This window comes from Copadichromis virginalis, linkage group LG7 (genome assembly GCF_057382275.1).
Source record: "Copadichromis virginalis isolate Kocher_CV1m ecotype Utaka linkage group LG7, C_Virginalis_male_GT1.1, whole genome shotgun sequence".
In the NCBI taxonomy this organism is placed as follows: Eukaryota; Metazoa; Chordata; class Actinopteri; order Cichliformes; family Cichlidae; genus Copadichromis; species Copadichromis virginalis.
Genome location: NC_140624.1, coordinates 42405503 through 42549681, shown reverse-complemented (window position 1 = coordinate 42549681; position 144179 = coordinate 42405503). Strand labels below are relative to the sequence as shown.

General features: G+C 40.2%; 4 protein-coding genes and 1 long non-coding RNA gene across 8 annotated transcripts; all 5 read right to left on the bottom strand.

Annotated features, from left to right (window-relative positions):
* Positions 1-533: 533 nt before the first annotated feature.
* LOC146705695 (uncharacterized) lies at positions 534-4178 on the bottom strand. The gene is made up of 4 exons (XR_014921397.1): positions 1885-4178; positions 1606-1789; positions 1169-1303; positions 534-1063 (listed from the first exon to the last, which is right to left on the bottom strand). It is a non-coding gene; the product is annotated as an uncharacterized LOC146705695 (long non-coding RNA).
* Positions 4179-6919: 2741 nt separating this feature from the next.
* Positions 6920-43717, bottom strand: LOC146705694 (transmembrane protein 132D). The gene is made up of 11 exons (XM_085463478.1): positions 43654-43717; positions 39559-40486; positions 33574-33720; positions 30203-30374; positions 24564-24707; positions 18069-18277; positions 12625-12805; positions 12270-12383; positions 11991-12182; positions 7705-9185; positions 6920-7060 (listed from the first exon to the last, which is right to left on the bottom strand). Exons 1-11 carry the CDS (start codon positions 43715-43717, stop codon positions 7009-7011), a joined length of 3684 nt encoding a protein of 1227 aa, XP_085319604.1. The 3' UTR covers positions 6920-7008.
* A 14240-nt stretch (positions 43718-57957) lies between these two features.
* rimbp2a (RIMS binding protein 2a) lies at positions 57958-130031 on the bottom strand. 4 transcript variants are annotated; one of them, XM_085463474.1, is made up of 25 exons: positions 129740-130031; positions 127580-127723; positions 112324-112470; positions 88158-88247; positions 85502-85624; positions 81097-81201; positions 80167-80217; positions 77344-77542; positions 76206-76363; positions 75922-76001; positions 75705-75814; positions 72918-73736; positions 72675-72698; positions 71382-71533; positions 69845-70624; positions 69439-69594; positions 69010-69156; positions 67903-68005; positions 67359-67487; positions 64144-64313; positions 63812-63980; positions 63582-63682; positions 63232-63303; positions 61972-62136; positions 57958-58374 (listed from the first exon to the last, which is right to left on the bottom strand). In XM_085463474.1, exons 2-25 carry the CDS (start codon positions 127715-127717, stop codon positions 58147-58149), a joined length of 4416 nt encoding a protein of 1471 aa, XP_085319600.1. In that variant the 5' UTR covers positions 127718-127723; positions 129740-130031; the 3' UTR covers positions 57958-58146. The 4 variants fall into 4 exon arrangements, with proteins under 4 accessions (XP_085319600.1, XP_085319603.1, XP_085319601.1 ...); XM_085463477.1 differs by lacking the exon at positions 69010-69156; XM_085463475.1 differs by lacking the exon at positions 72675-72698.
* A 1754-nt stretch (positions 130032-131785) lies between these two features.
* On the bottom strand, positions 131786-139333 carry noc4l (nucleolar complex associated 4 homolog). The gene is made up of 15 exons (XM_085463473.1): positions 139153-139333; positions 138905-139025; positions 138701-138807; positions 138279-138386; positions 137955-138104; positions 137747-137849; positions 137568-137602; positions 137429-137479; positions 137236-137347; positions 134639-134699; positions 134418-134528; positions 132662-132825; positions 132483-132565; positions 132175-132288; positions 131786-132085 (listed from the first exon to the last, which is right to left on the bottom strand). The coding sequence occupies exons 1-15, from the start codon at positions 139303-139305 to the stop codon at positions 131966-131968; spliced, it is 1593 nt and encodes a 530-aa protein (XP_085319599.1). The 5' UTR covers positions 139306-139333; the 3' UTR covers positions 131786-131965.
* Positions 139334-140406: 1073 nt separating this feature from the next.
* On the bottom strand, positions 140407-143704 carry pus1 (pseudouridine synthase 1). The gene is made up of 6 exons (XM_085463472.1): positions 143361-143704; positions 142777-143003; positions 141825-141962; positions 141499-141601; positions 140688-141388; positions 140407-140597 (listed from the first exon to the last, which is right to left on the bottom strand). Exons 1-6 carry the CDS (start codon positions 143422-143424, stop codon positions 140565-140567), a joined length of 1266 nt encoding a protein of 421 aa, XP_085319598.1. The 5' UTR covers positions 143425-143704; the 3' UTR covers positions 140407-140564.
* Between the last annotated feature and the right edge of the window lie 475 nt (positions 143705-144179).

Here is a 144179-nt window from a genome sequence, read left to right as displayed (position 1 = left end):
AGTAGTACCTTAAAGTTTTTTTAAGGTACAGTAGAAAAGCATATAAAGATGTGATCATCTTTATATGCTTTTCTACTGTACCTTAAAAAAAAAAAAAACCTGACTAATAACAAAAGAATACATCTGAATGCATATTGAAATATTTTTATCACTACAAAAGTGGGATTATTCATTTTAAGTGTCTAAACTCAAGAATCTTACATTCTTGAAAGAAAAACCAGAACATCTTGACGTCTACTCTGATCTGCTGGGTGTGTAGATCAGTGACTTCTTGTCAGGCAGGAAGTCAGTAAAATAAGGCTCAAGCGATGGACAGCAGCCTCTTGCCAGAGAACAGTGTGAAAAACAGTCTGTGTGGGGTCATCAACATCTTCTTAGCAGCGATCATGGCACAATGCAGTCTGCTTTTACTAAACTAATTCACTGAAACACAAACAAACACTCTGAAGAGTGATGACTTGGAAACCAATACAGACTCAAGATGCTTCTAATAACAGTAAAAACAAGGAACTTCGCTCAAAACAGGAATGCAATCACAGTAAAAACTTTTATTCTCCTCCTCATCTTTCTCCATTTTCTTCAGTTGGAATTTACTAATTTAGTGTTGCCCCCTCAAATCATTTGAAGTAAATGTAAATACATTTTTTAATTAAATTAAATAAGACTCTCCAAGTTTGCAAAGCATTTAAAACATTCAGGATTAACAAACCCCCACAAAACACTGAACTAATTAACTGATTTTTTTTTTCTTCAACCTATTTAATTTTCATCTTTAACTAATTACTTAAAGATAAACAAAAGATTAAAAAATACATTAGATAAATAACTAAATAAATAGAAATGCTGGGAAAATAATAAAGGACGTTACTCCTCTGGCATCAGAATGTCTGTTACGGTGCCGTGTTCGTAATTTAGCAGGATCACTGAAGGGAGGATGTCTGGGAACACCTTTAGCCATACAGCAGATGACACTATGTGGAATGTCATCCGAGTCCAGGACCTCTTGGTCTTGGCCAATGGTTCTGTAACCTCTTGGTTTAATCTCATGGATCCCACTTCCAGGCTGTAGATAATAAAAAAAAAAAAAAAAGAAAAGAAAAAGAACTTCATGGCCAGTTTAAGACCAGTACTAAAAGCATGAAGACACTGCATAAAGTAATTTACCGACCTTAACCACAGTAAATGCTGATGTGTGAAGTGCAAAGCCATATGAGTGCGAGTTGTTTCCTTTCAAATGAGTGATCTCTACAGGTGATCCAATATTGCCCCCCGTTCCCTTTCAGTTTTTTTTCAAGGGTTCCATCTAAATGTGACAGAGAAGGACAATTATTTTAAAAAAAATGGACACAAATCTGCATATTGCAGCAGATAACCGTGTCCCATTTTAACTTGTATATAGTTAAAATTTCGCTCTCCATGCTTTAAATCTCAAAAGAACTATCCTCTTTCTGTTGTCATACTCTGATTTTCATTTATATGATTTTTGTTTTGAAAGTGCCCTAAAATTGGTGTGTTCGCTTTAACTTGGAACAGTAAAAACAAAACGTATAAAACCTTAAGCTACATCTAAATGTGTTAGTAGTAAATTAATGTGGGGAAACTTACTGTTATGGCAAATGCAGATGGACCCAGGGAGCAGAACGCACGGAGGCAGAGTTGCTGTGAAGACAGTTTATTTACAGCGATGGGGAGGTATTAACAAGGACAAAGTATATACAACAGCGTATGAATGGGGACGCAGAGCCAGGACGTGCAGGTGACGGAAACACACACAAGTAATGCACTCGATCTAAAAAAAGGAAGAGGGACGTGAGAATTAGGAGGGTCTTGCCCGATAACCGAGAAAAGCTTAAAGTAAACTTTACAGAGAGTTGGAGAGCTTACTTGGTACTGTTTATTGCCAAAACCTCCAGACAGAAAACAAACCAGACGAGGCGAAATCCTAGGGAGGAAACAAAACTCCTTACAGTCACCAGAAATAATCCAACGGCTCCAGCAGGCAGGGGCAGAATTACAGACTCTCCAAAAACTTCTGTCACGTAGCTCCTAAAGAACACTTCAGAAGAATGCATCTGATGAGTAACAGGTGTGCCAGGTTCAATGACTTACTGCCCCGCCTACCTATACTAAAAGGGAGGCACCCAAAAACACATACAGACAAAAACACCACATAACCAGAACCCAACTCCTAACCCTTACAGCTGTTACCCATCCCTTCACTGTCACATACATCATCTGTGACTGGCTGATGTTGGTTAGTGAGATCGAGGTGGTAGGTGGCTCCAGAAGCAGCCTTGCTTCGTCCTCCAGCTGCTGACTGACCTGGATGGGCACACTGACTTACACTGCCGTGTCCTTACTGGAAAGCATTGTTCTTGTGCTTCCAAATGTGGTCATTCTAAAATTTCTAATTGTATAGGTTTTACCCTCTTTAATTTGGGAGGCCAAGCTTTCAAATATAACAAATCTGAACACATTTGTCCCGTCACATACTGCCGCACTTGTATTATTGTGGACAGCTTTGGGCCTTGCACTTCCATCAGAGAAATGCCAGCCAGTGACTTTAGGGGTTTCTTTAAGATACACCACTTTCACCGTTAGGGGTGGCAGCCTCTTGTATGGCTCACTGGTATTGCGATGAGGTTTTGATGAAGCCATTCTGAAATTACACACACAAACACACCCGCACACAGAGAGAGAGTTTTACGAGACACGATAATGTCCATTCGATTAAATAGGACAAACACAAAAACCTGATGTTTTATATATTTCCCTTGAGCCTGTGAATTAAAAATAATCTTGATGTTTGTGTAGGCCCTCGGTCATCTTATGCATGTTAGTGTTAAAAACGTGAAAGAAGGGAAGGTCTTGATAGGTTAAAGAAGTCCAATCATATTCTTTTAAGCTCTTAAGACGTCTTTCTTGATATCACACACTCCGTGCAGTAGGAGGTGCCACATATTTTTAACTCTGAATTCATGCATGCCAGGAACAGAGTAAGTGCTGCAGCTTCGGATCCCACGGAGTCACGGGGAGCTCATAACATGGCACGGGGCAACTGAGAGAAAATTGTAAACCCGAACATGCATGTAAGACTTATACGTTTTTCAATGCTCTCTGTGTTAATAACTTGTAATGTAAACGTCACAGTTAATTAGCCAAGAGTGTACAAAGAGCACATGAATGCAAGAGTGTAAAACTGTGTGGCTAGCGGTCAGTGTACCTGCTACGGTGCTGCAAAGATGTGAAATTCGCACAGGTGCTTATGGCTTAGTTAACATAAGCAGAGCCCTTATAATTAAGAAGTATGTCACATTGTGTTATTTGTATGCTAAGAATATCTGTTAAAAGGCATATAGCCTTCTGTAGTCTACATCACCGTTTTATGTTCTGGTCTTTGCATACATCACGATAACTGAAAAAAAATGAAAAGGAAAAAAGTGGCTAATGTTTAAAAAAAAAAACAGTAAAAAGTTCTAAGGTAGAACTGCACAGGCTTCAGTTCATAGGTACAAGAGGGTGATATCTCAATCCCTTCATAAGAATCTTGGAGCCTCTTAATCATGTCACTGAGGAGTGAGAATTTCACCATCACTGCTGTACCACGATTACGTGACCATAGTGGTAGAGGAAGACCACTGGGTGTTCTGGAGTGTGGATCAAAGAAACCATATTTGCCTGAATTGGATCTGAACACTGTGATACACAATCCACTCATAATCAGTAAGGCATACTGCACATCTGACAACAGGCAGCTCAGTCCTGCTTCTAAGATCAGAAATGTATCTACTGTTTCCTCTGGAGGTTCTTCATATGTCCCATACCGGGAAGGCTGTGTCATGTCAACATGATATATAGACCTGCGATCATCAACTTTGTCTGGAAGCTCATCGGTTGCCAAATGAATATTTTTTGGAAATCTTTTCTTGGCCTCTTTGTACATCATATCACCTTTATCCAAGACCAGATTAAGGTCAGCCGTAGTCAAGTTTTCATTCGCATGAATCAAAGCAAGAAATATGAGTGAGTTGCATATGCACTGACTGTTTCTAGAGTCTTCATATTTAGGATGAGCCTGGCTGCACAGACATGTGTTACAGAGGGCTGGTTTTCAAGGTTCACTGTTTCTGCCTATTCCTCTGCGGGGCAACCTGCATATGGCCAATAAAGCATTCATTCATTCATTCATTCATTTACAGCATCAGCATAAGATACCTGTTGTACATGTGCAGGAACATGTTGACCTGCCTGTTTGACACCATCAGCATTGGTCTTTGCAGACACACTGTCTTCTCTGAGGAAAATCACACTCAGCTTGTTCACATGTTGGTACACTGTGAAACTCATGGAAATTCTTCCAGCGAGCGTTATACTTCTGCAAGCCTTAGCATTGCTGCTAGAGTTAACACTGCAGCTAGCGCTAGCAGCGCTAGCTCTCTTGCTGTTAAAAGTGAGCCACACTGGCAATAACAAAGCTCATTTGTTACTTTTGTCTCACTGAACACCAATAACTATCACAGGAATACTCTTCTTGGCAGGTAACAACTGCTAAGACATTATAGCTAGCGTTAGCATTGTTGCTAGCATTAGCATTGTTGCTAATGTTAGCACTGTTACTAACATTGCTAACGTTAGCACTGCTGCTAACAATAAATTTTATAAACCTAAGTCATAGAAACGTCATTCTTTTTTAATCTTTCTTTTTTCTTTTAACTTTGCTGAACTTTAAAAGGACTTGTCATGTGAGTTTAAATGTCAGACATGTATTTTTACCAACACAAAAATAAAACAGTCCAGCACTGAGTGTATTGTACTTACCACAGCAGAGAGCAAAGCGGAATGAGGACAGTTGGGCTCAGTGATGGGTTAAAAACAGATGAGGCGTCCGGGTGGTGCTTGGAAATTTGAGAGTCAGTTTGAATACCAATCAATAATGGCATCTGTGAGTATTTATGGTCGTGTCCAAATTCATGGGCTGAAGAACAATACTGTGAATGCTTTTCAAGCATTCAAACTAATTATGAATGCAGAAAAGTAATATCAGGTTTTGGATCCACCATGCATTACCATCTGCAAAGTGTCTGATTGGCAGTGGCACCGCTAATTCAGTAAAATTGTACCTGGATAAAAAACACACAACAGAACACAAGAGTCATGGATTGGACTCCCCAGAGCACAGACCTCAACTCTTGTGTATTGTATTTTCATGTATGTTTGCACCTTTTACCCAACAACATATAAATAAATGAGGGGTCACATGAAGACTTTTTCACAGTACTTTATATATGCGCATTAAGGAAAAACTCTTTATGCGTTACACTGTGGTAATAAATAGTTGTTGTTTGTTTTTTTTTCCATTTGCACCATCCTCCATCTGTAACCAGGTGTTCCACCTCTGGAAAAGCAGACTCGTGAAATAAGTGACCTTGTCTCATATGGCCAACATCATCAGGACTGTGCCATAGAGGTCCACTAATGCACATTAATCCTCCAACACAATGACCCCAATCCCTTAAATCTGTCAACAGGGAGCTGATGCTCCAGATTACAGATCGAGCTGTAATGATACTAAGGAACTCCTGTCTCGTTTGAAAATTCACACACAATTTATGATTTACAAACTTCATTATATGCAGTAGTAATGGCTGCTGTGCGTCTGGATCTCAGTGGATTACCGTACTGTCAGTATAAAGTGGCTGGGATTATACTTTATAATGCTGTTTTCCAACCGCTCCTTTTTCAGCAAAATCTTGTATGAAGAGTATGAGTAACTGAAATCCTCTCTCAAAACTGTGATAAAGCCAAACATTTCACGCTGACATCATCTAAATGGCATTTAGTTTATATGTAGGAGACCGAGATTGGATGAATCTGACAGCAAAAAGGTTTCCAAAAAGCCACAGCATTTCAGTGGAAAAGCACGGTGAGACATATTTTGTTATTGTTGTCACACAAACTGTGCAGCTTTTATATCTTAATCAGTTCTGTGTCTGAACTTTTGAGTTTGGAATTCTGCCCTGTTTGATACAGAAGGTCCACAATCAAAGATGCTCAGCTATGATCCAGCACAGAGACAGCTTTAAATCACCGCTTATCTCTGTTTGTTTACTTTTTCTACTGTTGCTGGACAGATAAATCGACTGGAAAGGAGAGACGGGTTGTGCACATACAAAAACGCTGGGCCTGTAGGTAGAGAATTTGGGAGAAAGTTATTAAAATTGCTTTTATCAACACTCTAAATCCACCCGATGCTGTTGTGCAGCAGAGAGTGACAATGTGCGCTGACATATCCAAAGCTGCCAATTCCTGAGGTGCGTGGCATCAGATTATCTGGGCTTCTTTAAGCTGGTGAGGTTGTTTATGCATCACAGTTACAGAATGCAATTTTAAAAAGGTGTAGCTGTGGTCACCTCAGAGACACAGGAAGGGGGGCTGGAGAAAAAGAGACAAATGAGCCATGAGATATAATATGCAAGCCTGAACCATTGATAAAATACCTGGAATTCTTTGGGGACACAGTCAGGCTACACAGAATGAGAATCAGTTTTTTTCTGCTGAGTTTTTTCATCCTCTCAGTGTACAAGTCATTTTATACAGCAGGACAAAATCCTGGCAGGCACAACAAATACATTGCTGTCAGAGTGACATTTCCATGATAAAATCAACCTTAAATGACATTCAGCTGTGATTAAACAAAATCAAATCCCACGGATTCCTACTAAAGCTTTAGCCTGTAATCCAAACCATTCACTGTACTTTCCTATGAATCGCTTTACTATTTAAAAAAACAAAAACAGTAGCTGAATTAAATCCATTTTCAATTATAAAAAGAACCAATCTATTTTCTCTTTATTGATAGAATCTTGCAGGAAATACACATCACATTTTGGATTTAAAAAAGCAGGATGTCACAGAGAAAAAAAGGCATTTTATTTTCATTCACACATGAAAAATCTTACAGTCGAATGAATATGTGCACTGTGAGAACAGACCAAGATTACACGTTTTTTACAATTTGTAGAAGCAGGCTCCCAGGAGAAGCCCGAAGCCCAAGGTATCTCTGTTAAAAAAAAAAAAAATCAGGAACAATGTCCATCTCAAACTCTGCAAAGACTATTTGCATAGCCTGCATTTGATTTGAATAAATATCTGGCGGAGACTGTAGTGACAGATTGCTCAAAATAACTTGATAAATGTTGCATATTCTCTGACAAATTGCACAGAGTCCTCAGGTATTCTCTAGAGGAGTCCTACAAAAAGTACAAAAGGCTGGAAAAGAATAGAATTACTAACAAGAAACAGTCCCTCCTGTACTGGTTTTTACCCTGAACTGAGCAATATCTGGAGCTGTTTCTGCAGGAGCAACAGAACTGTTGAAATGTAAGAGGAGATGAAAATGCAGTTGTCTTGAATTTGAAATGTGGAAATAAGTAACGTAGCATAGAGAGTGTTTGTTAATATTTACAGAAATAAATCGGAGCCTATAGATTTCTTTTATCAGAGGATAAAACATGCAAATTTCTTTTAATCTTACTAATAAACATCACTTCATTTTCATGTGCACAGGTTTGCACATTATATAGAAAATGTCATTCACGTAATCACATATACATCCTTTTCCCTTTTTTTTTAATAAAGAAAAATTAAAGACTTTGTTTTCCTTTTATACATCCTTTACACATACACACACCTAAACAAACTCACAGGGGTTCTCCTAGAGGTTTCACTACAGGCCATGGCATGTCAGGCAAAGGTGTTTGAGGTTCAGCGGGGGCCTGCTGTTGCTTTTGCTTCTGCTGGTTGGCCCAGTCTAACTCAACACCGTTATTCTTTAGCGCAGCCAAGTGCTTGATGTCCAGCGTGGTGAAGGTGGTGAACTGGACCTGGTTTCTCTTACTGGTGGGGGAATGAAGAGGTTCACTGCGGTGTGGCCTCGCCAGTAGGGTAGCTGAACGATTTGCCATGGGGTCAATTGCCTTTCCTTGAAACTGCTGGTGCTGAGAGCTGTTCCTGCTTCGTCCTAAGGTTGCAGTTCTTTCTGGGACAGCCGCAGCGCTCACTGTAGGCAGATTGCCTTCCAGGCTGCGATGACCCATAGAATCTATCGAGTGGCGGGACTGCAGAGGGCAATGAGGCTCACGTTTTAGTGTGGACACTTGAGCCGGGGCACCTGAGGCAGGAGCACTGTGATTGCTGTTCCCAAGCCAAACCCAGTCGTGTTTGTGATCCTTTGTGTCTCCACTGGGGGCTGTGCCTGCCTGTATGGGGGTCTTTTGTTTCCTGAAACAGAGACTATAAGAAGCACAATTGAGCAGAAAAGCCAAGATGGCAACACAGGAGACCCCCACCAAGGCATACATGCCAATTTCCATGTCAGTCATAGCTTTGAATGTCCTAATGAGGTCACTCTCAATTACTTTGGGAGTTTTAGATTTAGGAGGCTCCTTTTCGGGTCTAACTTCTACCTTAGGAGTATCATTCTCAGGAGAGGCATCGGGGTTGTCAAGCATGTTTCCATAACTTACCCCAGGCCCTTCCTCTTTACGGACAACACCCACTGTTGCTGTGGGTTTGGCAGTGCTAAGTTGTGTATTTAAGTTTAATTCCTTTATTCTTGTAGGTGAAGCTGCAGTAGAAACAGTATAGGTGGAACCTTTTGACGCTTTGGTTGCCTTTCCGATCCAGACAAGATGGGCCTGTGGATTTCTAGTTGAAAATGTCGTTGGAGTGGTAGTTTTTACCAGAATAGACTCTTGCTGATCAGATATGTTGGCCCTGTTGAGCTGTTTATCCATCTCTGTGGCAGCAGTACTTGTTTTGCCCATCTCTTTTGATGCACTGCCATTTAAATCCTTACTTCTGTCAGTGCTTCCTTTCCCTTCTCTTGCTACACTTTTGCTACTACTCTGTAAGTTGATCTTGAGAAGCCCCGAGCCCACTGCCAGCTTGCTCTTCCTTTTAGATTTTTGGCATTCCTCACAGATCCTCAGCTCCACTCTCACTGGCGCCCCCTGGCCTTCACCTTCACCCTCTGCTACTACAAATGCTGACTGTGGAGTGCGGCGTATTGTGGCCACCCGCTCATCTGGGGTAGAAACAGTCAGAGAGTAGATACTGCGGTCAAACAGGTCCAGTGGAGCAACTGCCCCATCGCTGAAAGAAACCCAGCAGCTGACCAATGCTTCCTATGAAAGAAAGAAAAAAGGTTATATGTAGAAAATCAGGTCAGAATACCGGTGGTACATCAATACCTCCCTTGGGCTATAGTCTCATTATTGTTAATAACATTAAACTGCCTATGCCAATCCCTTTAAAGTATATAATATCAATGTTAATCTCTTCATAGTAAATGCCAGTAAGTAGTTTATCTAAAGTTATCCACTCTGGTTGAATTGCATTTCATACCATAAAGATATTATGAGAGTCTTATAAACGTCCTTCAAAAAGAAACCCAAAAAAGAAAAATTAATTAACATGGGTCACATTAAGAACAGAATTGGCCAGTCAAATTACATTAATGCACAGTGACCTATTTCCTGTAGCTAATGTGAGTTACTGACTCGCCAAAGACCTAACCTATATTTTGGATTTGAATACATTATAAATGGCCCTAAGCAAAACATTAACACCCCGCCATCACAGACACAATTGGCTGGTCATGGGCACTGGCATGGTTCTAATAGTTTGTTATTGACGGGGCAGATCAGCAACAGTCACTGTGTACTGGAGGTAAAGTGAGTTGTCGTTCCAGCAGCTATGGACCGCCTAATTGCTGCCCCATGCCTGCGACAGGGAGCTGGTTTAAAATGGGCAGGATGCCATGGCTAAATGTGTGAGTGAGCTTTTAAAATGATCATCTATGCACCCTGTCTGCCTTTCCCGCTCTTTCACACAGCATGGTGGTTGGAGATGATGGTCGAGGCTGTGAACACAAAGAACTCCTATTCAAAGAGGCGAGGAGAAAACACAAATATTATTAAACCCCTGAGGTCACTGGTATGGGAATCTGCTCTGCTGCGGCAGTACTTTTAATTCAAGTTCTTTCTGTAGGAGGCCATTATATCTGTGTTGCAGGATGAATATTTAGGATATGTTAATAACGTACTACTTTATTATGGCAAGTTCAAGTGTAATTTTAAGGGCTGTCTCAAAAGGTTTTCAATGAGAAACATGTTTTTATGTTGCTTATACTACCTCTGCTCCTTGTGTGCAGGAACAGCTGAACCCTAACTGGAAAAACCCTTAAATGAATGCTGAACAGTGCATTTATGACTCAAGGCATTTATCTTCTTGCACTTTTATTTGCAATCCTTGAAATTCAGACTGCGATTAAAGAAGCTGAAAACCTTCATGATATATGAGAAAGCCAACCTGCAATGCTCTCACACTGGGATGTTTCAGACTATAACAAACCATAAAGGCTTTTCTTCTTCTTCTGCTTTTGGCTTCTCCCTTTAGGTGTCACCATAGTAAATCATCTACCTCTGCCTCTGTCCTAAGCCCCAATCTCAACCCTATTAAACATTTGCGGATTACACTTAAAACCAAGGTCTGTGCCAATTCTGCCAGGAAGGACGGTCAAATATCCAGACAGAATTATGCCAGAAGCTTTTTAATGGCTACCAAAAGCATGCAGTTGAGGTGTAACCTGCTGAGAGGCATCTTACCAATTATTAGTAGAGGTATAAGTATATATTTGAGCCTGTATGTGTACTTTTAGCCATGTGTGGATTAGAGAAAATCTAAAATAACATCAAATTTGTGCACTTAATTCTTGTTTTTTTTAAAGTCACTAAAGACGTGCTGTTTAATCATTCCATCCTGGAAAAAAGTTCAAATAAAACATCAAAACCAAAACCACCATGGCATACATTCCCATAATCAGTATATGTAAATTTCTGAAAACAACTGTATAACACACAAATGACATGTAGTGTATGAGGACTTGTTTTCAAATGAAAAAGTGGAACTTTTTTTCTTTAGTTAGACTTTTTAAATCTGCTAAGAGTACAACAAACAATGTTGGACTACAGAGACAAGACTGTGAATGCAATGATGTTATTTATGCTCTTGCTTTATTATGCATGCATCTGAATAACTGTTTCCAGGCTGGTGTCACTAATAAAAGGAGGGAATTTGTCAGTGTAGCTTGGTGATGAATGCCAGGAGGCTACTTGTTAAATGTCTACACCTCCACAGAACAACGACAGAAAGATGTTTTATGACAAAGGCTTACAAAGTTAAGAAAAAGAAGGAAAAAAGATAGACTGTGCACTCTCACAATCAACATTTAAACACACAAAATCTGCAAATTCTGAGTTCCCGTGATCTTAGCTAAGCTGTCTTATGATATCCTGCCTATGGGGACAAGTCTGATAGACACTTCCACAGCAGCAGATCAGAATTTTCAAAGATGCAATTTTAAAGAAAAGTTCATATCAGGGATTCTCAACTTGTTTTTTTTTTCTAGGGGCACTCTTGCACACTCTTGCACAATGATATGAGGCTGATCATAATAAAAAATATTATTCATCAGATAAAAATGAAAACGGCAGCATAAAGGCCCTCGCTCATCTTTGATTGAAAGGATGGATGGATGGATGGAAACACAAATGGAAAAACAACTGCCACATACACATGATCAGATGGATAGATGGATGGATGTTTTGGTATAAAGTGGTGTTGAGGGACTTCTTCAAATAACATGAGTGTATTTTCTATCAGTTATCAGTTCAATTTTAGAATACATTTCATGCCCACTTGGTAGATCTACTAATCCTGTTCATAAAAAAATGTGATTGAGTATCATATGATCAAGCAGTTATTCTGTTTTCCCAGTGAAATGTTTGCAGTGAGGCTAAAAATGAATAACTCTCAAATTAACATGCATGAAAAATTCTATTTTCATGCTTGTTAAGTATCATCATGAACAAATGAGATGTGCTTTAAACTGGCATGCTTTTGTGTGAAACAATTTTCCAGCTGCTCACCTGTTTGCGCTGCACGATCGTCTCCTTAGTGGTTGCCGTGGCAACAATAGCCCTGTTGCTCCCTGGACTGAGCTGCAGGGACAGAGAGAGCCCAGACACCAACTGCACTCCGAGCTGTGTCACACTCACTTTATCATCCACCACCCTGATGCTCGTCTCAGCCAGGACCGCTGACGTCAGAGGGGACAGCACCTGCAACAAGTTCATCCTTCTTCCAGCTAAAGATGGATATTGCACAATGCTCACACCACACTCACACAAACACAGTAAATGACTCACCTGTACAGTGGTAGTGCCCACAGCCCTTCCTTGCAGCAGCACCCCATCCTGCACCCTAGCTACATCCGGATCTGCTATGTTTAGAGAATAGCGTACAAGGTTGGTGACATCTATCTGCCAATCAAAACAAACAGGAAAAAAAGGTTAAGCACTGTGTGGCAAAAGGTCAGGTGACTTTTAATCATAGCACAAGCATATAAAGAAAACCTATCATCCTCTTCTTTTGAAATGTGACATGTATAATTACTATGACTTCCCTATACTTACAAAGCATGACACTGAAGAATGGGCATGTCAAGCCTTATAAAACCTGCTGACAAGTGAGCTTTATTTGGAAATGTTAAAATGCTTGTACCTGCCAATCAGAACCCAGAAAGTATTCAACTGTTTTTTCCCCAGTTAACGGGTCTGGCAGTGCCTCAGTGTCAGGCTGGGCTACAAAGGGTGTGAGCACCCTTACAGTAGAGTGCTGATACTGTAGCATGCAACCCCTGCCTTTCCTCATCTCCTCCTCTTCTTCACTGTCCCATGTAGACCTGACACACACAAAAAGCATAGGGACACAATGAGCTACACGTTTCTTGCAGACAGGTGGCTATAGAAGTATATTGCCTGTTTTAATATGTTTAAATATATACAGTAGTAGACACTTAGCACAGGTTATCAGAATGACTGCAAGCCTTATAAATATATATGTGTTGCAGTTAAGAGTGGAGAAATTATACCAACAAAGTCAGACTTGCTATCTCTACCTGCTTGCAGTGGTGTACATACAACTGACACAAAAAAAATAATTTATTTATTCTTTAACAATAAGGACTGGTGAGCTGAAGGAAAACCGAAGACCAGCAGTGAAGCTGTTGCTATTATAGAGGCACAATGCATGCTGAGTGACCTTTTCCACTAAATGAATTGAAGTGAAATTAAACAGGATCCCACGGCTGAGTGGTTTGTTTATGGGTGATAGAGGTTAAGCTGTGAACCATCCTCAAACCCCTCAGCAATGATCATATAATTATCATACACGCAGCTGGTCTGCCACACACTGCACCACAGGTGTGCTGGAGGGTTGGAGAATATGTTTTTACACTGCAGGCGCAAAGTTCCTGTCAAGAGCTACAGTCCCAATAAACATCATTATTATATAGCCTAAGGTGAGAGCTTAACGTGATGGAAATGCTGCTTAAATCAGCGTGACTCAACATCAGACAGCAAAGTTACTTTAAATCTAGTTCGTGAAAATGATCAGCATCTTGCTGGCCTTCCATATGCAGGGAATGAACAGGACTTATTTTTTGCTCCATAAGATACTTGTACTAGTTCTGTTCAGAACTTTTGAGCCACCCCTCATTTCTTTATATTTTGCTACCAAGGAGTCAGACTTTTTTGTACTTTTTAAAAGTGGTCATGAGAAATATTTCTCCGGGCTTTCTGGAAGTCTTTCAGAGTTTTTTGGACATTGGCTGCTTTTTCACTTCTCTATCCAGTTCTTGCACTTCATAATACTGACCTATGAATCATTCACCCAGGGATGAACCAGGGTTGCGTCTGCACATAAAAACTAAAGCTTAGTAAAGAAATTGTTTGAAATTGTGTCCTTAGGCACTTTGTTACTAGTTCCCTATCACAAAATACATTATTTGTTCCCATTTATTTTGTTTAGTCTAAAAAATGTCAAAGATAACACAGTTTAATAGGCATTAAAATAATATTTTTGCACCAAACAGGTGATTCCCAAAGAACTATAAACCAAAAGTTGGCATATCACAAGGTGGGTGTGCAGTGGACAAGTGTAGAACAGAAGAATAAGTGACATCCGTAAAAAAAAAAAAAAAAAAACACTACCTACAAGAAATAAACAGTATCTGAAAATCACATCCACCAAAGACCTGAAACAAGGCCTGAGAAATGCATCTGGCCCTTCAGCAGATCCATCTACTATTTACTGAGTCTTTCAATCTTTCATGAAGCCATTCTCAAAGGAAACACAGAGAAAAGGCTGAATAAACTTTATACAGCACCGTTCACAGGTCAAAAACTACAAAGTGCTTTACAATAAAAACAGGCATAAGAAACACAGAAGATAAAAACATAAAACAGAATATATATATAACATCATACAACCTAAAACAAGTTAAAAGCCAGTCTGATTAAATGAGTTTTCAGCTGCTTCTTAAAAAAATCAGCAGAATCAAGACAACACAAACAGAGGGAGGGAATTCCGCAATCAGGGACCCACAACTCTAAAGGATTTATCCCCTCTGGTCTTAAAATGAGTTTGTGGGATTGTTAACAGCCTTAGACTGAAAGATCTCAGACTGCGAGAAGAGGTGTAGGATTCTAGAAAGTCAGAAATATAGGCTGGGACTTGACCACGCAGGGCTCTCTGGTACAGAAAACGGCAGCGTTCTGTACCAACTGGAGACGGTCAAGATCCTCTTATTCAAACATTTGAAAAGGCTGTTACACTAATCAAGAAGAGATTAAATAAAGGCATGAATAATCATCTCTAACTCAGCTTTTGACACAAGAGTTTGAAGTTTAGAAATATTTCTAAAAAAAAAAAAAAAAACAGTTTCTCATTAATCCACCAGTGGTTTAAAAATGTGTGGCAACAGAGAGTGACAAATCCAAATCTGGACATTTTTGGTTACAATGGTTGTCAATATGTACAGAGGAGTTCAGAAGAGAAGTGCAACAGTGAATGTCAACAGCCACCTCTAAAAAATGGTGGATGCTCTGTCACAGTTTGGTGCTACATTTCACTCAGTGTTGTTGGGGATCGCTTTAAAATTGACTGAATTATGAATGCAGAAAAGTATATCCATGTCAACCCGTAAAATTTGTGCAGGTTACAGAGACTTTACTAGATCACCTGCAAACTGTGACAAACTTTTATAGTTTAAACCCTAAATATGCATTTGGGCAGCATCTTAGGGATTCAAGATATCGACACGCTGTAAACTGTTATGATGTGCGAATGCTGGACTGCCAGAGATGGAATGAAGAGAGACAAATAAAGCTTTCATGGGTACCCATACTTCCAAACCTTTGATAACACGAGTACTTGACCATGCAAAGCCGCTGTTTCCTCTTAAAAAAAAACTGCCAAGGATCTTTGCAATTTTTCCTGCGAACAACTATTAGTTGATTCTTCTTTAGAACCTGTGAACAACTAAGGTTGAAAACTCTGAACCACGACTAGAGTTGGATGTCTCGAGACTGGTCTTGGTCTCGAGACCACTTTTACATGGTCTTGGTCTTGTCTTGGTCTCGATGGACTTTGGTCTTGGTCTTGTCTTGGTCTCGGATTCCTCAGTCTTGTCTCGGTCTTGCTGTCTCAGATCGACACAGTGGTCGGGAGATTTGGAGTCAACAGTATCCATGACACACAACCTAATGTTTGATAATGTGTCATGCGCAAAAGCATCGGCTCGAAGAGCCATGTTTAGAGAGTGCTTTGTAGTCAATCAGAAGAGTCGACTCCCATTGAGCGAGAGCCGGCTCCTCACTTAATTTCCTTTCACTGCTCAGCTCTCACACAGTGGCTCAGCTATGGTCCAATCCCTCCATATTGTGGCCAATCACATGCGAGGATATAGGATAATATCAAAAACAGAGAGGGTGAGAGACGCGACAGTCAAGTGGAGCTTGTGTCTGTCCTCTCTGTAAACGAGTAAGACAGTAGACAGCGGTGAGGAGGGCTGTGTGAGTGCATCGCAAAAAACACATAAATATGCCTGACACCCGTAAACGAAGCAACATCTGGCTGCAGTTTAAGACTTTTTTGTCTCGGTCTTGGTTTTGGTCGCGTCTCGACTTTGTCTTGGTCTTGACTCGGTCTGTCTTGGTCTTGTCTTGGTCTCGATACCCTCTGGTCTTGGTATTGTCTTGGTTTAGGCGGTCTTGACTACAAGTCTAACCATGACTTCACAGGTTATACTGTAGTCAGATTTTGCAATACCATCTGCATCTGAGATAAATGAAGAAACCTTTGACTGCCCTTCAAGAAGTCTGGAGAAGCTAAAAGCTACTTAATTATAAGAAAGCTGTCTAAGAGAGTTCAGGCTGTGCTGACAAAGTGCTCATACCACCTATGAGTTTCAAGCTCATTAGAACTACGCAAACTCTGTTTTTGCTCTTTATTATTTATTTCCATGTATGTTTGGATATGCTTTACTAAATCACTGCAAGAAAAATGTAAAGAAATGAAAGATGGTAAAAGACATTTGCACAGTGATGTATATTTTGCCCTTGATTTTTAAGATTTCAGAGAGTAGCTTTTAAAAACACTGTACCACAAAACATTGAGATTTCTATGTTTCCTCACTTTTCAATTCGTTTTTTCAATAACCCTTAAACCAGCACGCCTTTTTAGGATTGCTAGGCTGCAAATCAATAATCACAGTATTAGTGTTAATTAAACAGTATAAGTGTTCATTGATTACAAGTGTTTTACATTCTACAAGTGTTTAAGAGTTTATTTTGAAACCAAAAGAGTAAAAAACATGCTGAGGTGAAAATTTTCCATGAACCTACATAGTTTTTTAAGATATAAACATATGAAAAACCCATAAGAAGTCTGACCTTAAGTTTTACCTCCATTATATTATCTATCTATCTATTGAGAGAGAGAGAGAGAGAAAGAGAGAGAGAGATTAGTGTATTCCACAGTATAGGATGGAAAATAACATTGAGCACCTTTATTACTTGCGAAAGTGAGAGAAAAATAGAGAATAGTCAGTACAATCACTGTTGAAATTTCACAATACTGACCTAATGTCCCTTTGGGCCCAGAGCTGGGTAGTGAATGTTTTGGGAAATGACAGCCCATCAGGTGGCCATCATCATTAGTATTGAGTGGGGAAAATAGTGACTCGTATTGAGTAAAATCCCACTAACCTTTACCTCCAGGGCAACTGTGTTGCCTTTACACTTGCCTGCTCACTAATGTACCAAACACAGATGTGATGTTGTTTGTTATGACTGACTGTAAAGAGTGCACAGATGGATATTAGAAACACACCACTCAGTATAATGTTATTCAATTCAACACCACCATTAACAGTCTCAACATGTACCAGCTGATTGTTTCTGAGCCAGTGTCAACAAAAACATTAAAAAAAAAAAAACAGCAAAGATTTATTACAGGTTAAACATCAACTTTAGACTTAAACCTGGTTTTTATCTGAAACACCAGAAATAATAGAATAACACTTTATTGTGCCATATATATGTGCAGTGAATTTGTGGAGGATGGTGTTAGCTGTGGTGGGAAACAGACTTCCATTCCTATATGTCACGTGCCTATGACGTATAGGTCAATGGGAACGGCTTTAGGTCTTGGCCTCTGTAAACATTTTGGGTCATATTGAACAAAAGATTAAGTCTGTTTTGTAACTCTTGGTAATACCATGCTTCAAAATGGTGAATTCTCTATCATATAAAAATTGTTAATCTCAAGTTGCTAGCCAATGAGTGCGTGGTTTCACAGTCAGACCTACCCCTCTCTACATCTTGTTTTTACTCTTCTTTTGCAGTCAAGGTGGCAGAAACACTCACGCCAAGGCTTATAAACAACACTTTGGAAGCCAGTCATGACATCACTTTTATTCTTCTCTATGCTATAGATGAGGTTAGCCAACCTTTATTGATGATGCATAAGTAAACTTTTATGCAGAAAAAAGCTTTAGTATTTGACTCAGTACTTCAAAGTAAAGTCTTACAGGTAAGGCAGGTGACAGAAGGTAACAGAACCCCCAAGGAACAATAGATGTACGGCAGTTGGTCAGGCCTTACCTCCTGTTTCCAGTAGTAACGGGAACCCTCCAGCCTTTGATCTGGCTAAGCTCAGGGTCAGCCACATCAATACGCAAGGGCAGACGGGGCATCCATACACTCATCTCCAGCTGGGCACTCAGAAAACCATATGTAAAGTTGAGCATTATCCTACTTTTCCCTCTGGTTTCCTTCCCATTTAGATATACATAGCTGCAGCGCTCTGACACCTGGAAAGAAAAATAGAGAAGAAAGATAATGAACAAAGGCCTCAAGAAGTATGTCTTGGTTCACAAACTCAGAGTTGCTCGAAAACTTTGTAAATATACCGAACAAGAAAGTTATTTTAAAATGTACACAGGAGTCACTTGACCAGAACTGGGACTGGACTGTCATCTAGTGATGTGAAATCAATATTCTCTGGATGTACCCTGGTCAAGGTCTTTTAATGTAAAGCCTATGCAAACTCAATAAGTTTGAATATATATATGATGAGAGGGTAGAGGGGACAGAATCGCCAAACCCAATAAGGCAAAACCACACACATACCAACATTTTATTAATTTCACACCACTTTCAAAGTCTGGCCTGGGAATTGCAGCGTGTTTGTGTTTATGTCATGTAAATTCACATCTGTGGTCTCTATGAAACTGTTACTGAATGTAAATTAGCTCTCCTTTATGACTGTTCCTGTAATGCCTTACTGTAGGTTGGAGTGCCACAATCCCCACCAGCGAGCGCAATGAGGTGAGACACAGCAGTTGGTGTGTTTTATTTAAGATTGGAGGCCTATCTCCACTGCCGCCGTACTTATCTTAACAAACCAGTGGCTCCACAGAGGTAATTGGAGAGCACTAGACTGGAGAATAGAATGGAGCACTGGAGAGAGGGAGGCAAAAAGAAGGAGGGAAAAAGTGAGGAAAAAGCAAGAGGAATGAATTCTGAAGCAAGTCGAGCTGAACTCTCATGGAAATGATGACAGAGGGCAGTTCATCATGCTAACTGTTCATGACTCAGATTTCTTGGGCAGCTCTCCAATTCAACTTCCTCTTCTATAGTCAGCAGACGATTTGACGGTGGAAGATGAGGGATGCTATATCTACTGCTAGCAAATAGATCAAACGCATTTCTTTTTAACTTACCACCCCTCATTCATGTGATAGCACAGGAAAGAATGCACCAGTTGTAAATGTTCACCCACCTCATTGATCCTTTATCCGACTTAGATAAATGACTGTCCGTGGGCCTGAACAGTGTTGTATATAAACATGATTTTCTTATTTATTTATTTTTTTTGCAACATGTTGCTAGTCATATAGTTATGTTGTCACCTTATTACATATGTTTTCAATTATCTGTATAATGTGCAGACTTCAAACTATCGATTTACTAGATTTACTATTTATCATGTCAAAAGTTGCAGAGCAGCCCACAATTTTAAGGGGTGAAGATACAAACATTAATTCAAATTTATTCCAGCAAGGGACAAGAGTGTGACAGAAAAAAAAAAATACAGACCAGCAACAACTACCCACACCCTGATATCAAAGCTTACCAAGCATGTGGAAAGACATAAACTAAACCTAATTAAAAGGTGGTAGCAAAAGATCCTTAGAACCAAACTGGGTGTATGCTGTCCATAAACAAGAAACTAAAGCTTGATATTTTAAAGAGCCAACAAGTAGCAATTATACAATCACATTACATTTTTAAGTAATATAGTAATATAAATGTACTGTATTGCTTTACTAAACCCAGTAACCACATTACAATTGTAGTTATGTTATCACATGTGTCAAGCTTCAGTTATCTACATGATAGACAGCTAAAAATACAGTCCAATATGCCTTTTCTTCTCCTACACACTTGCTCTTCAATCAGCTGAATCCGGTTGTTCAGTCTGACGTCACTAGCCGTGTCTGGGCCTAAACTCCGCTGCAGGTCCATATATCAAACGATCACTATGGCATTACTGAGAGTTGAAAAACTGTCTAAAGTCTTTCATCTTTAATAGAATGATCAGCGTTCTGCTCTACCAGGTGTAACAATTGAGTTTAACATCCAGGCATCCATGAAAACGGAATTTATGATATTTAACGGAGTTAGAAGTTAGCAGGGAGTTAGCTCGCTAGCTTCTATCTAAATACAATATAGCATGTCCTGACTGCGGGGTTTTGGAACCAAATTAAAACGTACAGCTCTGTTATCACTTCCAGCATAAATGAAGACAGAAAACTAAACAGCAGTGACGTTTGTAGGGTTACTGAAGTTTGGCTAGCTGGTATATAATGATGTGCTACGTGACCGCTAGCGACACAGCTATGTTAGCATAATATAAACAAGCTAACTTTTTTTCCTCTCGATAAAAGTTGGCAGGATGCTGTAAAAGGACCAAATTTCAGCCAGGAGAACAACTGAGATAATCCACCCACAATACAAGGTTAGTCATTCATTATACTGCTGCATGGGCTGGGCTGTAGTTACATCCTAAGGTATTAAAAACTGAGCTTAAATAAATGATTAGCGGTAATAAAAGCCGAGGGAGGTCAACAGCGATCACTGACTGTTTTAGGAGCTTTTTGAGATTAAATAGAAGAAAATACATAACATTAAACATGTTAACAACACAAAAGCCATATTAAACGCAGACTACTTTAGGCCCGGAAGTAGGATTCGTCACAACATCACTTAACGACCGGATTCGATTCATTTCCAAGGAGGAGAAAAATGGTGGTCCGGTCTACAGTTTTTGAGATATAACCATTAATAGTATCTACACTGCACAATAAGAAAAGAGCACAATAATAAAGCACAAACTATGTCCAGGACAGAAAAAAGCTGCGCTATACTGCTAACACAACACTGGTTCTTTGCAACCATCTGCACACACTGCATACAAACACAAAGCTAGCAAAGAACTCTGTTTGATGAAGCTGAGTGCATGCTGACTTGCAGCCCAGCAGCCTGAGTTTTAGCAGGTAACAAAAGGAGTGATGTGCAGTCAGGTTTGTATACGCCGTTTCTCCCTGTACATGTTTTAAAGTCCCTTTGGGAATGTTTTTAACTTGTTAACAAACCTAAACAATGACAATTTATTTTAGGCTATGTTGCAGAGTGCATTGAATTACCTCCACTGGGGAGTAGCTAAGTAAAAAAAATGCATTACTTTTAAGAAAAGTAATGAGTAATGTGTAAAATCAATTATAATTAATACATTATTTCTGTGTTTATTAAATGCCTCTCAAGCCAATTCAAACAAAGGCCTAACCAAGTCATCTCCCCGCCTCCCCCTCTCCTACTATGACTAGAAAGGGAAGCAGGGATTTCTGAAGGTGTGAGGTATAAGGAGCACTCGAAGAGATCAGAGGCACACAGTGGCATTGCCAGCTTTGTGAATTTGTTGCAAGGAAGGCATCAGGAGGACCACTTGACCCTCATTTATTTTCAAAACAAGGATATTGCCTTGGATTTTACTGGTGTCCAGACAATTAAATATGCATAAAACTTGAGTCATGACACGTAATTTAAAATACTACGGGGATTTGTGGGTCCTGCTTACAGTGTATTGTGAGAGACATGAGAAAATGCTACCTGAATAAACTCATTCCACTGCATAAACTTTTACTGTGTATTTACTTATTACTTTAACATGCAGTTATAAAAAGATAATTGGAAAGTAGGAAAAGAAGGATGTTAACTAGAGGAAATTGAAATTGCACAATTAGATATTCTTTATACTGCAGTTTTATTCTTTTAACTGTGCATCTTTTCTTCTGTACTTCAGCCTATTGCATATTTCAGCCTATCAGATATATTTCAGAGCAATGAATTTTAATAATAGTGAATGTTTTATCTACCATTCCCAGCTTGTGTTGTTTTCTGTTGATCTCTGTTTGGGAGACTGCTGAAATGTGTTGGAATGGGCAGTCCATGAACTTCACGTTGTGTAAATTGCTTTCTTTCTGTTACATTATTATGCTTCCTAAATTCACCATAAAACTATTTCAGGTTAGAGGGGTTTAAAAAAAAAAAAAACTATGTATCAATGCATTAGTAAAGTACTACATGAAAAGTGTTAATTCTTCCTTTTCGCATCATGAGACAAGAATGCATGCATTAGAACTATAGGATAAAAGGTCAGTATAATATTTTAACACAAAAGCTGTGTTCAGCCTGGGTGCTGGATATATATATTAAGTTTATACAAACACGGTTTATACAGACAGGAACACATGGTATTTTTAAAATCTCTAACAAAAGGATTTTATGAGGTAATTCCAGGAATCCTCTAAGGTTTTGACCAAAAACAGAGAAGTTGATGGCCTGCTTGAAGGACAACAACAATCTATCAGCTGCAGTAAATATGGAAATACAGCAATATTTGTTTTAAGATATATAACAACAACACCCAGAAACACTCATGTCCTCACTGGGCCAAAGTTTATTTAAAGTGGACTGAAGGAAAGTGGAAATCTGTTCTGTGGTCAGACCAATTGAATTTTGAAATTCTTTTTGGAAAACATGGCACATCTGGAAGGGCACCATCAATATAGATAAAGGTGTTAGAGCAACATATGATGTGTTCAGGGAAGACCTTGCATATTTCAGAAAGACAACCACATACTGCAGCTATTCCAACAGCATGATATCAAAGTAGAAGAGTCCAGGTGGTCAGCGTGCCTGTCCACAGTCCAGACCTTTCAGCTATTCAAAACATTTGGCCCATCTAGAATAAAAAAATACAACATAGAAGATCCCAAACCAGAGCAGCTATAATCCTATATCAGACAAGAATGGGACATTTCTCTAGCAATTGGTCTCTGCAAGATTAGGAACAAGCCAGAGTTTTAAATGTGTTAATGTGTTGGGATGCCTAAAAATATCCAATGTGTTTTTTTAAGACTGCATTGAAGAAATATGTTAATTCAGATATGCTGCATGAAATTATCCCACTGGTCACAATTATGCATTCTCAAAATAAGAAAAATAAAAAAATAAAATACATTAAAAAAAAATAATAATAAAAATAATGGCTGATTATTTCAAAGGGTCACTAATGTCATACTGCATTATTACAGTAATCGCAGTCATTGTTAGTCTTTAAGGTCAAGAACAAAAACAGAGTAAACACACAATTAGCATAAAGAGAAGAAGTAATGCGCCTTCATTTTCACATAACAAACCACTGATGGTGTATCTACAATAACTATTTTACATGCAGGACTAAAAAACAGGCTGCATCAGCCTATTACCACTGCAAGTTTAAAGATCTAACTGGTGCAGAAGGGGTGAATGCTATGGGATTCCCTCTCAGTTCTTGCAGGATCAGAAATCCCAGATTCATTGATTTTTGGTGACTGCTCGTCATTGTCCCAGGAGAAATGTTCCCCCGTCTGTAAAACTGGTTGAAATCTCACTGTTATCCTTGTGTCCAGCATGGCAACACAGGAAGGGAAGCGTTTCAGAGTAAAATAAAATTAGATATGAACGGTTGTTTTGGATATGAAAGATATAACATAACCTCGAGTGATTTGCTTGATTACAAAATTGATTACATTTGATTTTCCCTCCAGTACTTTATACAGTGCCAATGCATCCCATATTTTCTGTGTACGGGATAGTGCATAGGTTTGTTTTGGAAAATGTGTAATATAGCTCCATCTGCATATACTGCATACAACTGAATTCCCCAATAAAGGTTCAGTCTGTTCCGCTTATGCTATAAAGAGTTACGTCTGTGGTTTTAGCCTTCAACTTCACCCAGTTAGTGGTATTGCATTAAGAGAGTCAGTGACTACAGGAAGCATAAGGTATTCATTCAGAGACACATAATAACTGGATTAAGTTGATACAGAAAATCATTACAAACGCAGTCTCACTCTCTTCAGCTCTTTCCCACTCTCTTACTGTTTACTTACTGCCTTACACTCAGGCAGGTCAGCTGTCTGGTAGAAAATAACAAATATCTTTCTAATTTTCCAGTTCTTCTCCGTCACCCTCACTTCTTTTTCTGTCCTAGTAACATGAATCCATTGCACAAAGGTCAAATCACAGCTGAGTGGTGTGAGCATAAGCTTGTGCTATATTGGAAGAGGTTGCTTTTGTCTGTAATACTTTAACACACACTGACACACTAGAGTTGAGGTTGTTGTGTGTGATGCCACAGTGACAGTGGATGTCTTAGAGGCATATACCAGAACGACTCATGAACAATTTCTTTTTTTGTATTAAAATTCACTTTCACTTTTTGTGCAAGTGAGTCCTGATTTTCATTCAATTCAAAACAGTATCTACATCAATTACATCAATTCTTCAATTACATCTGCTGTAATAACTGCATTAGCTGATATAGATTTTTTTTTATGTAATTATTTATTATTCATGCATAATACAGAACTCATATACACAGTTAACACTATGTGTTCTAGCATAGGTGCTTAGGTTACTCATTTCATAAAAAGCCAAACACACGAACCAGAAAAATGAGAAACCATGCTAACAGTTTTCTTGACTTACCTTGAGCACATCCTCATCTGTAGATCTACAGTTGGTGTAGTCGGTCACGTCAGTGACTGAACCACTGGCCTCAACAGCGAGAGTTTTCACTGGGACTGAAACTCTTTTTCCTGTCAGTACTGCAGTATTCAACATATCTGTGTTCTGGGCAAAAAAGAAGGGCAAATAAAGCACATGCTAGCAGTCTAGGCTAACACAACATCATGGCTTTTTTGGTGTTGTGTACAAAGAAACAGAGCCACAAAGTTAGTAGTTTGGGGATCATTTGTTAACATTTTTAGCCTAATTCCTAGATATTAGCTGAAAGAGTGAAAAGAGTCACGCGCTTCCAAAGGGATGAATCTTTGCTCTAACTATATTCCCAAAACATCCTGCCCCTCTTGCAACACATCGGCCGCAGAAGAACATGCACTTTTTGACTCTGGATCTTTTTTTAAGATTATTTTGTATTGTTTTAGATTCAAGATTCTTTATTTGTCACGTGCACGGTTATACAGGTATAACATGCAGTGAGATGTGACCTGATACGCTCCTCGACTGTGCAAAGAAAAAAAGAGAGAACTGAACTTTACAATATTATAGTTATTATAGTTATATACTATAGCTATAGTATTTATAGTATATAGAACTTTTTAATATTATTACTTTAACATGATTGTCAAGGGAGTGTCGGAGAGCAGAAGCAATGTACCAGATCTGTAAATTACACTAACATACAGGTACATATTTTAATTATCATGCTTTAAAATTGCTTCCGCTTATCCTTTTCAGGGTCGCGGGGGGCGCTGGAGCCTATCCCAGCTGTCATAGGGCGAGAGGCAGGGTACACCCATGGACAGGTGACCACTGTCTGTCGCAGGGCTAACACACAGAGACAAAAAAAAAACAAAAAAAACAGTTGCACTCACATTCACACCTATGGGCAATTTAGACTGATCAATTAACTTATCCCCAATAACTGCATGTCTTTAGACTGTAGGAGGAAGCCGGAGTACCCAGGGAGAACCCACGCAAACACGGGGAGAACAAGCAAACTCCACACAGAAAGACCCCGGCCTGATGGTGGAATTGAACTCAGGGCCTTCTTGCTGTGCGACAACAGTGCTAACGACCGTGCCACCGTGCTGCCTCATTAAAACCCATACACACATATATTTTTAATTCTAAGTTCATTATTATGTAAGTTAAGGTATGGGGCACAATTACACTTATATTCAAACACCATGTTGTTGCCTTTTTCTTTTCTTTTTTTAATTTTTTTTTAATAATAAGGATGATAATAAGGAACTTATTGTCCTGGATTTTCAAGGCTGTTTCTGAGCTTGTTCTGGACTCCTTACTCATTCTTTTGAATTTATGAAATGTTAGAGTTTTGTATTCTGAAGAGAAACAGAATTTGTTATTTTTAGTTTCTGGTTCTTGTCTAGTCTCCATGTTTTGTTATCCTTTTGTTATCCCCAGTCATGTTCCCATGTTTATCTGGTCTCTCTGTTCTATCTAGTTTTCCTGCCTTAAGTTAATACGTGTGCCTATGTTTATCCATTCCTATTCCCATATTCTTCTGTTTCATCCTTTCAGGGCTCTAGACTAACTTTTTGCCATGGGCGTACTGGCACAAAAGTTAGGCGCACACAAATTTTATAATAATTTATATAATATAATGTGTTTTTCTGGATACACTGTGCTTTTTCAGCATTCAAAGATTGATGACACCGTGTCAGAGCACTGGCTATGAATTTCAGAAGGATCAGGCCTTAACTTAACAGAAAAGTGAGCAATGGTTCTTTTCCTATTACAGCTACATCCACTTCTGTCGTGCCTAGGCTGCGCACTAGGGCTGGGTATCATCACTGATTTCTATAATCCATTCGATTCCGGTTTTCAAAGTCCCGATTCGATTCAACTTAGCCTCAGACAGTCGGAAATATTATAATTCTGATCATTTATCAGTACTGACTTCATCAGAATTGTGAACATCACAGCAGATGCCTTTGTGTGAAAGTAACAGAATAAAACACAGAAAAATATGAAGGAGATTTTCCTGGTCTGGCTTTTTATAGCAGATAACCTTAAAAATATTCTACAATGTTCTGCATATAAAGTTTAAATTTCTTCAGTATTGAACAACAGAAAAAATAGGCTTTCTTGTCCGAGGTCATTTAAGTGAAAAAAAGAAAAGAAAAAGACAGCAGCCGACAGCGCTGTAAACAACAGTAGACTGGTGGGCAATAAGCGAATGAATAATACAGAAAACAGAGATTGGAGACGGGAAACTGTTCTTGAAGTACAGAGAGAGATAGAGAGAGAGCTAGCTGTGCATGAAGTGTGATTTTAATAGTCGTGGAAGCAAAACAGCAAAATTCATGACGACATTGATCAAATGTGAAGCGCAGTTTGCTGCTTCTTTTGCTGCTGGCTCGGTGAATTTTGGTTGGAGAGACAAAACCTGCAGCTCAGAATCAGCGCAAAAAGACGTAAACACAGCGGACCCGACGCATCAGAATCGCTAAGCTCCGACAGCGTGTCCGTCTACGGGCCGTCGGGTGAGAAAGCCGAGAAAGACAAAGCTGACTCTGATGCGTCGGGTCCGTTCTGTGTTTACGTCTTTGTGTGGAGTCCGTGTACCTGCTCTCATCTGCTGTTTGGTTGTTGTTGAAATGGTTTTGTGGGCTTTAATCTGAGAATCTGGCGTTTCTGGCAAAACACAGTTATATTTAAAAGTTGATTCAGGATTTAATGAATTGATATCGCTTTATTCGAGCTACTCACCTCCCACTTCCACCTGCACTTTCAACTGGACCACGGCGAATCAGAGAGGTCCCGCCCCTTACTATCTCTGATTGGTTTAGTCCACGATAGGGGCATAATGTGTGTCTGTTGTTGAGCACAGGGAAGGTTGCAGATTTTTTTTTTTTTTTTTTTTTTTGCTACCCGAACAGTTGGTCGCACAGGTGCAACCAAATATTTTTTTTTTTTAGTTGCACCACTGAAAAATTTGGTCGCATTTGCGACCAAATTGGTCACACTCTAGAGCCCTGCCTTTGGTCTCCCCAGTCAGTCATATTTCCATATGTGTTTATCTCCAGTCCCAGTGTCAAGTTCACATCTCAGTCTAGATCTCAGCGTATGTGTGTGTTACTTCCTGTTCTATTTTGATAGTCTCGTGTGTGTGTGTGATGTTACGTTTTGCTTCTCTTGTCTCGTCAGTCAGATTCTGTTCAGCTGTGATCCCCAGGTGTGTCCACTTTGGCCTAATCTCCTCTTGTGTATATAATGTCTGCATCGCCCTCTGTTCTCTGTTGCATGTCAGTCTGCTGAGTCCTGCATCTGGGTCCACACCTTGTTTGCAATAAATCCACAATTCATGAGAAACTTTCATGACCCTGCTAGACTATCATATCATACATGTTTTACAGTCATCACTGTTATAGCTGTAGGAACAGCAATGTGAAGCAAGACCAAGTGTTACCATGAGTTAATGATCAAAGCACACATTAAAACTGGTTAAATGTCCTAAAAGCTTAAAAAATACATCCCCACGATGACAGTATGACTGTGTCACAAACACACACCTGGATGAAAATTCCCTAATTCCTGTAGTGCATTATATTGCCCACAGATCAGCACTAACGCAGACTAACACCTAAACCTGATTACATGTCTAATCTTCTAACCTATTTTCCCACCTTTTACTGTACATCGTTGTCAGTGCAGAGCAGCAGCTTATCCCTCACACATCCCGCAACTTGTCATCTAGCCTGATGCAGCTTTAATTTTACACTTTAACTCCTCCTTCTACACAGATTTACAAATACATCCCAGTTTATAAGATCTCTGAATATGTCTTTTTTTAAGGCAGAGGCGTCGTGTGTGTAAGAAGCTTTGGGTGATCAGTAGTGGGGGTTTTTTATCTCTTGATACTTGCGAAATAAAGTGCCAGGCGTCGCTCGGCAGATGTTCCCTGACAGCTTCACATTCTGAACTCTGCTGGCTTGACAGCTGCTGACCGCAATTCCAAAAGGACATGCTCTAGTTCAGACTCCAACACTGACCCAAACATAAGCCACTGGATCAGGGATAGCAGAAAATCAGAAAGCAATAGCTTCGCTCTGTGGTGATGCCAGTGCCACACTGAGAGGTCTTGATGGTCGATGTTACCATAAGCTGAAACTTGGTTTCATCAAGTTCAGCGAAAGTAGTTCAGCTTTGTTTTTCATGTGATTTATGAAAAGAGGTGTTTGTTTTCACTCTGCTGCAAACTCTAGCATTATTTGTTTATTCATTCACTTCTCGAGTATAAGTGGTAAAGGAAATTATGAACGCTACAGTATAAATCATATTTTGATGGGGTTTTTTTTGGTGGGGGGGGGGGTTGCCTTGTGATTCACATTTGTTCGACAGTCACTTGAATGAATGTTACATTTTTATGATATTACGTTGGTTCAATTTTTTTTCAAAGCTGTGAATATGCTGGAGATGATTCATGGTCTTGTAATAGTTGTTTTTGTATGACGAGAGCTGCGACCTCCTCATGAAAAAGGCCAGTTCACTCCACTGTTGGAAAAAGGGTATTTTCCTCATGTGAATTATGCAAGTGACTGATGAAACATATAGTGATGGCTTTCAAATGATACTTGAAATTACAGTTACCGTAAAATAGACGTGTGGATCATCTTTTAAGGACAACTGTAGAGTAGAGCTACTTTGACATTTTAGAGAGTTTTCTTTGGAAATGTTTTGAGATTGCAAGTGGCAGCAGGGAATCAGTGAAAGCATGTTGAATATTTATGCACAATACTGTGATCAAAGGGGAGACCCACAATGAGTAGGCATGGAAGAAAAACTAAATAAAGGAAGACTGGTCACAAAAGCAACTTGCTGACAACATGACATTCATTTCATTCTATTCAAAAACAAAATTAAAAAATTTATGACAGTTTCTACTATTTGATTGAGCTGACTTTCAAAAGATTTTAAGGTTTTTGTCCTCTTTATATCTTTGCAGTGTGATATGACGACACTAATTAAAATGCTAATTGCCGGGTTTATTGGACCTTGCAAATGAGTGCATCGTAAATGCTGACAGACTGTGAACACTTTCAGAAAAAAAGACTACTTGTGCATGTTAAGTCCGGAAAATGTGACATTTTTCTCAGCAGCCAAGAGTTCACTTTCTTGTGGCATTACTTTGCTATATGATGCATATACCCATCTCATCTTGTTTATTCATCAAGAATATAAACTGTTTTTTTTCTTTGAACCAAGGCAGTAAATGCCAATTTCATAGAGACTGAGTGAAGTAGCTGGGGGCTCTTGCATGCTCTGATATTGCCCTGTGTTAAAGTTAAATGCCCTGGCAGATTGCCTAATCAGGTATCTGACTTTAAGCCTTCCACTTTCTTTGCTATCAGTATTAATAAGAGTACAACCGATTGAATAAATAATTCAATACAAAGCCTGAAGGCTATGCAACATCTTTAAATCACAGTCATGAATTAAAAACTAAGTAAGGCATAGATAAATGCAAACAACTGTAAGATATATGAAACATGCATAATCTTATACACATAGATTTATGCTATAGTATGATATTTCAAATAAATATACTCCAATATACGTTATGCTAAAACAATTCTCACCATCACCAGCGGTGCCAGCCCCACGTAATCTCTCTGGGTGGTGTAGATCCGTGTTACGCCCACATCCTTCACATTCCCTGGCAACTCCAGACGCCAGGAGATGGTCTGACTTTCAACCTGCTGTGAAACAGCTTTTGGTACAAAGTCCAGTTGTAAAACCTCCAAAAGGCCCCTGTTTAGAGATTCAAAATGATATTTAAAATGAGTTTAGGCAAATTAAAGCAAGCCTAGATATGTTTTGGTGAAGAGCAGTCAGCACAATTGCATCTATTTTTTTACTACTGACTACTTTTAATGCAAAATCTACCTAACTGCAGGTGTGGCTTTAATGCTTAAGTTTAATATTTCATTTTTGTAGAATATGAGAATACATATTACATATCAAGGTTGTAGCGAACATTTAGCAAATAGCAAATTATTACTACTTAATTAACAAAGCCAGGTCATAATCTTTTATCAAGCGTGCTGTAGCTAAGTAATATCACATTGAACTTTATGTTATTGGGTTATAATAGGCCACAAACCTGTGGTAACAATAGTATAGTAATATTCTGCTAACAATATAACAGCCTGCTAGCAATAAAATGGTCTCTCTTTATATAATTTTATTCATTTTATATGCTGACTTGTGGTAGTAACCTCATAATAATAAGGTAATGCTGGTTGATACTTAACATATTAGGATCCTATCGTGTCATGTTAGTACCACATGCCCAATATGGACTAAAATCTCCTTTGAATGTTTCCAGCATCTTGTTGAATCTATGCCACATAAAATTAAGGCAGCCCTGAAAGCCAAAGGGGAATCCAACCCTGTACTGGCAGGGTGTACCTAATGAAGTGGCTGGTGAGTGTATATAATGTATTGATTGTACACTCACTCACATAATGCAGCTTTCCTACTAAAAATGGTCCAAGTGCAAAAGGAGCTTAGCTGTAGTGAATAGTCAATAGTGTTCCTTGGAGAATAAAATGAGAAAATTAAATGGAGAGAGCTTAATCTGAACTCTGTGAAAACCCACATGTTATGTTGGAAAGTAAAGACGATACACATGAGGTCTCATTTCCATCAGCAGATGGAAGAATAAAGTGAGAGTGTGGAGAGAAGATTAAGTGAGCTGGCAGAGACTTCAGCCAAGTATTCTGGTCAAAGGATTGTCAATGAAATGGGATGTGATGTTATTTAATGTTGGAGAGTGTGTAGGCATACCTGTCAGCAGGAAGAGATCAAAGGGGAAATGAAGCAGGGTGTGAATGGAAGTGTGGCACTTTGAAGTGGAGCAAAACTTTGCATAAAGCAAAACAATGAATCTCTAAAACTTGAATTTTAAAAGGATGAACAGTGTTGAAATCGGTGGTAAGAAAAAGCAATGCAAACACATACAGGATATACAGAAACGCTCGCACTGCATCAAAAGTATGCCATGGACTGAGCGTTATACGATAACAAAGTGCAATGAACGAGGTCACGATGAGGTTATGTGAAGCACTCTAGGTCGCAACTGAAAAGACACAAAACAAACTTTTTTCATTTTCTTTTTGGGTTATGCGCAACTGTAAGCTTTGAAATGCTTGAAGATTAAAATAATTGATTATAAGGAAATCAGAGTGTTCTGCAATTGATTCTTTAGGCTGGAAAAACATGAAACGTGAAAATCTGTTTTCTGCATTTAAAGGGCAAGATTCTCGTGGGCAACATGAAGCTTGTCGCAGAAGATCGGTGAAAAATGTTGGCAATGACGACCAAACAAACTCAGCATTTTCTGCCTTTTTTTTTTTAAGTGGTAAATAAGCATAAATTAGAGTTAGATAAAAAGATTAAGCTTTTCTTAGTATATACCAGCACCATGCCAACTTAGCTTAGTGTGAAGACTGACATTGGGGTGGGGGAAGTGGCTTGCCAGGCCAAAAAAAGGGGTTTAGCCCTTAACCCTCTTGGATTTTTGTACAGATTAAAGAGATACCATGTGGTAATCAGTGAGCGTTAGAGACACTGGTAAGTGGATTTTGTTACTTCTGGACAGAGTTAGGCTCACTTTTTCCTTCCATTTTGTCCCATATTCATTTGAAACTGTTATCAAAGAGATGTTGAGCTTCTTATGCCAAACATACAATTTGACAGGAAAGTGTTTTTTTTCCTCCATTTTTCATAAGAGTCGTGGAAAAGCATGAGTATAAAATATCCTAATAAGACACTAATATAAAAAGAACACTTAAAACTCAGGTGCTGGTTGAGCTCACTGGGGTAAGAAGGCAACCCATATGCTGCAAGGCATATGGGTTTGATTCCACCCCAGTGCACTTCCTGCATGTTGCTACCCTGCTCTCTCTCTAAATGTCTAAAATTAATTCCAAAAGTCTAATCTTCATGTGTTTTCGTGTAAGTAAAATAGAGCCGGGCAGATTTTAAACAGATTGAAATGATTCACAATGTGAATACCTTGAGAGAGAGAGCGAGCGAGCGAGAGAGAGAGAGAGAGAGAGAGAGAGAGAGAGAGAGAGAGAGAGAGAGAGAGAGAGAGAGAGAGAGAAAAACACAGGAGGGGTTTATGACCCTCTTTCCTAGAAACCATCTATGGAGAGGGGGGCTTTAAAGCCATGGATGCATCATGACTTCAGAGCACAGTGGTGAGAGTATGTGTGTGTGTTTGTGTGCATTTGCATGCGAGTGTGTGTTTGCAGGCCTTGCATGTGCGTACGTGTTCCCCAGTGGAAGCTCAGCACAAGAAACACGACTTGGAATATCTCTACTCCCTAATCTCCACTTCGGAACGTGCAAGCGCTTAAGCCCGGATAACGTGGCCATGATTATGGATTATTACGGATATGTGGGTCGGACGGATGGCGGGTGGTGTATGTTTGTGTGGGCGGGGGTTGCTGGGTAAAGGTGGCTGCTGGTGTGTCACCAACATCAGCATCAGACACTACTGATGTATTCAGCTGGTGTGCATCGGGAAAAAGAGGTGGAGAAAGTTCTACGAAGTTTTAATTAATCTTTGTTTACTGTTAAAATAAACAAAGTCAAAGGGAAGCACTTTTATTTCTTTACTGATTTCTCATATTTCAAAGCTATTTGACTGGTAAAGTCTCACAGAACTGGGGAAATGGGGGACTTTTTGTTTTATAGGAAGTTCAGAGAGAAACAAGATGAATTAAGATTATAAATGATCATAAATGTATAATTGCACAAAGTAATGTGTTTTACAGTAAAAAGAAGAAAAATAGAATATATTTATTCTGAATTTAAACAAATATCTTAATATTTTCATTCTTCTATAAGTCTTACCTCTTTTTTTCTTTAAATATCAAGTATTATACATACAAAACATGTTTGCTTATATTTGCATATGAGGGACGCGCAGTAGACTGACCTCTTTGCAGTGACAGCAACCTTCCTGCGGCAAACAACAGACACCGTGTTTGGAGCTGCTCCTCTGCCAGGCTCTACCACCATGTCCCACAGTGCTGAGTCACTGGGCCGAGCTGCACTGAATGACAGGCCCATCTTTACTGCAGCCCTGCAGCAAAGACATGCACATATAAATAGGACACTTAGTATAAAGTGCAACTTTGTACACTTTTGTAGACTTTTTGTAAAATGTCATAAAAACAAAGACAGGACTGGGGATGTGCTGTGTAACAATAAAGAATTAGGAATGAAGAAAGCTTCATAATGTTTGAATCTTTTATTACAGAACATGATGCAATGTGATTTTCTGCTGTAACGGACAACGTCGGGTTATACGGAATTGTTCTGACGCTCAAAAGAAATATTTGAACTGTTGCATCTGTCTCTTTTTGGATGTGCAACAACAATATTTGCCATATCTTTTAGTATAATGTACACAGGTACTAAGGTTACTAAGGGTTGTGTGCACTTGCTTGACAACGTGTGGGTTTTCTCTGCGATCTTATGTGCGCTTTGCTGCTCGTGTTGAACAAGGTGAGTCACTGACAAACTGAGTCACAGGTTGCTTGAAGGCTGAGAATTAGTGGGGTTATTTAATTCCCATTAGCCATTAGAAGATCTGAAAATCAGTTAATCACATGTCTTACACACACACACACACACACACACACACACACACACACACACGCCAAACGAGAAAAATCCTGCAAATCCAGCTATCACCCCAAGTTTTCTGTCCATCCATCCATCTTCTTATATGATGTAGGGCCATGATGGTAGCAGATTCAACAGGATATTATTTTTCTTGGCAACATTTTTAGTTCCTCTTGGGGGATACTGTGGTGTTAACAGGCAAGATGAGATACACAATCTCTCCAGCGAGTTCTGGGTCTCCCCTGGGGTCTCCTCACAATTGGACATACTCAGAAAGCCACCGCTAAGGGAGGCACCCAAGAAGCATTGTGGTCAGATGCACAAACCACCTCAGCTGGCTCCTTTTGACACAAAGGATCAGCGGCTCCATGCTGACCTCCCTCTGGATGGCTGAGTTCTTTACCCTGTCTCTAAGGCTGCACCCAGCTAGCTCATAAGTTCAGCCACCACAAGTGTTACACATCTGAAAACTGAAAAGTGATACTTGGGGAACAAATCCTTCAGATCCCTGTTCGAAGTGCAATGATTGGCTAATTATATTATAAAAAGGAAATGAGTCTGAGACGTGAAACCAGAAATCCTTAAACCTGCATTGTTTTTAGTGACCTGCAGATGATGACTCCCTCTTTTTCCAAAAAGAAAGCAGTTAAGAAGTCTATGGAGAAATTACTCTGATGCTCATTGGAAACATTTTTCAGATTAAAAAAAAACATTAAAACCATTCATTTTGCTCCCAAGGGCTTCCAGGCTTTCTTGGATTTTTTTAAGTGGTCTTGAGCAACAGTTCTCCAAGCTTTGTGGAGGAAGTTTTTCCTTGGACACTGGTTGCGTTTTCATTCATTTTCAGCCTAATCAGTTCCCAAACTGTTAGCTGAAAGTCTTGGCATGTTGTGCAGCTTGTCCTTAAAAAATCTGAGGAAAAGTAAATGACAAAAGAAGTAGCAAGCTTAAAACCTATCTATAGCAGATTTATAGTATCTGAGCGCCATATCCTAAAGAAGAAGGAAAAATTCCAGCAAAGAACTGACCCAGGAATTCAGAGATACTGTACATGTGGCTCTTTAATTGATCCATTTGCTGTTCACTGAAGCCTCATCAGAAATGGTCGTAGTGGAAGGGTAGCTGTTAAGAAGCCTTTCTTATGGAAGGCTAAACATGAAGGTGCCAAATTACACAAGAATTTAACTGAAAAGCAGAAGCAACAGATCTTATGTTCAATTTGTTATCAATATGTGAAGTGGAGGTTAAGAAAGAGGTAAAATAATAATAATAATAATAATAATGGATTGCAAAACAAGTGGAGCACTATCAGTCATGTACTGGACTCCACAGATAGTGACGTCAACATTACTGAAGCAGTGTGGGATCATTTTAAGAGAAAATGAAACAAAAGGCAGACAAGATCCAAAGAAGAGCTTTGAATGTCCTTCAAGAGGCCTTGAGAACTATCCTGAAGACTCCTTAAAGAAGTTACAAGAAAGCTTTCCTAAGAGAGAGTTCAGGCTGTGTTGAAGAAAAAAGGTGGTCGCAAACTATAAAGAAATAACGAGTGACTCAAGGTTTTTGCAGAGTACTGTTCTGTTCACGATTTGATTTGTAAATTATGGCCCCATGCAGAGTAAAATAAATGGTAAACCTTTGTATGGCATGGCCAGACATTTGTGAAGCAGACAGATTCAAATTTCAAGGATTCAGCAAGGTGCCAGCAATGTTCAAAGTGAAATTCAGTCCACGAGCATATAGAGAGCAACAGATAGACTGTGGTTGTGACAGAATGTCTGTTCTTCAAGAAAATATCGAGGTAAACACATTGAAAATACCATTAAAACCTCCTTCACCTGCTTCGTCTTTAAGGAAGCCAGATCAACATTTTCATTATGTCAACTCCAAAATACTCTTCCTGCCATCAGTTTAAGACGTGCAAGGCTTAAGCATTTATTAGAAGAAGTGACATGGAGTGAAAACCTGTTATTTTACAACAAACAGTCCATCTCTTTTAACAGCCTGTTGTTATTTCGGCTCCAAATCAGATTTCAAACAGTTGAAGAACAATATGACAGGATGACTGGAGCAGATTCCTGCTAGAATAAGGGTCAGCAGAAAAGTGTGTGGCATTAGGCTTAGCACACTGACACACACATCCAAATACACACACTTAAAAATACAGATTTGTAATCAAAGAGCGACCAGACAGATCAATAACCCCTGAGACTGAGGTCAGTGTTAGAGTGGTTTCAAAGGCAAAATACAGTAGGCAAGAATTAAGGGCACATTTAAACACACACTCAGGCACCCACACACATATTGTTCTGCTGAAAATTCAATGCGTGCCAGATAAAGACTTGCACAGAAATTACTATCTGAAGCAAAACTCTTATGCCAAAGGCACATGTTTTCATTTGTGATTTTAATTAATGTTTGAAAAACAATAAATGCAGATACTGACTCAGTCGGGCAGATCAGAATACAAATTTTAAAATAATGAAACAATTTTTGAGGATGTTTGTCTTTCATTTCCCTTAAATCTTAATTTGCTGCCTTTTTAAGGCATAATAATTTGTCATTGTGATCATAGTTTAGAAAAAAGTCAAACTGTGTTTTAGTTAGGGGAAATTACAGCCAAGGATAAATGTATTCTTTTGCTATATGCAGTGAATCATTTTCTTGCTGCTTGCCCAGCTCAGCATCACAGTGACAACAGCACCTGATGACCACCCTTCCCAGGGGTGCAAACCACTTCAACTGGCTCCTATTGAGTGTGGAGAGGCAGTAACTCAACGTCAGGATCTTCCTGGATCACTGCGCTTCTTGTTCACAGGCAGACACAGGCTTCCCTGCAGAGAAACCTCATTTCAGCCACTTTTATCCCCACGCTTTGTCTTTGTCACTCACTACCCAGAGTTCACAACCACAGGTGGGGGACAGAGCGGATATCGACCTTTAAACTGAGCAACTCTTCACCCCTGGTTTACCAAACTTCATCTCTTTGTTTAAAGCTGCGAAAGTTGCAAAGCTCTTGCCTCTTTTGTTTTTTTAGGCATTCGGGTAACCTAAAATTATTTTTTGCTGCAAAAGCGGCCTCTGTGAACAGACTGTTTTATGTCTCTGTACTGTTTTTTTAAAAGCTGCCTGTGGTTAACAGGTGGAAAACCACACACACGCACAAAGAAACCCAAAACAAAACATACACATAATCAGTCCTGGCAGCCCAGATCATCTCTACCCGAAAGGGTTGACCTCTTAATTCACTTTCAATCAGGGGCACAGATTATCTGGCCTAACTCTGCTGGAGTGGACTCAATCTTGGGCCAAAGAGCGAAGTAGAGCTGGGATTTCTCCCAGGAGGAATCAATCACTTTGCCAAGCTCCTCAGAGCTAGCCTTCACTTGGACTCAGCTGCTGCACTCAGTCCCCTCTTCTTGTCCAATCTCATTCTGGATGTGGCAGCAGGTCATAAATACACAGACCAAAATCACTGACCTGACTAGAGGAATGTCATTGGTTCGGTCAGTGAGTATGAATTTGGGGAATTTCAGGTGAAGGGGCTGTAAATCCTCGCAAATAGTCAAAACAAGAGCAGATGTTAGAGGGTCAGCGTCTCTCTGCCAAATCTTATTCACGTAATTTCAACAATGCAAGCAGAGGTGCATTCAGGTCAGTGGGATTCTGCATTTGCGTGTGTGCGTGGAGGCATGTTTGTGTTTGTGAATGCTGCCTGATATCTGAGAAGAGCACTGGGAATGACACACAGCCACAGGGTAACAGTGTGCCCTATGGATTAATATGCACATCTTAATATTTCTCTCCACTTGCTTGTATCCTGCAGCAGATTACTACGCTGTTGTTATGACGACAGCACAATATCACTAAATCGTGGGATTAGAAAGAAATTTGTCTTGCATTTCAAAGAAAATCATTAATCAGACCACAGGCTGGAAACACAAACCTCAGTGCAATGGCTTTACTATTGACTGATGCAAAGTGTTCTGATAAAAATAAATAGTTTTACTCCACCAAGTGATGTGCATTTTAAAAAAAACAAACAAAAAAAAACAGCAGGGGAAAAAGTCTGTAAAGTCAGCTGTGAGTTTCTACGTGTTGCAGAGCTATATTTATATTAAATTCACTTTTAGCCAATGGGGCCTTTTAGATTTTAGATATTTGTCTTTCTGCTCCATTTATTAGATGCATTATTTATGAAGTCAAGTAACCAGAGAACCCTGTTGACATGTTGCGATATGAAAATCAGTGAATCATTTACCAATTACTTTCTTGTTTATGGAAGAGTGCGCCCCGTAAGTCCTCCACTAACTGATAAGTTGACATAGACAAGATACAACATGTCAGTAATTTGTGAAACCGGTGAATGTGGCTGGCAACACAAGTCCTGCTGGCGCTCAAGCATTTAAAAACAGGCAGGGAAGTGGACGAACCCATGCAATTCTGATGATCTGGATCCCTTTTATGAAAATTAAACAGCAAAGCCTTTCCAGCTCCCTTCTTCTTGTGCTTAAAGTGGCATTTAGGAAATGAAACGGAGAAAGGAAAACACTGTAATTACTCTCCAGTCTTGCTGAGGATGGAAGGGAAAATAGTTTAGGTTGAATTACATAAAAATTCATTGTTGCAATGAAACATGCGAAGCATGAAAAGACACTGGAACCAACTGGAATCATCAGGTCGTACGGCATATTGAAGCGTATTCATGAAGGATTAGCTCCATGCATTTAAACTGTTACTTAAGGCACTTGAACACTAATGGGCCTCACCATCAATGCCTTGCAGTTAATAAAGTTTGTGACACCTAAACAAACAGAACTAAAAACATACATTCAGGTCTCTCCTTGGCTGGAGGAATAATGAAAATCATAAAAAGGTTGTTACTCTCCGAGTCTGCATATCTTGAGTAATTAAGTCTAAGGCTTTTAACTTCATAAAAGAACTAAACTAAAATATCATTTTTTGTAAATTTCTTCACTTTACTTACCTTCAGCAACTCAGACATCTGCAGTCACGACTTACAGTATCAGAACTATACTAACAGATTTGACAATCAAAAGAGACTCATCGCAGTTTCTTGTAAGGACTTTTAGATCATGAGGACTGTAAGAAACTTTAGAATATAGTCGACCCACATGATCTTTGTGAATTTAATACTGTTGAATAGATCAGTAAGTAATATGTGCAAGAGCTGACTTTAAAAACTAAAAATGCTTTCAGTCTGGCGAGAAGTCATTACTCAAGACCAAATAGCTCAACAGACAAGAACAGCATAACATAGAATATCTCTCACCTCAGTGTGAAACTTTCCAAGGTGGACGTACTAGCAAGAAAGACATAGAACGTTGCGACATCACCAGACTTGAGGGGCTTTGAAGAAGTCTGGATCACCACAGCGCCTCCCAGCCTCAGCCGAAGAAAGGTGGGATTCCCTGGTGGACTTTTGAGCAGGCTGACACTTCCTACCCTCCTCATTGGTGTCCCTGATCCACCAGTGTCTCTGCCTCGTCCCACTCCTACTCGTTGCAGGCTATCCTGTGGGGTGCACTGGCCAGTCTGGTCCCGCCGACTCTGGAAGTAGACTTCCACAAGGTTCCCCTGAAGTCCCTTAATGCCTTCAGTGCTTTCTGCTTCCCTGCTAGAGCTTCCTGATCTACTGGCTGAGCTGAACCAGGAAGGTTCTGGCTTAAGCTGTGCCACACAAAAGCCGCCAGGAGACACCAGACAAGCCCCACGAACTTCTCTGGTCTCCCAGAAGGCATAAGCCGTGACACAGTGAGCTCCATCCTTAGCCTTAGCTCCATCATTTTTCCTCCCATTATCTTCTAGAGAGCCCATTGTTTCTTGCCAAGCAGTGATATTGCTTTCTGTGGGCATGTGGAAAAGAATCTTAACTACTGGGGATGAGGAACGAACCTGGCGGCTCAAAATGACTGGCAGTATCTTGCGCCCACTGAGGAGCAAATCTAAAGGAATAGAGGCATCTAGAGTCAGGGGGCCAAATGAAGCATTGACAGATGGCTGGAGAAGCCCAGCACCAGGTCCAGTGATGAGAACAGTCTGAGTCTGAGCTTTCAGGCTAGAGTTCCCAGATGGCTGTGGACTGTCCTGTCTCACAAACACGTGGTCCACATTGAGGACCTGAAACTTGATGGTGGGATAAACTGGAGATGGAGTGGTGAATGTCCCAGTGTCTTTAGCCACTCTTGGAATCTCAGCACCTGTGAAATGATGAGTTTGGGGAATTAGGACTTTAGAGAAATTAGGTAGAAATTTTCCATATATATGCTTTAACTCCAAGGTTCAGTTTTAGGTTTCAAATCTACCGACAAGCACAGTTACTGCTCACAAAGCTAGTTTGCTACTGTAACTGCAAACAGGATGACAGGAGGATGAAGGGTTGAAAAGAGATCAGAGTTGGAGAAGCAAAGCAAAGGGTCGATGCCATGAGGTTCAGGTAGGCGCCAAAAGGACAGAGTCAGGATCACGACACTGATGATGACAGTTGGCTGTCTTGGCGAGCAAGACTCAAAACAATTAAATGACTTCATTTAGCAAACATGGTTAATTTCTGAATATAGTTCCTGCATCAAAAAGAGAAAAGAAAAAAAAACAGCCTTTTAATTTTCTTTCACTGAATTTTCGTTCTCCCTTACTTTTCCTGAATACACGATTCACGTTTCCTAAAGCAAAACACTGTGCGGCTTGAAAAAGGAAAGACAAACAGGGTAATTCTTATTGCATATCATACGACCAGATGGTAACAATTCCAGTAGGCATACAAGTTGCTGATTAAATTTTCAGCCAGATTAACCATGGCATGTGGCTTTATTACAGAGAATTATACACATCACTATAACATTCAAGCTCTAAAACACGAGGAAATTAGGTCTGCGTCATTTCTGTCCTGCAACGGATATTCTATTCTCTGCTATTCACTACATCTATCCGAGCCAGATGTACACACACACACACACACACGTAGGAAAATATTTAGTATACACATCCAGAAATGCATACACTATTATATATTGTACATATATTTATTAGTTTCAGGTTGGCCATTCTTGTATTTTGCTCGTTTGTGTTGTTGTGTTTGCACATCTCTGTTGCTTGTGGGGCTCGCACACAAGAATTTCACTCGCATGTGCTGTGCCAGTGTGCCTGCACATGTGATGTGACAATAAAAAGTGATTTGATTTGATTTGATTTGATTTAAAGGAAATGTGGCATCCGAGTGCTAAAAAGCCTGTCTGGTAACTTCTGTGGGATGACTGTCCAGATAGAACGCCGTATATGACAGATCACTCTTCCCGCTGCCAGAGACACTTGGTAATTTGCCCTCCTCCATGCTGAAGTGCTCAAAGATTAATACGAATTTTTGAATATGACTTTCCCTTACCTCACAAAAAAAAAAACTTTTAGAAAAGAAAATATACCTCTCCTTCAGACGCATTAGAAGTGGTATATTATTGTTTTCTGATTCCAAACCATATTTCATGAATAAATTTATATTTAAATTAGATTACTTGCTGAATGGAAAAGAAAATCAGATGTCAGGGTGGATATTAAACAAAGACACACAAGAAAAGTGTCTTATAGATCCCAGAGATCAGACTAATGATGTAAGGAATTTCACATGCAGGCCAATATAAAAGTTTTAGTTCTACATTATTAGTTTGTGTCTGCAGGTTTGAGATAAAACAAAAGCACACCAATGCTCATTTGCCATTTCCAGCTATTCTCTCTGTCTGGGACTAATAATTATTTAATTTAGCTGACAGTGCACTGTACACTTAGAATTCACTGTTAGGGTGTACAATCAATGTTGTTAATCATGTTAGTCTGTGAACAGACATTTGAAGATCTATGAATTGATTTCTTTTTGCATTTGGTGCACACATTTCAGCTAATTAGATTTTGATGCTGATTCACTTCTGAGGTTGCTGAATTAGTACTCAAACTGTTACAACCCGACTATAGTGCAAAGATTTTATACAATGCAATTAAAAAAAAATCTAACAAAAAAATCATAAATGTTGGCTTTGGCGGCAGCTGTGTTTGCTCTCCAGTTTAAGAACCATCTACTTTATTTTACCATCATTATTCTGCTCAAACCAGCACGGGAGAAAAGCTCGAATCTTATCCTTCTTTTTAAATCTAAAAATAGGATAATTGTTCATTATGAAGGGACTTATGCCCATACTGTCGCAAGATTATAAATGCAGCTTGTTTAAATATCTCCTGTGAAACTTAATGCAATTAATGGAAGCATAAAACATAAAGACAGAAATAATCCACAGTATTTCTTAGCTGTAGCCTCAGAATTATCCCGCTGCTCATGAAAACTGCTGCTTAACAGAATAATGTATTGATCAGAAAGTAATCTGGTCAGACCTGGCAGGATCCCTTTAAGTATATAAACCAGAGATATTACAGAAAAAAATTACACATATGGCAATTTTGAACAACTGGCAGTTCTAACTCAGAGAGGCTCACAGACACATTAGACAGCAGACTGTGACTGGACTAAAAGATAAGGCTGTCATGCATATTCATGGTGATCAAGCAGGGAAGATATCAAAGGCTGAACCCTATCACTTAGACACGCAGTCAGAACACAGCCGAGTTCCACAGTTGCAGACATGCAGCAGTCACACATGCATGTGTGATGGAAAAAAATGCACCCACAGATAGCATGGGTAGATATAAACCCAGGCAATCTCAAACAGTAGTCTTTCGCATACTGTCGGTATCACAGAGGGACAGACTGCTTTCTGTGGCTCCCAATGCAGGTTATCTTTAAACAACCAGAGAAACAGCTGTGCAACCTCAGCTTCAGGCCTCTTTAATCCCACAGATGAGGCTTCCTGATGCACACTGGAGAGCATGCTGTCACTTTCATTTAGACTGAGGGATAACAAAATGGGCTTAGGCCATGGATGGTAACCACAGAACTACAAAAATATGAAACACAACTTTATATCTTTATGAGCCAGTCAAATACAAAAAAATAATCATGACAAGCAAATATGACAACTCCATAGCAATTTTGGGGCCTGCTTAAATTTTGTGCTGATAAAAGCCAAAAGGAAACAAAAGTATATTGGATGTGCGTAATAAACTACAGCAGAGTCATTTAATATGCCCAGTGTGTATGTGCTTGCACTATCAAAGTATATACAAGAGTATAAAATAGCTACACATTTTATCTTCATTACTCGTCTCTTGTAAACACAGCTGAAGCCTCTGAGCTAGTTCCAACCCAGTTGTTTAAAGCTTTCCATTTACGCGTTATTTGCGTCTCATCCAGCAGACCACTTCAAACCAATGCATTAATAAAAGCTGAAACTGATCATCGTTCATCAAAAGCAATCATAAATCTCACCTTCAAAAGCTGTTAAAACCGCCACCGCGACAACCGGAAACAGAAAACGAAGGGAAAACATCATTTTAGTGAAGTTGCAGGTTTTGGTCTCCAGTACGCACGGAGGTAAGTTTTGGTGACTGCACGCACACGGTAGGAAAACAGCGCTGGAAACAAAGCATTACATTGCAGAGTGTCTTGGTTCCTCTGAATGTAGAGGCTCAACTAGGAAAAAAATAGTTTTAAATGTACTTCCCTGTCCTCTAAGTGATGACAGTTTTTTTTCCCCCCCTCCGACATCAGTGCTCTAGCTGGCACTGTGGGACAGCATCAGACACGGCTCTTACCATGATAGAAATCAGTAAACATGTGCCGCGGGGCAGATTAACTAGACCCACGTGGGTATAATCGGAAGGGCCGCAGGCAAATTAAATGCATACAAGGTCGGGGATCAGTGATTTCTACATGCGCATTTTAGTTTTGATTGAACAAATTAAGGATGGATAGAGACCTTCTTGAATTGAGCATATAATAATCATATATTTCTACAACTCACTTGTGGATGAGGGGGGGAAAAGTAACTGAGTAAATGATTTTTTTCTTACTTAGTCGTACATGTGCACGGTACTTTCAGACGGCCTTTAAGGGTGGCATTGCTTGACTTTTGGTCTTGAGTGGAGAAAAGAAAACTGTAGGGCGTTTTTTGCCAGCTGTCAGCTTTATGTTCTCACTCATAGACAGCGTTACACATTACTTGGAGCGTAGGAAGGAGCAAATGGATACAGTCACAAACGCTTCGTGATGTCACAGCACACATACACTTGGTACAAAGCATCAGCAGTCACTCAAATTAACTCTAGTTTTTTAGGCCCATACGTCCCTGTTAAACAAACGTATCGTTTATTTTTTTACAATTTGAGATCTCTACGTGGAGCTGCATGCTAAAATATTTTACAGGGCTTTTTTTTTTTTACATATTAGAGATTAGTGAGTTTAGACTCTAAGTTAAGCTTAGATGTATTTTTCTGTGCTACTGCAGGCCCTCGGGCCATATTTAATTTCCTAACACTCAAAATCACAGAGGTAATTTTGTAACTCTCTCTTTGTCTCTCTTTTCTTTTCTTTTTTTTAAGTGTATCACTAGATCTGCCTTGACCTAAAATTTTATAATGAGATAGGCTGAACCGTTCAAAGGCTAAACTGGAATAGCACGGTGTCCTTGCCATAGTATGTGTCGTGTAGCCAAAGCAAGGCCAGGGGGAAGATTGCATTTAGAAACTATGGAATCCATCTGCTGTTCTTTTGCCCAGAGGCATCACACTAAGTGCTGGCATCAGTTTTATGGTAAAGAATACCAGGGTTTAATGAGCTTGGTCAGACTTTTCTTCACTAGTTCGCTCTCCAACACCGTCTTAAATACCCATTCTCTAAAGCAATTACTGGCGCAGTATGTCAGATAAACTCACTGCACTCAATACCCTAGTGCATGTTTTATTACGAGGTGGCACCTGTGCCAGCGTGACAGCATAAAGCATGCAGGTGTCACTGGTGAATAAATAGTTTCCCACTTTACAACAGAGGCTGATTAACTACATGTTATTAAATATGTGCCTCAGAGAAACACTTAAGGATCTGAAACAGTCTGCATTGTATAAATACAGGGAGTGCAGAATTATTAGGCAAGTTGTATTTTTGAGGAATAATTTTATTATTGAACAACAACCATGTTCTCAATGAACCCAAAAAACTCATTAATATCAAAGCTGAATGTTTTTGGAAGTAGTTTTTAGTTTTAGCTATTTTAGGGGGATATCTGTGTGTGCAGGTGACTATTACTGTGCATAATTAATAGGCAACTTAACAAAAAACAAATATATACCCATTTCAATTATTTATTTTTACCAGTGAAACCAATATAACATCTCCACATTCACAAATATACATTTCTGACATTCAAAAACAAAACAAAAACAAATCAGCCACCAATATAGCCACCTTTCTTTGCAAGGACACTCAAAAGCCTGCCATCCATGGATTCTGTCAGTGTTTTGATCTGTTCACCATCAACATTGCGTGCAGCAGCAACCACAGCCTCCCAGACACTGTTCAGAGAGGTGTACTGTTTTCCCTCCTTGTAAATCTCACATTTGATGATGGACCACAGGTTCTCAATGGGGTTCAGATCAGGTGAACAAGGTGGCCATGTCATTAGTTTTTCTTCTTTTATACCCTTTCTTGCCAGCCACGCTGTGGAGTACTTGGACGCGTGTGATGGAGCATTGTCCTGCATGAAAATCATGTTTTTCTTGAAGGATGCAGACTTCTTCCTGTACCACTGCTTGAAGAAGGTGTCTTCCAGAAACTGGCAGTAGGACTGGGAGTTGAGCTTGACTCCATCCTCAACCCGAAAAGGCCCCACAAGCTCATCTTTGATGATACCAGCCCAAACCAGTACTCCACCTCCACCTTGCTGGGGTCTGAGTCGGACTGGAGCTCTCTGCCCTTTACCAATCCAGCCACGGGCCCATCCATCTGGCCCATCAAGACTCACTCTCATTTCATCAGTCCATAAAACCTTAGAAAAACCAGTCTTGAGATATTTCTTGGCCCAGTCTTGACGTTTCAGCTTGTGTGTCTTGTTCAGTGGTGGTCGTCTTTCAGCCTTTCTTACCTTGGCCATGTCTCTGAGTATTGCACACCTTGTGCTTTTGGGCACTCCAGTGATGTTGCAGCTCTGAAATATGGCCAAACTGGTGGCAAGTGGCATCTTGGCAGCTGCACGCTTGACTTTTCTCAGTTCATGGGCAGTTATTTTGCGCCTTGGTTTTTCCACACGCTTCTTGCGACCCTGTTGACTATTTTGAATGAAACGCTTGATTGTTCGATGATCACGCTTCAGAAGCTTTGCAATTTTGAGACTGCTGCATCCCTCTGCAAGATATCTCACTATTTTTGACTTTTCTGAGCCTGTCAAGTCCTTCTTTTGACCCATTTTGCCAAAGGAAAGGACGTTGCCTAATAATTATGCACACCTGATATAGGGTGTTGATGTCATTAGACCACACCCCTTCTCATTACAGAGATGCACATCATGCTTAATTGGTAGTAGGCTTTCGAGCCTATACAGCTTGGAGTAAGACAACATGCATGAAGAGGATGATGTGGACAAAATACTCATTTGCTTAATAATTCTTCACTCCCTGTAGTTGAATCTGATTTTGCCTGGTGTTCCCCTCCAATGCATTTTAAAGTCAGCGAGTTTCTATTCGAGCAGCTTTGTTTTGTTGTTTTTGGCTGGATGGGATTGCCAACACTGACACTGCAGATTATTTAGTCAGGTAACATCTCCAGATCTCAGTTGTTTTTCCAGACATGCGACCTGCTGCTAGTGCCATTAGAGATGACAGAGATGTGGCTGGAGTCACCATCTGTGACTGCAGTACTGGATATAGAGCTGCTGCTACCAGGTGGCGCAAAGGTTTTTAGAGGTCATTTGATGTGAAGCAGCGGTCAGGACACTAATCCATTTAATAATTTATTACATTTCTTTTTAAATGGAAGACTGCGCCTCACCGAGCTGTTGAAACAGATAAATAGCAGAAGAAATGACATCCAGTGTTTTTATCTACACTTGCTGGCAATGTCTGGCAAGTTATTACATGTACAGTATGTTGTCTTTGTAGTAATTGGTAAGTGTTTGCCTTGCGATTGTTGTAAACATACATGCTAAAAAAAATGAGCTGTTAAGCATATTAAGATCTGTTGCAAATTATAAATGACACTGGTTTTAAAACATACTCAGCTCTTGTCTGATGTTTCAAGCATGCAATTCCTTTTGCATTAATAATTAATTATACATAAATAATTATATTTGTTATGTGCATTCCATCTGTTGTTAGCTTCAGTGCCTGCTTTTCCAGATCTGTCACACTAACTCATCTATAACTCATCTCTTCATAGATGTGACACTTCAAAAGTTTACTAATCTTAAATCTCTCATTTTTATGAGAAAGCTGCTGGCAATAAAAGCTGACGTTTTCTTCCTCCTCAAGTGCTGACAAAGGTCCTGGGGTCCTCTCTCTAGCAAAAAGTTTTAAAACAGCCAGAGTCGACCAAAGAACTAAATGTAGACATTAATAGACCGGCAAGCTCAAAGAAATACAAAGAACAAGGCAGAGCACTTTAAAAGCTAAAATGTTAAGACCACTAAGAACAGCCTAAGGCCATTGAAAACATTTATGTCTTAAGATATCTCTTAAAAGTGTCAGTGAACGCAGTAGTGCCACAGATAACTGAAACAATCTTTTAAAAGTGGATACAAGTGCCAAAATTTGCATATTTGTCCCTCTGGAGCTATTAAATTGAAAACTCCCATTAGTCACTTGAAATCTGGCCATCATGCAGCATGGGGTCCGTGCTGTTTTTTCCTACAAAATTTCAACCAACTGGATGCATTTAGAAGGTTTTACTCTTGATTTATATGCTTTTCACTATAAGTAAGTAAACGTCTTCAGAGATTCTTTGTTTCGCGTAAAACAAAATAACTGCAATGACACATTTGTTATGTGTTTTTCCTTTGGTCCAGTGATAGCTTTAGCTGCATGATGCTATGCAGGTCAAGGGATTGACCTTTTACCCCTTTTTACCTCTTTTACCACTATGATATATACAACCATGACATTTAACATTCACTTATGTATTCAGTGCATGAAGACTCCTTTATCCTTGACTCAGCTCTGAGGCGGCCAACAATGTCTTTGGACAGGTTCAAACCCACAACCGTCTTGTTTTAAGACAACTAATGACCACTGTGCTGGCAGGCTATCTCCCATAACTTCGCTCTCAAGTTTGTGAGGTTAGTTAGTGTTCTGCCCTTTTCCTAGTTTAGTCCTGCAGTCCAGTTTATCGAACACCTTTTTACTTTCACCTAACATTCAGTATTTTTCACTGCAAGCTGCATCCACAGATACATTGTTAACATTCACACACACATGCAGAGATGGATGCATCAGATGATACTTGGGGTTGAGTACTTTGCCCGAGGATATTTCAGCATAAGTTTGCAAGAGCTGGGCATTGAACAACAGACCTTCTAAATAACAGACAACTGTACATCATAAAGAACAATATTTTCTATGACCATGATTGAGACATGAGTTACCAGTGAGGACTATAAAGACCCATAGACCCCACTCCCCTGTTTGCAAACTGGTAAAAAGTAATTTCAGACTTTTAAAGTCAACTTCTACATGGTTGAGTATGCATGATATGACACTAAGACAAGAAACAAAAGTGGCGGGACTTCTTTAAGTTTCTTGAAGATGTTTCACCTCTTATCTGAGAACCTTCTTCAGTTCTAAAACCAAATGGTGGAGAGTTCCAGGTATTTAAGCCATAAGTGTCCCTTAAGAGGGTTGTTGACCCACTATTGATCATGTGCCTCATTACAGGTGCCAAGGTGTGTAAAAGGTTGTGTGTCTGAAGAAGAAGCTTCTCGGATGACAGGTGAAAAATCTTCAAGAAACTTAAAGAAGTCCAGTTGCTTTTCTTTCCAAGCTCCCATCTACGTCATCTACCATGACCTGGATGACTGAGAACCTACACAGACACACAAAGACAAGGCAAGTCTAGTTTACTTTACTTTACTGGGGGAAAAAAATCATATTTTCTTGCTTTTGTTGACAGTCATCTTTTAAAATGGCCACCGATTTTAGTTTTCAAATTGATAATAAGCTTAATCAAAAAATATCAAAAACTGTATGCACCACTCATCGCACTTGTATCCACCCATGAATGATGTCTCTGCAATGTTAAGTTATCTGCTGCACTACAGATCATATTGATGTTGAGTCATATTGATGTTGTATTTGCCAATACAAAAACCATGATCCTCATTACTCACTAACCTGGAATAGTTAAAAGCAGTTGATGAGAGCAGACTACCCGTGTAATGTTTTTTTCTTTTTCTGGTACTAGTTAGAAGACTTGCAACTGCATTGTGCACCAGCTGCAGATGAGACAGTGCAATATCCAGGCATAGTGAAATGCAGTAATCCAGTTATGAGGAGATTAGCATGGTGGTGTTCATGACATTGAAAGAGGGAGAGAATGGATTTTACTTTGGTGTAGTTCCTCAGCTTAAAAAAAGCAATTCAAGCATCCTGTTGATATAGTTGCCAAATTTTAACATGAAATAACCCTAATCTCCAGTCTGCATTAAAGAGAGAAAACGTTTCTTAATTGTCCTTAAGATTAGAGTAATAGAAGTGGAGTCATGCAGATTAAATGGCATTATTCGTGTGTCATCAGCATACAAATAATAAATACAAATAAGCTGATATTATCTTTGTGGAAAATCGATCCAAAGGGAGTGCAATATTGAAATTTAAAGGAAACCTTTAGGTACACTACAATTGCATGAAGAAAAATCCCTGATCTTTCCAGAACAGACTCTGGCTGTTAACTATGAGGAAAACTGCCCAAGGACATTACCTCAAATGGCAACCAGCCACACACTCTCATATACACACATCTAAACTGGCTTGTGTGTCTTTCGACTGTGGGAGGAAACCAGAGTACATGGACAGAAGCTGGAGCATGAATATGGAGAACATGAAAACTCCACACAGAAAGACACTGGCTGACTAGGAGGTCTGTTCCCAAAACAGAAAATATAGAAAAACAACAAATAGGGGTTGCATACAGTTACACAGTTACATACATATTACATGATCACCAGGTCAATGAAAAGTTAAATTTTCCATCTCATGAGTTCGTTCATACTGCTTCTTATTCATCTTGAGCCAAAAAGTAATAAAGTTTGCTTTCATCGATGTATAAAGCAGGGCTCAAATCAACTCAACTCATTTTTAACCTGTTGGGGATTCACCCATATGGCAGGGATCACATGAACAAAACGAATGAATGGAAAAAGCGGCCCAAAAACAACCAAGTCAATTGCAGCCATATGCAATCCCTCTGAGTGGAAATCATTGCAAACTGCTTCTGTATTATCTGCTAAAATCTCTGGGGAGTACTCAAGTGTAGTCTGCGAACATAAAGCTGTCGTCACACCTGCGTAATGACACTTACAGTAGTCCTATAGCTGGCTAAAGAAAAGCCAGGTTCTTCAACAGTCATTGCACTGGAGCTCCTAGAGCTCTTCAGCCTAGTCATGCACTGTGGATGTCTCCCATTTCAAGCAGTCTTAGCCAAAGATAAATCACCAGGGCAAGGCCTGTATCCTGGCCTCTTCCCTTCACTGACGTCAGCCAACAGCCATCCTCTTATGACAAATGAATGCTCTTTTTGGAGTGTGGCTGCCATGAACATCAGTTTTCAGCCCCTGTGGGATGCCTCCATTGAGTTACTGGCCAGGTGATATATCCTCCAACCAGCAACCTTCCCACAGAGTGCTGTGTCAGACAGGTTAGAAGCTTACCTCCAACCACCTGCTGGGAACCCCATTAATGTTGGAGGGGATGGATGGGCGCACAGTTGAACTATTTGTTCAGTGTGATCAAGCTTTTTTGTTGAAAGTTTCTCACCTAAGGTGAAAAGAGACTACATGCAGCTCCAAAAGATAACATACCATCCGGCTATATTTTGCATTTTCTGGCGCATAAATTCCATTAATACTTGTGCGGGTAGTGTACGTCTGTGGCATTTTAAGCCAGACAAGAAATTATTCCTTTTTTTTTTTTTTTTTTTTTTTTTTTTTCTCTTGCAAGGCTGGGTTACTGCAGGCAAATTAAGCAGGCGCCTCTAGGGACTAAGAGCTGCAGGTTTACAGTGTAGCAATTAGTTTCTGATCATTTGATTAATGTGAATTTGTTTGGTAATTACTTATGCTTCATTAATGGGGCCTTGAGGCAGTTTAAACATTTGTACCTAAACTTGAATTATTCTGTTATTTAGATTGTCAAAAACAAAAACTGCTGTGAAAAAGTCTACTTGCACAAGAAATGGGAGAGGAGAGCAGTACATACCTTATTGCTCTTGTGTTGTTGGGCAGTTTTGTTTTATTGTCTTCTGGGCTCTCTAAGTTGGTAAATCATCAAATACATGTGACATATGTAATAAAACGTTCTTTTTACAGCACATCTTTAAATATATTCAAGCCAAGAGACTTCAAAAGAAATCCCTGACTCTTTGCATGACAAAAGTTCTGTCAGTACATCAAAGTCACATTAAAATATTTCACCTGGAAGATCCGTGCTGTGATTTGGGGGCAGGAGGGTCAAATGGACGTGGAGTGTTTAACTGGCAGTCAGAGGTTTTGTAAAATATTCAGAAAGGCCAGCAGAAGATGAATGTCTCCTTATGCCCCACTGTGGTGGGGAGCCAGGCAGGACGAAAGCGAGTCATAGAGAGGTTACAACTGGCAAGAATTTTAAACATCCATTGGCCCAGGGGACTCCGGAGACATACAGCTCAATATAGATCAGTTGGATAGCGAGGAAAAAATAAGAGCAAGAGCAAGCTGAGGAGAAAGAGAAGAGGTGGATGGAGGGGTGGGGAAGTAAAGGAAGGGGGCCGTGTGAGAGAGGTAGGCAAGGGGAAGAACAGGAAAAGGCAAATATATTAGAAGCAAGAAAACATGGATTCATTGATATACAAATTCAATCTCCTCTCTTTCTTGCCTCCCTGAGAACAGAATGAGCATTTCAGAAAAACTCTTGTGAAAGACTGCAGTATTTTCCAACCGTGCTGCTCAGTCTTCAAAGGTTTTTTTTGGGGGGGGGGGATTTTCCCTTGTTTAAGTCAATATTCAGTTTAAGCGAATGATGAAATATCTATGCATGTGTAAGACGTTGCTAGAGGCAGGGAGGAAAAGGGCTGAAGAACTTTTCCTCAAGTTCAGCCATTTGAGATTTTTGTGGTATAAAGCTTCTCTGTGACACCCAATTAAAAGCATTCCTGAGATCCACTGGTTTGTTAGTGCATGTATGATATAACTCATTACTTAACTACACTCTACATGTACTATCAGCATCCAACTAAAAATCACTGCTGCCCCCCTGAGGATTGTTGTGTAACAGCACGACAGCAGCTGTACAAACCCCTAATAAGAGCAGAATGGAGGAAATAAAAGGTAAATATTAGTCTGTTGTTTATGCATTTTCGATTTAAAATGTACCTAAGACAATATTCTTGTCACCTTCAAATTCTTTCCCCTCCTGACTCCTATATTTTTGGGGAGCACGGTGATATTGATACATTTGCATGTGTTTCTGAGAAAGGGGAGAGCAGGGGTGTCGCTTTGTAACTGGGATGAGACAAAAGCACGTGGTCATGTTTGAGCAAACAATTTCTCGGTAGCTATAAATAATAATACAGGCATAATAATTCGTTTCCATTCCCTAAATGTTAACTTTAGTTAGCCATTTCTCTAAAGTATTGTTCCTTGTTGAAGACTTTCCTCACTTATCTTTACTGAATCAGAAACTTTGACAACACTGCAATTCAAAGACTTTGACTCAATTGCCGAAGCTCACAGAGATTAACCTTTTTCACTTCCATTCCATTAAAGTGAAAATTAATGCAGAGTCAGTAATAACCCAGGCCAGCTGTTGCAGCCACTTCACTTCTGAATAGTACTTAATAGTACTTCAGTTATTTCCTGCAGACTCTATATTGCAGTTAATGTCTGCATTAGTGTTTTTTAAGCAAAGCGTTTAATGTTAACAGTCAGTTCTACAATTATAAGTGATCCACTCTGACTGTCCTTCATAAAAGATTTTTAAAAAAAATCATTGTTACCTTCTCTTGTGATTTATTGCACCATCTAGTGGCAAATGGTAATTCTGACCGTCTATTTATAATTGGAAATGTGGCAACAAAGATCCTCTATTTCAACCAAAAACCCTGATCTTTCCCTGTATGTGTGAGACTCAAATGAATGACCATAATTTGTATGGTATTTGTATTACTATAGAGTCGCCTAAGAATTATTATTGTTTGCTATATTAACAAGGAACTACTGCAAATCTAACCTGCCATGTAAAGAAAAACACATGACACGAGTTTTTAAAAAATATCAAATTTAATTTGGTTATAAAAGTTGTATTTTTCACATGCACACCCACACATAGTTGATCACCATAAATACTGTCCAGTGATTTCTTTTTCTTCTTTTTCGTTGATTTGTTGTTTTTGTTTTTGTTTTATCTTGATTCACAAAGCAAGCACATACGGTGGGCTTATACATGTGATTTCAAAGGACACTATGGAGAATGCTTGCAGTTTTGTTTTTTGTTTTTTTACAATGAGAGGAAATCTCAGTGCACTGAAAAAAAAGGCTGTCGTAAAATCAAGTAGAAACATTTACAAATTATCTACAAATGAATCGAAGTACAAAAGAGCTACAGCGTTTCGAAACACTACGCCCATTCACAAGTGAATGATTTGGTATTGGAACACCATATAATTTCAACATTGTGAAAGACTGAAAGTGAAACTATACATAAACAGCTTTGGAAAATAATGAAATGTAAACTGATTGCCAGCCTAAATTCCCCTTTGGCTAACCTCTCATGTCTTTGCATGCCCTCAGCAATATTCACGAATGAAGGAACCCTGTGCCACAAAACAAACCCACATCCGGCTCATCTGTTAAATGCAACTTCACATAAGAAACACAGAAGATGATTGGGACATAATAAATGTTTATAACTAAATATAATAATAGAAACTTAGTCTTTTTTTTTAAAGCTATGCCAGGTAGTAATTATGTTTGTGAGCTCCAGTAATCCTCTCCAAAGCACACAGAATGCTTATAGATGAAGCGGGGTCTTTCTTTCAATAATTCAAGTTCATTTTTAAGACTTTATTTCAATAATGTTGTCAAATTAACACACGCCTGTCACCTTGAAAAGTAAAGCAGTGGGTTGCCATTTAAAGCTAGTCCATTTCTGGGGGATGGATCTCATTACACCATCCAGTTTGAGCATAAGAAATATATGGAAACGCTTAAATGTTTAAAAGTCAAAACCCAGAAAAAATGGTCTCGCCCATAAAAAGTCAAATAAATTTGTGTTTGCAAGCACAGAGAAAAAATAAGATGTGTTTTGTTCCTTTTTTTTGCTTCATTGCAACAGTTTCATTTTGAATTTGTTCAGCTTGCTAAGCTACATTTTCCCCATCAAAGAGGATAGCCACACCACCAAAGGATATAATTTAAACCCAGGAAGCCACTTTCAAACTACTAAAAAGAGAAGGGAAAGAAAATGAACTGTCTGGCATTCATTTTCACCAATTACACACAAAAACTCAGCTTCTGATTCTTTTATATTTTTCTCCCTCTGTGAAGCCTGGTCTGTTGTTTGTGCAGCATTAACACTAAGAATTCATTGAATAAGAAACTGACTAATTAGACAGTCGGCTCAACAATCTGCAGGATATTAAGCTTCTGCTGATCTGATCATACTTTAATGGTGGCAATCTTTCAGTGGCATTGTGCAACTAAATTTGCTTTTGAGGACTTGATTAAACATATTAAACATTCAGAGAGTCAACAAACAAACAGAAAAGCAATAAAATATTGACTGTATTAAGTGGAATCACTTCATACTTGTTTTTTATATAATTCAATATCATGGGAATAAAGTAAAAATCTATTATGTACCATATCTTCTTATATAATAGCTGCATATTAGCTAACATGTTGATTCAGCACAGTATAGTTCTTTATATAATGAAAGTACAGGTCATGATACAAAAATTCATATTTCTCTCCACAGACAGCAGGTAGATGTAACAAAACCAGAGAACAATGCACATCTTAACATTTTGATTTCCAGTTTTTATGAGGCTTTAAGAGGCTTTATGAGCATGTCCCTCACTGGTTTCAAAAGAAAGTGCATCACCCAAACCTTAATAAGAAATGTTGGCATTTTGTGGCGTCTACAGTTGCCTGAAAAACAAAAATCTGTAAACTTGAGTCATAATTTGTGTTTGAACACAAGTTAATCATCTACAGAGATGGGCTGCTACAGATGAGGGCAAAACTATTGCCTCAAAATGTTCCCAAGTTGTTTTTTAACAGATCAAGAGATTTTCAACATACTGTTTCTAAACATACTAGTTTTCTTAAGAAAGCATGCATTATTTCTATTTGCCCACAATAACAGAATTATTTCAGAAAACAGAAATGACCAGGGTCGATATTATTTGCAAGCTTAAAATAATGTGTCTTCTTCTTATCGACTTATTGGAAGGGTTGTCTTCCAATTTACTCATTGTATAAAAACTTCAGCAAAAGTTTGAGCTGTCACTTGAAAAAGCATCACACTAAAACCAAAAAATCAGTTTAGACTCAAGAAAAAGAATCGTTGATGCTCACGAAGCAGGAGATGGATATACGAAGTTATCACAGCGTTTCCAAGTGTCAAGAATTGGACCGAGAAATTCAAAGACCGACAAAACAAAGAAACACGGCAAAGATACTGAAGGAAGTGAACAAGGTGAACAACTCAAAGAAGACTGTTCCCATGGTGAAACACAGTGGTGGGAGTACTATGCCGTGGGGAAGCTTCAATGTGTCTGGAGATGGGAATCTCATCATCGAGACAGGTTTTGTTAAGATTTTGAACAAAGCCTCAAGCATTCAACAGCAACACTGGGTCTGAGTCGTTCCTTGGTCTTCCAACAGGACAGTAACCCAAAACATATATCACTCCTGGTGAAGAACCCCCTCCTGAAGACCAAAGTGAAAGTTATTGACTGGCCTGTCAAAGCCTTGACTTGAACCCCCCTGAAAATCTATCGTGAGATCTGGAGGAACTGGAGAGATTTGCCAAAGAAAAAAAGGCTCGTGTTGCACAGGAGACATTTGCGAGACTTGTTGAAAACTACAACTAAAACTGCAAAAAAGAAATACACCTGACTATTAGCATCAGAGGGGCTAATAATTTTGACCCTGTTAGTTTTTGTGACATAATTTTGTTTCTGTGTGCAAAGTAAAATAATGTAAGCATACAAAATAAAACCTGGATGTTTGGAAAAGATGTGTTAAAAATTTCTTGCCATGTTTAACAGCATGTTTTTTTTTGTTTTTTTTTTAAAGTGGCATCTTTCATGGGAGACTAATAGTTTTGTCCTCACCCGTCTATAAGGTTGCAAATGTACATTTTGAAAAGTTTAACTGCACTCGTCTAATAATAACTAGCTTTGCTTTTACTATCAACGATTGTGTTAGCAAGTTAATAATAACATCATTCACATCTGGGTTACAAATGTGACATTTTGTGGCGATCCACTGTCTTTGAACACCAGTGAACATCACATAAGCTAAACAATGCACAGCCAATGGAGGTAGCAGCACACCACGAGATCACAGGACCAACAATTACATGGCCTCTCCTTCAGAAAAAAAAAAAAGATAAAGCAAGTGAACAGCAAACATGAAAGGTGCAAAATATGAATGCATCGCATACATACATGTAGTATACACGCGCACACACACACACAGGCACACAAAATATATCATTTACCAGTCGTCCGACAAAACACCCACCTTTGTGCAATAGGAAGATAAACACAAAATTTCGTCTTGAACTAGGCGTTTCATGACAGTTTGACAGCGATGACAACAAACATTACCGCTCTTTGTTTAATTCTCAAAAATGACAAAGCACAAGCGGCCCGTCATGAAAAAAAACCCTGGAGTTAAGTCAACCTTGCAATCAAACTAGGAATGTCGTGCTCATATTGTTTCATAAAGGCCACTGAGACAGCTAAACTTGCCTGGTGTTTCTGACGTTAATGCCCTGTTGCCAATCTGTTCTTCTCTTGCAAAGTCCTTTCATCTCAGAAAAAGAAAATCCTCTCTGCTGAATCACAGGTACAAGTGGAAATCTTATTCCCACATATGCTACCATCTCTCTATGATATTGCACTGAATAAAGGATTTTGTAATATTTTTTTAGCAGCCAGCATTACTTCACACAATGCCTCAATAACAGTGTAGTCTTTTTGAGATTTTCTTGGAGGAGCATGGTGTCTGCTCCCTTGTAGTGACATCAATACTCCATTTTTTTTTTTTAACATTTTATTTTATTATTTTTAATTTCTTTTGCTGAGAAAAGTCTTTTGGAAAGTTTTATAACCAGATGCTTTGATACCCTGCTTAAAAAATGTGCCAATTACTTTTGCCTAATGATAACAAAAATAGAAGAAATACATGTCATGAAAATCCTAGTTTGTTTTTGTTTTTTTAATCACCCCCTTGATTTAAAATACATCATAGTTACAAGATTTTGTGTCTGCAAGTGACCTCGCTCTTGATTTTGGCACTGCACTGTACATAATCGATTTGTGGCCACCTTTTTTTTTTTTTTTTTTTTTTTTTTTTTAATATATATATCACTGCACTGAAATAGGCTCAAGCAGTCAAGGAGACCTAGCTCACATCCTCTCTGTCATGTGTTGTTAGATCAGAGTTGATTGTATGAATGCAATACACCGAGCCCAGCATGAGCACTTACTGTACATTAATTTTGTTTCTGTGTTCTTTTATTTCACAGGGGAGAGTTTCTTCAGGAGTTTCTTTCCCTTGGAAAGCAGTCCTTTCTTCTTCTTGTTTGCCAGATCTTGAGAGTCCCGGGGGTCCACTGGGACGTGGGGACCCCTTGTAGGGCTGAGGGGCCTCATGGTTCCAGGGAGGAGGGGGCGAACAATCGGGGACGGCGCCCGGACGGGTGTGGTGTCATTGTTGACGGCTTCGGTAGTTTCTGTGGTAGCCTGCGAAGAGAAGTGGTGGGGAGGTATGGAGGCATGGGGGCAGCATATTACAAATGAACCAACTCTTTCATACTGAAACTCTAAGCCTTTCCCTCTGCGTTTCCTCGGCTAAACGCTGTTTAAAAAAACACTTCATCTGCTTTAAGTTCGATCAGATTCCTTGAGTAACACAAAGAATGAAAATTAGCTCCCTTTCTAGCCTATTTCAGAAAAACAATTTTGTTTTTTAATAGATTTACAATAATGTCCCTCACTATATTCATAATTTTCAGCTATTTTCCTTTTGACTTTTTTTTAATATGTTCAGAGCCAGATTTTCTTATACATTTTTAAAGTGGTCTCAATTGTTAGTTCTTCAGGCTTTCTAAAGCCCTTTTAAAGTTGTTTAGACATTGGCTGCTTTTTCCACTCATTTACAGTCCAGCCCTTGTACCTGACCATATTAGGTGTTATTTTCTTAAGCCACTTAACACTGACTCGTTAATCTTTCAAGCATAAATAACTCGAGGGATGAACCAGTTGTGAACTTAGCACTTTGACACTTCGAAAAAATACATAATTTGTTATTTCTTTTGTTGAATCCAGGTGAAAAAAAGCAAAAATAATACAGTTGACAGACATAAAACAATCTTTTTTTTTTTTAACGAGAAGATCATTCCCTTTTGCTTTATAACTGCTGAAATAGATTTCCACTCTCCGCAGCCCTGAATTGAGTGACCGGACGAAAAGAGATGGAAGGTGATTGCCAAAGAGCTACTAGCCAAAAAAATGGCATATCTCATGGAGTGTCCTTAAAGAAATCTGAAGTAAGTGGACAACTGGGGGACAAAAGAAGTGTCAGGCATAAAAAAAAAAAAACTTTCTACAGCAGAGGAACAGTTTCTTAAATGCGTGTCTTTAAGAAAAAATCCACCAGAGACCTGAGAGATCCATCTACTGTTCACTGAAGCCTCATCAGATATCGCCTCAATGGAAGGGCAGCTGTCAAAAAGCCATTCTTAAGAAAGGGAAACGGGGAGTAAAGACTGAGGTATCCCATATTACACAAAAAGAACTGTACTGGAAATCAGAGGAAAAGGGTGTTGTGGTGCGATCCAAATTTGAAATTTATGTTTTAAGATGTTGTCATCAATGTGTACAGGGGAGACCAGGAAAGAGTCTGTGTCGATGACCATCTGTAAAGCAGAGAGGCTGCAACTCAACATTACTGAAGCTGTGTGGGTTCACATTAACACAGAATGTAACAAAAGGAAGCAAACATCCAAAGAAGAGCTTTAAATGTGCTTCAAGAAGCCTTTGAGAACTATTCCTAAAGATTACTTTGAAAATGACAAGAAAGCTTGGGTAAGAGATTTCAGGCTGTGTTGAAGAATAACGGCAGTCAGACCAAATGTTTAACTTTAAACCTCATTAGAATTATGCAAACTGCTTTCTCATTTACATAGTTTATTTCCTTTGTTTGCAGATGTTTCAGTAAATCACTTCATATCCCATTTTCCTGGCAAAATATAAAGACTTTTGCACAGTACTGTAGTTTACATTATTGGTGGTTATATCTCAAAACCCCTGAAAACAAATTTATGAGGAATGAAAAAAAAAAATCTTAATTTTGGGTGTTTTGGGTTCGATTATGTTTGATTGACAGCATGTAAATAACTCACTTGATGTGGCATGCTTCAGATTCAAGGATTCTTTCACAGATCAAAAGGTAACTAAAAAAATAAAGGTTTCTAGTTCTATATGAAATATTCAGTGTTTATTTTCAGCAATTGATAATATTAACTCTTAATATAAAAGTTTAATATTTTCTATACTATTTTACATTATTATTTCTCTGGAGTAAAAACTGATATTTCAGAGTAAAGCCGTCCAAACCTAGGTACTCTGCCTGTTAATCTGGATAAAACTGATAGTAAAGATGTTTTTACACACGAATACATGACTTCAGATAAAATTCTTTTCCTTCAGAATTATTTTCACCTTAATCCTAACTGCCATTTAACATAGTCCCAACCTAAAAAAAAAAGTAATTTTTTGTGTTATTTAGGCTTGCTCTGTGTCCCTGTACATAATGCATGTCCTCATTAACTGAGTCCACAAACAGTTTAGGGTCTGCAAAACATTGTGTAATGCCTCATCCACACTCTCTCACACACACAGAAATCAAACTGAGGAAGAAGCCATCAAATGCTGAGCACAACATCAGCACACCACAGAGCTGAAGAAGTCCATCATCAGTAGGCCATGAGGGAGTATACAGTACAGTCAGATACGGTACAACACCCAGGGACACAACTGTAGATACCAGGCTTCCCATCTAATGCAGCAGCTGCTATTTCGGATAAAGCTATCGTCCTATAATGAAATCTGAAATCTATTCCAAATTGTAACTATAACACCTACGGATGACAGAAGGGAAGCTACCCACTAATGTGAGTCAAATATTTTAGTGAGTCACTTAACAGAGAGCCAAAAATCAAACAAAGAGACAAATCTGCCTGATTCGAATCATGAAACAAGTCAATGACTTGAAAAGCGCCTCCGTAATATTGCATGGCATTTAAACAGCTTCTGCTGCAACAAGCTGTGTGCATTAGCACAGCGAGTCTGGTATCTCAAGTTGCCAACTTACTGTACAAGGCAGACAGAGCCATTTATGGTGTGAAATGAACAATCTTCCTCTGCTTGTTTGTTTTGTTTTGCCAAGCGGGTGAGGAAAAACAAAAAAGAAATCAGATGTGGCAGCACTGTCACTGTCGGTAAAACCCACACCACTATGACAACTGAAAACAACAACACCACCAACAACACACATGAACACAGAGCATGAATGTTTTTAATATCCAATTGCTTTCTTTTTATTGTTCCATTGTAACAACAGTACAGTATGGACGTCTCAGTGCTGCGGTTAGTTTTTTTTTTGGTTTTTTTGTCTCTCGAGCTCAGAGCAAACATGGCATATCCACTGTCACCAGGGCTGAAAAATAGATCTGATGTGTGTGCAGTATACATAAAGAAACAAAGCCTCTTCAAGGAAATACAGCAGTCGAGCCAAGAAAGTTGCTAGAAAATGTATCAAGTTTGAAAAAGGCATGCTTTTGTCTTTTTGTTCTCAATATAATTTCTTTCAGTGTCATTGGGTAGCAATTGTTATGTGTTAATAAAGCACTTAATATATTTATCTTTAATAATACAATACATAACCACAATTTGATTTTGTGTTTCAGTGCAAAGAGGCCCCAAATTATCTTGTGTAAAGAATGAGCCTTTTTCAAGTCCTCCCTTAACCAGTGTTACATGCATATACCACCTGCAGAGCTCCCACAGTCTATCCTCTCTGTCCATGTCAGGCTTTGCTTCTTCCTTTCTCTGAGACTCAGAAAGGTGTTAACACTGGATTTTGTCCCCTTTCCCCCCTCCAAAGGGTGAAGGGTGGAGAGGGAGTTGTTAGTCTGTATAGAGTCACCACTGTCACCACATGGACAAACACACACAATGAACAGCACACAGACGGCAAGTGGAGGAAGCGAGAGAGGAAAATCAAGAGAGGACGTATGGACACAGGGCCTAGCGCTGAGAGCGGCGATGATGATGTACCCGTTTGCTCTCTGAGACGGCGGGGATGGAGTTGGCAGGAGGCCGGTTGGCGGGCTCTTCCTGGGGGTAGTGGGATGGCGTATCAGTCAGATAAACCTCCACGTCATCAGGCACTTCTTCCAGGAAGTTAGAGGGAACCAAACCGCGGTGGCCATTGATCTCACCCTGTGGAAAGAAATGAAGAGAGGTGAGAAGGCATAAACTTCACTGGCAGAATACCAACTCATAAGATTATGCTATGTCTGCACAGCTGCCACAGTTAACTGAACATAATGTAATCCATTCTGTGGACCAAACACAACTAATACATTTACATCACATATGTCAGGCCTCCAATTGATCTGAATCATGTCTCTCTCATCTTCCTACCCATCTGTTTCAAGTACACTCACCGGCCACTTTGTTAGCTACTCATGTTTAACTGCTTGTCAATGCAAATATCTAACTGGCAGCAACTGAGTTCATTTAGGAATGTAGATGTGACCAAGATGATACGCTAAAGTTCAGAGCATCAGAAAGGAGATTTTAGTGACTTTGAATGTGGGATGGTTGCTGAAGCCAGATGGGCTGGTCTGAGTATTTCATAAACTGCTGATTTACGACAACCATCTCTAGAGTTTACAGAGAATGTTCCCACAGAGAGAAAATGTCCAGCGAGAGCCAGTTCTCTGTGAAAAAAAGAAGAAAAAAGCCTTTTTGATGCCAGAGATCAGAGGAAAAATTGCCAGACTGCTTCAAACAGACATACAATAGTAACTCACATAGCCATTGATTAGAACCAAGGTATACAGTACAGTACAACATAAGGTGGTCAGCTTTAAATTTAAATGTATTTTCATGTTTTACAGATTTTCTTACTGCTTCCTCGCTTGATTTTAAACGAGTCTGATGTTCCTGCAGTAGAGCGCAACATGTTAAAATTAGCAGATGGGCTACAGCAGCAGAAGACCACACCAGATGACAGGCCCAGAACCACTAAGCTTCAAGCAGAAGAGGCATCTATTAAGAGTCATCTATTAATCGCAAGGTTATTGGTTCGATCCCTTCTTCTCCAGTTAGCAAGCCAAAATATCCGCGCATACGATGCTGAACCCCAAGTGGCTGCCCGATGTAAATGTTAGATAGAAAGCACTTAGATCTATGACTGTGTGAATGAGACCTGGTGAAGCACTTCGAGTAGTTTAATCAAAAATGGTGCCTAATACAAATTTTGAGGAGTTCTCTCGAGGAGAAACCCCAAAAACATGGACAAGCACTCACATAATAGAAACCATCTTCGTCAATGTCACCAAACACAGCAATGATGTCACCAGCGCAAAATGTGAGTTCAGCCTATTAGAGAGATAGAGAGAAAGGGATACACAAATAATACAAAGTAAAATCCTGTTTTTGTTCCAGTTTATTTAAACAGACTGAATTAAGGAGTACAAAAGTGCTATTTTTGGACAATCTTTGTGGTTTTGTATAACAATCACATTTCTATGTATTTGTGAACCAAATTATGCACATATAAAAGTGTTTAGGTGTGTTGTAGTAGCTGGTTAGATATTTGTGCGTTACACTATAAACACTTAAGCATTGAGCAGTTTGTCCTTTACAGCAAACAATACCTCAACATCAACATTAGGAGAGCTCTCCCTGGGGTCGTAGTCGTACAGAGCCACCATCCTCCTGGAGGCCTGATCTCGACGCAGGCCTCTTCTGTTTTGCTCTGAAGGTAATTGTAAACGGCATTTTAACAGGAAGCGTCCCGTTACATGCTTTCTCTCACAATATCTAACCATTTTTTTAAAGCTGTACATGGTTGTTATTTGTGAGGGTGTGTATGCTCTTGTGGTACCTATTCTATCCACAGGTGTGCTGAGCGGCAGAAAGCCCTGTTTGATGAGCTGGTCCATGGTGTCCTCATCGTCTGCTCGTATCTCTGACACCATGTTACAGGGGATCAGACCCATCCTGCCCTTCACTTCACCTCTGTAAAACCCATCAGTATCTTTATCCCCATACACCTGGTAGATAAGAAAGAGCAATGTTTAAAGCTCATGCTACTACTACTTTCTTTATCCATTTGACATTTATGCTTGGTTTAATAGTTTACCTAACAGTATGAATTCACCTTAAAAAAAAAAGAAAAGAAAGAATGCATTACATGAAAGCACTTGAAACTCCCACCCTAATGATCTGCCCCTCTTTGAAGGGCAGCTCTTCATCAGCAGCATCCGGGTTCGGAGACATGGACAGAGGATCGTAGTCAAAGAGAGCCACAAAGATCCTAAAGGGCTCCTCTGGCTCCGACTCATCATAGTACGTGGGAGAGCGGCGATCCCGATCCCTGTAGCCATCTTCAGCACATAAAACAAAAAGTAAAATCCCATTATCCAACCTCACCAACCAATAGACTTACAGAAATGTGGATAAAGTACTGCATTTTTCAGACCATAAGGCGCACTGGATTTTAAGGCGCACTGTCGATGAAGGAGTCTGCTTTCATACATAAGGGGCACCGGATTATAAGGCGCATTAAGCGAAACAAAGCAGTCAGATAAGTCCAGTGTTGTCCAGTGTGCCTATTTCGGGTCACTTTTGCTGGTCCCAAGTCTGTGTAAAGGAGGAGGGTTGGAATTATTGAAAACAATAATAAGAGAGAAATTTAATTTGTAGTTCTAAATATTCTAAATATTTTTAGGGTTCTTGGGGGGGGGGGTACTCACTTTATGTCTCTTCCACGATGTTATTTCTCTCTCCTACAGTGTCTGTTACAATTAAATAGGCAGGATAAATTGTGCAAATTAGGCGATGACGTCATTTAGCGACTTTTAGGATAGCCAATAGCAATTTTCCTTACTGAGGAGTTGGCTACACTGGATAAGTCAAACTCAACTCATTCTTCTTGCTTCCACCACTTCCGTACCAGTGATTGTGATCCTGTTACTCTTTATCCTTTATTATTCTAGTTAATGTTGAATTCTCTCACAGCTGCTCTATTCCCATGTTGTCGCAGTATATTCATGACTAACCTCCTATTGTGGATAGATTTTCTTAGTTGTTCTCCTGACTGAAGTTTGGTCCGTTTCCAGCGTCCTGTCATGTGATTGCATTTGTCCCTAACCATCTGGAATCTTGCCTTAACTTTTATAGAGCCAGTTCACTGTTGTTATGTTATGCTAGCATAGCTGTGTTGCTAGCAATCACGTAGCACATCACTATATACCAGCTAGTCCAACTTCACTGCTGTTTAGTTTTCTGTCTTCATTTATGTTGGAAGTGATAGCAAAGCTGTACATTTTAATTTTTTCAGAAATCTCTCAGTCAGAACATGGTATATCATCTTTAGGTGGAAACTAGCGAGCTAACTTCCTGCTAACGTCCCACTCAGTTAAATTTAATACATTCTGTTTGCATGGATGCCTGGAGTTAAACTTAATTGTTACACCTGGTAAAGCAGCAATGCTGATCATTTTATTAAAGTTTAACTCTCAGTGATGCCGCAGTGTTAGTTTGACTTTGAGACATGAAGAGAACTGAGTTTTGGACCCAGATTACTCCGCGAGGCTCTTAACTATAGTAGCCGTAATGCTCCAACAATCCATCAAGCAGTACGGCTTCATAGCTTACCAAAGTCGTACTAAAACATTTGACAGATTTTTCAGCGCTGTTTACCACATAAAATCGCATCGAGGTCAGTAAGCACAACCAGAATTCATACATAAGTCGCACTGTCGATTTTTGAGAAAATGAAAGAATTTTAAGTGCGCCTTATAGTGCGGAAAATACAGTAGATGACTGTACATTAACTTTACTTTGTGTTATAAAATGTCGTAAAGTGTGGCTTTTCTATTACTGTGAAGTAAACATGTGAAGTAAAGCTTTAACAGCCGGTGATTTTAAATCACTTCCACATTAAAAATTATTCACAAAACTTATTGCTGCATACAGTGAACGCCACTTCTGTGATAAGCAAGTCTGTGATGCCGTGCTTCCGGTCACAAGAAATCAATGAGAGGATCCTGATAAGTCTTATTGATTTGACCATTCAGTATTTGCATGACAGATTTCACTTTCCGTATCAGGCCATGATTGTGCTTCTAACCATGCAGGAAGAAATCTGTGACCCAGTGAACTATTTTCTGCAGCACGCACACATGCATCCACAAATACACACATGCTACGTGTGTTTTAATTACTTTATTTATTTTATAGTATGTTTTTTTTTTTATGTTTGAATTTGTACATGGTGTCATGCATGAAAAAATAACTTTTTGATGTAAAACCTCATGAACTGTCAGGAAAATGCACAAACTATAAGCACAATGCATTAATAATGCAACAACTCAGTTATTGCAGTCATTATGAATCGTTAATCATGTTCATGTGTACTACAGTTTAGTCCCTTCTATGAGCTGCAGACGTAAGAAACTAAGCATAACAGCAGTGAATCTGTCAAAATGTTGTGTTAGTGGTTAATTAAGCAAAACTTCTTCATGACGTTACTGATACGCTGATAGTTCATAATGCTTCACATCAGTCAATTAGTACTTCTTCATACATAAAATCATGTAAGCATTCATAATAATTTGTGTGCCCTTTCCATTAATGGTCATCAAAGACTAACCATGGTGCAATACATAGACAAATCGTGATTTATGTGCATGACAACATCCGCGACAAACAAGACCCTGACATGCATGCTAAAGCCTTAGAGAAGAAAAAAGGAAAAAAAAAAAAACCAAAACACCTGAGAAACAAACAATCTAAAACAACCACACTGTGCCAACCCTCAAGGCAAGAAGAGGTCTCAAGAAGAGGTCTCAAGCTGAGGCGGCAGTGTTGTTGTGAAGACCTGTGTATGTTTTTTGATTCGCTACGATAACACTGGGAAAATGCACCACCTAGCAAACACTATATGGCCAGTGCTTGAAAATACAAGCTTACAATATAAAAGAAAGCTAACATCTCAAACTCAGACATCTAAAGAAACAAGAAGCAATGCCAATGTGGTCATTCTTTAGTGCCTACCACTGTCATATCTTTTGAGTTTCATGCATGACTGGTGTAGTGGGTGTGGTTGTATCACAAAGGGAAGGGTTTTAGCAGGCGTCTGGAGTTCAGTGCAGTGTTGTGAGGCATTCCCTAAACAGTCAGTCAATCATTTATCATCTGCAACTGTGGAAATGTTGATCCTGGACCCAAAGCATGGTTTGCCAATGGGTCCACCATTTCAGTGCATTGCGGTCATGCTGTTCAACTGTAAGCATAATAACAATAACTATTATTTTTGAAGACAAAACATTTGCAAGTGTCCACAGCTATTTATTGCAATTTGCCAGGTGCTGGTGGCACTTTTGTTGCCATGCTGTGGTGGTAAAAACAGGACTGCAGGCACATACCATGGGGAGACCTGGTGCCGCCCATGTGCCTGCGGGATGACCAGGTCCTGTGTCGAGCTACTCTGCCATAGTAAACATCCTCGGTGATGGGAGAGAGGTTTCCCTCACTGTTATTCTCAGAGGTTACCTCTACAGAAAATACCAGTTAGAAGGTGATGAGGTTACAAATCAAAGCTCTACTTTCTCCTCCCAATATGTTAAGTGAAGATTTGCGTTGCCTCCTAAAACAGGTGATAACAAATTTTCAGTTATATATTTCTAGCCGTCGTCACTGTAGATTAACTTATCACTCTGTGCTGCAACAGTGCAAAGCGGTTTAATCATCATCATCATCATCATCATCATCATCATCATCTCCATCTCTGGAAGATCAAAGTCAAGGTACTGAAAGGGATGAGCATGGTTCGCAGACACAAAGGTGATCTGGAGACAAAGACTTCATGAGCTTCTTGGTATTTAAAAGAAAAAAGAAAAGAAAAAAGGAGCAAATGCGACTGCACTAAGGGACAGAGAACCTAAAATATAGCCATCTGCCCATACTGACCAATGGAGGGGACCATTAGGGGTCGTCTCTGAGGCTGGGGACCGCCGTGATGCGCTCGTCTCCCACTATCCCGATCATGGCGGCCTCCAACAGGGGTTGTTGTCTGAAATATACACAAACATAGAAAGCATCCGCAGACAAAGCATTCATGTGTCATGTGTTGTCACAGAACCGTGAACATACCCGTAAACAGCGTGTGAAAAAGTGCATGTCGAACATACTTGTACAAACTGTATGTAAACAAAATCATGCAGTACTCACAGGCAAGCACTGAAACATAGACGCACACACGTAGACTCACATTCAGACACACACACACACACACACACACAAGCCCATGGGAAATATTTCCATTCCAAAATTAAGAAATAACTAGTATCGCTCTACCCATCTACTAAAAAAGAAAGGCAAAGATATTTGTCAGTGCAGCCTAGGCTACACCCCTCAGCTATATGTCTCCCTTTGTCATGATAATCTTTTCAACCCAGTCTCACCCTTTAGCTCTCCAAGTTCTTTCCTCTGTGTTTTAATCAAATCCAGTCTATCCCCGTTTCACTGCAAAGCACCCAAACACAGAAAGAAACTATCCCTTTCTGTGTTTCTGAGAAATTAAAGGAGCTTTTTGGCAGCAGCAAATGGAGTCTTTGGTCCAGACTTTGAAGATTGCATTTTTCTACACTGACATGTTTGTTCACTGAAGTAAAATAAGCTTCTGTAGTTTCTGCGATGACATGCTTTAAAAAAGTGGCAAAAAAAAAGTCACGTGTTTATGAAAGCAGCAACAGCGGTGCCTGAAAGCATCTAAAACCCAGTCTACATCTATCTGTGTCTCTCTTATATATATATTCCGCACTATCTTTCTCAATAGTGCGGAAAGATTCAAACCCGACAGCTTTCATCATCTCTGTCTATGGTACTGAAATAGTCAAACCCACTGCATCTGCCCTTCTATCCATGGGCTTTTTCTTTCTGTATAAAATTTGAATTAAACTCAGCACACACACTAATGACACATATCAAAAGCAAGGCAGCAGTCTCAACTGAAGTATCTGTGCCTGTGCAGTTCACTTAATAATAATTTGCTTGGATAAGTGCAAAGAACTGCACCTTGGGTGTGTTGTGCGAGTTGCGTCGACGTCCCTCTTCCAGCTTCATCTCAGAGTACAGTTCCTCCTCATCCTCTTCCATGATGTCAGACAGGTCAGAGCCCCGGCTGCTTTCGCTGTGATAATCTTCATTGTGACTATAGTGAGGCTTTTGGTAGTTACACACACAAACGAACAGACGCGATTAAGTCCGCATACAAACATACATACATGCACACACCAAACACACATGGATAAGGCCAGCACGCCCACGTGAACACACATAAAGACACGGGTTAAGGAGTGTGTACACATGCAACCACCTCAGACGCACATGCACACACACACGTCCAGATGCACACATGTGAGGTTTTTCCACTGAAACACACGTTAGGTGCTTGAGCTCAGAAGTGTGATAAGCAAAGTGTGTCGCTTATCACACGGGTCTTACCGGCCTCCCCAGCTCAGAGCCTCTGAGGAACTCGTCAACCGAGGGTCCTCTCCGTCGACCGCGAGCAAACCCTTCCTCGTCTTCCTCTTCCTCATCAGAGTGATGCTGGTGAAATGAATGACCCTGTTCTCCATATCTGCCCTGCCTTCTGTCACCCTGAAAACATGTGTGTGTAAATAGGAATGGAACAGTGTTAACGGTGTCTTTAGGTTTTATTATAGTAACAATCACAGAAAGCTCAATATTCTTTTATGTTTAGCAACTTGTGACACTTCCCTTCTTCAGCTACTCTAAATTCAAATTAAAGCAACAGTTTAATCTCAGTGACTTGTGCTAAAATATATAACATCATTTTCATTAAGCATCTAGAGTGTTGTGTGAGCCAGCATTTCCATTTTCACCAGACCTTTCCGCTTTCTGCTGCCACCCTCTGAGCTGCTTCTCGAGCAATAGCTTTGGCCACAGTGTCTGGGATAAGCGTGCCTCTGGGCTGAGGAAGAATCCTCTGGGGTGAGGGAGACCGTGGATTGGCAGGTGATGGGGCTTCAAGGGTGTGGCCTTGCATGGGCACTGGAGGCTGGACAGAAGGAGAGCGTGTAGGGTCCCAGCCAGGTTGGCCAGGTAGAATAGCTCCCCCGTGATGGGCCGCATGGTCTTTGGCATCCAGGTCTCTGGCACTTACTGGTCTCAGAGGTATAAGGTGGGGTTGGGGGTGGGGGTGGGGCAGCAGAGGCAGTTGGTGCTGTGGCCTGGGACCTTGGTGGGGTGGACGAGGCTGAAGATGTAAGGGCTGCGGATGGGGATGGGGAGGACGAAGCTGGGGTTGCGGGGGTCCACCTTGATGGGGGAGTCTGGGATGGGGTTGAGCATGGGGAGGACGGGGCGGCAGTTGTTGTCCATGTGGTGGAGCGGGAAGTTGGGGTGTGGGATGAGGAAGGTGAGGGGATTGGAGGAGAGGTTGAGTATGGGGGTGTGGAGGGGGGCCCGTGTGAGGATGCACTGGTGGTGGCAGGGGAAGCGGAGGTAGAGGCACAAGCAGGTTGTTTGGAATGACAGCAACTTGAGAGTCCTGGGATTCTCCCTGGACCGACAGTGTCCTAACGATGACCTCCCTGGCCTCGAGGCATTGAATCCTTGTCAGTTCAACCGTAACATAGTCTGCCATAGGGAACAGCACCTCAGCTATCTAGAGCCAGAAAAAAATAAATAAATGTTAACATAAACAGTGGCTGCAGTTTCATTTGAACAACAACTAAAACATTATCAGTATCAGAGTCAATACATCCAAAACAAAAATTGACAAATCCAGCTGCTGAAATTTGATTAGCCCCCTGCACTTTTTAGTGCCAAATAAGTGATTTCACTGAACTAACAAAAATACCTCTTTAATTTGATTTATTATGGTGGGAAAAAAAATGCTCTTAAGATTTCCACCTGCAGGGGCAGCTCAAAAACAGGTTTCTGCCCAGTGTGGCTGAATGTTGATTTTCCCTTTCAGGTTTACTGTGATGATTTACTTTAGCAGTCACCAGAGGGAGCGAGAGACCTTTCCAAGACCCAGACCTGCACCGCACGTTAATTACAAGTAGGTGGCATTGCTGAGTGAACTGATGGTAATGATGACATAATGCCACGCTGAAAGGCAGACGCTGTTAATGTCCCATCTGTGGTGTATATTCTCATGTTTTGACTGGATTACGCATGATTAAACATTTCACAGTGTTGTAAATACTGTACAGCATGTAGACCTTAGGAATATACATCCCATATGCTTAGGATTTAGCCACAAACTACTGTAGTTTCTCATAACAGAACACAATACATCATGAGCAATGCCTTTAAATCAAGATGAGCTCTGTGTGATCACTCATATCCTTTTAAAAAGAATGATATATAAAAAGTAAACTAGTCCAGGCAGGCGAGACCTAGACATGCTAACTCACCCTCTGCCCTTTAGTGCAGACTGCGTAACCAATGACATTTGCCCCATTGGATGTGCCTGTGGGAGAGATGTTGGGGGGCTTCCAGCAGACCTGCAGGACCCCTGGAGCCTGCCCACAGAGCACCTGAACATCCTGGGGTGGCAGCGGAGGCCCTGGGAGGTAACCAATCCAGTGTGTAAGAAAAATAATCTCTTACGGTTTACTGATTTAGTACATGTAGGATACAAACGAGAGGGGGAATGATGTGAAGCATTCATTAGATGCACAAATACGTACACACACACACACACACACACACACACACACACACACACACACACAGACCACCATGCACAGAAATGCCCAGACACAAAGGAGGAAATGAGGACGTGAGGTTGGGGGGGGGGTTATAATTTGACTTGCATATCTAAATTTATGAAATTACATAACAGCTTATTTGTATTTTGCAGAGATACACAGTTCATGCGGGCTACTTGATAGCATGACATTGCTGGTGGGAAACATTCACAAAACACTTCGTGTTGTGTTTAGACAATGTCATTTAAGTGTATGGTGAGTTGTGTATGGTGAGTTTTTGCACAACACTAATATTTCCTAACCCAAGATGATTGTCAGATAAATCAAAATGAAATTTTTATTTTTATTTTTATATACAGACCTATATTTTTAGGTCTGTATTCCTTATATATGCTATTCTACTATAACCATTCAGTAATCTTTGGAAGAGATGAAAACTTTAAGGGTTGCCCCGAGATATACACTGCTGTCTCCACATGCAGAGAGCCTGATTAGAGCTCAGCATTTCTTTTTTCTGATCTCTTTGAAACATGCACAACTGCATTCGAGCAGAAGCAAATGCACACTGATAGAAAATGGTCATTTCAGTGAGCAGTGGAGGGGCACCGCTTTATATAGAACTGGCTATGTCAGGCTAGGCTATAGGCTGAGGAAATGACTCATCGTAATTATTGATCATATCTCATGCTGCTCTGGTATTCTCTAATTAGTGAAGTGCACTGTGCAGCAAACTTGGGCAAAATTGCATACAAATTTGGTTTCGAACAACAAATTGTGCATTTTCAAAGGACATGTAATGACAGACTTGTTTTTAAAAGGTTTTCAATCTCAGAACCAGAATAAGATGCCATTTTGCCCACATTTCATAATAAACTGCATATGCTGAACAACATGGCACAGTCATCCTCCCTGCAAAATGTGTCAGAGCACTAATGACATCCCTTAGGTTTAGTGCTTGAATATATGGGAAACCAACCCCTCAAGCTTTGTTCTGACCTGTTCTGCAAAATGGTGTTGGACCTAGACAAAATACAATACACAACAACGACATGGTAAAGAAATGTGACGCTATACTATTCTAGAGCAGAGTACAATAACATTAGAATTCATATTACAGTACATGATCTTGCATATGAGAGTTAAACTAAGATTCTTAGAAGCATGTGAAAGTAATCGCCAGCTATTAAGCTGTGCATTATTGATACAGTATCTCTGTGGATAATAATAAACCTTTCTGACCTGCTGCCTGAGTGCAAAACTCCACGCCGGCTTCCTTCCTCTCTCTCTGCTCCAGCGGCAGTTGCCACGGCACCTGGTGGGGCTGCGCCACCACCGTCACTTTGTAAACTGTCAGGGGCTTCAGGTTGTGGAACCGTAGTCTATACCTTCCCGGTTTTACCGCTGCGTGCTCTACCCCGTCTAAGAACACAGTGTGAGCATAGTTGCTGTTGCTAGGCAACCAAGAGAGCTCGGCAGTGTCACGCTGAATGTCATCGACGCGCAGACCGCACGGCGCCACCACCACATTGGCTCCCACTAGCAAGGTGCAGCGCAGCTCATCTGACAAGCCCCGGTCCGTGACACTCTGCACTGACACACGGTGGACGCAGCCGTCCAGGTCCAGCTTCTCCAGCAAACACTTGGTCCGACCACCGTATGGTATATTGGCACGAAGCTCCCCATCTACTAACACATTGTAGCTAGAGATGTTCCCCCAGCCCAAAGGCACTAGTGGAGGCTCCCAGGCCACGATGACACTCCGTGCCAGCTGCTTGATCAAGGTGATCTTTCTGGGGTAAGGCACAACGTCTTCCGCCAGGTCCTCAGGATCCAAGGCCCCACCTGTCCCATTGCTACAGGGAACCAAAGCGTTTGCTGAGCTCAGAAGGCCATCCTGGGAGGCACCTCCATCCACAGCCATCAAGGCTAGGGATGTGTGCTCAAGTGAGCTGAGATCTTCCCCTGCGTCTCCAGCCTGAATGCCTGGTTTTTCCTTGTCCTGGACAAACTCCACAAAGTTGGAAGGAACAAGTCCTCTTTGGCCATCCAGCAGCTCCCCTGTCAAGCATAAACAAGTACAGACACAAAGGTAGAAAATAACAGAAATATGTTATTCATTTTTTAAATTGATATTTCTAGTTAAAAAGAATAAAAGTAGATAACAGAAAATCCTGCTACTATTTAATAAATGTCTCTTTAGGAAAAACTTTCTGTTTTGATGCCACCTGTAAGTGTTAAAATTAGGCTTCTCTCACAACACAAAGACAAAAGCAAAGCAATAACTTAAACACATAAATCGGTGAGAGCTTCTTCTTTTTTTTAACCTGCAAGGTGAGAATGAGTCACTGAGTGAGAGGTGGAAGATATGTAAACATACAGCATGTTCTATTCCCTAAGATGTAAGATTCCCCACGGGTTCTCTGATGCCATCTTTCATACTCCAACACACAACTTAGAAAACACTCCTTTCAACATTTCTAAGGACCTCAGCGTTTGAACATTTCCAGGAGCACCCCAGAGTACGTAGATGCTGCGGTCAATGCAGGAAAAAAAGAAAGAAAAGAAAGTGCTTAGATTTGCAGTGTAGTTTTTCCCCAAGGCAATAAGTTTGTCTTCAACAAAGCTCCCTATCATCTCGTCCTTCAATCCCTTTTTCCACAGAGGCCTGGGGGGCCTTAAGACCATCTTGGTGTGTCTCTACAAGTGTATCTGAGCGAGTGTGTTTGTTGTTTATGTGTGCTGATGATTAAGCTGAGCCCTGCTGGATTAGTCATCAAACTAAGAGACCAAGGTCCCCATCCTGACAACAGCTTGGTATGCAGCCCAAGTCGCCCCTCCTGTGTGGTAAATACAGGGACCGTCTGCAATACCATGCAATCTGACTGCACACAGCTAATGAATCACAGGGCTTTCTATGACGGTCTGTGCTGGCTGCAGGATTGCTAGCAAGGGGGATTAGGATTGCCTCTGATGGAGAAGCCTTCATAATTATAAAGAGATTATACAGAGAGTGAGTCCAGCCACCAGTTATGAAAAAGTGTCGGGAAACTTTTCTTCATGACACCACGCACTGACTAAGTGGAAGTCACGCGATGAAAGTAGCCAACTAGTATGTATGACGGACTTATTCTATATCAGGGTGACAAAGCCTGTCAAGTAGTCCTTGCAGCATGTTTACAAAAATGACTGCATCAGCATTACGTTTAGATTGTGCTGTATCATTACATAACACGACATAATGTAAAGAGACTGCAGGGGCACAAAATGCATCACAGATACAATGTGTCATTCTACACATACAACATTTTTGCATATACCACTTACTGCACAGTGTGCTGTAGGTGCAATGCAGTAGGGCGATCGTGGCTCAAGAGTTGGCAGTTCGTCTTGTAATCGGAAGGTTGCCGGTTCGAGCCCTGGCTCAGACAGTCTTGGTCGTTGTGTCCTTAGGCAAGACACTTCACCTACCACCTACCAGTGATGGCCAGAGGGGCCGATGGCGCGATGGCGCCTCGCCTCTGTCAGTCTGCCCCAGGGCAGCTGTGGCTACAACTGTAGCTTGCCTTCACCAGTGTATGAATGTGAGAATGAATGAATAGTGGTATTGTAAAGCGCTTTGAGGGGTCCCGAAAAGCGCTATATAAATGCAATCCATTATTATTATTATTATTATTACTACATGCTACAGTCAAAAACGCCACAGACATAAATACGATGGTGAAAGACAAAACAACTTCAGTGGAGAATAAATGCCAGCTGACACACACTACTCGGCATTTTTGTGTCTTTTTTGTGTTTTTGAGACAATACATAATGATGCATACACTTGTTTTCACTGTCAGGCAGCATCAGCAGACAAGCACTCAGGCAAAACTGCAGGCCTGAACAGAAGAAAACCTATCCTCCCAAATAGAAAATTTGTTGCAGTATTTTCAGATTTTTGCCAGAATTTGATTTATCGAGCCAGAAGCACATATCGCCTCACAGACCGCTTCAAATGCTCTATGTGTGTTGTGTACGACTCACCTTCATAGAAGCCATCGTCATCCATGTTTCCATACACATACAGATACTTTCCAGCCACAAGGGGGAGTTCTGCTTCAGGATGCTCATTTGGTCCATCGTAAGGGTTATAACTTGAAGGAAAGAAAGGTTTTTCATTCATTTGTGAAGGAAAATTAAAGATAATGCGCGTTAAAACCCAAAATGAAATTATTTCTGTATTTAAACTTGTCTTATGCACCTATAACGGGCAGTGCAAAGGCGGACCTGGCCTGTGTAGCGAGATTTGGACCTGGGTGATGGGCTGGCCTCATCCTCCATCTATAGATAAATGAGAGGAACAAATTAAAGTGTTATTAGCAGGGATAAGCGACTTTCCTACAGCATATTTAAGAATTAGCAGTTTGCAGCAACTCTTGAACCATTCCTTTTCAAGATATGAATATGTAAGTTAATTATTTAAAAACAATTAACATAATAGGTTATGCATGCATTATTCATGGATGTGGCATCACACAGACCCACCTCTGATGAGGGAAACTGTCGGGGGTGGATGGGGTGGTCCGTTGTCACGGTGCTGGATTTGACAGACAGCAGTTCTGGTGGTTCTCCGTCTCCAGTCTGCGGTGAGCAGGGCAAGAACTGGGATATCAGCAGCGGCGTGTCTGCCGCACTCTCATCACCTGGGAGACATTGATTTCCATAGCAAATAAAGAGTAACTGCCTTTTCCTTCCACAACCATTTCGCGCTCTTTGGAGCAAAACCATTGATCTCCTGCGGGTACAGCTAACACCCTTCATTTGGAAGGCTACTCCACCCCTATCAGCCCATCCTATTGGCAAAACAGACTTAAAAAAAATGCAGAAAACACAAAACGGAATTCCCTGAAGAAATTAACGATACGTAAACAACACAGATCAAGTGCATCACTGCGTTCTTGTGGTTTGTATGTAATATTATGCATTAGCACAAAAACATCAGTGAATTCTGCCCGAAGTGAAGAGACAGATAAAACAGGATTTTCAGCACTTCAAAGACCTTTGGTTTGTGCCAGACTGTATAAATCTACATCACTGATACGGCTCTATTTGCTGTATCTGCAGGTTGCACTGTGTTGTTAGAATACTAATGTGTTAAATTACATTCGTGTCGTACATCAGGCTTGTGATCAAGGGCAGATATTGATCATGAATAAGCACCGTCTCCATTAATGGTATCCACCTCTGGTTTGCAGTGAGTGGGTCCAGCTGTAATGTGAGCTGTCTGGGGATTAGATCACTAATTATCATTTTATCTGATCATAACCCTTTTAAGCACTAATAATTTCGCAGATGCTTTTATCTGGAGAGCACATGTGTTTTTAGAATAGTTAGACCCCACTAATATTTAACCCTGCTAGTCTACAGTTTTATATCACCACTTTATATTACACAGTTACATTAATACTCACAGAACCACACTCACACTCAAGTAAACACATAAAACCGCTCAGCTAAAACTGAGGAAAGTAGTAATCAGAGAAAAATAAATAAATAAATAAAAATCAGGGACTGACTTTCTAAGACTTTTGATTTGTTTTGATATGTCCCCGTTCCCCAGCCTCATAATTGCCTTTATGGCTCAATGTGTTTCATACAAAGCTGCCTGTGAGGTGAGACTCACCTGTCTCTGGTTGGGCTTCGAATCTGACCTGCGAGAGTTTCTTCTGTGGTGAGGGCGGGATCTGGGATGCAGAGGTGGTATTACTTTTAGGGATATTCACAGGTTCCGACTGGAGGCGGAAATTCAGCAGCTCTTTGGACAGCTGGTGAAAGTGTTCACTGTGTGACCGGCATTCCTGCTCCAGGTCACGAACCTTGACCTTTGGCAGTTAAGAAAAAAGAGCAGTAAGGATTGTGAAGACTGAAAGGAAAAAAAAAAGAAAAAAAAAAGAATGAGAGGTGAAAGGTGATTATTCTTCTGGGCTTTGGCAGTATATAATTTTGAATGTCTAGCAATCTAATCTAAACACGTGGAAGTGTAGAATCATTTACTGATATGGTTAAATCGTGATAACCAAGCCTGAGCACTCCATGAAGTTATATCATAGACATGCTATCAGAGGAAGGCCTAGAGGGGAAAGCGTGAATATACATATAATCACTTTTGGTGATACAGAATATAATTTTGGTTTCACAGGTTTGCAATTAAAGGAAAATTCGAAGAGGAAAGAAAGGGTGATGTAACTAACTAATCAGGGATGAAAATAAATACCTGAAACATTCTGTCCTTATTGTTCTGTTCAGACAAAATGTGGAAATCAGAAGTAGTAAGTAAAGAAAGGAAAAAAAGGCAAAAAGAACCAATCGTTAATAAAAGCAAACGGAAGGGGAACCAATGAGAACACAAATGTATTTATGAGTCGACAAAAAAATAAGACAAATGTGTTTGTCAAACTGAAATGGACTCCTAAGCACAAAAACACAGAGTGGAAAACATATGGGGATTTCACACCTACAGACAGCACAACTATGCTTTCCCTCCTGTGGCCATATTTGCCCATAACTATAGAGAAACGCGCCTGTGAAAGAGACCAACTGATTCAGGGATTTCTAGGAAGAGATCTCCTTGACAGAGTTTCAATTTCTCTGACCAAACTGTTTTTTCTGAGCCAAACTCAGTCTGCTTGCTCAGTAAAATCGTATTAGAGCGCTCCAGATGGATAATAACGTGACCTCATATGAGCCGCACACAAAGGAGTCTGCGACGTATTCTCGTAGCAAAAGGATTTAAAGTAAGACGAGAAAATAATTTTGAGTAGAGGTCTGTGATGAAACAGCGGGTCAACGATTACCATCCGGGGGGGGGGGGGGGCGACGTGAAGCGTCAATGCAACGCGTGACAACGCAACTACTAAACAGAAGCGTTTGGAGCGCTATAACAAAAGCAGCCTGAATAAGAAGATAGAAATGTGACCGCAAGCACAAAGGATACGCTATTGTCTGACTAGTCTGATGTATGAGTCACAATCTGGTGTGGAGTACTGGAAAAAACTACACAATAGTGTAGCCAAGCAGATAAGTGTTTTGCTGGAAGAGAGACGGGGGGGAACTTACTTATGGGACTTCATTAGAAGAGAGTCCAGAACCCCAACGGTACCCATGTGTCATAAGTTCAAGTTTAGAATAAACTTGCATCGTATGGCTCCACATTAAAACTCTGCTTGTCCACCCACGCAGCTGTTTTCAATTAGCCTGATTAGACGTCGTTGAAGGCCTACGTAGGCGTGTGCAGACGGTGCCTTTTTTTAACATCTCTCTTAATGTGTTGCCAGTTTAAATGCACTAGTTAGTCCAAGAAACGTCACTTTTCAATTTACTTAATTTAAATAATTTCCTGCGTCTCTGCGTTCGATTTCAGGCTCAGCAGAGGTGATTACTGAAGATGGTGTGGGTGTGAGTCACGCAGTTAAACTAATACATTCGTTTGACAAATATACCTCGCTTATTTTATTTTAGCCCCAAATGTAGAATGGCTCTGAGGATGGCAGTGTTGGTTGATGTTAGCCCAGGATAAAATATCTAAAGAACTGCACTGGAAACAGACATTTAAAAAAAAAAAAAAAAAAACTGCTGGGGTGAAGATTTAAAAAAAAAAAACAACCTTCAAGTTTCTGCATTTACACAATTGAATGTTGGAAAGAAAAACTCTATATTGTGTCTTGCAACATCAAAGGTGTGCGCTTTCATCTCCTTTTTGATGTCAGATTGTGAGCTTTTGATTAGCTAACATTTCCTCCAAGTTACGTTTATATCGCAGCTTGTTGCTTTGGCATGTTCTTGACAGACAGTAGATCGCTCTTTGCATTTACATTTGGACTGAGATGTTTTTCAAAATGACCTCAGAAAAATCTCAGTTTTAGCAAACACCCTACGTGTGGACATAGCCTAAAATTCTCACTTTTAGAGCCCAGCGTTGGACATTTTGACATACAGTACTTTTAATATATCAGACAATTAATATAGCTTGCTGTGCAGTTGTTATACTATAAAACAATCGAAGAAGTCTCCACACTGCACCCATAGATATGATATGTACAATCAAGATTACTGGCCTTAGTTTATAATTTAACACTCCACTATCTCATTTAAATATGGCCACTTCCTGCTCCAGAAAAGAAGATGGAAATAACCATAAAGCTAAAACTGAAGCTAAAAGTTCAAGGCTAGTTCAAAGCACTGGGTGCTGTAGTAGAGCCAGACAGGATGTTTTACAGCAGCTAACTTGATACATAGACAAGCTTCGAGTCTTTTCCATATGTTCCAAAAAGGAGAGCTTCATCACCAACTTATCCATGTTTCCCCTTATTTCATCTGGAAAACTGACCCAATACTACATGAACCATCTTAAGGATGTTTTGATTCGCCTGGTTAAAACAGAAAGCTCCACTATGTTTAAGAAACACAGCAATCCAGGAAACATAAGGGTTTGTTCAGCTTACTGTACCTCTAACAGGTGTACTGCTTCCTCATGCTCTTGGTCAGTTTGAACCCAAGCCTGCAGAGAACACACAGAAACACACAATGACAGCTGACACTGTGATCACGGTCCATGAGGTAGAATAGACAGTACACAGCTGACATACTGTCAACGCAATACCCTGGCGGATGCTCACTGGTTCATCAAACAGAGCTGGTACTTGAAGAGATGCCTACTTCTGATGGTACAGCTCCAATAAAAAGCAACTGGCTTATTTTAGGACATGTTAGTGTCCAAGTACTGGCTGTTAAAAGGCAGTGAAATTAAACCCACTCTTGAGCGACTGTGCAAATCAATTTGTCTCAGTTTGAATGATCTGCATCTTTGAACATTAATGATTCTCTTTTGAACAAACATCAATGCAAAAATGGGACCAAAATGAGACGAACAAACCTCACAGACATCCGAGAAAGAGACACTTTTCATCATGTTAAACTTGTGGTCTAATCCAGAAGGTATTTGATATTATTTCAGTCATCATCATAGGAAGGAAACAGTAAGCAGGAACACATGCGCACATGTATATCCTTTTTTTTACGAAATATCAAAAAAGAATAAAACAACCACAACAGGTCAGATCTTCATGCTGCAAGATATTTGTAATGTGTACAAATATATCAGCAACTACAAACGCAGCATTTTTAGCCGTGTTCTTCATCACACGATCAAAGGGACCATGGCTGCATTTGTAATCACATCTGCTGATTTTGGGGCGGGCTATATGAGGTATCTGTATTTTCTGATACAGTAGCAGTGATTCAGCATAAAGTGGCTCAAGACACATCATTATCCAAACAAAGACCTTTGGCATAAATTCACTACACAAAAGTTGATAACCAAGGAGGGATTCTGCCAAAAGTATTAAAAGAATAGACTTAAAGCGGTTTTTAAACATACCTTTTGCAATTGATTGATCTCCTTCTGCTTGGTGTGAAGGGCCACCAAGGCTTGCTCATGCTCTGTCTGCAACTGTTGCTTTAGCTCTACAGTCTCATGCATATGCTAGGAAGAAACAGAGGAAGCAGAAGGAGGAGAGATTATTTCCAACACTACTGCAAAAATAATAAATTACCCAGCTGCAATCTTTTGTTGAAAACAGTATTCTCACGTTTCAATGTCATCGAGTAAATCTATTCTCTCTACCATTCTGGCAAGAGCTTTTGAGGAATCTGAGCCCTGTCCACCTGATTTAGCGACATTGCATCCATTTCTGAGGAAAAATGAGGACTGCTTGGAAAAATAGGAATAGCCACAGTGTTGTTGCATCAGCTTCAGTGTAATAAATCCCACAAATTGAAGTGAAGCATTGCCTAATCCTCAAAGATTAAACCAAGCAATTCATTTGAAAGGTTGCCAAGAGTTGGATAAAAATATTAATACCAATTACCACCTAGTTTATCTAAGGCTGAAGTGGAAGAAAACAGCTTGCTTCTATATGACAGTTTAGAGATCTGCCAACTAGCAGCCCGTTAAGCTTAGTAATTAGCACATTATATGTTGGTTGTTTAAAGTTGAAAGATTTAGCACCCTCACATACGATGTCACTTAAGAGGCAAGGTACATGAAGAGAAGAGCATTAAGTAACACTGGCTTCTGTAACATATATATCTCTGGCACCAAACATACTCTATAGTCTGCACTGACTTACACAAAGCTGTCACGCATAGTCGCTCCTGATCCAAATCTACCCTTTGCCAAATTAGCCAAGTCATGACTGTACAGTATCTATGCATGAAGTCACAACCAGCTGCCACATCTTGCAGAAACAGAATTAAGGCCATAGGATGTCTCTGTGAGCTTAAGAAGAAAAGACAGCTTAGAAAGCTCTGACATTCATATTTTTTTCCCTGTTCTTTCTCCCTTGAAAAAAGAAAATCTTCTTTACCTCCGGGAGTGGCTTCGAGGTGTCCTGAGCAGCCAGTCGCTGCTTTGCATAATCATGGAGAAGCTCTAAGCTGCAGAGGACCGGGGTAGCTGAGAGGCTGTCACTGGAGCCTTAGTGAAACTGCTTTTTTAACCCTTGCTTTTTCACACGGGAACCAATGGTCACGCCTGCATTTAAACACCTCGTTTTGTCATTTTAAAAAGATCTGCGATCTTTCACTTTATCTGCTTTGGTTAACTTATTACAATTTCAAACAGCTCCAACCCTTGGACTACTGCAGAGTTATCCAAGGTCTACACTGCTTGATGTGGACTCGAGGCCTTGAAAAGTTGACTAAGACTGGATTGAAACAGCAAAAGAAAGATGCTGACTTATTAGAGACAGGAATCAAAACAGACTCTATTTAACTGGGCATTAAAAGCACGTGACATCAGGCACCTGGAAAAAAAAATGCAACTGACTGCCTATAAAACTCATGACGTCTTATGAACTGACTTAAAATTATTGTCAAAAACTTCAGGCTTGACCTGATATTTGCTGTTGAGAAGTTTCAGACTTTATTTGGAGCTAATGCTTTGGCTGTTCCTCAGGACAGTCTCACTTGTCAACATCCATAAACTGGTTGTGTCTCTACTGAATGAGGAGGAAGACACTGGCAAATTAAAAACATCTGTCAACAGTATACCAAAACAAAAGCCAGGAGGTCCCCAAAATCCAACTGGAAGATAAATCACGGCCTGATAATGGTCAGCTCTCCATCACATTACTATAGTCACGCTATAATTCTATACTATATACTATACTATAATACTATAATTCACAATTTTTAAGACTACACTCTGGATTTACCTCTGTTGACACACATACATGTCTAACAAAGGTCTGATGTCACTGCAGATTATTAGTTTATATGTTTGTTCTCATTTCTAATCCTGTCCCTTCTGATCACTGCCAATGAAAATCTTACCATCTTAAACTCTGTTTTGTAAGTGTAACATGAGCCATGGCCACAGATAAGAAAAAAAACTACTAAATACAATATAGTGGGGTTTTTTCTTTTTAAAAAAAATCTGTTTCCTAGTTAAATTGGTTGCTCGCTTTAACCTCTTAGGACCTGACGTCCACATATGTGGACATCACATTTTGGGTTATTTAGACCAAAATACTCAATTTTGCTCTGCAAGGGCCTGAGATCCACTTACGGGGACATTATACTGCTACTGTTCTATCGCAGTTTTAAACGAATATCCTCATATGTGGCTCTTATTTTTCTTAAAAACAAAAATAAGGTAAAAAAAAAAAATCTGGTAATTCTTTGTTTTTACATTCATTGGGTCCCAATATGCCCAAATATCAAAGAGAAATTAAAAATGCATGTCGTGGAAGAGTTCGGGTCTTAGGAGGTTAAAGACGGCAGTGTTTGATCCTCTGTATGTTTGCTCACAGAGAAATTAACAGTCTCTCATTTTTATAGTAGTTCCATTGTAATGGATACACAGAATAGTAACCAAAGATCCTGAAAAAACAAATTATGTGAAAATTATAAATTGATTTGCACGACATTGAATGAAATGAGGAAAACATGACTTAGTACTCTGTGGAGAAACCCTTGTTGGCAAGCACAGCAGCATTTCTTGTAGTTGGTTACCAGGTTTCCAAACATCGCAGGGCTAAGAGATCATGACCTTGAAGTTTTCCTTCTTTACCCACTCCTATGGTACCTTGGTGGTATGGTTTGGGTCACTACCATGCTGAAAGATCCATCCACAACCCATCTTTAGTGTTCTTGCTGTCTAAGTTCTCATCCAAGATTTCGTGGTACGAGGCCCAAACCACTGGCCCCTAAATGTGGTAAAGTTGTCTTGCACCCTCTGGAGAAAAACGTCCCAAAAGAATATGTTTCCACCTCCGTGTATGGCAAACAAGTTGATGCCAAAGAGCTTGATTTTGGGTTCATCTCTCCACAGCACTGCCTCCCAAGCCTTCTCTGGATCATTTAGATGTTCACTGGCAAACTTAAGTCGGGCCTGTACATGTGGCCTTGAGCAGGGGGACCTTACAGTTGCTTCAAGACTTTAATCCATTATGCCAAAGTGTGTTACCATTGGTGTCCTCGGTGACTGTGGTCTCAACTGCCTTTAGAATATTAACAAACACCTCCGATGTAGTTTTGGTCTGATCCACCACCTTTCTCACGATCATTCTCATCAGGATCTTGCATGGAGCTCCAGACCCAAACACAGCCAATCGGTGAGAGCCAGAATTCAGGCTGGGTTGAAGAGGATCAAATGTCTATTCTTTTCTGGATAATTGGTTGATATTCTGTCTGCCTGCATTAACACTGAACTACCATAAAAATTGGAGACTTTTCATTTCTTTGTAAGTGAGCAAACTCACAAATTCAGCAGGGGATCAAATAATTATTTCCTCCCACCTTGTGTTCTAACTTGTATACCAGACTTTGACCAAAACAAACAACAAAAAGAAAACTTTTGTTATCAGATTATATGATTAAAAATAACACAGACAGTGCTGCATCTCATTAGTTTTGAACCAGGTCTTTTTCTGTTCTTTCACACTGTGTTTCTACCATCTCTGCTTTCTCCACCCACATTATCCTGTGTAATTTTCTCTAAATTATTTCTTTGTCTCCATAATCAATGCACAATGAGAAAGTGACAAAGCTTTCTCTGCTGTATCGGGGAGCTGGTCAGTTTTTCTCATGCGGGTACATTTCGCTCTCAAATATCCTGACAGACACACAATCGATAGGAGATGCAGGGAGGCGAGGATTTGTAATGAGAGTCCCTCTCGCAGTGCAGCGAGACTGTGTCTGATTACTATTGGCAGACCAGAACACAATAAAGAAAACAGCCTTTCCATGAAGCCGGTGACACTACACCTCATGTATTGCCTCAGTTTCCTTCTCAGGTTTTCTGAGGACACAAATGCATGGGAAATGGGAATATTTCCGAAAGAGTGACAGTAAAACTGGGCCTGAAAAATCAGTTATCGTGACTGGTGTGAGGACTACTGAAGTGAACACATGTTGGACTATGAAGAAGATGGGAATGCTGGAGAAATGGAGTGAGATGGATTGATGTAATGGAGAAAAAGAAGCAAGAAAAGGTGGTTTAGGCTTGGGTCATCACATCTTCTACTCATAGGTACAACAGGTGTGTGGTTGACTTTACAGATTGTTTAGTGGTCTGTTGAACTAAATTTAGACTCAAATAAATGCACAGAAACTGAATAATAATTACAGGTAATTACATCTGAAATCTGTGCGAAAAGTAGGTAAGACAATAAAATTTATACAAGAAATGAGTGAAATCTTTAGTCCAGGGGTTTATGTGTGGTCAAATAGCACAGAGGAACTCAAATCTGATATTATTAAGGCAAAAAAATTTGTCCCACCTTTAAAACGTGTTCCAGGTTATCCACTTTTTCCTGGAGTTGGCTCCTCTGCTCCTGGGCCACGTCTCTCTCCTGACTCACTACAGCAAAAGTCTGTCTCAGCCGATCATAGTCGGATTGCACCTGCAAGAATTCGAATCATGAATTGAGCACAGACACAACGAAGGGATAGATGAGAAACAAGCGAAGGTTAAGTGGATTGTTAAAACATGAATTTGAATAACTGTGGGTGGAAAAGAAAAAAAGGTCAGCAGCAAAAGAGGCAAAGAGAAAACCACAACAAAGCGAAGAAAGAAAACACTTTAATTGCGTCGTCGTTGTTTTACTCGAAGAGTCTCAAAATGCAGTCTGTTTTATAAAGAGCAAAACAAGCATGCAATTTTTATGAGGTTTGTTCTTGCAGCAGACCTACTTTTCACATTTATGAATAGAGGCTGCATTTTTGTGGCTCGAGGGTTGATTGAGAGTTCACAGTTTGAAGAGAAATTAATCAGCACATTTTCATTTAGCGTTGATGAGACAGCGTTGCTGACTTGAGCATTTCTGCCGCTCGTCTCTTCATCGGTCAGAGGCCTTGAGCTAAGCCGGTTCCTCAAAGGACTGAGCTGAACCACACCTATCATCTCGTTAATTAGCATGAGATGAGAGACACAATAGATAAGCTTACTCACAAAAATAACATTTAGAAGTACATCAAAGATACATGCGGCTTAACACGGATGAATATTTCTATTTTATCTAATCATTTTATTTAGAGATCAATTGTGTCACTGCTGATGTTACTAATTAAACCAGACAAGCAAAGGAGTTGTTTTTTATTCAACATTCTTTGCTTAACATTTCGATTTAATGAGTTATATGTCTGATATTTCTTAAAAACTCAGTCGCTAAAAGAAAAGTTACCACTAACGACTCTGAGCAATCAAAATAACACTGCTTCTGTGATAAACATAAAATAGTTAAGTTGATCAGTTCTCTCTAATCTATCAAAGATCCTACGAAGCAAATGCAATTTATGTACTCTGATTCTCTAATCACATCCCCCGTCTTGTTTCCCGTCTCTTCATTTCTTACTCTCAGCTTCTGTCGTTCTCTTCTCCCCTTGTCATTAATTCACTATCTATTTATGCACACGTAAATACATTTTCACTGTGCCTTTGTCTTAATTGCCCTTACAAGCCAGTCACACTCAGTTATACAGTATATGTGGCAGGACTGCACACACATTTGCCCCACTTTCTTTTCATCTCCGTGGCCACCTTGTCGGTGAACAGATGGCATCGTTTTCTGTGACACTTTGGAGCAAAAGCTCTGAGCTGAGTCCCTGGACACATGTCAGATCTGTCCCCTCTGTGAAAGTCACAATTAGCGCCAGAGCAGCTAATCGCCTACCATCACAAACGGTCACTGTCTCTCTTTATGGGTCTGTGTGCATGCGTATGTATCAGTATGTGAAGTCAGGAAACCAGGGAGCCAGCATTAGTAAAAGCACAATATTAGGAAAGGGAAAGTAGCAGTAGTGTGTGTGTGTGTGTGTGTGTGTGTGTGTGTGTGTGTGTGTGTGTGTGTGTGTGTGTGTGTGTGTGTGTGCGTGTGTGTGTGTGTGTGTGTGTGTGTATACAACACGTCACAAGTTTTGAGCAAACCCTTTTTTCTGTTTATTTTGCTAGAAAAATCGGAGATAGGTGCAGCAATTAATTGAAACACGTCCAAACATACGTGGAAATACAGTAGATAAGAGTTTGCACAATCCTAATGAGGTTAAAGTCAATAGTTGGTATGACTGTGTTTATTCTTTAGCACAGCTTAAACTGTCTTAGGTGAGCTTTCTAGTGATTTCTTCAAGCAGTCTTCAGGAATAGTTCTCCAGGCTTCTTCTTCAAGCTATTCTTTGAATGTTGGCGTCTGGTTCTGTTCTTTGTCAAGATGATCCCACAATGCTTCAATAACAGCTCCAAGGAGGTCAATCCATGACTGATAATATTCATTTGTGTGTTTTTCTATTCAGGTGTTTTACTTTTTTCCTTTTAATGCATTGACACTGTGTTCAGGATCATTGTCATGCTGAAAAATTAAGCTGTAGCTAATTAAATGCTTTCGAAGGTGGACCAAAATCTGACACATTTTGAATTGTAGGCCCAAACCATGAGAGAGCTTCCATTGTGTTTTCCTTGCTTAAGAATGGTGTCTTAATAGCCATTCTTCCACTGAGACCATTTCTGTCTGGTATATGTGTTATTTTCTTTTGTAGATTGACCTAAAGAAATTAGTGAATGAAACCAGCCAGGAACGAGGACAGGACTGAAAGTGAGTGAAAAAGAAGCCAATGTCCAATGAAAAACAGACCTTCAGAAACCCTGAAGAACTATTGCTCAAGAACAATTATATAATTGAAAGCAAAACATAAAAAAAAAAAACAATTGTGGCTCAACACTGTTAATATTTGGAAATCAATCTGATATATTGATCTGACAAGATGGACAAGTTCCGTCGTTTGACTGCTCCTTTTTCTCAAAGCCACTGTGTGTGCGTTTCTTTTCCTGCATCGTTGATACAGAAAAAACAGATCATACCAAGCTCATTCACTGATTTCTTTCATTTTCCTGTGTGTGTACTTCCAATGCATACTTGCACAGTACATGTGTGAATTTCTCACCTGGTCATACTTGGATGCCTTCAGATGGTGGTTGATCAACTCAAGGTTCAAACGATTTTTCTCCTGCAAGGCAGCATGGAGCTTTGCTTTCTGAGAAGGAAGAGAAAGCAACAAAGAAAGAGTTGGTTGTCTTGTTCCATTATCCTCCTGCTTACAAGGAAATTTACATCTGAGTGCAAGCCACACAGCAAAACTACACCTCAAAATTATTATATAAGCGAAAGAAGCGACCTAAGCAACTTAGGTTAGCGTCGATCGCTCCCTCCATATGTATGCATCTGCGAGTGTGTGTGTGTTTGTGTGGATAATCTTTTTCTAAGATGCCGTCTGGAGGACAAAACCCACAGCTGCATACTGTCACCCTCCATTTGGTATGTGGCTTTAGGAATGGAGGGTGAAAGCTGAAAAAGATGAGGGAATGGGAAGAAAGAAAGAGAGGAAAATGGGGTGTGGGTGGGGGGTAAATGAAGAAAATTGGAATTGTGAGAAAGAGCAACAGGAAGCAAGAAAATATCTGAGGGAGAGATAGGGGGAAAAAACTAAAGTGAGGAGAAAAAGATGTAACAAGGGAGTCCCAGAATGTTAGTCGAGTACTAAATAAGCAATCGTGCGCACACTGTCAGTAAAACCCTCCTAGCTAAAGACGAGATTAACTTGCAAACCACGTAAAAGGATTGAAAAGTGATGTGCAGTTCCTGTCTGCTCCCTCTACATTCAGAAGTTGTCATGCCGCTGGTGCTGCAGGTACTCAAGCATTACATAATTACGCCAGACTCAAACTAGGCCAATGCTCTCCTCCTATCACGCCGCAGCGCACTCAAGAGTGATTTTTACTGCGACTGTTCATATCCTGGCACGTAATACCACTTCACTGATACTGCTCATTGCCATTCTCAACACTACGGCATTAAAATGTGGGTAAGTATTTTATAATAGCAGCAAGGCCTTTCCTCTTTGTCTTCAAACAAAAAGCAACAGGAGTTAATGACAGGTTTTATTTTCTTGTTATGTCTAGTCAGGAAAAAGAGCAGGGCTTGTTTTTAAAAATACTGTTTCCAAATGCAACAGTTACTGTCCAGGGGAGGTTTGAAAGTAAACTTGGATTTCAGATACACTGAAACACAACCTCTATACATTTATATTCAAAACGGCAGAGCCACACTTGTAATGGTTTATGTTATGTTTACTGATATTGGGTTATTCTTTGTTTCTCCTGCATTGAAAGTACTATATTACTACTTACTACTATTATTGTGTCATTCCTCATTAGTTTCAGTTGTTCCTGTTTAACCTGGCCTCCTTGTACAGAAGTCTTGAGCTACACTTCACAACATAATTTCTTTATATGTTGCTTCCAAAGAGCCATAACTTCTTGTCATTTTTAAAGACGTCTTGAGTATCAGTTCTCCTTTTGGTATTGGCTGTGTTTTCTTTTTTGTTTGTTTATCCACTTTGAAGTTCGGTTGAATGACCTTTGAACCAATCAACCTAACTGAATAAGTCCCTCTTAGCAAGATACCAATTATTAGTAGACTGTCAAAAACGTACATGATTTGTTCGCATGTCTTTAGCTGAATCTATAAAAAAAAAAATAACACAGTTTGATAGGCATAAAATAGAATTTTTGCACTAAAACTAGCTGTAAGAAAGCGTGCTGTGGAGTGTGTTCTTAGAAAAATTGCAGATCAGACATGGATTGGCCTCCCCAGATCCCAGACCTCAACTTTACTGAAGCAGTGTGGGATCATTTTGACAGAAAATGAATCCAACATCCAAAAAGGAGCTCTGGATGTCCTCTAAGAAGCCTGGAGAACTGTTCCTGAAGACTGAAGAAGAAATGACAAGAAAGTTTGCCTAAGAGAGTTTAGGCTGTGTTGACGAATAAAGGTGTTCATACCAAATATTGACTTTCCACCTTGTTAGAATTGTACAAACTGCACATGTTTGTACATTTTTCAGTGAATTACTGCCCTTATTCTCCATTTTCCTAGCAAAATATAAAGGAAACCTTTGCACAGTATTCTATTTAGTTTGAGTCAGCCTTTGTCAGATTGTGTGTGTCTACCATTTTTTGTGCTATTGTATGTTTCACTGACTTGTTCTCCATCTCATTTTTTTTGTCTTTGTTGTGCTTCTCATTTGGATTGTTTGTTACCCTTCAACAGCTTAGTATAACAACCCTCAGTCTATCTACATTCTCTTTTGTATTATGCTTAACAGCGCTAATCGCATATTGACACACCATACATCAGCGCAATATGCTCTTGTGAACCTGACTGTCACGAGTTAAAAAATGGCCAAAGCTTTGTATCACCTTCTGCAAGAGAAAAGACTGTGGAGCTCAGAGGTTTATGATCAAATTTATCAGTACAATAAATCGAGGAACTCAATAAACTCTGGACAAGAGGAGGAGAGAGAAAAACAGACAAAGTGAGGGGCCAGCCAGATTCATTCATCTCTTTGTGTGCAGGCAGAGTGACAGCCAGGGATGTCAGAGAGACACAATCAAACCAAGACCGAGATAGAGAACAGACAAGGACAGGAAGACACAGAGACTGGTGAGTGAGTTCACTTGCTGCTGTTATTGTGTAACTCATGTCGCCACATCACAGCCCTGCAGACTACAGCGTTTTTCAATGTACAGAGCCACACCTGCAGCAGCAGTTACAAATCCTCCTGCTATGCTGCTGTTAATTAAGCAGAAATGAAAAACAGGGAGATGTCAGTCTCAGTCACGCACTTCACTAAATCTCCAGGACATGGTCTTGTAGCAGACACCATAAGACAGGCGGGGAGGAGATGGACTGAATGTACAGATAACTGGAAAGAAGACAGCAATAGAAACCCTAAACTTTCTTTTGCTCAACCTTCTTTCCCATCAAGGAAAAGAAAGTTTGAAAGAAAAGACAGAGAGTAATAAAGAACCACAGAAAGAAAGAGAATGACCTTTTAAAGCCTTCTTTTTATGGGCCTCAGGAATGATGTCTGCTTCTCCACTTCCTCCCACTTACAGTGAATCACACATTCACAGCTCAGCTTAACACTCCCTAACATCTTGTATACACACAGCTAAACTGCGAAGCCAAAGGACACACACATTTTCGTGCCAATTTAAACCTCCAATATCCACAAATAAACAAAGAAATCTGGTTTGACGATATGAAGGATATGGAAATGTGGTGTACTCTTAAGAAAAAACGCAATTTAACACCACTGACATCTGTGCAGAGCAAGTGAAAGAGTAGCAGGCATGTGTGAATCTTGAAATCTGTGTTCCATATGTGCATGCAGAGAGGCTGGATTGGCTTAAGGGAGAGGCATCAATACAGCTAATGTCTAATTCACTCTGATAACTTTCTTTCTTCCTTTCCATACTGTCATTTCTCATTGCCTACCACACAACACCCACACACACTCATACAGACTCTCCCTTCCATCACCATAATTATCATTCTGTCCATAAAACCACAAATTTAGCTACTGAACCCACCTTAGCTCACGGCTGCCAGGCACCAAGGTCCTAAACTCTCAAAATGTTCTGTGCATCTATATTACTGGCTCATATCTTACTTTCTTGTTGACACTTTCTTTAGGAGCTTCATAATAGTAGAATTTCCAAAAAAATGAACTGGCACCTGCCACAAATAAGACAAATACAGTGTATTTAAGCAATGATTCATCAAGTCACGAAAAAACAAGCTGCAGCTACATTATTTTGTTATATGGATTGCACTATTGTGTGAGTTAGACTATAAATATATCTTTACCCAGGCCCGAAGATGCCCTTTTAAGAAAATATTTATTTTCTTATTCTTTTGTTCTGCCACATTTTACTGACACAATAATGTAGGATACAGCAGAGTGGCTTAGAAGTAATCAAACTCACAGGATAATATATTAGCTATACCAGTGTAACTGCTTGTTAACAGAAATATTTAATGGCAGCGACTCATTTAGACATGTAAACATCGAGTATCAGAATGGGGAAGAAAGATGGAAGAAGTGACCATGACTGTGGCACGGTTGTTGGTGATGAGACGATATGCATATATGATAAGCATTTTAGAATTAGCAGAGTTACTGGTAACCCTCTCTGGGTTTATAGAGAATGGTCCGAAAATGAGAAAACATCCAGTGAAAATACCTTGTCGATCTGAGATTTGCCAGAATGCTTTGAGCTGAATGGAAGGCAACAGTAACCCAAATAACCACTTGTTACAACACAAAAGGCACAGGCTCACCAAAATTGGACAAAAGAATATTGGAAAAACCTTCCCTGGTCAGTTATGTCTCGATTCTTGCTCCAGCAGTTCAAGGGTCAGATTAGGTATACTGTAAACAAGATGAAAGCATGGATCCATCCAACTTTGTATTAAAAGTTCAGTTGTTGGTGGCATTATGGTGTGAAGGATAGTTTCTTGGCACACTCTGGCCCCCTTAGTACCAATTGACCATTGTTTAAAGTTCACAGCTCTCCAGAGTATTGTTGCACGTCCATCTCTTTGACCAGTGTATACCATAACCAGCAAGGTCCAGCTAATAAAATAGTCAGTGACTGTATAATTATATTTGATCTACTCAGATTCATACACACTTGAATCTAAACTGGGCTACATAGGAAAAAGAAAAATGGCAAATAAGTCCTTATGTCAGTCACAGAGGACACTCAGCTGTGTTTGATGAAATAACAAATAATTTAAAAAATATTTAAGAAATTAAATTCTTCTGTTTTTTAATTAAAAAGCCAATTAAGTGACATTAAATGCAGCATTCAAATATCCTTTGCAAGCTAATATAGGATTTTATGGATGTGATCTTGGATTTGCTGAATTTAGAAAAACACATTTTGGATCCTAATAGCAACATTAAATGTTGCAAAATAATACTTGAGAAAATAAGCCAGGAGATGATGCATTTCTAATGGAGAATTGATGGGGGATGAAATCATGATTGCAGAGATTTGTGGGATGGCTACTCCTGACTCTAAATAGGATTCTTGTGGGGAGAGGATTGGTGCTGTTTTCCGCAGGAGGATTGTCATTAATTAGATGTCATGGCGGAAACACTTTGTTCCACTTAACTGTGGGCGGAAAGACACACTGACAACATCTGCCGTCGTCACTGTGAGCAGCAAGTCACAAACAGAGATGTGCCCATAATAGGTAATTACTACAGACATGACCTTTTTATACAAGTAAAATGCAAAAAGAAGTTCATGGCTTAAGTTTCTGAAACTATATTCTCCTCACTGTTGACAAACATTCGTATTTGAATGTAAATTTTATACCATTTTCCCGTCCAAAAGGCATATTCTCCTCTGTGTTTAAGATATATAACATTCATATCTTGCTACATTAGATTATCTCAGTCCTCTTTAAATCTAATCTTAAACAGATTATTTCCTCCAGATCTCTTCATTAAACTCTGGACTGCCGTTGTGAGTGAGTGGTATAATAGGACATCTACAGTCAATGTATCTATGCATGCAGCTGTCCTTAATAACTGAGTGTGTGAGAGAGATTGTTCTGTACTTGTGGTTAGTGAGTGGACAAATTGGTAATGTTATATCCTCACTGACATCTTCTGCAAGAAAATCAAGCTCACCACTATTGAATAGTTGATGCAGTCAGGACCATGGACAGCTCCTTAGCTTTAGTAATGCAGACCAGCGCAAACGCCCTGAAAACTGACCTGGAGACTGTAAATGTTACCTTTAACTTTTTTTTTATTGATCATAATTTTAAAAATAGAACAGCTGGTTTTGCTTTTATGTACATCTTTAAGGTTAAAATGTGAAGGGTTTTAACATCTATAAATTTGAAATAACATTTATGAACTTAATTGAAGAAATATTTCAGTTTGAACTCATCCTTTAAAAACCTCTATAAGCCTGCAATTATTTAAATCACACTCCAAGTACAGTGTGTCAGTGGGCCACGTTAGACAAAAGCAAGCCACCAGTCCTTTAATATCTCACTGTAAAACAACTGTGATATGGAAGCAGGTGACAGAGTAGCATATCACTGTGATATATGCGATCATTTATTACACAAAATGAAATCAACAAGAGTAAAATAATACAAGTGAGTAATGTGATGACTTGTAGGACTATACATGGAGTATATTTACTTACACGTCCTTGTGGGTTATGCTATGTGAGTAAGACTAAGAGGGAGTTAAGGATTCGAATTTCTAAACACGAAAAAAGATCGAGAGAGAAGAAAGAGGTGCTTTATAGTGAGACATTTTCAGCTGACTGGATGTGGCATTTTTGGTCTACCGTTCAAGGGAATTGGAGTCATTATGTCACTGAAAAGAGAGAGCAATAAGAAACAAACTTCTTCAAAGGGAAGCACATTAGACGTATCATTTGCAAACTGTGTATCCTGGTGGATTAAAAAAGGAATTTTATTCAAGTGTTTGGTTTGTTTTTGTCTGTGAGTATGTTTCAGTGTTTTGTGCACATTTTGTTGATTTGGTGGTTGGAGCACACTGTTGGTTTTGCATGTTGACAAACTGTTAGTTGTTGCCACCTGTGCCTGTTACTGATTAGGTCCTGGTTGTGTTTTATGGCTGGCAGCACCCACTTGTATCAGAAACCCTGAGGAAAGCCTTATGCTGAAACACATCAGTTTTTTTTCGTACTTCCTTGTAGTATTTAGTACAGTATATATGTAATTGTTAGCTCTCATGAAATTCTCATTCATTATTATGATATCAGTGTGCTCACAAAGGCAGCGAAGAAGAGCGTAAACTAGGGTGTAGCAGAGTAGGATTTAAACTATACAAAAACGTATCTTTGGATATGTTATATGTAACATTTCCAATAGAAGAACTCAGTTTAGTGTTCAGAGTCAAAGATGCATATAAATCTGTTTGGTGTAATCATTCTAGTAATAAATTTATACTCTTGTATTACTTTACTTTTAACACGGCCACTGTGACTCCCGTGGTGCTGTCTACCCACTGGAAGGTCAGGGGAGCGATCCCTGCCTACTCCAGTCTGCATGCCGTATCCTTGAAGTATCCTTGGACAAGATAGTGAACCTTGAGTAGCAAATGTTAGACAGCAGCTATGGAGAGATAAAAGTGCTGTCCACAGTGCACCTGAAGCACATCTGAACCAAAAGAGACCAACTAAGTCACTTCAGTGCCGATTACAAAGCACTGAGCTACAACATAACACAAAAGAGTCTAAAAGAGGACACACTCTCAAGGTTAACTTTAAGACAGTTGTACATTGACACTGTATGTCCCCACTTAAGGAATTGGTTTTGAAAAGCTGGGACATTTTGGAGGATTTATTGTATAGCATTAGCAAGCTTTACACTTCAGCATAAAAGATGATGTATAACACAGGCTTTGTCCTCTGAAGAGCTTAATAGGTGTTTGCCCTTTCGTGAGAGAATGTGTGACTTCCATCCCACTTGATCTTCAGCCAAACATTAGCTTCCTTGGCATAATGTAGTAAGTCTCAAGAGCATTTTGAGATCAGTCGTTTATAATGCAGTTAATACCGTGCTTTTGGATTGGTAGGCATGACACAAAAGCAAATGCTGGGTTATAACTGTGCAGTCCATTCACAACAAATGATTTGCGTTAACATTTAATACGTAGTAGTGTTTATGTGTGTTTATTTTATTTGTAAACTCTGCCCTTCCGATGACAACCGCAACCTTCTGCATCGCAGATTGACTTAATATTGTTTCCCTTAGCATGGAATGTTGTTTTAGCAACTATACCATAATGTCATTTTTAAAAGACACTGTAAAGATGTCAGTTTTTAATGTCAGTTTCAAAGCATTTTCAGCTGATTTCTCTAACCTGTACTGCTGATTATGCAGCTACAAGTGCCTCATTCATAAAACATAATTGAGTGGCCAATCTAGTTTTGAGAGTAGTGTGTGTTTGGTTAAAACCCGTGTGTACATGTGAGCAGTCATAATAGAACGTCACACAAGACCTATGAGGTCATCTCTTTTATTTGCAAACTGTGGACACAGATGGCATGGGGTAATACCAATACAGTGAAGCGTGAGCTGAAGTGTGTGCGTGTGTGTGTGTGTGTGTGTGTGTGTGCATGCAAGCATGAATGAGTTGCATAACTAGCATCTCCAGGCATATATTAGCCTTAAGCCCTTCTGCGCCCACTGTGTCACAGAGCAGACCTTTCAACTGAATCCCACGCATTTACAACCCCTCGAAATAGCTCATGCAGTTAGAATACCTCATATGATGAACACGCTCCGTCACTTTAATACAGCAAGTTGTCCTAACATACGATACAGTAACAATCTGGGGAATTTTCACACACATGTAAATAAAGGCTTGAAAAAAAGGTCTGCACATGAATTTTGTGACTCACTCCTGCACATCTGTAGCCTATATGTAGTCCCAGACTTTTAAATTTAACACAAAAAGCTCCACTTCAGTTCAATGTGGCAACCAAATTTTATGCACATTTACAACCCTCTTGGAGAGAAGAAATCACAGTACAGTCTTTTGCATTTAGTAAAATCGCACATATACAGATTCTTCTTGAATGTGTAGTTTAACGTTTTGCTCGCCTTCTAAGCAGAAATCAAACAGCTACCATATCAGCAGGACCAAGAGCAGGAGACCATCCGTGGTTTTATTCAGTGAAAAAACCAGAGGAGAGGCAGGGAGAGGCCGGCGCTACAGTCAGAAGAGATTAACTTCTCCTTCACGTAGCAAAACATCCTCACTCACGTCACCCTTCAAGCTACTTTGCCACTTCTCTCCTTACTCCTTGAGCTCAGCTAAGATAATACTGTAAACTGTAGTATTTGCACTTGTTTATTTGTGTTACGGTGCTTGCTTTTGACTCAGCAGCAAACCGGAGTTGACTTTTTCACGTCAGACATCTCAAAGTTTCAAGCCTGAGGCAAGGTAACAAGTAGCTACAGCTGTTCCCCAGCAGGGGCACACTTCCCCAAATTTGCAGCAGCTATCAGGCCCCTCTTCTGTCAAACCAGCTCCCAGATCAGATTTAAGAAACAGACACTCTCTCTACTTTTAAGACTAGGCTTAAAACCTCCCTTTTTGATATAGCACATAACCAGGGCTGGATCAGGTAACCCTGAACCATCCCTTTGTTACGCTGCAATAGGCTCAGGCTGCTGTGGGAACGTCCCATGATGCACTGCGCATTTCTTCTTCACCTCTTTCCACTTTTTGTGTGTTTACACCTGTTTCTCTCTGTTCTCCTCTCCCCAGCACACCCCAGAGGTTTCTTTCTGTTAAAAGGGAGTTTTTCCCTTCCTACTGTCGCCAAGTGCTTGCTGACAGGGGGCCGTCTGATTGTTGGGGTTGTTTCTATTGTAGGGTCTTTACCCTACAATAGAAACTGCCTTGAGGCAACTTTTGTTGTGAATCGGCGCTATATACAAATAACTAGATTGAATTGAACTGAACAAGCTACATTCTCCTAAATGAAATAATTTTCAGTAGTTTTACTTTTCTTTACTTTTAACACATTTAACCAACCAAAACTGTGACAGATGCTACAACTGTGTATTACTACAAAATGATAAAGACACTTTGGGCACAGACAGCTTGCACTTGTTTTAGCTATAAGCATGCTGAACATAAAGAGACAGAGTGTCAGAAAAATGTGTTTGGTAACATTTGATGTAAGCATGTTTTAAGCTTTAATATTATACTAATTATGACCCCATTCTGGTCACAAAAGCTCTTAAATCATCAGGTGGAGAACCAGAAAGTAAGAATATGCAAAGGGTCCTGTAATGTAAGTAAGAGTAGCAGCCATGGCTTCCACCAAGCGCTCACCAAAAATAGGTATCAGAAGCACAAACTGGAATATAATATAAAAAGCATTCAGTCTGAAAATGATCTTAACAGGGCGAGGAAAAAAGAGTGAGCCCAGATGTGCAAACTTAACTATATATGCTGTGTAGGAGTGATCCAGCTGGACAGAACATGCACAGCCCTCCAGGGAAAACTCTGGCTTCCCTTAAGAGTACAAATGCCCCACAGGAAACATTAAGGCATGGGAGTGTAAACACTGAAGTGTGTGTCTGTGTGGTATGTGGAAAAATGTGGAAGCAGGCAGTAAGAGTGAAATCAGGCCCGACTGACATGGGCAGTAAGGCTTCAAGTCACACTTATGACATAACACATTTGATGTGAGCACGACCTATTGTTCCCTCCGGCCACGCAGAGAATATCAGAGGGTTGGAAAATAAGTTCGGAGGAACGTCAGTGTAATGCTAATGAGGAGCCCAGGAGCTGGTTAGGGATTACATGTGCTTGGATGGAACTTAATGCTCACATAATGCTTGGGTGGACCTTCATGTTCAGAATAGAAAAGTGCATGCGCACACACACACACACACACACACACACACACACACACACACACACAGACAAGCCAGCACATAACTCCTCAACCAAATTTAAAAAACTTGCTCACATATACACACACACTAAGCAACGAGGCGAAGCATGCACATACCCAATACCCACAGACACACACTCACATGACCCCAATCTGCAGCAGAACATACCACATAAATGCTAAATAATTTAGATCTGACCCCATTATGCAGTTGCTAAAATGTACAGTACACTTAAAATACATTAGCAGAGCCTCACCACAGGTTTCTTCACCAATGTTTCAACCATAAACCCCTTACACATGCAATATATTTGTAAATGCATGCACTGTGAGTATGTATAAGGTACATATCCAGTGGCAAATAGTGCAAAGCATTTTTATACTCATCAGGAGACACTTTGAAATCATCCAAAGCACTTTTATGAGTTATATTAGTGCATGCTTCTTTCCATTGTCACTACAGCTTCAAATTGATTATAATACTTTTGTTTTTAACCTATCTGCCACTGTGCACTGAAGCTCTTGAGTACAATTGAGAACAGAGTATGCTGCAGAGCCAGCCTCAAAAGTTGGTTTTTAAAATAATGAGAGATCAAGCGTTAAGCTGACTTGACTACTTAACTTTGGAAAGATACTTAGCAGCGTTTCTGTGACTGATTAACGTTTGTCAGCAATTCATTTTTGTAGCCTTTGTGTTGGTTATTATTTAGGTTATAGTTCTTTATTTGTAAATTGCAATTAAAGTAGCGAATTATATCTAAATCTTTTCATAGTGCAGGTATAGACTTAGTCTGTCTCTTATATTAGCAGTGTGTGAGCCACCAGATGGTTGATTTTGTGAGCAGAGCAACAAAAGAGCTGCAGTGCAGCATGGGACAAAGAATTAGCGCTGCTGCCGCTACATTTAGCCTTTAAACAAAACATGCAAAGCAGCACTTAAAACTCCCCTGGACTTCTGCCTTGTCACAGCTGTTTCAGAGTGTGCGATGAAAAAAAAAAAATCTAACAACACTCACATCTGAGCAAAAACCGCACATCTGGTTCCCAGCGCTGAGTTATAAAAATGTTCTTGGGGCTTTGATTTTACTGCATAACAACAGACTGATTTGCATCCGCTGGTTTCTCCAGAAATAGATTTAGGATTCAATGACAAAAGTATAGTTTTACAACTGCTACTGTAACACAGTGTGGTAGATGTGACCGCGTCTTAAGTCTCTACTGAGCAGGACTCAGTGTCACAGAGCAATAGGTGACACTTACAGAAGCACAGGTCCTGTCATGTCATCTATGTCCAAACAGGAGCGCCTGTCTGACATTGTGTACTCCTCTATCCCTCCTTCCTCCTTCCAGGTGCCCTTGATGTTCAGTTCACTGAAGGTTTCTGTCCTATGTTTAATCATTCAAGCCTTCCCAGACACACGACACTAGGGACTAAATGAAAGGGAGAAGAAGAATGGCTGAGAGACAAAAAATGCAGCAGTGATAGAGGAGCAAGACAGGAGATATTTGGAGTGTAAAAAAGAACTTTTGAGGGTGTTAAAATATTACATACTTATATTAGAAGGAAGGTGAAATTTAGTTAAAAACTGCAATCAGTATCTGATTTTTTTGTTAATCAAAGCTAACCTTACCTAAATAGGTATTGTTTAGGTAATAGAACTTAGCCTTTATTGGACAGTGAAAGCCAAGCGGGACAGGGAAGCATGGAGAGAGATATGCCACAGAGGGCCGTGGGTCAGACTCAAACCCGGGCCACTGCTCATGCGGGATGTGATTGCCTGCTCACCTACTGACATATACTGGCACCCAATAGTAACGACATTTAACAGCTGTAACTCACTAAGGAAGTTAAGGAAATTGGGCAGTCTGCCTAATACTACTCATCATGTTACACAACTAATTGATTGACTGATTGATTGATTGAAAGGCTTTGGAATTCAATAGGAGCAGTTGGTACAGCTTAAGCATAATCAAGTCGGTATTAAGAGGAAGAGAGACGACAGACTGGGAGAGAGGCGTATAATCAAAAGAGAAAGCAGCCTGAACACAGCGAGAAAGGTGGGGGAAAAAACTTAGAGGGGACAGTGGGGGGACTGTTAGTGATGTGGAATTAACAGGCTTTTATCGGCATGTTCCTTTGCCAAAGGGCTCACCTAGCCTGACAGTGTCACGCTGGGATTATGTACCAAATTTTTTTGAAAGAGAACCTCAAGCTGCAACCCTTTCCTACAAATATGCTAAAAATATGAACAGCATTGTATAACTTGGCTCAGAGTCCCAGAAGCTTTTAGAAATATTATCCAGCGGACATCTACACGTGTCCTTAAGTGATTCTCAGTTACAGTGATATAGATTTCAACAGGTCCAGCAGTAAATCTTGACTACCTGGAAAAACAACTAAAAACACATTTGTTTTACTACCTGATGATGTAAACAGAGTGCACACACTGACGCTCAGTGAGTTAGTTAGAAAGCAGCTAAAGCGAATCGCTGCTCAAGTGCAAATCTGCACCTACTTATTCCATGAGATGGGATATAACTTTTAAAAAAAGAAGCAAATACGCACCATGCATGACAACATAAATCAAGCACTACTCATTATTTTGTTTATTTGACTGTCTGTATTTAGACTTCAGAGACATCCATTTTCCACTGTGATATTAGCTCTTTCTCCCCTCACTTTCCTCCACTGCCCCACCCTCCTGCCTCTGCAGTACTCTGTGTCTTTCCTTTATCATAACTTCTATGTATCTTGAAATGCTGCCCACAAACGCTCCTTTATTGTTTTTATCTCCGTCATCCTCCCACCACCACCACCACCACCACCACCACCACCCGCTGGCTGGGTGACAACACATACGCTACCAATCAATACAGCGCTCACTCGCATTCGGGGCATGTGCAGGTACACATGTTGCATGAACACACACAACATGGATAGGAGTGTGGTGACGGTTTATGCGGTTGCTATAGAAACTGCTCTCTTTCAGGTATGGCGTGTCAAGATGAAAAAAGTAGCAATGAACTATCACATGCAACATATCTTATGCCCTGAGAGTCTGCACACAAGCACTGCAAACAAAAGCCTTCCATGCTGAGGATGCACATTAAGATACACAGCTGTAAGATATGAAATATGCATGACAAAAAACACACTGAAGACAGACAGAATATCATGTGGATTTCCAGTAATCCAGGCTCTTCATTTATAATAAAGTGAAATTGTGCACAAGTATGTATTTAAAGACATGTAGTCTAGAATAAATTTGATTGTATGTCACGTCTGCTGGCATACGCTGTTTTACTCTCTTAGTAGATGCATAAAAATTGATATGTGCTGCCACACCCCTCCAAGGCTGTGACTATAGGGATTATTGCAGAGCCTGTATGTCTGGAGGAACATTTTGATTAGTCAAGGAGGCTGTCTTTTGGCTGCCAGACTCCCTGATTATCTCGAGAGAAGAGCAGGAGAGAAAATCAGTTGTAAGACTGAAAACACATGTTTCATTTCCCCTGCCTTCTTTCCTCTATCTCTCTCCTTCTTGCCCTCTGGCATCCAACTGAACGTCGGTTGGCAACGCCGACCAGCCTGCCGCATGAAGATGAAGAAGGAGAAGGAGAAGAAAACAGGGAGGAATAGTGCAAAAACAAAAAAGCAAGGCATTCGTATCCTCACAGGGAACAGAAAAGGCAAAATTACTGTACACAGAGAACAAAAGTGATGCCAAATGTATAAAACAAAATGCAGTAAAGTAAAACTGTAAAGCTAACAGTACACTATTCGTCCACTGGTGTCTCACCCACCCACACAACCATATATTCAAACATATGCAAGACGAAGGTATATAACACACTCACTTGTTCTTAATATGCACATACAGGTTCGAACACATTTCCTGAAGAGGTATTTCAATATTTGCTAAGTAGCTGGTAGTGTAGTGATAGCTCTCATGTCTGAGAGCTGTCTCATGGCTCAAATCTCTGCTCTGTGAATTTAACACAACTGTCAAGTTTTCGTATCGTGAAACAATTCCAAGGCGATTAAAAGAAGCATTGCGCTTTCCATTAAGTTTTTATTTCCAGTCATATTGTCATCATATTTAACTTTTACCATAACTTTTGCATAACCGTTCCCATTCATTAGGCAGATGAATGCCTAATGAATGGGAATAACCCTAACCCTTACAACCTACATGGCAGAGCAGTCACACCAGTGCTCACTAAACATGCCACTTATTTTTGAAGATTTCATGCATAAAAGAGAAGTGCTTCATGTATTATGAGGTGAATAAATTTAAATACTACCCTCACTTAAAGTCTACCCTCACTGCCATAAACCAGTGGCCAAAATAAAAGAAACGCCACTCAGTAGTGGTGTAGTTCAATAACCCCTTAATCTACAACCTTCCAGAAAGCCAGACGAAATAACACCTCTCTCAAACATTTATAGCCTCTACGAAGGCGGAATTTATTGCAAGATTATTTTATTAGACTGCAGACCATTTAGCCACTATAGTGTATATAGTAGATCACTTTGCCAAGCACTCACAGACACACCAAGACCTTTAGTGAGAGACTTTTGCTCATGTGAATAAACAACCAGCAGAGCGCAAACGTGAGTCAGTCATGAGTGGGTTAATATTCTTCACCAACACCTGGCAACCTCTCAGCAGGCAGCAACCAGGAAAAGCTCAGGTTACCGGAACTGACAACGCCAAAGCACAGACAGACACACACACACACACACACACACCGAAAATCAAATTTGTAGCACCACCTATTTCTGTTTATCTGGCTTCCCGCATTTCCAAGTGTCTATACATCTTGTTTTACACACATTTCTTACATAAGCACACAATGAGAGGAGGATTTATTCATTATTTAACATTTGACAGCAGTCACAAGGCAGCAGCACTCCTTCAGAAATCCATGCAAACACACATGCACACAATATCCTTATCATGCACTAAGCACACAATTAGACCATACACTGTAACCCCACCCCTCACCCCTCCATACACACCCACACATCTCCAAACAGGTGGCTCTGCCTCAGCCAGGAAACCGGGAAGCTGGTTGTTGCTTTCTTCTCATTACATCCCAAAAGAGACAAAATGTACAAATCCTCCCCTCCTCTCCGTCTCCCTGTGCACATCTGTCTCCTCCTGCAGCCACTGCACAGACAGGTTTTCCCCAGCTGCTTGGCTAAGCTAACCCTGAGCACTATATATAGGACTCAGCAGAGCCAAATCAGACACAAAAACACTCGAGCCGGTGATGCGGAGACAAACAGCAGCACTGAAGAGGAAGCAGAGTGGTGATAAAGGCTTTGTATTTACCGTTCGCGCCGGCTTAGCACAGGAGCATCTTTACTGAGGTGTCGCTTACTCCTTCTTCATCCTTGCTCTGATCTCCTCCCTTCTTCCGCGCTCTGTATGGGTGGGGAATTGTCAAACGGCTGCAGCAGCGGCAGCATCAGTAGCAGCTCTGGGGCCTCTCTCTCTCTCTTTTACTCTCTTTCCTCCGCCCCCTCTCCACACACTCTCTTTCCTAGCCTCCCGTTCCTCTCACTCTCTCACCCCACCCCCAAAGACCCTCCTTCTTAACAACCTTCCTCCATCATTTTCTCCTTTTCTCTCCTGCGTTCTCTCCGCCCGTTCTCCCTGGACCTGCATGTGTTTGCGGCGAGCTGCACAATTCCACTCTGTTGAATAAAAATCAACACCGCTACAGCCTTCGGTTACATCAGGAGTCCACGGAGGAAAGGTGTCACTGGCAATTGGAATATGAACAACCAAATAGACCCGCCCTCATCTCTGCTTCTCCCAATTTCATGTCTTAAGTCGTGGCACTAATTTAACAAGGTCTTGACTGATGCTGCTTTTTCTCATTTCGCCTTTTCTGCTAAGATACACATCTAATAAACGTTTATGGCATTAATAAATGAGGCGTAGCGTTAGCTGGCAGGTTTTGTAGTTATGGCTGTGCAGGAGCCTGTGTATAATATTTATACATTATATTACAGGAGTTTTATTGTTTGTTTTTACAGTATTCTAGTAGGATTTATGTCTCACTGTGTCTTTAAGTGGTGCTCTGCACTCTTATGGTCACAGGTTATATGTATATAAAAATCTTCTGGAGAAGTGATACCAATGTGTAATTCCTTTCTAATTGCCAGTGGGGGACAACTTTACGGTTGCAAAATACCTATGATTGCATAAAGTCTATGAGAAAACTACTCCACTTCTCACTTGAATGTTGTCCTTGGTGTACGCTTTCCTGGTGGGTTTATGATTTTAGTCTCTAGTTTCAACTCTTACTGGTGTACTGGTTGCAAAGTTTCAGCCGCATTAAAAATCCAAGAGGGCTATAAAGTAGGCTATGCTTTGAGTAGCTGCTTTATGAGCATGCTGTGTAGTGTCCCTTTGTTTCTCAGATCACCCACCCTTTGCCCCTTCAGAGCACCAAGGAAGCAGATCTGAAAAGCTTCAAGATGGGCACTAACCAATGACTGGCATCACAGTGGCTACATATGAGAAAAGCTGGCCAAAGACACAAAAGCACCTGAACAATGATGCAATCAAGAACAACCAGACATCCCAATGTTTCCAATATTCCTATCTTGTAACATCACTGTCTATAAATATCTCCTAAACTATGTCCAGATCAATCTGGAACAATGAGGGAGCCCCTGCTCAGGGCAGCTACACACACTAGGGGTTTGACCTGACCAGTCACCCAGCACATTTTGCCCCCCCCCCCCCCCCCCCCCCCTTATTGATGCTGGCAACTTTTCCAACTTTAGCCAGAGGCAATAATGCTGTGTGCGTTGTGATCAACTCACAGATTCTTATAAACCTTGCGGAGGTTTTAGCAAGAGTTTAATCATTTACAAACAAGTGAGAATTTATCTATTTGCATTGTTAATGAACTACAATAAATAAAAGAACTGATATAGTTTGACATCTTCCAATTTACAACTTATTACACAACTTCCCGAGTTCTTAATAACTTGTAGCCAAAAATGTGGCAGAAAAAGAAAGAAATAATACAATAACTAATATTTTGTGAGAAACACTGTAATCATTACAGCTATCACGGCTGAAAATCAATTGTATCAACCCTGTCACAATGACCAATGGCTTATTCATAATCAAGTATACCAAACATATTTCACAGCGGTGTTTTTAGGCTGCAGAGAGTGAATGTTTCACAGGATCATTACTCCACATTCGTGGGCTGACACGTTGCCTGCTGAGATGCACAGACTGTATATAAAAGATGGGTCTGGATTCCAGGTCTGAAAAATGAAGCCAACATGAAAGTGCCTAAAACGTGCTTTCTTTCTAAAGGCCAACAGGGAATGACTCCTGCAGCTGCAAAAGGAAGTCGCATTATGTAGAAGTCTGAAGTCACGAGTTTTATCATATAAACTAATGTTGCTTTGTTTTTTCAGTTTTATGAGCGTTCCAAGTGCGATGTAGTTTCAAAGATTTGGACTTTAACTGCACTACTTATATTGTTGTAATAGTTATACTGACATAAACCTTCTATGATGTGCATGTGTGAATGTGGGTATGCCAATGTTAACCCCTAAAATTATTTAATCCAGTTAAGGTGATTTTTTCCTTCTAATGCAGCAGAATTTAGTTTCCTGTGTCACTAATGGATGAAATCACAAACCAACTCAGCCTTGCCTCTCAAACTTTGTCTCCAAACTGCTCAGCCTGAGCTGTCCTTCTGATGTCCTCATTTCTAATCCTGTCCCTTCTGATCACTCCTGCATCTTCAACCCTGCCACCTCCAGCTCCACCTCCTGTGTTTTAGTCAGTGTCACACTTTCAAAGCCATAGCTTATAGCAGGTATATATTATATAAGAGACAGAGTGCCATTTGGTTGGAACCAAAGGTCAAATGTGTTCGCTCGTATCTGGATATTTGAATCTGTTCTTGTATATGTTGTAATTATGTTGTATTCTTGCTACCATGGGGAAATGACATGACATTGACATCAACTGACACTGGTTTTATCATTTAAAAATTATTAGGTCATGAGCTAGAAAGTAACTCATCTGAAATTTTGTCTGGAAGGAACTGTCAGAAGATGTCTCAATTCGATCGTGGCCAGGCACGGCCCGCCCTGATTTACATCATATCTGCTTAGATTAGCACAAACATGAAGCTGCACAGGCCAGGCCTGTGGCGTCAGTCAACCTCTCTGCCTGGGTGTGGACACTGAGAAGGTGTGTGTATGTGTGTTTGTGCTTGCGTCTACGTTGTACTGAGCTGTTCTCTCTCCATTATCAGATCTTTTTCAAGACACTGTGAACGACGCCACAGAAAATAGCCATTAAAGTCGAATAACAGATTTTTAAAACTGTTTAAATTCATCATTAAAACTCATCCCACAGGTTTTAGAGGTCAATGTGGTGCGACCTGTTGGTTTTGTTGTTCTCTTTCTACTGTTTCTCCTACAGGGTAAATCTCAGTGTGCTCTGCTTTAACTCTCAGCAGTTTTACGTAGGTAAAAAAAGGCAAGGGGATGAACTGGGGGGGGGGTAATGTAGTTACACAGGAATATCTTAGAGAACACACCTGGGATGAATTGAGTTGGAGAGAAAGAGTAAAACACATCTTGTTAAATGTCAGCTGATACAACAACCTTGTGAGTCAAAACAGTGTGAGAAAGTGGGTGGTGATAGTGTTATTCCTGCTGAGTTGTGAAGTTAATTTCAGCATACTGTTCTATTGTTAACCTCATTTTATTCGTGTGTCATTGATTGGAAGAACTTAAGATACAGATTGTGGGGTCAGGTAAAGCAACACAGCCATTTAGGATTATTGATTAGCCGTTGCTCCTCTTTGCACCGGCACAACTCATATCATTGTGAGGCCTCTCATCTTAGTTGGCCAGCTGCTAGCAGTACACAATTGTTGCCATAGGGATGGTGTCCAGGGAGACAGCTGTGGCCTTTTAGCAGCAGCCACACAACAGACAGAAGGTCATTCCTCACCGAGGGAACCTTTCTCCAACTGTCCATCACAGATTGTTTCCAGGCAACAGGTCAAAAGCCCTTTTTTTTCTTCCTTCTTCCATCTTCGCAGTGTTTCCTCTTGCCATTTAGGAAGCAAAATAACCAATTAAATTCAAGAAAAAGCAGACACATGGGAATATAACTAATAAGCAGGCAATGAAATTAAGTTTCAGCATCACAGCAAAGATTCAATTAAAAACTTTGAAATAGTAGCTTATATAACTTCCTGGTACCCTGGTCTCACACCTCCCTATAATATATTAGCACCTTTTTAAATTGACATGGGGCAAACATGTTAGCAAACTGTTTCCTTTTTCTCATCCAGTTAATACTGACCCAACATGAGCATTTAAGCTCTCCCTATTAGTCCTGAGTCTTCATGTAGTAACAGACTGACTCCACACCAAAAAGACCCATGAAGCCATGCTGGCCCAAATAAAAATAATTTAAAATGTTAAAAAAAAATGTAAATATTTTCTCAGTTTATTATAATCCGAAGTAAATTGTATGCTATTGTTACCTTGGGAATATGTGATTATATACTTTATGCATTTAGGTATGCAGACCAGGGGCGGAGCGGGGGGGTGGCTTACGGGGCTTAAGCCCGGGTTGTTTTGTCAGAAGCCCGGGGTATTTTGGAGTGTAATTTTTTCATAGTTAGATGCCTGGCTGACAACTGTATAAAACAAAAAGTACACACAATATTCGAAGCACATAGTGCACACTGTGGGAATTTATGACTGTGCGTGAATCCCCCCCTGATATTGGTATGATCCAAGCTCAGGCACTAAGCGACTGAGCGAGGGGGCGGGGCAGCTGCTGCCCGTGAGTGCGCTGTTGGAGAGACGGAGCCAGCCATACTAAGGAGAGCTTAAGTTTGACCAGGTACCAAAGCAAATCATTCGTACCGTACAAATAATGTAAATATGACGGTGCATCACGAAAGATTGATATGAAACTGATCACTTGACCAATATTACGTTACTTGCTCTTCAAGTGAATCAACAAATGGCAAAATGAAAAGCCGAACAAATGCTATTTTTTTTAGAGAGTCTTAGCTTACGTGTGTTTATTTCATATTTTCAGTTCTTACCCTCCCCGACTAAATCGGTTTCAGTTATGTACTGAAACATAAGAATGGACATTCGAGGGTTCTTTCAAAGAAAAAACTCAGGTAAATGTTATTTTATATATTATGCTTTGTATGTTGTTCAGTATATTTCTATGCAAAACAAGAGGGATTTCAGTACACAGCAGGATATTCACATTTGTAACCAGATATTTACATACACTTTAGGGAGAAAACATAAAACATTTTTACTGTACAACATCAATTTAGAGTAAATTTTTGTTTTAGATAAATATTGAAATATATTTTGAATTAGTTAAATTTCAGAATAAAGAGAGACAGAGCTATTTTTATCACTTTCATCAAATTTAGGAGTACATGTACACTAAATTTATTGTTAATTAATAAGAAAACTCCAGACGATTCCATTCTGAGCTGAAGAAGCTTCTGATAGGTTAGTAGAGTCCATGTGAGTAAATTGGTGGCACACCTGTGGATGCATATAAGGCAAAACACAGAGCCTGTTTCTTTGACATGGGAAAATCAAGAGATATCAACCAAAACACCAGGAAAAGAACTGTGGAGCTCCATAAATGTGGCTCAAGTTTGAATACAATTTGGTGCCATTTGCAATTAAGAAATACAGATAGTTTCTCTCTTTACTCTTAAAGTTAACAAATATGTTTTTATATTTATCAATCTAAAAAAATAAACATTTAGTCTGATTTGATGTTACAATTAAAAAAGTGTTTTTATCTGAAGAGTAAATATCTGGTTTCAACTGTATATTTGATGATTGTCAGCACAAAGAGGGAGAGAGAGGAGAACGAGGACAGAACAGATGAACAAGAGCAGGTGAGACACACATGTTAGTCAAATGGTTGTTTACCAAAAGTATCACCGTATCATAGGTACTCATGTATCTCGTACCTAGTGTTTCTTTTTAGGTTTGTTATTTTTCAAATTCTGTATTTATTAAGTTCTGCAGGCTTGTTTGCACAACAAGGCTGAATAATTATATAAACTTTTCTCAATCTAAATAGTGGACTTTGGTAGAATTAAAAAATAAGTGTAGTGCAGGTCTATGATGATTTTTAGTGCTATCATCTAGTTCTGATTCTGGTTCTGTCTTGGTTAAGTCCTCAGTAGTCCTGATTTTGAACTGTTGTGGTCCTGTTTTAATTCTGGATCAGTTCTGGGTCTGGTTGAATTGGGGTTTAGTCCTCGTGTCTTGATACAGCCCTGACCTTGTTCTGCCTTGCTGCTTAATTAAAAAACTAGTTTAAGGTGTCCTGCACATGTGATATATATTTTTCCCTATATGAAGTCATTCTTTTTTGAACAGAGCCTATTAATCTTTCAGTCATTTCTACACCCCCCCCCCCCCCCCCCCCCCAAAAAAAAAAAAAAAAAAAAATCCCACATGCATACTACTCTTTGGGCTAAGCCCCGGGTGTTTCAAATGTCTGGCTCCGCCTCTGATGCAGACATCGTCGAGATGACCTATTCAAGTTCAAACCCAGCATCAGAATGGGGAAGAAAGAATTTAAGTAAGAAACTCCTGATCTACTGAGATTTCTGAAAAACAAGCAACTGTTGGGTTTACAGAAAATGGTCTGAAAAAGAGAATGTATCCAGTGTGAGCCAGTTCTCCAGGTGAACATGCCTTGTTGATGCTAGGAGAGAAGCCAGACTGCTTCCAGCTGACAGGAAGGAAACAATAATTCAAATAACCACTCATTATAACCAAGGTATGCAGAACAAATCTCTAAACCAAACCTACAAGCAGAAAGGCTTCAGAATACCACACCAGGTGCCCCTCCTTGGTCATTGCTGCTGCAGCATTTCAATGGTAGGGTAAAAATATAGGGTAAATAACATGAAAGCATGGATCCATCCTGCCTTGTATCAATGGCCCATCCCATTGTGACCACAGTATACCAATCTTGGCTACTACCAGTGGGATAACACACCATGTCACAAAGCTTACATGATCTCAAACTGGTTGGTTGAACATTACAGTGAGTTCACTGTACTCAATGACCTCCAAAGTCTTTAGATCTCAGTACAATAGAGCACCTTTGGGATGTGTTGGAAGAGTAGATTCTTGCCATGAATGCACAGCTGAGAAATTTCCAGCAACTGTGTGATGCCAGACCTCAAAATCCAGGAAACAGTTCTGGTGTACTACCATATTTCTTCTCATCTTACATCAAAGTGTGTTTTATTGGAATTTGTTATTAGGCATCTTTTGACTGTGACAAAGTGGAAGAGCAGTTGAAATGCTTTCCATTTGTCCCATATGTGTTTACCTTTTTTTGCACATTGTACACATTATTCTGTTATTGATTTGCTATTTGTCAAGTAACATTGCTTCACTCACCATCCCGGGTTTGTTTGTGTAAGCGTTCTGTTGCCGGCAAATCAAACATTCTGCAAATTAGGACAAATACTAAGTTATGTTTCTCTATATTTTATTATGTTACAGATTAAGTCCTTTGTTCATACTGTTTTCAGCATTCTCAACAAGACAAGTGATGGAAGGGCTATCCAAAAATAGGCTCTTTTTGGTTTCGTTTAATGCCCCGACAAAGGCCACAGTGCATCTGCTTAAGGAAATGTCTAAAATGAACCCTTTCTCATTACTGAGCTTCTCTTTGATCCATAGCTGAGTCTGTCTTTGCATGAATGACCATGGTGCAGTGCTGACTGTGTGAGTGAAGCTATCAGCAGCAACACCAAAAAGATTGTCAGGCACCCAGCTGGATTGCCTCCTAACAGTATCTCCCGTATTTAAAAATAGCACGCACACACAAAATTACACAACATTACTGCTTTATGTTGTGGTTACTTTGAATGTTAGGGAGGGAAAAAAAATAAAAGACAAGTTTTGCTTTGACGGTTTTCTGTTTACATAGAGAGAGCAGTTTATCAGAAAGTTTTACATAGAATGTTACTTCTCAGTGGAAGAAAGACTGATGGGAGACAGAAAGTTTGGTTATTTTGTCATTTGTACAGTATCTAGCTTTAATAATTTTTGTCTGGAAGGAACTGTCAGAAGATGTCTCAATTCGATCGTGGCCACAACCTTTAACAGCAGGTTGTGGCAAATTTTCAAATATGAAATTATGTAATTGATGTTATTATTTTAACTTGAAAAACACATTCAAATAAAACAAATCAAAAGGCTGCAAAGGAGGAACGGAGCTTGCAGATTTCACTCTCGAACTGATTTCAAACGATTGCCGCTCATAGCAGCAGCAGCCACTACGCTCTGTCAGTTCCCCTCTGTCAGTGTGTCAGCGCTCCTGCTAATGGGCATGTTGCCAAGACAACAGCTCAAACACCTTGCCATCTGGGACCACCTGGTGGAGGCCTCCAAAAGACAACTTCACTAACTTGACTTCACTACACAAATACATGCATGAAGGCAGAGTGCAAACTGGCACTCGCATCTACAACACACACCCAACCACCCGCCTATCTGTTTTGCACTGAATTATGCTAGCCTACTGTGCTCCTTTAGTAATATTTCATCTGGTATATCCAAGCCAAAAGAATATATATCATTTGAAATATGACTGCGTTCGCTGTCAGAAGAGACAGACAAATGTAGAAATTATGTGTCAAAAATTATGTCTGTGGAAAATGACATAACTGGGGTTCATAAAGTAGCAAGCATACCACTTTCTTATACTGCTGTTTCTCCTGGCGAAGTGTGGTTACTTCAAGCTTTAGAGCTCGGTTTCTCTCCTCCAGCAGTCGAAAGCGGCTTGCGTGGTAGACAGTGGAGTGGCCTGTAGCTTGCTGAGATGAAACATCATATCTGGACTGCAAGACAAATAATAAAGATAAGAATAACCAGTGTTGAACATTCCTGTATTATTAAATACAATATCATTTTAGTAGTAGCTGTAATAGTGCTGGTAGAGCCAGGCTAACACTTCTGTGAAGCAGTCCTTCAAGACCAACATTATCCTGCTGCTAAGATGTTACAAGTGATCATGTTCATATGATGCCATGCAGGTTTAGAGGTTTAAAGCCTCAGGCAGACTGGGACCAGTTGGTCAGCCCCAGGCACCACTGGTTGTTAGGATAAATGTGTATTCCATGACACCAACAACCTATATATATACATATACATATATATAAAAACACCCAGCATGCCCCTGCGGGCGGTTTATCCTTCAAGCTCGGGTCCTCTACCAGAGGCCTGGGAGCTTGAGGGTCCTGCGTAGTATCTTAGCTGTTCCCAGGATTGCGCTCTTCTGGACAGAGATCTCCGATGTTGTTCCCGGGATCTGCTGGAGCCACTCGCCTAGCTTGGGAGTCACCGCACCTAGTGCTCCGATTACCACGGGGACCACCGTTACCTTCACCCTCCACATCCTCTCGAGCTCTTCTCTGAGCTGAGCCCTTGGTATTTCTCCAGCTTCTCGTGTTCCTTCTTCCTGATATTGCTGTCATTCAGAACCGCTACATCGATCACTACGGCCGTCTTCTTCTGTTTGTCTACCACCACTATGTCCGGTTGGTTAGCCACCACCATTTTGTCCGTCTGTATCTGGAAGTCCCACAGGATCTTAGCTCGGTCATTCTCCACCACCCTTGGGGGCATCTCCCATTTTGACCTCGGGACTTCCAGGTTATACTCGGCACAGATGTTCCTGTACACTATGCCGGCCACTTGGTTATGGCGTTCCATGTATGCCTTGCCTGCTAGCATCTTGCACCCTGCTGTTATGTGCTGGATTGTCTCTGGGGCATCTTTACACAGCCTGCACCTGGGGTCTTGCCTGGTGTGATAGACCCCAGCCTCTATGGATCTTGTGCTCAGAGCTTGTTCTTGTGCTGCCATGATTAGTGCCTCTGTGCTGTCTTTCAGTCCAGCTTTGTCCAGCCACTGGTAGGATTTCTGGATATCAGCCACCTCCTCTATCTGCCGGTGGTACATACCGTGCAGGGCCCTGTCCTTCCATGATGGTTCCTCGTTTCCCTCCTCTTTCTTGGGTTTCTGCTGCCTGAGGTATTCACTGAGCACTCGGTCAGTTGGGGCCATCTTCCCAATGTATTCTTGGATGTTCGTTGTCTCATCCTGGACTGTGGTGCTGACACTCACCAGTCCCCGGCCCCCTTCCTTCCGCTTAGTGTACAGCCTCAGGGTGTTGGACTTGGGGTGAAACCCTCCATGCATGGTACGGAGCTTTCTTGTCTTGATGTCAGTGGCTTCTATCTCCTCCTTTGGCCAGCCTATTACCCCAGCAGGGTACCTGATCACGGGCAGGGCGTACGTGTTGATGGCCCGGATCTTGTTCTTACCATTCAGCTGACTCCTCAGGACTTGCCTGACCCTCTGCAGGTACTTGGTGGTTGCAGCTTTTCTAGCGGCCTCTTCATGGTTCCCATTTGCCTGCGGGATCCCCAGGTACTTGTAACTGTCCTCTATGTCTGCAATGTTGCCTTCTGGTAGTTCAATCCCCTCAGTTCTGACTACCTTCCCTCTCTTTGTTACCATCCGACTACACTTCTCTAGTCCGAACGACATTCCAATGTCATTGCTGTATAGCCTGGTAGTGTGGATCAGTGAATCGATGTCTCCTTCACTCCTGGCATACAGCTTGATGTCATCCATGTACAGGAGGTGGCTGACAACTGCTCCATTCCGTAGTCGGTATCCGTAGCCAGTCTTGTTAATGATCTCACTGAGGGGGTTCAGGCCTATGCAGAACAGCAGTGGGGACAGAGCATCTCCTTGGTAGATCCCGCACTTGATAGTGACTTGTGCTATGGGCTTGGAGTTGGCCTCTAGTGTTGTACGCCACATCCCCATTGAGTTCCCGATGAAGGCTCTTAGGGTCCCATTGATCTTGTACAATTCTAGGCATTCCAGTATCCAGCTGTGGGGCATTGAGTCATAGGCCTTCTTGTAATCAATCCAGGCAGTACACAGGTTGGTCAGTCTGGTCTTGCAGTCTCGGCTGACTGTTCTGTCTACCAGTAGCTGGTGTTTTGCGCCTCTGGTATTCTTGCCAATCCCTTTCTGTGCCCCACTCATGTATTGACCCATGTGCCTGTTCATCTTAGCCGATATGATGCCTGACAGGAGCTTCCATGTGGTACTGAGGCAGGTTATTGGTCGGTAGTTGGATGGGACCGGTCCCTTCTTGGGGTCCTTGGGGATCAGGACCGTCCGACCTTCGGTTAGCCATTCCGGGTGTCTCTCGTTAACTAGCAGCTGGTTCATTTGTGCTGCCAGACGCTCGTGGAGTGCAGTCAGCTTCTTTAGCCAGTAGGCGTGAACCATGTCGGGCCCTGGTGCTGTCCAACTCTTCATACTGGAGACCCTTTCTTGGATATCTGCCACTGTGATGGTTACTGGACCCTGTTCAGGGAGGTCGCTGTGGTCTGCCCTCAGATCCACTAGCCACTAAGCATTGCCGTTATGGGTTGTGTCCTTCTCCCATATGCTCTTCCAGTATTGCTCCGTCTCCAGCCTTGGTGATGCTTATCTCTTATTGTTCCCTTGCCACTGAGAGTACACCTTTGCTGGTTCTGTGGAGAACAGCTGGTTTATTCTCCTGCCTTCTATCTCTCTGGTGTACCTCCTCAAGCGGCTGGCCAAGGCTGTGAGTCTTTGCTTGGCAGTTTCCAAGGCCTCAGGTATGGACAGCTTGCTGTATTTCTTAGGCACCTTATTTGTCGCACCTTTCTGCAACTCCGTTAGTTGGCTAACCTCCCTCCGTGCTACTTTGATCTTGCCCTCTAGCCTCCTTCTCCATGGAGGGTACTGCCCTTGTGGCTGTTCAACTTGTAGCCAAGTATCTCACTGATCGCTGTTGCTGTATTGTAGATCAGCTTGTTAGCGTCGGTAATCGTGGTTGTAGGTATCGTCCGTAGTGCTGCATTAACATCATCTAGCAGACCTTCTGAAGGTACTTCCCATAATCTTGGTAACCAGATACGGGGGATCCAGGTTTCAAGCTTGGCCATGATCCTATTTTTCAGGTCAGTTCCTCTCGCGCATATATATATATATATATATATATATATATATATATATATGTATACATAAATATTTGTCCAGATACAGACGGACAAAATGGTGGTGGCTAACCAACCGGACATAGTGGTGGTAGACAAACAGAAGAAGACGGCCGTAGTGATCGATGTAGCGGTTCCGAATGACAGCAATATCAGGAAGAAGGAACACGAGAAGCTGGAGAAATACCAAGGGCTCAGAGAAGAGCTCGAGAGGATGTGGAGGGTGAAGGTAACGGTGGTCCCCGTGGTAATCGGAGCACTAGGTGCGGTGACTCCCAAGCTAGGCGAGTGGCTCCAGCAGATCCCGGGAATAACACCGGAGATCTCTGTCCAGAAGAGCGCAATCCTGGGAACAGCTAAGATACTGCGCAGGACCCTCAAGCTCCCAGGCCTCTGGTAGAGGACCCAAGCTTGAAGGATAAAACCGCCCGCAGGGGCATGCTGGGTGTTTTGTTTTTATATATATATATATATATATATATATATATATATATATATATATATATATTAGATAGTGAAAAACAGGAACTTTCTGTCATTTAATTGTTTATCTGTTACATAATTACTTTGCTGTAGTATTTATCGATGGGAAAAGCTATAAAAAGTTTAGAAATCTATGCACTCCTTCACATTTCACATTTTCCAGAGCCATCCAGTGGTCCCGATTGGAGTCTTTGCCAGGCTAATTCTGGCCCCCTGGATTTATGTTTGATACCTCTGTCCTAAACCAAAAAACTAAATCAAATGTGACCCTGTGCATATTAGCAAACATATTATCCACAGGGAAACATGAAAGTGTCTGTCTATTATCGTCTAATGGCAATTACCCAAAACCTTAAAAGTGAAATTCAGGTGGATCTCATGGAAGATGTGCAGCGGACAAGTTTTGTCATGAAATCCTCCAGTGTGTATAAAACAATCTGTTGTCCACACAGGAGTCATCACCCTTGTAATAATATTTAAACACACAATCACATTATATTATTAATGTGGATATCAGTGCCACATTTACTAGAGATATTTCACTACAAAACCTGGCAACCTCATGGTGACCTAACAGGAAACGTAAGGCAACCATTATCTGCATAAAATCATCTGGCACTTTATTCAAGTTACTTAACCAACCAATTCGCATGATTAATATACAGTAAAGAGAAGCCATATTGACAGTGTTTCTTACAACAGTCTACTGCTTCAGTCCCATATGGTCAGTGACAGGAAAGGGATTAGTGGGTCTGATAATGAAGCTGCTGCAGCTCAGTCTGCACATCAGTGTATTTTTTTTAACATTTTCTTGATGGCATAAAAAAGCCTTTAAAATCCAAAATTTCACTTGCTTAAATTCTCAGTGGAAATGTAGTGCATATCTGCAACAGGCAGGCTGGAAGCATCCCTTGTGCTGCTGAGTTAGTCTTCTTTCATGAAAGACATCCATCGGAGCAGTTTGGTGGCACTTTTCCATTCATAGCTGTCGTGTTTTGGAATAGAACTGCTATGCTGTCTGTCTTTTTTCAAAGTTTCCAATCACGCTGGAGCTACCAGAGGGACTGTAGATAGCAGAGGTATTAGGCAGCTTTTTTGCTGAAGTGAGAGAAAATCTGATTTAAGATACAGTAAAAATGTATTTGTGCCTCCTGGAATTAAACACAACCCCGAAGATAGAAGGATGCATTTTGCTCTGATATATATACAGAACATTCCCCTGTACGTAAGGCTAAAGAAAGATTTGGTGCTGTGCTACACTCTGCTTACTTTAAGTATTACAGGAAAATGTTAGAGAAGTATAATCTGAAATGCCCGAAAAAGCATTAGTCTTTCATATTTGCCTCCTGAAAAAGCACACTTAGCCTGCCCAGACACACAAGTATTACCACATTAGCACCTCAAACAAAGGAAAGCTTTTGCCTGCATTACTTTGAAGTCTGTTCTCTTTTGTCTTTTCCCTCCCTATACTAGCTTTTCATCTAATTTTTTTTTAAGTTACTAAACCCATCTCAAGGAACTTTAAAGCTGTGGTCAAATTGTCAGCCCACTGTTCTCATCAAGCATTATTTCTTTTTACCAATCTCTGACAGACCAACCAACAGATGGCTCTCACTTCAGTTTATATTATTCTAATATATCAATTTGCTTGTTACCAGAACAGTTGGTATTTTGGCACACAAAACAATTCACACACTCGCACACATACAAACAATAACCAGATCCCCTTGATGGAAAGCCAAACCATCACACTCCACAAAGCACATATGAAAAAACAAAGTTGCAGACAAGATGACAGTTTACCCACAGAGCGTAAGCTTCTGAAGCCAGTACGATGGAAGTGCCAAGTAGACAGAAAGACAGCCAGATCCACCTGTTAATACACCAGACCCGCTAAGCAGTCGAGCCTACACATATATCCACCAGTGTAATATGGTGATCTTTCCAAGAACAGACAGAGAGATGGACCTGCCAACCAGTGCTGTTGGTTTTCCAAACAGACAGACAGACTAACACATTCTGTCAGGCTGTTCAGAGCAAGATATTAGGCCATATTGACGTCCCTATGAGAGCTGATTTTGTGAGTCATTTACCACAGAACCACTGGTTTCCAGATTTAACATGCTAAAAAATATATATGGCTAAAGGCAGGTAACCTCTTTAGTGACTTGACAACAAAATGAAAATATTTTCTCAGCTTCATTTAAAATATTTTGGACATTTTAGCATCTGGGTGACTGGACTCTGGAGCAAACACATAAACTCTAATCACAGGCAGTTAAGACATCCAAGGGAGACATGATACCATACAATCAGACTCCTAATTTAACAGAGTTTGGTGCATCTAAGCACTGTAACCAGTCCCTGTCTGGCAGGGCCCAATTGTGCCGTCCACACAGGAGTCGTCATCCTTGTACTGAGAAAGCTGGCAAAGCTGCTCTGACAGCAGTTACGTCAGAGTTTAGAATAATGGCACACTCATGCACACTGGGGTCACAGGAAATACCAACAGCATTTGCTTCTAAGTGTGAGCCAGAAAAGGCGCAATTAAAGGAAGATTATAAAAAGTCCAGATGCTAATCTGGTATTTTATCCATTCTCTGCCTTTAATTCAGAGAGAATGAGCAAAAGGCAAAATGTTTTTCCATAAAACACATCTGAGTCACTCCTGGGTTACTAGGAGTGACTCAGATGTGTGACTAGGTAAAAGGTATAGGTGTAGCTAACAATTCACCTTGATCTCTTGATTTAGGCCACCAATGTCCAAAGTAAAACTTTAACAGATCTTTAAAAGGCCTGGAGAACTGTTGGTCAAGAGCACAAATAAAAATTACAAGAAAATCCAGCTCCTGAGGGGTGGCTCAAGATTTTTGCACAGTGCTGTACATCCAATATTCTGCACAAGCTATGGATAACCATAAGACAACAGAAAATATTACCAATATTAATACCATATAAATCGGCAGACTGAGGGCAGAGGGATGAGATGAATTAATTAGTTGAGAAAATTCAGACGCAATACAGTCTCAGAAACAATCAGCGAGAAGACCTTGCAGCAGTATACATAAGATTTTTACCATCTGAGAATTTTCTTTTGTATTTAATATTATGATTTTACATAAATAGTAATAATAATTTACTCGTGTTTGTATAAATCTGCCACAGCATCTCATAAGTTGCTCTGAAGTAGTAAAATCTGCCTGTTCCCCATAAAACCAGTCTGTTTTACTTCCACTCATGCAGTCTCCGCCTGCGTGACAACCTTTGGGAATACAGCAATACTCCACTTTCAGAGGAAGTGTATGCCTCCAGTCTGATTTAATGCACTGGCCAAGGTTCTTACCTGTGTGCAGTGTGGTTGGTTTATATTGCTGTTGTGTGTGTCTTTGTTGATTTCAGTGACCCACAATGTAAGATACTTTCACTTCAGATTTTATATGTTCCGTCGAGAGTCTTTTTAATTTTGTTTTGTTTGTTTTTTACTTCCATCTAAGGGATATATTCCTTTTTTGTGTTTGCAATCGGTAAAGGTCACAGCTGTGGAGTGCTGTAGTGTGTGTACTGCTCAAAGGCAAGTCTGTAAAGCAGGTAACTGCTACAAAGGGATTTGTAGAGCTTACTGACTGCTATACTTAATTTCCATGACATATTTCACAGAGCCGTGTTCATAATTTTCTGATGAAGTGCCAAGGAGCAGCGCACTAAAAAAGGTAGGCAGGTGAATGACGCAAATATTTATTGCATTGATACCAACACTGGTATTGGTATTGGGTCGATATTAGTGTGACAGGATAGATACTTTCTTTCTATCCTCCACGTTTAGTATGAGGGCCACTGATTTGTGTTAAATAATGAAAAGCTGAAAGGTGTGTATTGTGTTAACTAAGTATTTTGGAAACTGAAAATCTCACTGATTTAGTGGTTATTAAAATGTGTTAAGAATTTCTCAATTGATGATGATTAATCTCATAAACACTGAGGCACTGCTCTCTACTCTACATAAGCTTCCTTTATCAGATAAAAGTATCGGTATCAACAATATTGGCCCAGCATTTACTTGGTATGTAATCTATGCCAAAATGTTCAATATGGTACAGCACAAGAACACATTTCTGGGAAATAAAAATAGCAAAATAACATTCATTAAAGGCTATGAAGGCAAGCAGCAGAAACCTAAAAATACAGGGAGCTTAATTTCTGCACAATACCGGTGACAACAGCGGTGATGGACGCACAGTGAGTGCATTATCCATTTAAAACTAATGAACAACTGGAGGCTGGGGGAACTGTTTATTAACCAAAGCAGATAATGTGGGTAGCTATTAAGATATTACAGCATATGATTATGTAATACGGGCTTTTTACTTCTTTATACCCCTCACAGTTAAGCTTCACTCCCATTTTCCAGCAATTAATAGCTACCAACTTTATCAGCACGCAGACAAATGCTGCGTGCTTTCAAGAGTCTGCTTAATAAGAATCACATTTTCTGGGACGTCTGTGGATTGCTGCTTTGTTTGATGACTCCCGCTAAAGGGACACAGTAGAATAGATTAGGGAGGCAGCATGTGGTGGCTGGACTTGAACCAAGGGCACTGTGGTTAAGTGGCGTGTGCTCAGCCAACCGAGCTGCCAGGATACCCCGAAGGTAATCTTTTTTTTTTTGACTAGGGGGAATTTAAATTTATTGTCATGTCGCCATCTGGTGAGGAAGTGAAACACTTGCATCCGTGCTGCCTGATGCCTGAGGTGGATACATATGATCAAAAACAAAGAAAGAAAGGACGAAGCAAAGGAAGAAATCCAGCCAAGATTTTCAGAGAAACAATTCGCCCACTGCTCCTTTGAGGAAGAACCGTTTATATTTTTAATACAGTTACTTATTTATTTGTTCATTTATTTATTTATTTATTTTAGAGAGGTTTTCACAGTGATGCTAGCGTGCAGTGGTTTTGCAAAGAGACCCACGGTAATAACACTGTCCCTACTGCAAACGCAGTATCTTTTTTGTCCCGAATTGTCTCTCTTTTCTTCCCGTCACACCACGGACCGGCAGCGGAGGCGCAGGCGACACGTCACTGTGCGTAACCCACGTGTGTGTGTGTGTGTGTGTGTGTGTGTGTGTGTGTGTGTGTGTGTGTGTGTGTGTGTGTGTGTGTGTGTGTGTGTGTGTCGGGGTCTTAGTGCATCTGTGTGCGTGCTGCAGCTTCAACAGCTTGCCTAGTCCACACACACCCGTGGCTGGCCTGGATTATCACCTTAACAGCGAGACCAAAAACAGTGCCACCTTCCTGGCACCCAAACAGTTCCTGCACCCTCTCACCATCGCTGCCAAACACCCCCCACCTCCACCTTTCTACTGGTGTCAGTACCTTTCTCTCTTACTACGTCTGTCATCCAAAGGATGTGTTCAATTGACCAAACATCAACGTCACGCACGCGAAAAAAGGAGGGATGTGTTGGAGGGGCATGCACGGCATTACATCATACATCGTCCACTTCACCTGACCTCGCAGGTGAAGTGAGGCTCATATTTTGAGTTCAGAAGTTGTCTTCTGTAATTTGCTAAATAATCTTAGATAATCTTGATGTTAGATAATGATGTCTGCTTTTCTCACTTGATACGTACATGTTTCCAGAAATGAAGAGTTTTTGCTGAAACATACAACACTGTGTAAAAGTACTGAGCCACCCCACATTTCTTTATAATGTTGTAGGAAAATGGGAAATATGTGCAGCAATTTATTGAAAGGTGTGTGGAAACTCACATGGAAATGCATTATATAAGGCAAAAACAGAGTTTGTACCATTCTAATGAGCTTGAAAGTCAATATTCAGTATTTAGGTTCCTTTGTAAGTGCGCATCCGCCATTAGAGTGCTGCATCCTGTAACCTATAATTTCCTTCGGGATTAATAAAGTATTCTGATTCTGATTATTCTTCAAGACAGTCTGAACTCTCTTAGGAGAGCTTTCCTGTGATATCTTCAAGCAGTCATAAGATTATATAGTTCCTCCTGCTTCTTGAACTTCATTTAAAGTTGTTCTTTGGGTGTTTTTTGTTTGTTTTTGTGTTAAGTTGGTTGTTTTAGTTTGTTTCTGCTCCTTTATCTGTCGAGATGCTTCAATAATGCTGAGGTCTGCGCTCTCAGGAGGCCCATCCATCACTCATAGTGTTCTGTATGTTTTTATATCCAGGTATGCTTTTACTGCATTAGGTATGTGTTTGGGAATACTGTAACGCTGAAAAATGAAGCCATTAACAATGAGATGCTTTCAAGACAGGTATTACATGATGGATCAAAATTTGATGGTACTTTCCTATATCAATAATTCCATCAATTTTAACAAGATCTCCAAGCTGAAAAGCAGTCCCAAACCATGGTAGAGCATCCGCCATATGTTACAGATAGACACTCACTGTTGTAGTTCTCTCCTGACGTCCTCTGCACATATCAATAAAGATTAAAACCTTAGATTTACAGTTTTTACTGAATGCTTAAACCCTAACTGTGATTCTTATAGCACAATTTCTAAAACTATTAATACTTATAGCAAAACCACTCACTGAGTTTGCAAAACTAAAAGCACAAACACTGCTTTGCACTCAGTTTGCCATTTTGTAACACACACTTTGCAAACCTGTAGCTACAATCCACTGCACAGCACTCTTTTTGCAGAACTATAAACACAACTCACTGCTTTACACTCAATTTCCAAATGATCAACGCACTCCTAGCAAAGCTAAGCTATACTATACAACCGTGGCTCAGGGGGTTGGGAAGCATATCTGTAACCAGAAGGTCGCCGGTTCGATCCCTGGGCTCTCTGTCCTGGTCGTTGTGTCCTTGGGCAAGACACTTTACCCTACCGCCTACTAATGTTGGCCAGAGGGGCCGATGGCGCGATATGGCAGCCTCGCTTCTGTCAGTCTGTCCCAGGGCAGCTGTGGCTACAACTGTAGCTTGCCTCCACCAGTGTGTGAATGCGAGAGTGAATGAATAATGGTATTGTAAAGCGCTTTGGGTGCCTTGAAAAGCGCTATATAAATCCAATCCATTATTATTATACACATTTAAGGCCATTATTTACACTATTTTGCCAACTGTCTGGCACACTGTCACATGTGAAAACTTTTTTAGATAATTAGTTCACTTTGCAATCAGCCTAAGCACTATAATACAGGTAAGGTGTGTGTGCGGAGTACAATGGAGGGAGCAGAAAGAGTGAGAAGTAGAGGAGGCCGAGGAAGAGGACGTGGAGAAGTAGGATGAAGAGGACGACAAGGACAAGGAGGAGCAAGAGGAAGACGAGGAGGGGGGAGAGGAAGATGAGGAGGGGGGAGAGGAAGGGTAGGAAGAGTAAGAAATAGAATTGCTGATGACATCAGAGCTACAATAGTGGACCATGTAATCAACCGTGGAATGACCCTGAGGGTAGCTGGCCAACGGGTCCAGCCTAACTCGAGCCGCTACACTGTAGCAAGTACCATAAGGACATTTGAAATGAGAATCGGTTAGCACAGTCACTTCGCACAAAGATTTGTAGCACTGCCATATGCCAATGAGAAACACACCAATACCATTGATGTAAAAATACTGAAATTGTTACTTTACAGAATTGCTAGATGACCAGATGCTGGGGGCAGAGGAAGCATGTTCACTGCAGACCAAGTAACCCATATAGTCATTATGGCGATTGCAAATAATCCTATACTTGGAAATAAACACTTGTGTTTGTTTTGATGTGTTTGAATAAACACCAGTACTTGAAGTTTGGATCCCTCTATGCTTATGGATCTATGACAGAAGTATGAGCTCAAACTGACATAGCCTACCTTGTGCACAGAGAAAGCAAAAGCCAGATGTGTTTTGTATTCATACCATCAGTGTGCAGTTGGCGCATTGTGTGCTTAGTAGATGATGGCTTGTGTTAACTGTTTGATACGGAAACACCATTTTTACGAAGGTGTGAAGAGTTAATCTAGCTGTGTTTGCTTTTGCAAGAGAACTACAATGTTTTGATGATTGGGTGACAGGTTTTCTTATTTGTGTGAAGAGTTTTGCAAAATTAGCCAATAGTTACAAAAAATGTGCTTAAGCAATCAGAAAAAACTGTAAACACCAGTACTTGAAGTTTGGATCCCTCTATGCTTACGGATCTATGACAAAAGTATGAGCTCAAACTGACATAGCCTACCTTGTGCACAGAGAAAGCAAAAGCCAGATGTGTTTTTTATTGATACCATCAGTGTGTAGTTGGTGCATTGTGTGCTTATTAATATGATGGCTTGTGTTAACTGTTGGATACAAAAATACAATTTTTACAAAGGTGTGGAGAGTTAAGCAAGGGTTATTCGCTTTTACAAGAAAACTACAATGTTTTGCTGATTGGGTGACAGGTTTTCTTATTTGTGTGTAGAGTTTTGCAAAAATAGCCAATAGTTACAAAAAATGTGCTCAAGCCATCAGAAAAAACTGTAAAATCTGGATTCATGACTCTGTGTGTTCTTATGTAATTTTGCATGCCTCAGCCTTTTCTCCCTGCTTCCCTTTGTTCAGAAAGGCTTCTTTACAGCCAAACTGTTATCTTTGGCATTTCTCACAGATTTAGATAAAGAAATGGGAAGAAAGAAAGGGGGTCTGTAACAAGAGAAATCATTTTTTTGCTAAAATGTTTGTTATCTGTAGCCATATCACTGGTTCATCCCTTGAGATAGGTCCCTTTTTATGCTTGAATGATTCATAAGTCAGTGTTAAGTGGCTTAACAAACAAAGACAAAAACCCCTAACACTGGTCAAGTACAAGAAGTGGGCTGTAAATGAGAGAAAAAGCCTCCTATGTCCAAACAGAAACTTTGAAAGACCTTCATAAAACCTTGAGAACTATTGCTCAAGACAACTTAAAACATTACAAGAAAGTCTGACTTCCAAGTAGTCAGACTTTATTTGGAAGTAGCCACTTCTACAAACAAACAATACAGAAGTAGACCTTTATGCCTCAGAATCAACACCTTGTTAAAAACTCAGACTATACCCTCGACTCCACTCTGTTTCATCCATGTCTACCTATAGCATTTTAAGGTTTGGAACTTTTCTCTAGGATTAAAATCTACACTGTCATGTTCCTGGTCCCAGTCCTACCTTGCATCCTATTTGCTCTTTTCACCTCCTCTAAATCCCTGAGAGAGGGCTCAAATTAAATTAGGTTTTAGTGAGGTTACATCAGCACCAGGCACTCAATGTATTATGTAGTACTAGTTCTCGGTTTAGCTGGGACAGAGCAAAGAGTACGGAGGGGAGGACAGAATGAAAGAGACACATGGGACAGAGGACAGGACAGAAAGACAGGAAGGAGAGGTGAAAGTGGGATGTACGCACTGCTCCACGCTGTTGCTTAGCAACACGTGCTTGCTGTCTGTTCTCATCTTTACTGTAGGCACATTTACTCTTGCAGTGAACTGGTTTCCAGCCATGACATGACGCCCTGTGAGGCTGGGAATGAGGAAAAGATGGAAACTGGATTGGACAGACTGGCTCCTTTAAATATGCAAATAACTGAAGGCAAACTGTAATTCAAGTACTTCAAAACAGGGTAATTATGCTTTTCATTATCATTATCTCCTGTCACACACACACACACACACACACACACACACACACACACACACACACACATATATATATATATATATATATATATGTGTGTGTGTTTCCAAATATATATGGAAACACACACACATCACACCACTCGCATGTACTGTACCAGTGGTACCAGTATACTATACTATAATATATATGTGACAATAAAAGTGATTTGATTTGATTTGATCACACACGTGTGTGTGTGTGTGTGCGTGTGTGTGTGTGTGTGTGTGTGTGTGTGTGTGTGTGTGTGTGTGTGTGTGTGTGTGTGTGTGTGGACATATAAAAATATGGAGCTGGAGATGAGAATGGCAGGTTTGTGCCATTGTGTTTTCAGAAGCATGCTGTCTTCTCTGAGACATAATTGTCAGTGACTTAGAATCACTGTCATGGTCCTGGGCCATGTGGGCCCAGTATTCTTAGTTTTCATGTATTTTTGTATTTTGTTCTTTATTTAGGCCATGCTTCCTGGGTTGATCTGTTACGTTGTTCCTTATGTGTTTTCCCTTCGTGACTCTTACCCCCTGTGTGCCCCTCTGTGTATTTATGAGCCCTCGTCTCTCTTTGTGCTTTATTCTATGTTTTCCCCAGCCCGTTATGTCTGCGTTCTCCCCGTGCTCTCTCTCCTCCTGTTTGAACCTCTGTGTACTTCCTGCTTTACTTTGCCCATCTCCCATCAGTGTTACGTTCACTCCTGCCGTGTCTTGTTATGATTATCAGTGTCACCTGTGTTCCCCGTGTGCATCCACTTCCCCTGATCATCCCTCATGTGTTTTTAGTCTCTGTGTTTCGTACAGTCTGTGTCGCGTCGTCTGTGTTCTCACCTCCATGTTTTCACGGTCAGTCCTTGCAGTGATCATCATAGTCTGAGTTTTCTTAGTTTGTCGCAGTATTAGTTTTCCCAGTTTAGTTATAGTCTAGTCACGCCATCCCTGCTTTGGTTGTGCACTTTGTCTTCAGCCATAATAAAGGCTCGCTTTCTGTTAAGTCCACTCCCGTCTACTCACTTGTGTATGCACCTGGGTCCATCACACACACCACCGCACGGCCTGTCTCTGCAGACCGTGACAATCACCAGTGATCCTCTAGAGGACAAGTGGTTTACCTGATAGATCAATAATTTTTCTTTAGGACAAGGGGATTCAATTCAAAGTGCCCGAATCACACAGTAGTATGTCTGCTGCTGTTAAAACCTTTACAATTGTTTTAATGTTGCTGACAGGTGTACATTTGTTGGGATCAAATAAAGCACAAAAAGAAAGAGATGTAAGCAGTGACAAGATAATCAAGAGATGCAACTCTTTGCACTCAAATCTCAGTGCTCGCAATAAATGAAGACTCCCATGTAGGCATTTAACATTTTAACATTGAATGCATGGCTTACTGTCTGAATAAAGTCTGCACAGTTAAAAGTTTGCACTGCAACATGGCAGTAAGTTCACTGTATCTACAGTCACCAGATCTCAGTTCAGGGGAGCACCTTTAGGATGTGGTGGAGATTTAAGCCAGCAAAAGAGGATCTGACCAAATACTGGCAAGATGTACCTGATGAAATGCCCAGTGAGAGTATATTAATTTATACAGTTTAATCCTATCTTATAAGATCACTACCAAATATTACTTAAAACTGACTTCAAATCACAAGTTAAAATTTTATCAGCTACTAGTAAATGCCATTTATCCTACACCAAGGTCAACACTAATGTTTCCACACTAAAGTTTATCTTAGCTATAAAAGCAGTAGTGTGTCTAAGGCCTATAGTATGATGTTACCTTGCCCTTGCTCTGCAGGTGGTGATGGTGCAAGTTTCTGGCAGCAATCATGGCGAGCTGTCTCTGGATCCACTGTAACTCCCTCTGAGACTCCCTCAGCAGGTTCTCCACATTAGCACTGGACTTGTGATCCCGCATTATCACCTGCAACACCAGTCTGCAGGTTACATAGTGAATCTATGATGCAAACCTCATATTCTGCACGCACACACACTGACGGTGCAATGCTGGAACAGTGCCATCAGCATATATACAAAGAGAAGCATGTACGCATCATTGAATAATCAAGAACTATTGCTTTTTGACCAGCATCAATAGGTGTCATTTATTAAAGTTGAATACTTAAGGATTTTGAGCTACCTTTGTAGTTTGTGTCTGGTTCAGATTTATATTTTAGTTTCACTAAACTTCACCTGAAAATAGAGCATATTTATGTGCATTCTTTAGTAGTTCAAAAACCTATCCATCTAATCACCATGTTTCCAAACAAACAATAACATATAGTGTGTTTGATCGATATTAAAATGACAAATAACTGTACATCATGAACAAAAAGCATTTCAAATATTTCATTATAATTCATAATTATTGTTTTCTCAATGCAAAATTCAAATTGTTGCAGTGCATAAGCTAAAAACGAAAGGTCTGCTGCTGAGCAAAAGCACTAATGCACTAATAAAGAGCTTTTGACACTTACTGTACAAATCCTTCATCTTCTTTCATTAAAAAAATCAACACGCAACTTGTTTTTTCATTTTGAGAAACACATTCAGTCCTTGAGAGTAAAAGCCACATTTTTAAACGATGAATCATTATTCCAGTTGAACTCCGTTGCCACCCGCACAAGTTCGTCCACATATACATGTAAGCACTGACTAGTATGTTCATGTGTGTGTCCATGTGCGTGTGCGTGTGTGTTATCACTGAGAGAGAGCTTCATTCGGTTACATAAGAGAGGATTAGTGCACAGACACACAGTGAAGGGGTGTGTGAGTGTGTGGAGGGTATGGTGGAGGGGGGCATGGAAAATACAACAGCTCATATTAATTGATACTAAATCTCCATCTATGTTGACATGCTTTGTGCGTTTGGTCAAACAGACACTGACTTCCACACTGGAGTGTTGCATTCACACTAACCATACAGAGCACAGATACATGCAGGGTAGAGACGGTTAATGATGCTTGCACCTCAGGGGATTTGACTTATTGGACTCTACCTAATCTACACTAACAAATGCTCCAATGTCTGACTGTCTGTTTTTTCATTTGTGTTTTTTTAATACTAACAAGATCAGATTCCTTCTTTTTTTTCCTTTTTGCTTTTCCTTTTTGATTCATTCATTCAAAAAGTGGCTTTTTTAAAATAAATGAATGCCATTGTGTTAAAAACTAATGACCAAAGACAAAAAAGAATAATAACTGGCCTCTTCTTCTTCTTCTTCCATTGTTTCTCTAACCTCGGCCAAATGCTTGAACAGATTCTCTGTGCTGACTCACCTTGGACAGCTTTTACTTCCTTGCAGGGGATTGTGGAGGAGGAGGAGGACAGACAACAACAACAACAGCAGCAGCACACAGAGCTCAGGAGTCTTACAGATTTATGCAAAGCATCCCACCCTTCAAAGACCTCTATGAACCACCTCTGAGAGCCAAAGTATCTCTGTCGCAGATTTATCAAAGGCAGAGAGAGTGACATTATCCAGGCCTGATCATTTTTATTTATATATTAAATAATCTATAAATCCATTATTTTAATTAATTCCATTACAGTATTTTTTTTTTAATTCAAAACCATCCCCTTTCTCTAAAGATTTAAGTTTATTACTGTGGTGAGGCAATGTACTTAGCTCATATTGCTTCTGAGCAAATAGCTCTTCACTGTTTACACACAAGTAATAAGAGCTCATTTAAAGAAGACAAATGAACTAGAAACTGAATTTAGAAGTGGATTCATTGCATTGTTTGAAATTATATTTTATTAAGTTAGCTGTGAATGGCTGTTAAGTGTTAGCGTTGTACACAACTGTTCAGGAGCTGAAAAAAATGTGTTTGCAAATATTATGGACTAATAGATATAATGCTGCATCATAAAAACTGCAAACGCCTTCATCTATGATGCTTTAAAACTTCTGCAAGGACTGTATTTCATAGTTCTTACCCATTTAACAAATGGTCTTCAGCTTCTCTCATCCTCTTCACAAAGATCGTGTTTGGCTGGGTAGTATCATGCCCATCTTGTAGTTCACCATAAGCGAAGCCTACAAAAATTATAAATAGATTTTCTAATCTTCAAAACTGTAGGGATTTACTGCGGACTCCGTAGCTTCCATGGTTTGTTGCATGTGGCGTGTGTCTCAGTACATTTTTGGAGCGCTTCTCCCTCATATGACTTGTTCTTTTGAAACAGAATTCAGTTATGATTCAGAATCTTTCTCTCACAGCGCTCTTGTACCCAAGGCGGCCTGCTGTGTGCCCATATGGCAAACTTAACAAGAGCATGAAATATGAACAGCAGACGGAAAAAGATCATCTAAGGCAAACCTTAACCTCACCTGTATGAGGGGAGAACACCCTCGATAAGGCCTGGCTGTATCCTTGCAGTGTAATTAACTGTGATGTTTTAATGTAGGTTTAAGATATGACACACAGAACTGTGCAAACGTTTTGAGTACTCCTTAATTTCTTTATATTTTGCTAAGAAATTAGGAAACATGTACAATGGAAATAAAAACAAAGTATATAACTCAAACATATGGACAACATTTATTCTTCAAACAGCCTAAACTCTCTAAGGCAGCTTTCTTCCCATATGGAAAAGATATATATAAATCTTATAAGGTTTTTATCTGTCTTGTGTGAAACTTGTATGAAAAGCATACAAGAGTGAAAACACATATAAGATCCCTTGAAAAATTATATAATGAAACTTGTATGTTTTGTATACTTACTAAAAAAATATATGAAAGTAATGAGAAAGTGGCCACTTTCATGAGTAACTCGTATATGTTTTTACTATTTCTTTTCCATATGGGTTCTTCTTTTCTTTAAGTCGTTTTCGGGAATAGCTCTCCAGGTTTCTTGAGGAAATTCACATCTCTTCTTTGGATGTTGGATGGCTTTTGCTCTATTCTCTGTCAAGATGATCCCACACTGCTTCAATAATGTGAGGTTCGTGCTCTGTGGAGACCAATTCATGACTGATAGTATTCCATTGTGTGCTTTTTTTCCCAGCTTTCCCCAGCTGGTTTTGCATGTAGGATCCAGGTCTGAATGTATCAATTTTGACGTGATCGCCAACACCACTGTCGGCAGCCCCAAACCATGACAGCGCCTCTACCATGTTTTAACCATGCCTATAGACCCCCACTATTGTACCTCTGTCATGACACAATGGGGATTTGAAGTAAAAACTTTAAATATAGATTCTCAATGCTTCTTGCTATTGATTTTTAGTCCAGATCAGGTGAAATTTGGCATACTTCAGCTTCTTCTCCCCACTCCCCTGCATTATGAATGGCTTCTTCACAGCCACCCTTCCACTAAGACCATTTCTGATGAGACTTCAATGAACATTAGACACATCAACTGAAGGGCCACATGCATCTCTCAGCTTTTGTATCATGTCTTTGCTGGATGCTTTGCCATTTTCAACAGTAATGACTTTAAGACCGTTCATCTGCTGTAAATACGTTTTTTAGGCCTGACACTACACACCATGCTGAGATATACCAAGTTTTTTGGCTAATAGCTCTTTAAGAACACCTTGCTGATGCAAATCATCATAACATTTCCTTTGTTTGTTTTTTTTTCAAATATTCAACTAAAAAAAATTTATGTGTTATGATTCATAAAACAAGGGCAGTGATAAGTGGCTTAAGAAAAAAAACTGTTCCTCTGAAAATGGTCAGGTACAAGGACCGGAGCAAAGAAACAACCACTGTCCAAAGATAACGAGGGGTGACGAGATTTTTGCTCAGGACAGTATAACAAATTGAGCATCTCCTGCCTGATTTTGGAGGACCAAAATGCAGCCACATTAAGTGAAAATACGCACTGAATGACTTTGTTGTTTAACTGGAAGCAGAAAACCTGAGTTTTAGCATAGCTTAACATTTACCAACAATTTCCTGTTTACATTCTTTCTTTGAATTCTTGAAATTGTGTATAATTGATTTCAAGTAACAATGCCTTCAAAGACCATCAGTTCTAGAAAATGTTTTTATTGGCATACAACAGTCACACATCGAGGACAGTAATATAGAATTTAAAAAAGCAAAAAAGCATCTAATTTTCATGGAGAAGATTTGGGCAACACTTTCTGAAAAGCACTTGAGATAAAAGATGGTTCTAACAAGGCAAACGTGGTCCGTTGTTTTGACTCATTTTATGCCAGACAGAAGTGCTGTCCTAACACGTCTCCCCCTCCTTTTAGTAACCGTGTGGCAGTTTCAAATTCCAGTGGGACGCTCTTGATCTCGGGTTGCTTCAGGTCTTTTTCCATCAGCTGTGAAAAAGAAAATGAAATAACTTATTCATCTAAACCAAATTTAATTTGACCAGAAATAAGAGGAAAACTAATTCTTGAAGCGTCACCTCATACGTTGTGACCTCTAGTGTCTCACTGATGTCATCCTCCTGTTCTGACAAAGGTGTGTTGATCAGCAGTGCAGCTTTAGCCACATCTGGATGGTAATGCTTTTGCAGCGACTATAGAAAAGACGACAGGAAAATGTGTCATTTTAGTGACTCCTCCACTTAAATTGGACTTTCAATCGTTTGTGACATCTCTTCAACATGTTTTCCCCAAAGAGAAAAAAATGAGAAATATCAAAACTCAAAAGTCAGTTGTCATCAGCGACAGAGGTAATTCATTTGGGAATCTAAAGTTATTGCCTGCACACCTTAATTTCCCACAAGCTGCTTTCTAAGGCACGGCACTGAGCAGGATCCTCTTCATCCGTCAGATAAGGATCCTCAAAAGGTTCTGTCACCACACAAAAGCAAACATTTATCACATATCCTACAGACAATTCATAGACTGTTAACACACCGATCCCAACTACAAAAGTCTGAAACTCACCATCTTCTGCGCTGGGCTTGTGAATGAGGACTCTGCAGGACGGGTGGCGACGGATCAGGTTGTAGATGAAGGGCAGCACTATGAGAAGGGCTGTAGGCGGTGCCGTGAGAGCCAGGCGAGCCAGACGTTTGGCAAATGCAGCCACTAAGTAAACTGGCAAGTGACTGAAGGAAACCAAAAACAGAACATGCATTTTAGCAATGTAGATCCTGAGCTTTCATGCTCATTATTTAAGTAGTAGGACGCTTATATTTGGTCTGTTTAGCAGCTTAAATAGTTCAGCCAAAGCTCATAAAAATAACAGCAGGTCACCCACAAAACAACATTCATGCTGTGTAAAGAGTAAAAACCTGAATGCAATAATTTACAGATTTGATAAACTCACAATAGAACATAGAAAACATAATAAATGTTTAAACTGAGTAAAAGGAAAACATTTCAAAAAAGTCTGGACAGGGCGTAGTATCATCTTTCTTTTAAACATCTGGGAACTGAGGAGAGCAGCGGCTGGTATAAGTTTCTGATACAGGATTCTAACAGCTAACTGCTGGTGCAGCGCCGTGACTTTTCAACAGTGAAGCCACGCTTCTGTAACATCTCCAATATGGAGTTTAGCGTTGTCTTGGTAAAAAAATGCAAGGCCTTTAATTGGAAAAGACTTAATCTGGATGAGAGCACACGCTGCTCTCAGCAGTGATGACTCCATAGGCACCAATGCACCTTCATACCATCAGGGACTAAACAAAGAGCTAAAAAAAACCTGAATGGTCCCTCTCCTCTGTAATCCGGAGGATGTGGTGTCCATGTCCAACAAAACAGTTTTCCACTTTGCCTCAGTCCATTTTAAATGAGCTTTGGCCAAGAGAAGATGGTGGCTTTATTGGATCATGTTCACATACGACTTCTTCTTTGTATGACAGAGCTTTAACCTGCAATTGTGAGCGACACAGTGAACAATGTTCATAGACAATGATTTCTGGATTTGCACCTAAGCTCATGCAGGGATTTCCCATGATCGGAAGGTCCGGGGTTCGACTCAACTGAACAGCTACCCTGAGGTACCCCTGAGAAAGGTACCGTCCCTACACACTGCTCCCCGGGCGCTGCACTGGTGGCTGCCCACTGCTTCACTGGGTGAATGGGTTAAATGCAGAGGAACTATTTCCCTATGGGGACTAACACGCACACTTTACTTTTACACTTTTTACTTTACACTTTACACTTCCATGACAGGCTCAAGGATCATGGTTATCCAGTATTGACTTCAGCGTGAGATTTCTCCAGATTCTCCGAATCTTTTTATTTTATGTATTGTAGCCTACAACTGTATGTCAAGGAACATGATTCTGAAATTGCTGTAAAATTTAAAGACTCTGTTTTTGCAAATTTGTTCTGAGAAACTCTGCCTCTCTAAGATCCTCTTTATATATCCCATCATGTTACTGACCTGTTGCCAGTTATCCTAATTAGTTACAAAATATTCCTTCAGCAATTTCTTTTTAATACCACTTATTTTTCCACCCTTTTTCCCCTCAGTCCCAACTTTGAGATGTGCTGCCATTAAATTCTAAATTTTTTTCATAGAAAATCTTAAAACTGTTTGCTATGTTCTATTGTGAATAAAATATCGATTTATGAGACTCAAAAGTCAGTGAATTCTTTTTTCTTTTTTTTTTTTTAAATGTTCCAACATTTTACAGAATCTGATTTATAAATGAATAAAAAAGGATTTTGAAATATGTGACTGAATTCTTACCTGGAGCTAAGGAAGACATTGGCTAAATGGAAAAAGCGTGCTCTGTACTTCACATGAAAAACAGAAGGCTCAAGTAGATTATACAACTTCTTGTAGAAATCAGGATAATCTCTGCAAACACACAACACGTGGTTTTGATTTATGTGATCAAATGTCTCCCATTTTACTGTAAATAATCTGATCTAGTAAAAGAGACAAAAAAAAATGTGCTTTTCACTCACAGGTTGTGTTGATGTATGAGGACAAAAAGGCCATTGAGTGCTAGCAGGCTGATTGCCCCACCTGTTCGATGAAGACAAGAACCTGCTGATTACCATCACTTTATAGCAAAGCTGTAGATGAACATATGAAAGTGTTGTTTTTCCACCTTTCACATTCTGAAATAGTATTTTTGAACATCTGATGGTACTTTTGTGCTCATAATTCTATCAAGATTCTCAACACCAAACCATGACAGAGCCTCCACCGTGCTTTACAGATGTAGACACTCACCTCATCCATACGCATTGACAATTATTTGAAATAAAACTTGTATTCATTACTTCATAAAATTTGTTGACATTGACGTTCAGTCCAGTTCTTGTGTAATTTAGTATACTTCAACCTTTTCTCCTTGTTTTGCTTCCTTAAAAACGGCTTCCTGAAAGTCCTCGTATGTCACTGAGACTCTTGGGTTCTGTGTCAAGTCTTTGTTGCATCCTCTCTTTTTTCCTATTTCTTAAGGACATGATTTTCAGATGCTGTTCATTTGCCATGGATAGGTGTTTAAGCCTGCCATGTCTTGTTTTGTCCTCCATTTGTCCAGTTTCCTTGAATATTTTTTAAGAACACACTGCATGCTATGCTGACATATGCCATGTTTTCAGCTAAAAGCATTTTGATGGAATTTTTCTAAGATTCAGCTACAAAAATGAAAAACAAAAAAAACAACAAATGATTTATTTTTGTGACCATGGTGCTAATAACAAAGTGCAGAGAGACAATTTAAAACAGGTTCTTTGCCAAGTTGTTTGTTATTCCCAGTGTTGGGGAGTAACGGAATACATGTACCGCTGTTACGTATTTAAAATACAAAATATGAGTAACTGTATTCCGTTACAGTTACCGTTTAAAAAGGTGGTATTCAGAATACAGTTACTTTGTTGAAATAAATGGAATACACTGGGGTACTTTCCTGTTTCATTTTGTCGCGGGTCAGGACTGTTTGGGTTTTGTTTGACAGCTACGTTCTGTTGTTCCAGGCAGCAGCGTTACGGTTGCCATGGTTACAGGGCGACGCTCTCTCTCTCTCTGCGACTGTGTGTTTCCTGGGTGAGAGAGCGCCTTTTCGTTGTTGTTGTTGTTGTTGTTATTGTTGTGCTAAGCTAACAGGCAGAATGCTACAAGTATAGCTCTAAAGAATGTAGCATCATGGGCAGTGTAGTCCGTGCTGCAGGAGAATGGACTGCTATACACGTTATGTGTCTGTGAGCGAGGAGGGAGAAAAAGGCGAGTGGAAAGGTACGAGTGTCATCGAGGAAAAACGGGAGCTGGAAGCATGTAAATATAATAATAACCACTGCAGCCAAGAAGAGTGCCTGACGAGCCCAGTTGTAAGTAAGCTATTAAGACTCGACTGTACACCGTGTTCGTGTTTTCCTCCGAAAACAATAAGTTCCGTTGGAGCAGTCTTTCAACGCCTCTCTCTGTCTCTCATAAGAAAAGTTGACCCAGACAACAAAGTAAAGCTATTTTTCGGCTACGAGCCGACAGGGACCCCGCCGTATTAGTCAGAGGTCCCTTTACTACAGTTTGGAGTCGCGGACCTTCAGTAATAGTAATAAATCACACAGCAATAGTACATTCACGTTGTTGTAAAAAGCATGATAATATATTAAGTAATCCAAAGTATTCAGAATACGTTACTGTCATTGAGTAACGTAACGGAATACGTTACAGAATACATTTTGGGGCATGTATTCTGTATTCTGTAACGGAATACATTTTAAAAGTAACCTTCCCAACACTGGTTATTCCTCTGTAAATGATTAGGCACATGGACTGGACTGAAAAAGGTTAAAAAGCAGTCAGTGACTAAAGAAAAACTTTGAAAGACCTTCAGAGTGCTTGGAGAACTGCTGTTCAAGTTCATTTAAAAAAAATTACAGTATGGAAAGTGTACATACTGCACAGCCCCGCCAAAAAGCATGTCACATAAAAACAACTTGAATCCACAAAGCTCTCAAATATTTTTCATGTTTATAGGATAGCTAGACAAACAGATACACGAGTCAGGTGACGCAGACGCGTTATACTCTGCGTGAGGTTAGGCTTGGGTCCGAGTGCAATAAATTTGGTCAGAGGGCATTTCACTATAGAGGTCACTATAGTGAACTGGAAAAATAATATTCTAACAACTACTTCCCCCTAGTGTTCGCTGATGTCCATGCACAAGCAGATATAATCCCAGTTGAAGTAAGTAAAACAACAAAACACTGTTAAATTCTCATTAATCAATCTAAAACTAACAAAGCTAAAGAATCGCTTCACTGTAACTCTAATAATGAAATCTTCCTGTGTTTTTTATGGAGCATTTACATTTATGCTGTAGACAATGTACTGTAGCATTTTTGTTGTGTTTGTACCAAATTAATTATTTAATTCAAAATATTTAAATTTTAGGATTCTTTTATATTTCAAACACAGTCACTATCACTACAGTTCAGACTTCTAAAACTATCACAGACCAGATGTGAAAATACCTTAAAAGTTACAGATGTCAGTCGACCTCATGGTGAAGTACCGTCACCATAGAGCCACGAGCACACACATAACTTACCAATTTCATAGGCAGCAGTCAAGAAGTCGATCATGAGCGTGGGTTTGCTCATATACGGCAGAATGGAGTCATGTAGTATCACCAGGACCTTTTTATACATGCTGTTTGGCAACTACAATACAGACATCAAACATTAATGAGACATATCACAGAGCACAAAACAGAGAAGAGACTGTTGGTCTAATCTACTTACCTTATACTTCAGAAAGCCAAGCCACATCCTCTCAAAGACACGCTTATGTTCCTGTGTGGCAGAAGATCTAATAGCATTCAGAAAACCTTTTTGTTGGCAAACAGAAATGTGAAGATTTGATTTAAAGTATTTTACTTACATGCAGCTTGGCAGCTTTCCAGTCCTCATGCTTGGCTGAGAAAAAAAATGCCATTATTGACTTATAAAAAAAAAAAAAAGTCCCCAAACTGGATTTTCTCCCTCTGCAGTGACATTTTATCATCACGACAAAAGACAGAGGGACTCCCACTGTGATTATCACATCTTAAAAAGTATTACCTTCCTGTTTGACCATAAAATTGGTCAGCTCTGACTCCTGGTTTGGCATGCTGATGCTGGACATGAGTGTGAACACATTGTTCTGATATACAGGCACCACAGCCTGGAAGGAACAAACAAGCAGTATTTAGCAAATCCCATAATGTCTTTAACACAGAAAGAAAGCATCCACCTAAACGTCTACAGCAGACAGGTGATGATTTCCTACCCCTTTGCTTTTGTCCATGACTTTGCCGACGTTGTCCCGGATGGAGCTCATTACATAATAGCGCACATCCTCCATCTCGAGAAACTCCTGGAACCTGGAGATCAGCAGGGAATTGTCTGTAGCTTTAGACAGAAGGTTGTCCACCAGTGCCTGGCAGTACAAGAAAAAAGAAATATCAGGAGGAGCCACAAATGACAAAGTGTATCTTTCGGGAAAAGCTATTTTTGCCTTGAGTAATAAGCTGAAAGAAGTACTTAAGTCACCCAAAAGAACACAGAAATTACTAATACTTATTAATCCTAGAAATCATAGCCAACATGCTACCTGGATCAGTTCCCTTGGGAAGCTGTAATGTTCACTCCAGTCCAAGTCCTCAAGAGGATGCAGTCCTTCTCCGGCAGCAAATTTCATCAGGCAGCACATGGCACTCTCCTGTATCCAAAAAGTTATCTAATCATGTATTTTTCTTATTTAAATGAATATCATTGCCTCCCTCAAGTCCCCAAGAACTGCAAGCAACGTAATCAATTGCACAATGCAAAACTGTAAAAGATAACTTCCCGTACAACACAGAAACTTTCAACACGTCTGTGCAAAATAGATACTGAACCCCCAGCAAACATGTCTAATGTGAGCCTTTCGTTCTAACAGTCAGGTGGATAAAAAAGTGAAGACATGTATTAATTTGTTTCTCTTAAGTTTAATTAACGTGTGACGGAAGGAGAAGTCACAGAGAGACAGCTCACCTTGATGTCATACTGCTCATGGCTGAGGTGCTCTAACAGGATCTCAACACAACTGGTGTACCGGTGTCGCATAAATATCCGGTACTTGTCCTCGGCGCTGTAGCCCCCTGGACCAGACAAACCCAGGTAAATGGCGACAGGAGCAACACGCATACATCCACCTCAGAACTGCTGTTGGTAATCGGGTTACAATCGTATACTAACCGCTCAATGCGTCCTCCTCTCCAGGGAGCTTTCCCAAGAACAGCTCCTTCCTCTCCAGCAGCGCACAGAACAGCTCGCTGCACGCAGCGACTGCGCTGATAACCTCCTTCTCTTGTTCTGCCTGCTCACAAACACGAAGGAAACAAACACGTATACTTACTGAAAGCTGCCCAGCGGTGATCATGCTAAGGTTAGCTAAATGGCAAGGTTTTAGTACAGCGTGGATGTTTAGGTGTGGAAATTTATACCTGAAGGCTCTCGAGAATGTCGAAAACATCGTTGGCATGCTTTCTGCTCTCGAGGATACGCTCGACAGTTTTGCTGAGATCTACTTTGGCTTTTTTTGCACTCTTTTCTGCTGTTTTTACCGAACTCACGTTGCGCTTTTTGGCCGGTGCCATGTTTACTTGATGGTGCTTCTTCTTTGAGGTTTACTGCCGGTAATAAAGCAGGAACTGGTGCGTTACCGCCACCAGCTGGTATGGAGTGTGAAGCGTCATAACCTCTCAGTGATGTTCGTCTATCTTCCAGAAATATGGCACCCTTATAAAACCTTTTGCTTTATAATATTAATTAGATTTTCCTTATACTTCTGACAGTGGACTGAAGGACACATAAGACAGATGTACTATGTTAAATATACTGCCAGGGGCACCTCCATATGGGGCACACTAAAGATTTTGGTGGAACACCAAAAACAGAATTTCATGTTTTATTATGCTGTTGTCAAATATAGGTTACTTGAAAAATGTGGCAAAATCAAGAGACGGTTGAAAAAGTTATATCACTGAAAATGGGCACATATGAAAACCAAATAAGATTTTGAAATTCATAATTATCTGTTTAGAACAACTCACTGTTTCAAGGCTCACCACAGGACATCTCTGTGATGTAGTGGCAGGCACTGGGGTCGTTTTGGCGCCCCTGTGTACTGCTTGCTTTACAGATGTGTTGATCTTTCTTCTGGCACGTCCTTGCTTTGCAACGCTCTCTTACATTTCTTCCTGAACCTCCCCACATTAAGTAATCACATAGCCATAGGTCATCATTAAATAGTTTAACAAACTGAAAAAGATTCCTTCAAAGAACTGTCAATGAGTGAAAAAGCAACCAGTGTCCAAAGAAAAACTTTTAGAGTCCTTCAGAAAGCCCAGAGGATTATTGCTGAAGATCACTTTAAAAAAACTTCTTCTTGAAAATAAAATATAAAGAAATGAGGAGTGGGGCAAGACTTTTGCAAAGTCCTGTAAATACAGCTCACTGCTATTATCAGAGAAAGTCATAAATGTGGGATTTAAACTTATTAAGAGATGAAACGTCATAAGTTGATGTTGTTATTTGAGTATGCAGTAGTACACAATTCTTCTGACAATTTAAATGTCGCTGTAGCATTAAGAGTCTATTTTCAAGAGTAGGCAGCCAGTTATTACTGCAGAAACATCAAACAAACCAGCTATCCAAAGTTGTTTTAGTGGTAAACTAATATTAGGAAACCAAGCAGGTTGCATTAAAGAACAGAAGCTTTTATTACTTGCTTGTTAATAACATTTGTATAAAAGAAACAAGATTTAATCCCAGTGAAAATGTCTGTATCAGCAGTTAAAAAAACAAACAAAAAAAACCACATGATGATGCATCTTCTTTCTGCTGGCAGAGTGGCCTAATCAGAGTCATTTCCTTCATCTGCATCATCCTGCAGGAAGAGAACAATTATATTTAAAAATAAAAAACAGATTTTCAATGTTAAAAAAACATTTTAAAATAAATGTATCTTCTTGGATACCTGTTTTTTAACTTTATCGTCTTGCACTTCAATAGATGTGGCCTCAAAGTCATGGATGGGGAGAGTGGCCATCCAGCAGACCATGGAGCCCTCTTCACACTCAGTCTCAATAATGGTGGGGTAGATGTGTGCCTCTTTAAAGGCCTTGATTTCCTCCTCCTCGCGATCCCATTCCAGCTTCTCATGCAGCCCGTCCCCCCCAAAACGTTTGTTGTACCGGTCAAAGTGAACCCTTTCCAGGATGAGGCCAAGTCCCGGAGCTTTGGGGACATCTACCTTCTCATGTCCCCAGCTCCGCTCCATCACCTCCTCCTTTGCATAGCCCTTGACCACTGCAATCACCAAGCCAATCATCTTGCGGATTTGATGCAGCATAAAGCTCTGGCCTCGCACAGTAATCACTGCAAACTCATAATTTCTGCGGATAAAAGGCTCCCCACAGGACATCTCTGTGATGTAGCGGCGGGCACTGGGGTCGCTTGGAGCCTTCTGAGAGGTGAAGTTGTGGAAGTTATGTGTGCCTTTGTAGAGAGCAAAAAGGCGATTCACCTTCTGTAGTGTCTCTGGTTCCAGGCGAAATGCTGCTATATTCCCGGTATCATAGTCTTTTGGGGAAAAGGCCAGTGTTGGAAGCATGTACGAGTACGTACGAGCATCACAGTTATTTTTAGAATTGAAACCCTGCGTCACCCGTTTTAGTCCTGTGGGTTCAAAAGTTGAGAAAAAAAATGAATCATACACACTCATGCCAACAGTACTCATCATACCAAAAACCTAGACTTGTAATTCACAATATAAAGTAGTGTCTCACCAAGCACTTTGATCTGCGGTGGCAGATGCTCGTTGATTTTTTCAATGATATCATCAATCAACCTCACTTTTAGAGACACCACTTGGCCAGCAGCAGACACACCCTGAATACATTCATATAAAAGTCAACGACATAACTCAACACATAAATAAATACTAACAATGAAATACACAATTTAATTAATTCTTATTAACAATTACATGATGACAAGAAATAAAACCAGCACAACATTAACAGACAGATAACACGTAAAGATACATATCCTCTAATCTGCCTTGTTGGCCAAGCTTTGACCAGTAAATTCTTATTGTGCACTGAGCACATACCTTATCTGTTCTGGCACATCTTTGGAAAGACATCTTCTTCATCTCATCACCGTGGTTTTCAGGAATGCAGCCAGATTTAATAAGAGCAGCAACCAGATCATCTTCAATGGTCCTGAACTGAGAGTTTCCAGGATTTCTCTGGAATAAATAAATAAATACATGATGAAAATAATAAGGATGTTGCACTTTATTGGCCAGTGTTTTCTATGTGCCATTGACTGCCACTAATTATGATGACATTCACTGATGGCAGCGGCTGATCTTCATCTGTTTCCACCAGTCTCATATCTAAGATCTGTTTCATCCAGCCAACCATTGACTTTCTTCAGCTTATTCAATTCAGGGATATGGGGGGCTGGAGCCCATCCCAACTGTCATAGGGTAAGAGGTGGCAACACCCTGAACAGGTCGCCAATCTGTCACAGGACTAACACAGAGAGGCAGGCAACCATTCACACTCACATTCACAGTTTGGAATCACCAATTAACCTAAACCCACTGACAGCATGTCTTTGGAGTGTGGGAGGAAGCCTGAGTACCCAGGGACAACCCACAGACACGGGGAGAACATGCAAAATCCATAGCTAGATGGAGGAGTCAAACCCAGGACCTTCTTACTGTGTGGCTCACCTAAGATCTGTTTTTATAAACGTATATAACTACATTTATTCTCTATTGTCCACCCCAGAAGGGCATCCGGCATAAAAAATGCCAAATGAAACACATGGAGCTACCTGCTGTAGCGACTCATGAATATGTGAGCAGCCAAAATAAGCTTTTATCAAAAAAGTGTGGTAAAGGGCAGAAAAACTTTAAAACAAGACAACTGCAGAATATAAATGTATCTTTATCTGTTGTACAGTGTCCTTGGGTGCTTTGAAAGGTTCTATTTTTAAATAAAATGTATTATTATCATCATCATTATTGTTATTATTATTATTATTATTAATACCTGCATCCCGTAATATCCTTTTCCCGAGTACGCCATGAGCAGGACCACTTTCTTCTTTGGATATTTCTTTTCATCTTCAGCGTGTTCCCCATCTGTCTTCACCCTTTTAGCTGCCTGGACCTTCTCAGCAGAGTCTTCATTTTCCTCATTGGTCCTTTTTAACAGTGTAGCTGTCTGCTTATCCATGCCTCCTTCACTCATCGTGCAAAAGGGCTTATAAAGACCCCCTGTGAAGGAAACACAGAAATTAAACAGTGACAGCTACTACCCTGTTCTGTGATACACGGATTGAGAGGCCTTTTAAGATTGGAAGTACGATAAAGACAATATAAAGGTAATAAATCTAAACAAAATAGTAATAAATAGCAAAAATCGGACAGACACTCGTGATGCCTTCTACATTTATACTGTGTGGCGATAAAACACCTTCACAAACAAATATACTACACATAAATATGTTTACCACTGATGCATTTGTTTCCAGTTGGTTCGATGAGTGAATTAAGATACCAGAAGCTAACCAACCACAGTCTGGAGACTGCAAATGCACATACTGTCACATAGCTTCTGTCAGGTTGGCTTACCGTTTGTCTTTAACGTCTGTCGGTGGTTAACTAAGGCACTCAGCAGCGGTCTGACCCGAAACATGTCACGCTAAACCATCTTTAGAAGATCTAGCAGCTAAAAGAGACTGCAAAAGATTCAATCTGCTCTACCAGCTGAAAAGCCGAGGCTAGCGCGTATTAGCGAAGAATTTAACAAACTAAAACCAACTTTAAAAAGGTCTCCTAAATATTTAAACAAGGTTAAATAACCACGCTCATAAACATATATGAACACCGGGGAAACTGTAGCTAAGTCCCACAGAAACGCTCTGTAGTAAACCTGCACATACAGGAACATGCACACATGGAAAAGCCAACTTTGACCTCTAACAAAAATCTCGCGAGACTGTCGTCATTCTCCTTTCTGCTCTTGTCATCGCGAAAAAATAAAGTATTTAAAACAAACACAGAAAAGGACATTAGAATTGAACTCTTTGGGGAGAATTGTAACCGATATATACCTCTTTGTCCTTCTTTGATTAAATTTAAACTTTATTAACTATTTAACGCCAAAAGGGTACAAAAAGGTAGATATGACTATTTATACTTTTTATTAATTTAATAATAATATTCGTGTAAATCAAAAGTCTTTTTTATAACTACAACATAGGATAATTTTCAGTGTAACAGGAAATTATCAGAATCACAGTCTGGGCAGGCGACTCAAAAAAATTTGCTGTCTTGAGGTAGCAATGTAACAATAATGGCTCAGTGTGTTTACATTTAATAGGGAGAATAGAAATTAAGAAGATAATGAACACATGCCTACAAACTAAAGTTACATGGAACTAAGAGGAA

Coding starts and splice junctions, on each gene's coding strand:
- rimbp2a (XM_085463474.1), bottom strand. CDS start 127,717: ATGCGGGATCACAAGTCCAGTGCTAATGTGGAGAACCTGCTGAGGGAG. Junction 81,202..85,501: donor ACCTGGAACACGTTTTAAAG/GTGGGACAAATT, acceptor GTTTCTTCCTAG/CATATGCATGAGACTGTAGA. Junction 73,737..75,704: donor TGACGATGGCTTCTATGAAG/GTGAGTCGTACA, acceptor TATGCTTGACAG/GGGAGCTGCTGGATGGCCAA.
- noc4l (XM_085463473.1), bottom strand. CDS start 139,305: ATGGCACCGGCCAAAAAGCGCAACGTGAGTTCGGTAAAAACAGCAGAA. Junction 137,348..137,428: donor TTGGCTTTCTGAAGTATAAG/GTAAGTAGATTA, acceptor TCTGTATTGTAG/TTGCCAAACAGCATGTATAA. Junction 132,566..132,661: donor CAAGCCCAGCGCAGAAGATG/GTGAGTTTCAGA, acceptor GTGTGGTGACAG/AACCTTTTGAGGATCCTTAT.
- pus1 (XM_085463472.1), bottom strand. CDS start 143,424: ATGTTTCGGGTCAGACCGCTGCTGAGTGCCTTAGTTAACCACCGACAG. Junction 143,004..143,360: donor ACAGACGTTAAAGACAAACG/GTAAGCCAACCT, acceptor TTTCCTTCACAG/GGGGTCTTTATAAGCCCTTT. Junction 141,602..141,824: donor GATGTGCCAGAACAGATAAG/GTATGTGCTCAG, acceptor GAATGTATTCAG/GGTGTGTCTGCTGCTGGCCA.
- LOC146705694 (XM_085463478.1), bottom strand. CDS start 43,717: ATGATGTTTTCCCTTCGTTTTCTGTTTCCGGTTGTCGCGGTGGCGGTT. Junction 40,487..43,653: donor GGTTTTAACAGCTTTTGAAG/GTGAGATTTATG, acceptor ATCATTTCACAG/GTGCTGAGATTCCAAGAGTG. Junction 33,721..39,558: donor TTGGAAAGTTTCACACTGAG/GTGAGAGATATT, acceptor TCTTTGCTGCAG/GGCTGCAGTAAAGATGGGCC.